The sequence below is a fragment of the Salvelinus alpinus genome, chromosome 12, assembly GCF_045679555.1.
Source record: "Salvelinus alpinus chromosome 12, SLU_Salpinus.1, whole genome shotgun sequence".
NCBI lineage: Eukaryota > Metazoa > Chordata > Actinopteri > Salmoniformes > Salmonidae > Salvelinus > Salvelinus alpinus.
The window spans coordinates 18,650,190-18,794,368 of NC_092097.1; the positions used below are offsets into that span (position 1 = coordinate 18,650,190).

At 42.7% G+C, this 144,179-nt stretch overlaps 2 protein-coding genes across 2 annotated transcripts in view; both read left to right on the plus strand.

Annotated features, from left to right (window-relative positions):
* Window positions 1–42,693: 42,693 nt before the first annotated feature.
* LOC139535642 (A disintegrin and metalloproteinase with thrombospondin motifs 9-like) lies at window positions 42,694–110,742 on the plus strand. Its single transcript, XM_071335254.1, has 40 exons — window positions 42,694–43,049; window positions 43,332–43,723; window positions 48,757–48,919; window positions 51,223–51,533; window positions 52,075–52,158; window positions 52,252–52,376; window positions 52,756–52,796; window positions 52,959–53,064; window positions 53,792–53,938; window positions 54,339–54,480; window positions 55,020–55,124; window positions 56,614–56,759; window positions 56,920–57,101; window positions 57,384–57,520; window positions 58,023–58,140; window positions 58,277–58,372; window positions 59,336–59,502; window positions 59,619–59,748; window positions 65,596–65,722; window positions 65,880–66,090; window positions 66,170–66,337; window positions 67,056–67,220; window positions 68,489–68,608; window positions 75,966–76,073; window positions 76,168–76,335; window positions 78,727–79,002; window positions 79,865–80,026; window positions 80,363–80,539; window positions 88,135–88,302; window positions 93,976–94,152; window positions 100,431–100,601; window positions 100,737–100,931; window positions 101,034–101,163; window positions 101,290–101,384; window positions 101,896–101,990; window positions 102,099–102,232; window positions 102,780–102,871; window positions 106,641–106,745; window positions 109,391–109,499; window positions 109,653–110,742. Exons 1-39 carry the CDS (start codon window positions 42,950–42,952, stop codon window positions 109,478–109,480), a joined length of 5,826 nt encoding a protein of 1,941 aa, XP_071191355.1. The 5' UTR covers window positions 42,694–42,949; the 3' UTR covers window positions 109,481–109,499; window positions 109,653–110,742.
* Window positions 110,743–118,318: 7,576 nt separating this feature from the next.
* Window positions 118,319–144,179, plus strand: part of LOC139535643 (prickle-like protein 2) — a 112,372-nt gene continuing 86,511 nt past the window's right edge. The window contains exons 1-2 of the mRNA XM_071335255.1: window positions 118,319–118,546; window positions 119,278–119,363. Coding sequence (XP_071191356.1) covers window positions 118,505–118,546; window positions 119,278–119,363 — 128 coding nt within the window. The 5' untranslated portion in view covers window positions 118,319–118,504. The remainder of the gene's footprint in view (window positions 118,547–119,277; window positions 119,364–144,179) is intronic.

The window sequence follows — 144,179 nt, forward strand, 5'->3', positions numbered from 1 at the left end:
TGTGTGTGTGTGTGTGTGCGTGCGTGCGTGCGTGTGTAAGCAAGAAGTGAAACTTAAATTTAACATTGCCTTTAAACAAAATGATATCATGAATTATGAAAATAATCTCTTATTCCTAGGCAGATTGTATGCAAGTTTGTTACAGCATGTGTGTGCTCCCTCGCTCGCTAGCTCACATGTCATCATTGTGTTTATCAGCCTCTCTATTAAGATAAATGAAAGACAGAAGTGTGGATTTGATCTGGTGACATGGTCAAGTGATGTAAGAATGGTTGAATCCATTTCCAAGAAGCACATAGATTTGACTGCAGTCAGGTATCTCTTGACATGTTTAAATAGGACCTGGACAAGGTCTTTGGTGTTTGTTGATGCTTGAACAGCTGGTCTGAATAAGGCCTAATTGCTTGTTAAACATGCTGTAACCTGGGTCTAAAGGGCTTTGTATTCATTGGGTAAAGGTAGGATTTCCACAATGAATAAGAGCAGTGTTATCGTAAAAGGACACTTGCTGTGATAAACCTGCCAAAAGGTTTGTCTGGAGTCTCATTTTAGGGTTTGCCTGTTCTCAGAATCTAATGAAAACCTGTTGTCTTTATGCACTCCCTGCAACAAGTGGAGTGGAGCAAGACCTATACTCTGGGGTCTTGTGAATGCTGCAGGGCTCCGTTGTCATAGCGGGACACCATATGACTTGGCTCCTCTCGGCAGTAACTTCATCTCAGTCCATTCACACACACAGCTCTGCTCTGAGAAACATCAGCCAGGCAGGACATGGACTCTACTCAGCATGTTCTGACACTCCCTCTATCTCTGCTGAACTGATAACAGAGAGACATTTGAAATACAGAGATGACTAAAACAGTGAGTGAAGACATTCAAGACAAACTGCTCCTTCTCTCTCTCTCTCTCTCTCTCTCTCTCTCTCTCTCTCTCTCTCTCTCTCTCTCTCTCTCTCTCTCTCTCTCTCTCTCTCTCTCTCTCTCTCTCTCTCTCTCTCTGAATAAATAAATAAATAAACATAAATATGGGTTGTATTTACAATGGTGTTTGATCTTCACTGTGGTATTTCACCCTGTAGATATGGGAGTTTATTAAAATCGGGTTTGTTTTCAAATTCTTTGTGGATCTGTGTAATCTGAGGGAAATATGTGTCTCTAATAATGGTCATACATTTGGCAGGAGGTTAGGAAGTGCAGCTCAGTTTCCACCTCGTTTTGTGGGCAGTGTGCACATAGCCTGTCTCGTCTTGAGAGCCAGGTCTGCCTATGCCGGCACCAGAACATCAGCAAATAGTAGACATTAGACTTCAGATTCTAGTAGGGTGAGCCCGGGTGCTGCAGACTGTTCTAGTGCCCTCGCCAGTTCGTTGATATATATGTTGAAGAGGGTGGGGCTTAAGCTGCATCCCTGTCTCACCCCACGGCCCTGTGGGAAGAAATGTGTGTGTTTTTTTGCCTATTTTAACCACACACTTGTTGTTTGTGTACATGGATTTTATAATGTTGCATGTTTTTCCCCGAACACCACTTTCCATCAATTTGTATAGCAGACCCTCATGCCAAATTGAGTCGAAGGTTTTTTTGAAATCAACAAAGCATGAGAAGACTTTGCCTTTGTTTTGGTTTGTTTGTTTGTCAATTAGGGTGTGCAGGGTGAGTACGTGGTCTGTCGTATGATAATTTGGTTAAAAGCCAATTTGATATTTGCTCAGTACATTGTTTTCACTGAGGAAATGTACGAGTCTGCTGTTAATGATAGCTAAGATGATGTTAAAGAGTTTTAGTATAGCTAATTGGAATTTGTTGTCTGTATATTTTATAATTTCATTGAGAATACCATCAACACCACAGGCCTTTTTGGGTTGGAGGGTTTTTATTTTGCCCTGTAGTTCATTCAATGTAATTGGAGAATTCAGTGGGTTCTGGTAGTCTTTAATAGTTGATTCTAAGATTTGTATTTGATCATGTATATGTTTTTGGTGTTTGTTCTTTGTTATAGAGCCCAAAAGATTGGAGAAGTGGTTTACCCATACATCTCCATTTTGGATAGATAATTCTCTGGGTTGTTTGTGTAGTGTTTTCCAATTTCCCCATAAGTGGTTAGAGTCTATGGATTCTTCAATTACATTGAGCTGGTTTCTGACGTGCTGTTCCTAATTTTCCGTAGTGTATTTCTGTATTGTTTCAGTGATTCACCATAGTGAAGGCGTAGACTCAGGTTTTCTGGGTCCCTATGTTCTTGGTTGGACAGGTTTCTCAACTTCTTTCTTAGGTTTTTGCATTCTTCATCAAACCATTTGTCATTATTGTTAATTTTCTTCGGTTTTCTGTTTGACATTTTTAGATTTGATAGAGAAGCTGAGAGGTCAAATATACTGTTTTGGTTTTCTACTGCCAGGTTTACACCTTCACTATTACAGTGAAACATTTAGTCCAGGAAATTGTCTAGAAGGGATTAAATTTGTTGCTGCCCAATTGTTTTTTGGTATATTTCCACACTACTCTCCTTCCATCTATACAATTTCTTAATATTATACAGGTCCTTTGGCTTTGATGACTCATGATTGAGCATAGCTCTGTTCAAGTAGACTGTGATTTTGCTGTGATTTGATAGGGGTGTCAGTGGACTGACTGTGAAACGCTTTGAGAGACTCTGGGTTGAGGTCAGTGATAAAGTAGTCTACAGTACTACTGCCAAGAGATGAGCTATATGTGTACCTACCATAGGAGTCCCCTCGAAGCTTACCATTGACTATGTACATACCCAGCGTGCGACAGAGCTGCAGGAGTTGTGACCCGTTTTTGTTGGTTAAGTTGTCATAGTTGTGCCAAGGGGGGCATATGGGGGAGAGAATGCTGTCCCCTCCAGGTAGGTGTTTGTCCCCCTGTGTGCTGAGGGTGTCAGGTTCTTGTCCAGTTCTGGCATTTAGGTCGCCACAGACTAGTACATGTCCCTGGGCCTGGAAATTGTTGATCTCCCCCTCTAAGATGGAGAAGCTGTCATCGTTAAAGTATGGCGATTCTATCGGGGGTATATAGGTAGCACACATGAGGACATTTTTCTCTGTTGAGATCATTTCCTTATTAATTTCTAGCCAGATGTTCCTGTTTTGACTAATTTAATAGAGTGGGTTACGTCTGCTCTATACCAAATTAGCATACCCCCTGAGTCTCTTACCTGTTTCACACCTGGTAGTTTGGTGGATGGGACTACCAGCTCTCTGTAGCCTAGAGGGCAACCAGTGGGTCCGTCTCCTTTATACCATGTTTCTTGTAGGATGACAATGTCTGTATTTCCAATTTCTTTGATGAAGTCTGGGTTCCTGCTCTTTAGGCCAAAGGCAGATGACCTCAGACCTTGTATATTCCAGGATGAGATAGTAAAAACGTTGTGTTCCATAATGTCTAGTGTTGTTTTTGTATGGTTTAGGTCAGGACCATCACAGTAGGTGTGAGCAGAGCATGTTGAGCATCTGATACATACTGTGACTCTTTGGGCGGTTTAATAGTGGGGGTTGGGCCTGTTGCTCTACTCACGGCCTGGGCATATGTCCTGCTATCATGTTTAGGTCCTTGCCGCAGAAGGGGCATAGGTCTGACATGGGGGGCCTATATAGAGTGTGGCCAGGGTTTGCTTGTGGTGGTTTTAGCTGGTTGGGGTGTGGCTGGTGCTGCTGTGGTCTGGGTGTAGGTCCTCTTGGCGTGGGATCTCTCGGTGCAGGTCCTTCGGGGGGGGGGGGTCTTGCAAGTCTGGGAGGGTGTCTCACTGGCCTCGGCGGGGTGTCCGTTGCTCTGTTGCTCCTGTGTGAGGTGCTGGGGCTACTTGTTGAGGGTGACGTACTTCAGTGTCCTGGCAAAAGTTAGGATGGCTGCCTTGTAGAGGTGGACCTGGTCGTAAAGGCTGTTCAAGTCCAGGGTGGATTTATGGCCCTGGTAGACATTAGGTCGCTCAACAAGGAAGAAGCCACTGCTCCAAAACTGCCATAATAAAAGCCAGACTACGGTTTGCAACTGCACATGGGGACAAAGATTGTACTTTTTGGAGAAATATCCTCTGGTCTGATGAAACACAAATAGAACTGTTTGGCAATAATGACCATCGTTATGTTTGGAGGAAAAGGGGGGAGGCTTGCAAGCCGGAGAACACCATCCCAACCGTGAAGCACGGGGGTGGCAGCATCATGTTGTGGGGGTGCTTTGCTGCAGGAGGGACTAGTGCACTTCAAAAAAATAGATGGCATCATGAGGAAGTACAATTATGTGGATATATTGAAGCAACATCTCAAGACATCAGTCAGGAAGTTAAAGCTTGCTCGCAAATGGGTCTTCCAAATGGACAATGACCCCAAGCATGCTTCCAAAGTTGTGGCAAAATGGATTAAGGACAACAAAGTCAAAGTATTGGAGTGGCCATCACAAAGCCCTGACCTCAATTCTATAGAAAATTTGTGGGCAGAACTGAAAAAGCGTGTGCGAGCAAGGCCTACAAACCTGACTCCGTTACACCAGCTTTGTCAGGAGGAATGGGCCAAAATTCCCCCAACTTATTGTGGGAAGCTTGTGGAAGGCTACCCGAAACGTTTGACCCAAGTTAAACAATTTAAAGGCAATGCTACCAAATACTAATTGAGTGTATGTAAACTTCTGACCCACTGGGAATGTGATGAAAGAAATAAAAGCTGAAATAAATCATTCTCTCTACTATTATGCTGGCATTTCACATTCTTAAAATAAAGTGGTGATCCTAACTGACGTGAGACAGGGAATCTTTACTTGGATTAAATGTCAGGAATTGTGAAAAACTGAGTTTAAATGTATTTGGCTAAGGTGGATGTAAACTTCCGACTTCAACTGTGTATATATATATATATATATACATACAGTGCATTCGGAAAGTATTCAGACCCCTTGACTTTTTCCACATTTTGTTACTGTACGTTACAGCCTTATTCTAAAATGGATTTTTTTTTAAATCCCCTCATCAATCTACACACAATACCCCATAATGACAAAGCAAAATCAGGTTTTTAGAAATGTTTGCAAATGTATTAAAAATAAAAAACGGAACTATCACATTTACATGTATTCAGACCCTTTACTCAGTACTTTGTTGAAGGACCTTGGGCAGCGACTACAGCATCGAGTCTTCTTGGGAATGACGCTACAAGTTTAGCACACCTGTATTTGGGGAGTTTCTCCCATTCTTCTCTGCAGGTCCTCTCAAGCTCTGTCAAGTTGGAAGGGGAGCATTGCTGCACAGCTATGGTCTCTCCAGAGATGTCTCCAGAGTTTTCAGATGTCTTCAGGTCTCTCCAGAGATGTTCGATCGGGTTCAAGTCCGGGCTCTGGCTGGGCCACTCAAGCACATTCAGAGACTTGTCCCGAAGCCACTACTGCATTGTCTTGGCTGTGTGCTTAAGGTCGTTGACATATTGGAAGGTGAACCTCCGACGCAGTCTGAGGTCCTGAGCGCTCTGGAGCAGGTTTTCATCAATGCTTCCTTCTGGCCACTCTACCATAAAAATCTGATTGCTGGAGTGCTGCAGAGATGATTGTCTTTCTGGAAGGTTCTCCCATCTCCACAGAGGAACTCTGTCAGAGTGACCATCGGGTTCTTGGTCACCTCCCTGACCAAGGCCCTTCTCCCCCGATTGCTCAGTTTGGCTGGGGTGGATATCTCTAGGAAGAGTCTTGGTGGTTCCAAACTTCTTCCATTTAAGAATGATGGAGGCCACTGTGTTCTTGTGGATCTTCAATGCTGCAGACATTTTTGCTATCCTTCCCCAGATCTGTGCCTCGACACAATCCTGTCTCGGAGCTCTGCGGACAATTCCTTCTACCTTATGGCTTGGTTTTTGCTCTGACATGCACTGTCAACTGTGGGACCTTATATAGACAGGTATGTGCCTTTCCAAATCATGTCCAGTCAATTGAATATACCACAGGTGGACTCCAATCAAGTTGTAGAAACATCTCAAGGTTGATCAATGGAAACAGGATGCACCTGAGCTCAATTTTATGTCTCATAGCAAAGGGTCTGAATACTTATATTAATAAGGTAGTTCCCTTTTTATTTTTAATACATTTTCTAAAACCTGTTTTTGCTTTGTCTTTATGGGGTATTGTGTGTAGATTGCTGAGGATTTTTTAGATTGATTTTTAGATTAAGGCTGGAATGTTAAAAAAAACATAATCTGCCAAACCGCGGTTCTTAACACCCGCCCGCTTAACCCGGAAGACAGCCGCACCAATGTGTTGGAGGAAACACCGTTCAACTGATGACCGAGGTCAGCCTGCAGGCGCCCGGCCCGCAACAAGGAGTCGCAACAAGGAGTGCGATGAGCCAATTAAAGCCCCCCTGGCCAAACCCATTCCCAACCCGGACGACGCTGGGCTAATTTTGCTCCGTCTTATGGGACTCCCGATCACGGCCACTACAATCCCGGGTCTGTAGTGACGCCTCTAGCACTACGATGCAGTGCCTTAGACCGCTGCGCCACTCGGGAGGCCATATGAAGGTGTTTTTAATGTTTTGTACACTCAGTGTATATAGATATCTTTGTTAGAAATAATATTATATTTCCTTTGACGGAGTGATACTGAATATAAACAACTTCTCAACTTACCCCACTCTCCCCTACCTGACCACACGGGTGAAATTAATGCTGTTTGTGTTTTATCACTTGGAGGTCTTTGTTTTTGATCTGAAGTCTGTGCAGCACGTTTGTTGTCCTCAGAGAAAAACAGTATCTGAGGCTCCCAAGAAAATCATAATAATCATAAACAAAAGAGGCACTGCTTCCTTGTGGTTGTGTGGCACACATCTGGACTTCCCTCAGATTAAACATTCCATATGTGACCTGAGCTGGAAACGATTTGTTCACCGGCAGTGCCGTTACTCCTGCCAAAAGGAAGAGGGGGTTGAGAACGGACCACTCCAGTGAAAGGATTCTAGGTATGGAGTTAATTTGGCCAAAGGTCTTGGTTGCAGTAGGATGATATTTGGCAGAGTTTTAACATGTAATCTCCCATTTGATTTTCATTCATTGGGCAGGATGGGAGGGTGCCAGTCCCCTTCTCCCGGGAGTAAGACATCCCACCCATATCAAGGTCAAGCTGGTTCTTTATAAACATTGATTAAATGCCCTGGAAATTGCCCTATGGCTTAGTTTTACACATGAAAGACAAGAGTACCGTGTTGTGAAAGAAAGAAAAAGATAGATAGAAAGAAAGAAAGAAAGAAAGAAAGCACATGACATCAGTTTACAGTGCCTTCAGAAAGTACTCACACCCCGTTGACTTTGTCCACATTTTGTTGTGTTACAGACGGAATTTAAAATAGATTCAATTGCAATTGTTGTATCACCCATCTACACACAATACTCCATAATGTGAAAGTGGAATTATGTTTTTCAATTTTTTTTAAACAAATTAATACAAAAGGAAAAGCTGTAATGTCTTGAGTTAATAAGTATTCAACCCCTTTGTTATGATTTTTCGCTGTCCTCGTTTCTATACTGTTGTTGCCATGATTTTTCGTTCTCAGTGTCTCAGGATTCACAAATCCCCAAATGCTTTATCACCTATGTATATTTTGACATGGCCTATTTATTAACGAGATACAATATTTATATTTTAGTTTTGTGCTATAATTTGCCAGTTACATATTATCATTATAATTTGTTTATGTTGTTGTGTCTCAATGAGCCACTAGTCTATAAATAGGAGCTAAGTACAATGGTCAGGTCACTCTGAGGAAGACTGACGCTGAAAAGTCAGTCACCTGTCCGCATCCTGTAGGGTACTAGGGAGTAACTAGCCCCCCCTAAGAACAATGTCTAATTGCTGACACAAAAATTGTGGATGGAGGTCATGCTTGGCGAATAAACTATAAAGGGAAATGAATGGCTACAGTTTATACACTTTTTTTGTTATTTCATGAAATATTTTGGCAAAGGGGCGTTTTTTTTATGTACTGAGGTAACTAGCAGCTTATGCTAACTACACTCTAAAAAGAAAAGGTTCCTGGAGTATCCTTTAGGGGTTTTTCAAATTGAAACTTTGGGGGAACGCCTATAAGTTATTCGAAGAACCTCTTTTAATGGCTCCTCAAATAACCTTTTGAGCTAAATGTTTGAACTACACCCCCTCCCCTATTATTATTATTATTATTATTAATAATAGTTTTTTGTTGAGTGCTCCAACTCCTTTTTACCTGGAATTAGTCCTTTTGGAAGTTTTTCTTGGTAAGCCATTCTCATGATTTTTGTCATTGTTGTTGAGCACCCCTCCTTGCCTTTGTTTGCTGATCCGCGAAGGCCCACCAGAACTCCCAGAGAGTAAATCCATTCAAGCTTTTTGTAGATTGGTTTGGTCAACATTTTGTTGAATAAACTGGAGCCAAGTCCATGTGAGCAGTTTGTTATAGAATGCTGCTAACAGTTGTAGAACAGGACTGCTCTTTGAATGACAAGACCAGACACAGTTGCACAATGATATCTCTTAATCGTTTTGCTTCAGTTGGGATGCAGTCTGATGATAAAACAAATCCGAATCAAGAGAATATCCTGAAAAGCAATTATTCAGCTGTTACAGTGTTGTCAAAGTAGTCATGCCCCTTGACTTATTTCACATTTTGTTGTCACAGCCTGAATTCAAAATGGATTAAGTATATATTTTTTCTCCCCCATCTACACACAATAACCCATAATGACAAAGTGAAAACATGTCTTTAGAAATCTTTGCAAATTTATTGAAAATGAAATACAGAAAAATTTGTATTCACATCCCTGAGTCAATACATGTTAGAATAACCTTTGGCCGCAATTACATCTATAAGTCTTTCTGGGTAAGTCTAAGAGCTTTCCATACCAGAATTGTGCAACATTTGCCCATTACTATTTTCAAAAATCTTCAATCTTCTGTCAAATTGGTTGTTGATCATTGCTCAACAACTATTTCCAGATCTTGCCATAGATCATCAAGTAGATTTAAGTCAAAGCTGTAACTCGACTACTCCGGAAAATTCACTTTCTTCTTGGTAAGCAACTTCAGTGTAGATTTGGCCATGTGTTTTAGGTTATTGTCCTGCTGAAAGGTGAGTTTAACTCCCAGTGTCTGGTGGAAAGCAAACTGGTTTTCCTCTAGGATTTTGCCTGTGCTTAGCTCCATTCCATTTAATTTTTATCCTGAAAAACTCCCCAGTCCTTAACTATTACAAGCATACCCATAACATGATGCAAACACAACTATGCTTTAAAATATGGAGAGTGGTACTCAATAATGTGTTGTATAGGATTTGCTCCAACCATAACACATGGTATTCAGGACAAAAAGTGAATTGCTTTGCCACACTTTTTGCAGTATTACTTTAGTGCCTTGTTGCAAACAGGATGCATGTTATGGAATATTTTCATTCTGTACAGGCTTTGTTCTTTTCACTATGTCAGTTAGATTAGTATTGTGGAGTAACTTTAGTGATGTTGATCCATCCTCAGTTTTCACCTATCACAGCCATTAAACTCTGTTTTAAAGTCACCATTGGCCTCATAGTGAAATCACTGAGCAGTTTCCTTCCTCCCCGGCAACTGAGTTAGGAAGGTTGCCTGTATCTTTGCAGTGATTGGGTCTATTGATACACCATCCAAAGTGTAATTAATAAATTCCCCATGCTCAAAGGGATATTCAATGTCTGCTTTTTAAATGTTTACCCATCCACCCATCCACATTTTTACTCCTGAAATTATTGAGGCTTGCCATCGTTTAGTCCCTTTGGATCCACAGTGTCTGAGAAGTACTGCCAGGATGCCTCTATGTTTTAGTTTACATACGATATCACCTCTTGGTGAAATGTGGACAGTGTTCTATGGCTACAAAGTGCAGGGAGGGAGGTGAGCCATGGTTGGCTTGGATGCAGTGGAGCGCAATAACATAGTCCATGTTTTATTTCGAATAGCAGCCTTACGTTCTGCAATGCGAAGTTTCAATGCGAAGTTTAGTTTAACCAATATAAGCAGCCCGCAAATGCATTTTAGCATGGATATGACAATTATGACATAATTAACCTTTGGATGTTGTATTCTTTACCTGTTATAGGGTGGTAAAACACTTTAGTATTTGTCTTACTTTCACAATGTACACAGTGTCCACACTTGTAATTGCCATTGGGCGGGCCTGGGAGCCAAGTGTCACGCTTCTTGGGTAGCTGTGTGCTGTGCGTAACGGAATCGGCTACAGTATATTGCGCGCACGGAGAAAACAAATGCGAGGGGGCAATGTTGTGAACTCTCGTAGATTTGTATCACTTTTGAGAATCTACTAGTGTTTCAATACAATGGATTTGACGCGACCGGCACATGGGCTGTACTCTGTGGAAAAACACAAACGTGGGGCCGTTTTGTCCTGGTTTGACGTGCAGTCTCTGTTGCACAGTATAGATAGGCCGGTTCAACGACACCCTTATCATATCGACGTTGCAGGAACTTGGTGCGCATATCATTAGCTTGCACTCTAAATCTATGTCCTAGAGTTACGTCGGAGTCTTAGGAATTGACCCATCGGTATGTTCCGTTTAAGGTGTAGGGTAAAAGGGGGTAACTATCCTCCTCTAAGAACAATGTTTAATTGCTGACACAAAAAAGCAATGTTTGGAAAACAATTGGTATGTGGATGTCATGCTTAGGCCAATAAACTATAAAGGGAAATAAATGGCTACAGTTTAGACTTTTTTAGATAGCACATTTTTGTTCTTTCTTGTTGTTCCTTTTCTGTACAATCCATTATACACAATTGCACTAAATATTATTGGAATAATGCAAGATTTTAAATATCAGCAGTCTTTAAAATGACATTCACAGAAGCAAAAGGTTTTCAACAGTTGTTTTTAATTAATTAAAAACATATATTCATTGGAATATAATATTGGGATGAAATATAACATTAAATATATTTGAATAACATTGGAATATAACATTTAATAACAATAAATAATAACTTAACTAATTCAGTGTAAAATTGATGTTGCATCTCTTATACTCTGCTATTGCACAATTCCAATAGGTCACAAATGAAGCTATCCCCAGGGAAATTATGAGCTCACCTCCTGCACTGCTCACACCTAATCCAGTCCCCACCTGTGACTGAAAACAGCTCCTCACAGACAATACCCTCCACATCCCCTTCATTGGTGGCTGATGTGGCTTGTTGTGTTGCAACAACCTTCTTTGAGACAACCTTTTTTTAAGAACATGCTTCTTTTTCTTTCTCTCTCTTTTCTTCTTGTTGATGTTTCTGTCGAGTCTTTTCCTCCAGCAACCTTTTGTAAGGTGAGGCTGTCAGTACTGCCGCAGACTCTGTCGTCCTCTTCCTCGGCCTCGCCTCCTGGATCCTCGGTCTCGGGGACAACCCCAATAGAACTGCTGCAGCTGTTGGTTGTTGTTTAAGCAAAAACAAACAAACAAGAACACATGAGTATTGGTACAATAAACACTTCTAATCATTATATGCAAATATATATTCCCTTTTTTTCTTACCAACATTTGGAGCAAGGGTAGGCTGCAGGGTGGAGGTTGTGGCGGAGGTAGATGTGGTGGAGGTAGATGTTTTTGCGTTAGAGCTGTTGGCGTTGGAGGTAGAGCTAGTGATGTGGTGGTAGGGGTGGCGATGGTAGAGCTGGTGGCCGTATCGGTAGAGGTGGCAGCGGTAGAGCTGGTGGCAGTATCGGTAGAGGTGGCATTACTTTTTCTTACCGTCAATGGGCTCAGGCCCCTCTACAACCTCAGTGGCCACGAAGTCCGCCTCTGTGAAGATATCCTTCTCCAAAGGCCACAGCCCACTGGCCAGGAAGCCCTCCACCCCTCTTTCCACACTGGTCACCTTGTTATAGGCCTTTGTGATGAGGCCAGCCATTTGGTATATACCTATCCTTTCCCCAGGAAGCGTCATCATCCATTGATCTGCTGCCCTGTTGTAAAAGGCCTTCAGACCCTTGAAGACGGTACTGTCTAACAGCTGCATCTTGTGGATGCACTGGAGTGACATAGTGATGAGAATCACTCCCTGGCCTCTTGCTGTCCGAACAGCCTCCAGGGTCTTAAGGGAGTGGTGCCCATCGAGGATGAGGATATGGGGTTCCTCAGGGGTGCAACCAACACTGTGGGGCAAGTGATGGTGCCAGTCAACAAAGAAAGTACTGTCGACTCAGCCTGAGTCACTCACCCTTCCAACGGACCCTGGAGGTGCTTCAACCAGCAGCTGTTCCTTCATCCTCTTCCGGGGGAAGATGAAAAGAGGCGGTACGTACTGTCCCGCTGCACTGATAGCACAAATTACTGTGACTGTGAAGCCCCTCTCTGGGCTGGTCATCCGTGCAAACTGTTTTGCTCTCTTGGTGGCCACCACAGGCAACAGTTTCTGGACATATTATATTCCCGTCTCATCCATGTTCCAACTCTTTGAAGGCCCGACATCCCTGACGCTGTTTAAAACGTCATTGTAGGCCATAAAAAAACTGGTCAACCTTAAGCTTATTAAAGCCCACCTCGCAAGACTGGTTGCTTGCAGTACTCAAACTGACAGTTGAGGATTGCACTTCATTAAGCCACTGAACCAATCCACCCCTGCATACCACTTTCCTTTGTTGAACCTGTGCTTGATTCCCATCCTCTCTGCCAGATCGAAGGTGAGTCTGGCATCCCACCCATTTGTCTGAAGCCTGGGTTTTTCACCTCCTTTCCTCTGTGGTGCTGTAGGGTTCTTGGTGGAATGTTGAACACCCTGGCAGCCCCTTTTAAGGTCCGCCCATTTTCTATTGCCTTCAGGTCATGCTGTATCACCTCAGAGCCATAGCTTCCACGGTTTGTTTTCTTCTTGTATGTTCTCATCTGAAAATAGGTTAAGGAATTGACCCTAAACCTAAGCCCTGACCCCTAATCTAACAGATGGCCCCTTACCCTAACTACCCCACACAGGACTGTGTACCTTAAGACGCGCCAGTTTCTTTCACAGCACCTGACTCAAAGTATTATTATTAACTTGCAGGGGGGAGAGGTGCCAATTGAAAAGTGCTCTCTTAGAAACGTAGCTAGCTAGCTAGCTATATGACATAGAATGCTATGTAAAATAGCTAAAAGGCTATAAAGTAAGATTAACTGTAAAGCTGTCAGTCACTAGTGGAAACATTTACAACTGCAACTAAGTATGTTATCTTTTTTTATGTATTTTACCTCAGACGATCTTGTAGTAAGGTTGCTAGGTAGCACTGTCACGCCCTGTTCTGTTTCACCTGTCCTTGTGATTGTCTACACCCCCTCCAGGTGTCACTGATTTCCCCCAGTGTATTTATCCCTGTGTTTCCTGTCTCTCTGTGCCAGTTCGTCTTGTATGTTTTTCAAGTCAACCAGCGTTTTTCCCGTTCTCCTGCTTTTTGCTATTCTCCTTTTTCTAGTCCTTCCGGTTTTGACCCTTGCCTATTTCTGGACTCTGTACCCACCTGCCTGACCATTCTGCCTGCCTTGACCACGAGCCTGTCTGCCACTCTGCACCTCCTGGACTCTGATCTGGTTTTGAACTTTTGCCTGTCCACAACCATTCTCTTGCCTACTCCTTTTGGATTGATAGACATTGTAAGACTCCAACCATCTGCCTCCTGTATCTGCATCTGGGTCTCGCCTTGTGTACTGATAAGCATGGCTAGCAGCTTATGCTAACTAGCATTTACTGCTAGTGAGGTTGCTAGCTAGCAGGTTGGCATAAACTAGCACTAACTAAATGTCTAAATGACAGGTAGAAACACATTCATAACCATAAAGGGGTAACTAGCTCCCAGGAGCCAGGAATAATGTGTCCCTGAACAAAGGGGGGGAGGGGTCAAAATCAAAAGTAACAGTCAGTATCTGGTGTGGCCACCAGCTGCATTAAGTACTGCAGTGCATCTCCTCCTCATGGACTGCACCAGATTTGCCAGTTCTTGCTGTGAGATGTTACCCCACTTTTCCACCAAGGCACCTGCAAGTTCCCGGACATTTCTAGAGGGAATGGCCCTAGCCCTCACCCTCCGATCCAATAGGTCCCAGAAGTGCTCAATAGGATTGAGATCCGGGCTCTTCGCTGGCCATGGCAGAACACTGACATTCCTGTCTTGCAGGAAATCACGCACAGAACGAACAGTATGGCTGGTGGCATTGTCATAGTGGAGGGTCATGTCAGGATGAGCCTGCAAGAAGGGTACCACATGAGGGAGGAGGATGTTTTCCCTGTAATGCACAGCATTGAAATTGCCTTCAATGACAACAAGCTCAGTCCGATGATGCTGTTACACACCGCCCCAGACAATGACGGACCCTGCACCTCCAAATCGATCCCGCTCCAGAGTACAGGCCTCGGTGTAACGCTCATTCCTTTGATGATAAACGCGAATCCGACCATCACCGCCGGTGAGACAAAACCGTGACTCGTCAGTGAAGAGCACTTTTTGCCAGTCCTGTCTGGTCCAGCGACGGTGGGTTTGTGCCCATAGGCGAGGTTGTTGCCAGTGATGTCTGGTGAGGACCTGCGTTACAACAAGCCTACAAGCCCTTAGTCCAGCCTCTCTCAGCCTATTGCGGACAGTGTGATGTTCAGTGATGTTCGAATGTACCGATCCTGTGCAAGTGTTGTTACACGTGGTCTGCCACTGTGAGGAAGATCAGCTGTCCGTCATGTCTCCTTGTAGCACTGTCTTAGGCGTCTCACAGTATGGACATTGCAATTTATTGCCCTGGCCACATCTGCAGTCCTCATGCCTCCTTGCAGCATGCCTATGGCACGTTCACGCAGATGAGCAGGGACACTGGGCATCTTTCTTTTGGTGTTTTTCAGAGTCAGTAGAAAGGCCTCTATAGTGTCCTACGTTTTCATAACTGTGACCTTAATTACCTATTGTCTGTAAGGTGTTAGTGTCTGTAACGATGTTCGTCTGAGGAAGAAGGAATAGACCAAAGCACAGCGTGGTACGTGTTCATGACGTTTTAATATAGCCTGAACACTGAAACAAAAAACAAAAGTGAAACAAAACGTAACAGTTCTGTCAGGCACTCACACAAAACAGAAAACAACTTCCCACAAAACACAGGTGGGAAAAGGCTACCTAAGTATGGTTCTCAATCAGACACAACGATAGACAGCTGCCTCTGATTGAGAACCACACCCGGCCAAACACATAGAAATAGACAACATAGAACAAAAACATAGAATGCCCACCCCAACTCACGCACTGACCAACCAAAATAGAGACATAAAAAGGATCTCTAAGGTCAGGGCGTGACAGTGTCTTAACGACCGTTCCACAGGTGCATGTTCATTAATTGTTTATGGTTAATTGAACAAGCATGGGAAACAGTGTTTAACCCCTTTACAATGAAGATCTGTGAAGGTATTTGGAATTTTACGAATTATCTTTGAAAGACAGGGTCCTGAAAAAGTTACGTTTCTTTTTTTGCTGAGTTTATATACACTACCATTCAAAAGTTTGGGGTCACTTGGACATTTTCTTGTTTTTTAAAGAAAAGCTCATTTTTTGTCCATTAAAATAACATAAAATTGATCAGAAATCCATTGTTAATGTTGTAAATGACTTTTGTAGCTGTAAACGTCTGATTTCTAATGGAATATCTACATAGGCTTACAGAGGCCCATTATCAACAACCATCACTCCTGTGTTCCAGGAGTGTTAGCTAATGTTAGTGTTAGCTAGGAGTGTTAGCTAATCCAAGTTTATCATTTTAAAAGGCTAATTGATCATTAGAAAAACCTTTTGCAATTATGTTAGCACAGCTGAAAACTGTTGTACTGATTAAAGAAGCAATAAAACTGGCCTTCTTTAGACAAGTTGAGTATCTGGAGCATCAGCATCTGTTGGTTCGATTACAGGCTCAAAATGGCCAGAAACTAAGCACTTTCTTCTGAAACTCGTCAGTCTATTCTTGTTCTGAGGAATGAAGGCTATTCCATGCGAGAAATTGCCAAGAAACTGAAGATCTCGTACAACGCTGTGTACTACTCCCTTCACAGAACAGCGCAAACTGTCTCTAACCAGAATAGAAAGAGGAGTGGGCAAGAGGACAAGTACATTAGAGTGTCTAGTCTGAGAAACAGACACCTCACAAGTCCTCAACTGGCAGCTTCATTAAATAGTACCCGCAAAACACCAGTCTCAACGTCAACAGTGAATAAGCAACTCCGGGATGCTGGCCTTCTTGGCAGAGTTCCTCTGTCCAGTGTCTGTGTTCTTTTGCCCATCTTAATTTTGTATTTTTATTGGCCAGTCTGAGATATGGCTTTTTCTTTGCAACTCTGCCTGGAAGGCCAGCATCCCGGAGTCGCCTCTTCACAGTTGACGTTGAGACTCACTATCATATTGTTCCCTGCTTAATACCACAATAGACCCTCCGCCTCCTGTACAATGGATTAAAGTGAGCAATAAGAAATCAACTTGCTTTTTTTGATGAGTGCTCCAACTCCTTTTTACCTCGTATTAGTACTTTTGGAAGTTTTTCTTGGTAAGTCATTTTTGGGATTTGTTCTCTACTTCTCTCTTTTTATTTTCGTCTGTTCATCATGATATTTGAAGCAGCTGTTCTATACTCTGAATAATACCTACACGTTATCTATGATCATATCTTACAATGCTAATAAAACCCATGGACCTACTTCACTGAGAGTTGAATGTGTTTGATAAAGCGTAAAAAAGGATGCCTCAGGTCCCCTCACAGAAGAGTGTGTGCCATTGATTTCTTCTGTTTTATTACAACCAGAGAATAACTCATGTAAGGTAGGAGGCATGAAAAGATGCCTGAGCGGAGTTCCCACATCCGCTTTTCCGGGGAAACGGAAGTTAGGATGAAAATACTTTATCCCTGAAAACCAGTTGTTAGCCGTTTCTGCCGACCCCACATAGTCTACAGAGGAGCTGATGTTAGTATCAGCAGCCCTAAAAGGAGCCTCACTGGAAAATACTTCACCTGCTGCTGAGATCCTGTTATACTATACAATATCATGAATATTAGCGGTGTGTTTTTTTTTTTACAAGTTGGTCACAATTACAGCTGAATTTTGCACTACAACAGTATGTGGAAGAGCCGTGTCCAATTGAACTGACTAGAGTTAAAATGGAACTGAGCCACCTAACTCAGGTGACATGACTCAATGGAACTGGTCTTGCTCCCATTGTAACCTAATGAGGAGCTCTTCAATGGATACATGTCTGAGAGTCAACTACTTGAGAACTACCGGTTTGACAGGAGAGGTACAGTATATTTGACATTATGAGTTTCTTCAGGAAGACCTAGACGCAAAGACAAGGAAGAACCACGCATTGCTACCAGTGCTTCAGGTTTTGATGGCCCTGCATTTCTTCGCAATGTGAAGTTTCCAATGAGTGCTGTGTGAAGTTTTTAACATGCACAAGTCCTCTGTGTGTAAGGTTTAATTAATTAAAATTTCCTACATAGGCTGAACAAAGCATACTTGCGGGCCCCGGACTGGGCACCCTCGTTGCGGGCCCCGGACTGGGCACCCTCGTTGCGGGCCCCGGACTGGGCACCCTCGTTGCGGGCCCCGGACTGGGCACCCTCGTTGCGGGCCCCGGATTGGGCACCCTCGTTGCGGGCCCCGGACTGGGCACCCTCGTTGCGGGCCCCGGACTGGGCACCCTCGCTGCGGGCCCCGGACTGGGCACCCTCGCTGCGGGCCCCGAACTGGAGAACGTCGCTGGAGGCTCCGGACTGGAGGCCGTCGCTGGCGGCTCCGGACTGGAGAACGTCGCTGGAGGCTCCGGACTGGAGGCCGTCTCTGGAGTGGAGAGACACACAGGAGGCCTGGCTCTGGGAGCAGGCACAAGACTCACCAGGCTGGGGAGACATACAGGAGGCTTCTTCCTTGGCCGAGGCACCGGATACACTGGGCCGTGGAGGCGCACTGGCGGTCTCGAGCGCAGAGCTGGCACGACCCGTTCTGGCTGGATGCCCACTTCCACCCGGCAAATGCGGGACACTGGCACCGAGCACACCAGCCTGTGAATGCTCAACCGAGACACAGTGCGCCGCAAAATAAATTTGGGGGCTGCCTCTCGGGCTTTCTTGCCAGCCTTGTTCCCTCATAACGCTGCCGCTCCGCCTTAGCTGCCTCCAGTTCCTCCCTTGGATGGCGATACTCCCCAGCCTGCCTCCAGGGTCCCTTACCATCCATGATCTACTCCCATGTCCAGGAGTCCTCTCTACCACGCTGCTTGGTCCTTTGGTGGTGGGAAGTTCTGTCACAGCCGTTAAAAGATGAGGACCAAGGTGCAGCGTGGTGAGCGTACATTTTCTTTTATTGAATAAAAGATGACGCCGAACAAAACAATAAACACTACAAAAAAACAAACCGTGAAGCTAAAGGCTATGTGCCCTAAACAAAGTCAACTTCCCACAAACACAGGTGGAAAAAATAGCTACCTAAGTATGGTTCCCAATCAGAGACAACGATAGACAGCTGTCCTTGATTGAGAACCATACCCGGCCAAAACATAGAAATAGAAAATCATAGAAACACAAAACATAGAATGCCCACTTCAACTCACGCCCTGACCAAACCAAAATAGAGACATAAAAAGGATCTCTAAGGTCAGGGCGTGACATCCACGTCATAAGTTCCACGTCAAATCTTAGCTAGCAGTCATCATCATGAATCAAGTCGACAATTTAATCCTTGTCATATGAAGAGAAATAATGAAGAGAAATTATAGATTAAACGTATCGGTGCTCATCGGCCATTGGACACGAACAATACACAACAAGTTGGAAATTGCAAATTCAATAATGAGTGGTTTGGAAGGAATCAGTGGCTAACTGTAAGCATTGCAAAGCTATCACTAGCCTGCTATTCAGTGGAGTGGGTGTGTGGTCCCAATGCTCGGTTTAAGGTTCTCTTTTCCAAGCTTAAAATTATAAACATTCAACATTGGCGGTGCTGTCAATCCAGCATGATTTCTGCCGCGCTCAAAACAACTGTTAACTCGGAAACGAGAAATCTGACTTCAATGAGTTCAAGACAACTGGGATCTCAGGAAAAAACTAGCTCCGACTGGGCAAATACGTTTAGAACGGTCATCCAACTCAGAATTGTAAATCGGGAACTTGGGGCTCTTTCTAGAGCTATGACCTGAAGATCACTGACATCATTATGATATGACCTTGTTTTTTTCTGAGTTCCCAGTTGTCTTGAAAGCACCATAAATCCAGAGAATGCCAGACTTTAATGACAAAGTTTGTTGACAAACTTTGCCCACAAGAATGACCGCAGCGCCACCTTCCTGTTCAAGTGAGCACAGCACAACAAGTTGAGTCCAAAAATGTCTTGTATGCTGCTGCATAAATTATGTAATATGCCAGGGAGATATGTATACTGTAGCTAAGAAAGTAATACAAAGTGTATGTTTTGTAGTAAGCTGTTAGTAGCCTATGTGCCTCACCCTAATAATTTAAGGTCTATTTTCCCCTCGTAATTTCACCTACTGTTCTGACTTGGTGGTGCACATTTAGCCTATAACCTGTTTTAGAGAAATGTAATCATCAAATATTGTAAGAGCTTTCATTGTCTGCTTATATGCCCCCTTATCCTATGCTTCTGACTTGGTGTATAGGGAGAACACTGTGAGAACGGCCCATGTTCTCAAATTCTGTCAGTGTACATTTCAAAAGTGCTGAACAAATTGTTATGTTGACTACGTCCGTCCTAGCTCGCTCATTAATGTCTTATTTGAAATTACGGATGGCCTCTTATCTGCTCGTCGTCCCCTTATGCCATAGTTTGTACATCTCAATTGCCAGTAGAAACCACATTTGTTTAAGCAAGTCAACCATATCAGCTATGTTTTTTTTAAAGACAGTAAATGAGACTGAATTAACTGTTTCGCTGCCAGACAAGGCTCCGCTGATAGCCAGGTGTGGCATGTGGTAAGGTGTTGGGACTGCTGTTGGGACTCTACTGTTGGGACAGCTTTATGTAGGCCCTAACAGTTTGTGGGCACAGTTTGTCCCCGTTATAGTGCAATTTATGTATTGTTTAGTGTCGTGTTGTGTGCATGCATCCCCCAAAAATGTTTTGTTTGCTCCACCAAGATTGACATGCTAAAATCGCCAATGCACCTTGTAATATGGTAACCTACTGTTTAAACACAGCTAGGTAGACAAACTTCAGGTACAGTAGGTAATATTATGAAAGGATAGTGTGCCAAAAAACAGTGGATCTCCTCAGAGATAAGCACATTGGACTGAGGGAATCATCAGGTTAAAAGCTACAGCCTAATAAAATGGAAATTATCGAATTATGTTTAAGGGGATATTCACATGTTGCTCATTTGGACTCCAGATTCTGGTGTTAAATGATTTTGTTTTGGTAGAGCTTTTATTATAATATGAAAGACTAAGAGCGTATAACCAATACAGTGGGCCCAAATCATTGTTCACAGATTTATCAAAACAATTAGAGCTGGACCAAGCATACTGTACATGGAAATTCTGAAATTGAAACATCTCTTCCAGTCCACACCAGAGCTCCAGTGGAAGATTTGGCCAGGGTAACAGAAGTCCAAAAATGTTTAGACCTTTTCTTCCCTGCCTCTAGACACATAGTCAACATGTTTATGCTTCTGGCATTTAATTAAATATAATAATATGCTGTTTTTTTTTAAACGTCCTCCCTCTTGATTTGAGCAACGGCAGAAATATTTGGGGAGAGCTGTAGCATTAAAATGCAGTTAGACATTCGGAATGCACTTTTTTATAAACTAGAATTGTTTAACTGCGGTTTTCAAATAATTCTCAATACGAACCCTAAGAATAACAAAATGACAGGGTGTGTAATTTTGGAACAGAAACCAGTTACCAGTCCTGTATTGCAGGGTTTTGATGGACAAATAGTGGTTTCCAGTTCAAAGGGCAGCTGCAATAATCATGATTCTTTCCTAAAATACATGAACAGTGGAGGAAAGTCTGCCTCCATGTAGAATACTTGAACAATCATCCATAGGCTTCCCTCGCTTTAAACAGAGCCCATCAATTCCCATTGTTGTCAGCTCCTGTGGATTCTCAGTTCAAGATTAAAAGCATGCAGACGTCGGCTGCTTTTTTTTCTTGGTCAAAACCAATAAAATACTGTGAGTATGCTTTTTAAATAAGTGGTTCAATAATTAGTTGAAGCCTAAATGTAAACTCAGTAACTTGTGAAAAATGTAAACCACTATAAAGGGCTTCTAATGTGTGATTTAACTGCTTGTTTTCATTTGACCATGAACACAAATAAAATGTAATACCTAAAATCAACAAAACCCAAATGCACCAAGTCAACCTATAATACAGGTGTGGTTAGTGGACATTATTTATAGTCTTTCAGGGAAAGCTGATGATGCAGTTTTGGAATTCATTTAAATATAGTTTGTGTGGGAATCTTCTTTAGTATTAATGAAAATACAATCCATTCTAGTAGATTCACATGCCTGTCTGTGTCTTCTCTGATGATTTGCTAAGTATTTATCTTATGCCTCCATCACACCGACAGCGTCATTGCGTATGCGTCAAACTGTATGTGTAGACAGCTTGACTGAAATGGTAGCAGGTGAACATTTGTTGCATACATATCCAGATGATGTTGTGTACCAATTTGCGCAATGACGTTGTAGGTGTGATCGAGGCGTTACTGTAAGTTGAGTAGGGGCCTCTAAAAGGTGAACTCTTTCTGCAGACAGGGTCTGCATTACACTTGTTAACAGTCACTTTAATACGCTATAATCCACTTTTGAACTTGGATAGTTTTTTGGAATCATAACAACACACTTCAAAATTGCCCCTGCTCCAGCTCTTCTACTTCTACTACTATTACTACTTCTGATTTTAGAATACATTCATTATCATGAGAATGTACAGATTGCAGTTGCTATTGGTTTTGAGGAGTGCGGTTTCTAATTGCTTCCTATTGCATTAGCACACTTTGGAATTACAAAGATATGGCAGCCACAAGCCCTGCAAAACAGCAGAGGTTCTCTCTGTTCACCCCCACTCTCCCTCTCTTCTGTTCCCCTCTCCCCCCTCTCCCTCTTCCTCCCTCCCTTCTTTCGTTCCCCTGTCCTTTTGTGCCTGCTCTGTGGGCCAACCTCCCTGCCAGTGGTTAGTATCACAGATGGAGATTAGGAACACCCTGGTTGGCCATTGTTCTTTGCCATGGAGTCCCAGAAGGACACACTGAACACTCGATAGCAGTGTGTAATAAGAGACAGAATTTTTTTTCACTTCTTTATCAGCTGCAATAGCTTCCGTTGAGGTCACTACCTCATCTCATTTTGCTACCCCCTCCCCTCGTCATCTAGATAATCAGGTCATTAGGTTTAGAGGATGGGGGAATGGTGGAGGAGAAGAGAAGCTTTGCAAAGCCTTTGAAACTTGTTAAGTATGAATTATTGTAATACTTATTCTCGTCTACCCAGGGTCTCAAAACCCAGACATACCACTGCGACAGCAATCGTTTAGATGAAAGAAAATTCTCCTGGTTAAAAATTATACACTCCAAAATGACAAAATGCATTGTTGAATAACATATGAATCCATTTTTTTGCCTTTTTTTCAGAGCATGTTGAAAACAGAGCAGTTTCAGATGAACTTTCAGGAAACCACAGGGTCAAAGGGATCCCTCTCAGCCTGCTCTCAACCGTGCGTTTGGTACACAAACTACAAAGGTAGGCACCCTTGTGAAAAGAGCAAAAATAAAGTGTGAGCACTACAGGATGTCCAATAGACTCCAAGCAAGAAGAGGGAAACGTATGCAACAAACATGGAAAGGAAAGAGAAAAAGTATTGATTTGTTACTCTAATATCTGTATTAGTTTTACAATAGATAACACAGTTATCAGTTCATAGGGTCAGACTGGATGTTGTTGATTTCCATTCTCAGAGCTAGGCATGGCGGGAAACCAGCTGTGGAACACAGACTTGCCATTCCGCCCTGATTACGAGCCAATCAATGTTTGACCACCATTAGTTGATTGTGGTATTTCTCCCTGGTCTAATCTTTGATAATTACCCCTCTGAATTACATTTTTTTTATGGAGTGAAGTCTGTATGTAAAAAGTCACATAAAAAATGGTGTACCTCCCACTCAGGCAATAGCTGTCAGTGCCGTTTTCCACCACTCCTAATTCACCCCAATTTTCAAATCTGCCATTTAAAATGCCACGTGTTGTTATTGTGTCATGGTTGGCATTCCTGTCAAATTACAACATTCTTGTTGAACAGGACCCATTCTCCACTACAAAACTGAACGGATATGATTAACAACGATGTGCCACCAGAGACGATCATGATGAATGTGTTTTCTGTCGTTAGGCACGTTAAGTATGAGAGAACGATCACTCCCCCACATGTCAGAATGCCAAGTATTATGTTGTGCTTCATTCCCTGGAGCTTCTGCCCATGCCATACCATAACAGCACACCACAGACCTGCCATGGACTTTTCCTAGAAACACTGCTCATTAACCTTTCACTGCAGTGGGCTAAATCAGGGTAATGAAGTGTTTCTTGGTAGTCTTAAACAAATCTACTTTGAAACCAAAGTATACACCTCACACACATGATTATGGGTTTAAAATATATATATAACAAACCGGTTGACACAGAAACACCAGATTTCCAGCAGAATTTTTTGAAGTTATGTTTATTAATTATGAAATTGTGAAAAATATGAATAATATTCCAACCATGAGGCCACTAGTCATTTCACTGCAGGAAAGGGCTACAGAAGTAACGTATGGATCAACACACACAGTGGATGCCTTTGGGTGGTACTTGAATTGCGGTGGCATTTGCTTTCCTCGCTTTTGCAACCATGAAAAACAACTATTGTGACAAATAGTTACACATCATGCATGTTTTTGTCTGTATTGAACTGTTTATCAATGATGAAACATAATGTAAGTCCTTTATACTGCAAAATGACATGTTTAAGCATTGTTTAAAGTACTTGGGGCATGCAAATTGGCTTGTCCCAGTAGTGACACAGTAGAGTAGTGAGTAGTGACATGTTTTGGAGATTTAGAGATATTTATCTATGATTTTGAATGCTAGAAAGTAAGCAAAAGTCTTCAATTAGAGTGTTGGGCCAATAACCACAATGGTTGCTGGATCGAATCCCTGAGCTGACAAGGTAAAAATCTGTCGTTCTGCGCCTGAGCAAGGCAGTTAACCCACTGTTCCCCGGGCGCTGAAGACGTGGCTGTCGATGAAGGCAGCCCCCCGCACTTCTCTGATTCAGAGGGGTTGGGTTAAATGTGGAAGACACATTTCAGTTGAATACATTCAGTTGGACATTTAGGCGAAAATTGAAAAAAAGGGTCCGATCCTTATTTATAAACAATAAACATCTATTAATAAAATGTATAAAAATCTACAATTATAATGTGTCCCTAAGTTTTATGTAATTGGTGTTGCCTCCTTGAAAATCAGTCATTACAAAGATATACAAGGACCTTGAGCATTCCCTCCAGTGGCAAACTGTTATCAGGGGAGGGGTCTATACTAAAGAAAATAGTTAGCTAATCCCACCCTCATAAATTTGAGGATTCCATTGATCATTGTTTTTACTCAATTTAAATGAAGGGAAAGTACATTGTAAGCAAAATGAATAATCATATCACTTTAGTAAATTATTTTTCAAGGGTTAATGACCTTAGATTTGAGAATCTGTGGCCTTCATTTAAGAAAATCCTAAATAAGCTGTAGACCACACTATCTACCAAGAGAGTTCTCAAGTATATTATTCGTAGCCATCTATTTACCACCACAGACCAATGCTGGCACTAAGACCGCACTCAACCAACTCTATATGGCCATAAGCAAACAAGAAAATGCTCACCCAGAAGTGGCGCTCCTAGTGGCCGGAGACTTTAATGCAGGCAAACTTAAATCAGTTTTACCAAATTTTTACCAGCATGTCACATGTGCAACCAGAGGGAAAAACACTCTAGACCCACTTTACTCCACACACAGTGATGCATACAAAGCTCTCCCACGCCCTCCACTTGGCAAATCTGACCACAATTCTATCCTCCTGATTCCTGCTTACAAGCAAAAACTAAAGCAGGAAGCACCAGTGACTCGCTCAATACGAAAGTGGTCAGATGATGCGGATGCTACGCTACAGGATTGTTTTGATAGCACAGACTGGAATATGTTCCGGGATTCATCCAATGGCATTGAGGAGTATACCACCTCGGTCATCGGCTTCATCAATAAGTGCATCGATGACGTCGTCCCCACAGTGACCGTACATACATATCCCAACCAGAAGCCATGGATTACAGGCAACATTCGCAACGAGCTAAAGGCTAGAGCTGCCACTATCAAGGAGCGGGACACTAATCTGGACGCCTATAAGAAATCCCGCTATGACCTCAGATGAACCATCAAACAAGCAAAGCGTCCATACAGGATTAAGATTGAATCCTACTACACTGGCTCTGACGTTCGTCGGATGTGGCAGGGCTGGAAAACTATTACAAACTACAAAGGGAAACTCAGACGCGAGCTGCCCAGTGACGCGAGCCTACCAGACGAGCGAAACGCCTTTTATGCTTGCTTCGAGGCAAGCAACACTGAAGCATGCACGAAAGCACCAGCTGTTCTGGATGACTGTGTGATAACACTCTCGGTAGCCGATGTGAGCAAGACCTTTAAACCGGTCAACATTCACAAAGCCGCGGGGCCAGACGGATTACCAGGACGTGTACTCAAAGCATGCGCGGACCAACTGGCAAGTGTCTTCACTGACATTTTAAACCTCTCCCTGACTGACAGTAATACCTACATGTTTCAAGCAGACCACTATATTCCCTGTGCCCAAGGAAGCGAAGGTAACCTGCCTAAATGATTACCGCCCTGTAGCACTCATGTCGGTAGCCATGAAGTGCTTTGAAAGGCTGGTCATGGCTCACATCAACAGCATCCTCCAAGATACCCTAGACCCACTCCAATTCGCATACTACCCCAACAGATCCACAGATGACGCAATCTCAATCGCACTCCACACTTCCCTTTTCTACCTGGACAATAGGAACACCTATGTGAGAACGCTGTTCATTGACTACAGCTCAGCGTTCAACACCATAGTGCCCACGAACCTCATCACTATGCTAAGGACCCTAGGACTAAATACCTCCCTCTGCAACTGGATCCTGGACTTCCTGACGGGCCGTCCCTAGGTGGTAATTGTAGGCAACAACACATCTGCCATGCTGATCCTCAACACTGGGGCCCCTCAGTGGTGTGTACTTAGTCCCCTCCTGTACTCCCTGTTCACCCACGACTGCGTGGCCAAGCACGACTCCAACACCATCATTAAGTTTGCTGACGACATAACAGTGGGAGGCCTGATCACCGACAACGATGATACAGCCTAGAGTGAGGTCAGAGAATTGGCAGGTTGGAGCCAGGACAACAACCTCTCCCTCAATGTGAGCAAGACAAAGGAGCTGATCGTAGACTACAGGAAAAGGCGGGCCGAACAGGCCCTCATTAACATCAACGGGGCTGTAGTGGAGCAGGTCGAGAGTTTCAAGTTCCTTAATGTCCACATCACCAATGATCTATCATGGTCCAAACATACCAAGACAGTCGTGAAGAGGGCACGACAAAACCTTTTCCCCCTCAGGAGACTGAGAAGATTTGGCATCTGTCCCCAGATCCACAAAACTTTCTACAGCTGCACCATCGAAGCAGCCTGGCTGGTTTCATCACCTCCTGGTATGGCAACTACTCGGCATCTGATCGTACAGATCAGAACTACAGAGGGTAGTGCCTATGGCCCAATACATCACTGGGGCCAAGCTTCCTGCAATCCAGGAACTATATAATAGGCGGTGTCAGAGGCCCTTAAAATTGTCAGAGACTCCAGTCCCCCAAGTCATAGACTATTTTCTCTGCTGCCGCACAGCAAGCGGTACCGGAGCGCCAAGTCTAGGACCAAAAGGCTCCTCGACAGCTTCTACCCACAAGTCATAAGAACAATTAATCAACTGGCAACCGGACTACTACATTGACCCCACCCCACCCACCCCACATTTGTTTTGTACACTTCTGCTACTCACTGTTTGTTATCTGTGCATAGTCACTTCACCTCTACCTACATGTACAAATTACCTCTAACCTGTACCCCCGCACACTGACTCAGTACCGGTACCCCCTGTATATAGCCTAGTTTTTGTTATATTATTGTTACTTTTTACTTTATTTGGTAAATATTTTCTTAACTCTTCTTGAACTGCACTGTTGGTTAAGGGCTCGTAAAGTAAGCATTTCATGGTAAGGTCTACACTTGTATTCGACGCATGTGACAAATAAAGTTTGATTTGATTTGGTGTTACTATCATTGGTGTTTCTACTCCTACTGGTGGCACCATGTTATCATAATGGTATCATCATGGTTATCATAATAGTAAAAAATATTTTTAAGTCATTTAGAATGAATGTGAAAATGTACCAATTTTTTTTTAAATAAATACAAATTTAGAAAAATGAAGAACATTTTTCCAAAATGGCATGCACAAATGCCACCGCAATTCAAGAATGTGCCCTTTACCAGTGTTGTTTCTGTTGAAATGCATCTGTTATGTTGCGATTCTGATATATTATGTGTGAATATGAATGAGTCAAATGATGAATGACTCTAATGCACAGAAATCCGAGACCTAGGGCAACGGCACTAGGTCTGGGTAACATTGAAATCTTCTGGGCCACTTTGAAAGGGGAGAAACAACTCTGCCAACAAATAATACGTTTGGGTAGGCAGGGCTCAAAATGTGTGCGGGAATTGTGCTCTTGAAAAAGAATCCCCTCGGAAACATGAAAGAGATGGACACAATGAGGACGCAGATAGCTAGGCTTATTATAGTCACAGCCAGTCAATGGTTGAAATCTTGTAGTGCTAATGTTAGCCGTCATGGCACATGCAAACTACTCACATGGAAAATAGTCTCATTGAAAATGACCTACATTTAACTAGCTTCCAATTTTTACACTTGGGCACTAATGGGCTCCGGACAAATTTTCTGCATGTCTATTTCTGCCCATCCCCGCTGATGCTTGTACCTGTGCAGACGTGTATGTCGGAACATTGTTAATGTAGGTGGCAACCTGCCTGCCTTGGGAGACATGCACAATGGCTGGATTTGATTAAATCCAACCTACAGTAGGTTCTGCCTTCTCACTGAGCTCAAACTACAAAAACAACAGGGATTTCCAAACCATACTCTGACCAAGGTTAAATCATCCTTACCATAACATCGACCACAACAGTGACAAAGCAGAGTACCGAATCCCACAGGGAGAATAACGCAAAGGTAACCTGTAGGGGAAACAATGTGAGGTGTGGATAGATAGACCCTCACAATGGGACTTCAATGTGAAACTGAAGGTGACCTAAGGATGGGGGAGTAAATGTGAAAAACATGACAGCCGGGGCTGCAGAGGGTTAATATCACTGCTTCAGGGTGCTTCCCATGCCTTCCCCTTGGGTCAGAAGGGGAACCTAATTAGCCGGCATGAAACTCTAGCCTTATTGTTTACACAAGCTGGGCTTTTCCCCAAACCGCTGGTCACAGCTGACCATCCAGGGGCTGGACTAGGCCGGGCACTCTGTAGTAGTGGAGTGGCCACCCCCTTGTCACTGGTCTAAAACCAGTAGCGGTGCGTGGGTAAAATAACTGGGGAGGCCAAGCAAGAAAAAAAGGCTTAATATATTACAACCTATGTGTTGTGATAATTGCGTTGTCTGTTCTATAACCTGTTATTTCATTTGCCTTGCAACCGTGATATATAGGCCTAAGGCCAAGACAATAAGAAGACACAGGGGCAGAATAAATTCAACCACACCTTTGTTTTATCACAAAACCGGAGAGCAACCTCTGTCCGTTGAAGTCCGCAAAGCATATTGCATGTAACAAACAGTTACATAACCTCCAGGATGGGTCAAGCAAGTTAATGTTTCGACATTTTCAGATGACTAAACAACTATTGATTTAGAACCATGGAGAGAAAAGAAAACAGGAGCTGCCTCCACTATTCCAGCACCATTTCAACATCATGCTTGCTCACTAGCCTAACTTCCTTTCATGGGCAACGTTAGCCAGTTAACATTAGCCTTCTATATCTAGCTACATATTGAACATCCATCCTCTTAGTCCAGGGGCACAATGTATGAATTTATGGTTGGATCAGAATCGCCATTAGAATCAATGGCCAGTACGGAAAATGAAGTAAAACCACAAGTACATATCCCTATCTCCAGCAATGGCTAATTTAGGAAAGGGACAGTTTTAGCTAGCTAGCTAAAACGGGCTTCCCTTGAAAGAAAATGTGGGTGCGCCAGGACGATTTACAGTTGAGCTAATTCAATTTAGCTCAACACAGACTGGCTATCATTTTATACTTTTTTACCAAGGGAGGCCAAATGCTTGCTGGCTTCCCTCACATTCAACGCCAGGAGCAGCAACAATGTCATACTCTTTATGACCAGACAGCATCAGATAGCTGACCTACACATACAGAGACAGAGGGGCACTGTTTCGCTCGCTCGGATGCTTCCCTTGACATCCATGAATACATACCACTGTCTAAAACATTCACATGGGCACTCAGTGAACCCACCATGACCTCTGCTCAGGTCAATGCTGCTCTACACTGATCCAAATGTTAAGGGTTTGCTAGGAGAGGTCTCTATTTCCTTCTTTGGATGATGAATGGATATCCTACAATAGGATGAAGTCATTCTACATTCTTTTATCATAGCAATTTTTCAAACTTTTCAACTTATGGGAGACACAATAACTGAAGAAATCCTATTCTGTTTCATAAGTTAGTTTCGGATATAGGGCTCATTGCTAATACAGTATTGTTCCCTTGGGTTTGTTTTACTTTTTTCCCTGGAAAACAAAGAGACCTTAATAAAGGACATACTCGTGCACCGCAATCCTCTCCACGAAAGAAGAATGAGTGTTTCATTGTATATATTTCAAAGGAATCATAGCCGTTTGACATCGGATATTTCCTGTACCTCCGAAGCCATCCATTCCTAAACAGAAATGTACACAGAAGAGGAGCTGTGGTCAGAAAATCATTGCTTCTGGGAGCGAGGGGGGAATGAGAGCACAGCACCAAGCATTCTTCCTCATCACAGCTGTTTTCAACATAAATCCACACAAGTCAATAGCTCAGCAAGGCAAATCAAATCAAATTGTATTTGTCACATGCACCGAATACAACAGACCTTACAGTGAAATGCTTACTTTACAAGCCCTTAACCAACAATGTAGTTTTAAGAAGAATACCCCCCCAAAAAATAAATAAAAGTAACAAATAGTTAAAGAGCAGCAGTAAAATAACAATAGCGAGGCTATATACTGGGAGTACCGGTACGGAGTCAACGTGCGTGGGCACCGGTTAGTCGAGGTAATTTAATAGGTTTTGGAGTGGTTTTGTCGTGCCCTCTTCACAACTGTCTTGGTGTGCTTGGACCATGTTAGTTTGTTGGTGATGTGGACACCAAGGAACTCGAATCTCTCAACCTGCTCCACTACAGCCCCGTCAATGAGAATGGAGGCGAAGCTCGGTCCTCCTTTTCCTGTAGTCCACAATCATCTCCTTAGTCTTGATCACATTGAGGGAGAGGTTGTTGTCCTGGCACCAGACGTCTAGGTCACTGACCTCCTCCCTCCATGCTGTCTCATCGTTGCTGGTGATCAGGCCTACCACTGTTGTGTCATCGGCAAACTTAATGATGGTGTTGGAGTCGTGCCTGGCCGTGCAGTCATGAGCGAACAGGGAGTACAGGAGGGGACTGAGCACGCACTTCTGAGGGACCCCTGTGGTAAGGATCAGCGTGGCGGATGTGTTGTTACCTACCCTTACCACCTGGGGGCGGCCCGTCAGGAAGTCCAGGATCCAGTTGCAGAGGGAGGTGTTTAGTCCGAGGGTCCTTAGCATAGTGATGAGCTAAGCTAAGGACTGAAATGGGGCTTCTGCCTCCAATTCATACATATAGTACTGCATGACTGGCCTTTCTCTCTATAGTAGTTTTATTGTTGTTTAACTTGGCATGGGTGATGCCAAGAAATATATATATATAAGTATAGTTCACCCAAATTACTAAATGACACATTGGTTTCCTTACCCTGTAAGAAGTCTATGGACAAGTTATGACAGCGATCCATGCTTTGGTTTAGTTTCCCTGGCACTGTTTCCACATGCTAACGTTTTAGCATTTATGGCACAAATCCCATTCAAGTCATGGGACCAATATTAGAATTGTTGTGCATCATGTCCAAATCATCCCAAAGTATCTAAACATATACATATATATATGTGTGTGTGTGTGTGTGTGTGTGTGTGTGTGTGTGTGTGTGTGTGTGTGTGTGTGTGTGTGTGTGTGTGTGTGTGTGTGTGTGTGTGTGTGTGTGTGTGTGTGTGTGTGTGTGTGTGTGTGTGTGTGTGTGTGTGTGTGTGTTACAATACTTTGATGTTTTTCTGTGTGATGCTCAAGGTCATTTCTCATTGAGGATAAATTGAGTGAATGTCTATGAGGGCTACAGTACAGAGACAGAGGCAGGATACTGTACTGGACTTCAGATGTGGTGTCTTTGTTTCAGGTCAGCCTGAAGTGATTATAGAGGTGACTCACTGCACTGTGCCATGCAAAGAGACAATATGAAAGCATTAACACACAACCGACCTTACATTGTCAGGGAATAACCGTACACCTCAGCGATGTGAGAATGCCCTACTTTGCAGGCCCTTTCGGCAACAAAGTTATTTAGGTGCGGGACTGTAAGATGTATTTTTTACATTTTAAGATAACTGTCATTGAAGTTTGTTCTGCTGCCGACATTTGCCTCTTAGGCCTTCTAAGAAACAGTCTATTTTAATCCTTCATGGGATGACATGCAACTAAAAAGATTGCCAATACTCAAACTAACGCTCAGCGGCTGGACGAGTCCAGTACGTGCACCCGTAGGGGCAGAGAAGCGAGGGAGGGGGAATTTTCCAAGATTCAAGCTAGCTAGTTTATAGGGCAATTCTTAAAAGTATAATTCACCCAAATTACTAAATGACATATTGGTTTCCTTAACCTGTAAGCAGTCTATGGACAAGTTATGACAGCAATCCATGTTTTGGTTAAGTTTCTTACAGGGTAAGGAAACCGATCATTTTGTAATTAATATTAAAAATAACAAGAGTAAAAAGAGAAACTAAAAGTAAAATCTAAATGTATTGGTTAAAAACGCCACCAATCTGAAAGGGTACTTTTCTCATAGGAAGGGAAAAGGGCATACTATTGAACTCAACATTTCCATACAACTGTTACGATTGTATGATTTATACAATTCTTGCACAAAGTCAAAAGTGTTCAAGCCTTCATCACCATTGGAAATGGTTTATGTGCAGTTATACTACATACTGGTTTTCTCTCATTTCTTCCTACTTTTAAGTAAACCCTCTTAGCGTGACAGGAGCGTTGTTTGGTCTTGAAGGGGTTTGACTTTTCTATGGTGTTTTGTCCAATCCCATCCAGCGGAGGTCCCGTGCACACTGCTGTGCTCCTGTCATCTGCAGTGAGCCTGGCGGTCCCTGTCGGCCCCTGACACAGTGGGGCTGCCAGCGGGACCCGGGCCAGCCTATTCTCCAGGCCCTGACAGCTACAGAATAGAGTCCCTGACCCAGAACACTAAACTATATCTAATACGACAAAAGAAGCAGTACCCAGGCAGCTAGAGCATAGGGGAAACAAATCTACATCTAGCAGCCATTTGTGTGTTTCAAGATAACCCTGTACCCCTCCAATCCCTCCTGTACTGTGCACACCCTGTTAACTGTGAGGCTCAGTTCAGGTCTGAGCTGTCTTCATCTCGTTAAGGTCATTCAAGACACCCTGGCCTTAGAATGATGTGTTAGACACTCTGTGCTGTCTTCATCTCGTTAACGTAATTTAAGAGACCTGGAATAAGAATGTGTTAGACACTACAATGCATGCTTACAGTGTAAAAGCATTTATTCTGTATTATGAAGTTAAATGAATGAGGATAAGAATGATATTAATAAAGTGGTCTTATAAACTACCTGACTTAGGTGACCTGGAATGAGAAACAGAACACTTTGTGCTCACGACGATAATTCATTTATGACAAATTATCACAGTGTATTTCTGGAGACACCCGTGTATCTAAGGAGCGTCTCTGTAATGCGCCCAATCAAAGGATCAGAGAAAAGAACATTGTGTTTGCTGTATTCCCTTTTCTCCTCGTGACATTCTGCATTTTTGGAGTAAGGAATCTAAAATAAAAGTTGTTTTTTAGTGAGAGGAGAGGTGGCGTTAACCTCACGGCCCCGCTACTAACTCTCTCTTTTCTCATGCTCAACCTCCTTCTCCAGCTGCCTCATATCAATACACTGGCTTGGGTTGGAAAGGGTGTTGGGTTATCTTTTCAATTTCTCTCACAGCTGAGAATGATTAGGTCATCATGTTGTGCTTTTGTTAGGCACAGGATGACAAGTGAGAGGGGGGACAGGCCCAGTGCTGCTAACTGATGACATACGGACTCGGGGAACAGATATTACTACTTTCCCCAAAATGGACTGTCACATCCATTTCAAGTCAATGTCTGTCTCCCAACTGCAGTGTTACACCCCTCCCCTCCCCGCCCCCTGTCACCACCACCACTACCACCACCACAACACGGCTCTACAGTTCACTGTACATGTAATGATGTTATGAAAGAATACATGCCCTCCAAAACCTTCAGCAGGGGAAGAATGACTCACTACGTATTCATTTGGCATGTAAACAGAGGATTTGGTGGAAGTGTTGAGAGGTTTTTGGAAGTTGGAGACTACACAGCTGGAGGCTTTCTTAGTGTGTGGCACATCCAATGGTACGGCTAGACTTTGCAATTTTGATCAATTCTTTACGTTTCTCTAATCTCTAGTCTCAAACCCTGATAAATATCTGCTTTGGCATGTTGCTATTGTTGCCATTCCATAGAGAGCTTTGATATCTGGGAAGCATTCAAATTTGGGAAAGACTGCCTGGCAGCTGCGCTTCCACTTGGGCAGTGTCCAGACCTCTAGCTCACTGTCTGTGAAAGCTCAAAAAAGGCATTTCAGAAGTTCGGCCTTGTTTTTGGTATGCTCTCCCAACGTAAACTAGCCCAGGAACATCCTAAAAGCCCACTTACCAGCATGGTCTCATAGACTAGACCTAACATATGTAAATCTGGGACACTGAAATTAGTATGATGTGTTACTTTTGGTATGGTTACAAAAGACAGAAAGCTATTTCAGGTAAAAAATGAAAGGAGGGTGGATGGGTGAGTGTACAATGCAAACGAAATGAGGGTGATTGGTCTGGTTGGATGGATGGATGGGCATATAATGAGAAAGTCTAGCAACCCAAAGTTTGCCTGTTCAAATCTCATCACGGACAACTTTAGCATTTTAGCTAATTAGCAGCTTATCAACTACTTACTACTTTTTAGCTACTTTGCAACTACTTAGCATGTTACCTAACCCTTCCCCTAACCTTAACCCTTTTAGCTAACCCTTCCCCTAACCCTAACCTTAACCCTAACCCCTAAACCTAACCCCTAGCCTAGCTAATGTTAGCCAGCTAGCTAACCTTAGCATTAGCCACCTATCCACCTAGCTAACGTTAGCCACAAAAAAAAATGAATTTGTAACATATCATACGTTTTGCAAATTTGGACACATTATATACATTTTGCAAATTCATAACATATTGTACGTTTTTGAAATTCGTAATATATCATATGAACTGCCATTCGTAAGATATCATACGAAATGGATGATGGACATCCACAAATTAATACGTACCATATGAAACGTAAAATATGATACTAAATGGCGTATTTCTCAGATTTGCGTACAGAATAATACAAAATTATCTGAGACCAGGTTGCATTTTCAGCATCTCCCTGCTAAAGTCCTCAATGCTTGCAGCACTGTCTGAAGCACTACTTAAAAGGCTGTGGACATGTGACACAGCTTTATTGTTTTTAAATTACTGTGTCAAAGTTATTATTTTCAGTTTAATTGCAAAGTAATTTTTTTCTGCCAGTATGTTCACATATTTCTTAAATATTCATGAACAGTTGTCAATTGCAGCATTGTTACAGTTATGGACACAGCTTGTGATGTTTGTGTGTGACAGTGTATGTGTCTCTGTGTGCATGCGCACATGAGAATGTAAATGTACACGTGAGTGTGCCTGTGTGTGTGTGTGCCTATTTATGTGTGCGCACACGTGTGTGTGTCTGTCTGCCTGTGTCTGCATGTGGGTGCCTGTCTGCAGGTCCTAGGGAGATGTAGTCTCTCGATGTTTACCCAATTACTGGTGGAAGTGCAAACGGTCCCATCCTGCAGGAAGTAATAAGTGTAAGGGGGTTCTCAGGACCGAGGAGTTATCAAACACCACTTTCCTCTCACAGGAACCCAAACACTCATCCTCAGCTCCTAATCGCCACAATCATACACGTCCCTGCCATTTCAACTTCAAATCCTTTGCTGTACACACTACACACACACACACACACACACACACACACACACACACACACACACACACACACACACACACACACACACACACACACACACACACACACACACACACACACACACACACACACACACGTCCCTTCTTCAAAAGGAGTTTCTTCCCTGCGGCCAAGGAGGATCCTCCTCACAGTGCTCAAGGAAAACGTTGTTTTGAAATCAACAGAATCAGAGCAAGAAATGTAAAACAGAAAGCATAACTGTATGTGCACCTTATGCCCTACTGACTATGTTCAAGAGTTGCATTTTTTTTGTTTACCAAGGAAAGGCAATTGAGCATTTTCTCACAGGGAATATCATGGGGAAAAGTATCTTGGTGTGCCACAGTGGTGAAGAGAGACCAGGGTATTTCTCAACTACTATCCCCTGACAGGACCCAAGCTGGAAAGGTCAACGAGACAACTGAGGTTAAGAGCCTTGAGTGCCTCATACAAAAATGTAATGTAGACAGCAGCATATAGCCAGCTGTCAATGCATGTGAATAAAATCTATATCAGCCCCATTTGTGCAGAACCAAAGCACAGATGAACTGATGAGCGCTGAAAACTATGGACAGCCAATCAGAATCACCTTTATTAGCCTAGTTCATTTACATATACCCATAATTCGATTTGGTGAAATGGTGCTGACACAGTAAACAGAATATAGATGATAAGCATAATACATAGACAGAATATATCGATAAAGAATTTATGAATACACTATATACAGCTAAATCTGAATAATTATGCATGGTATGGAAGTATAAACAATTTACAATGGATGATGTGCAATGGAGCGCACCTATATGCAGTCATTCAGAGTTTAAAAAAGAAGGTGCATATAGAATGCCTTCGGTAAGTATTCAGACCCCTTAAATTTTCCCATATTTTGTTACGTTACAGCCTTATTCTAAAATGTTTGAAAAGTTTTTTTCCCTCAATCTACACACAGTACCCCTTAATGACAAAGCAAAAACTGGATTAGAAATTTTAGCTAATTTATCAAATAAACTGAAATATCACATTTACATAATTATTCAGACCCTGTACTCAGTACTTTGTTGAAGCGCCTTTGGCAGCGATTACAGCATCGAGTCTTCTTGGGTATGACGCAACAAGCTTGGCACACCTGTATTTGGGAAGTTTCTCCAATTCTTCTCTGCAGATCCTCTCAAGCTCTGTCAGGTTGGATGGGGAGCGTCACTGCACAGCTATTTTCTGGTCTCTCCAGAGATGTTGAACCTCTCCAGAGAGGTTCAAGTCCAGGCTCTGGCTGGACCACTCAAGGACATTCAGAGACTTGTCCTGAATCCACTCCTGCGTTGTCTTGGCTGTGTGCTTAAAAAAAAAAAATTTGAAAGGTGAACCTTCGACCCAGTCTGAGGTCTTGAGCGCTCTGGAGCAGGTTTTCATCAAGGATCTCTGTACTTTGCTCAGACTTAGTCTTGGTGGTTCCAAACTTCTTCCATTTAAGAATGATGGAGGCCACTGTGTTCTTGGGGATCTTCAATGCTGCAGACATTTTTTGGTACTCTTCCCCAGTTCTGTGCCTCGACACAATCCTGTCTATGAGCTCTACGGTCAATTCCTTCGATCTCATGGCTTGGTTTTTGCTCTGACATGCACTGTCAACTGTGGGACCTTATATAGACAGGTGTGTGCCTTTCCAAATTATGTCCAATCAATTGAATTTAGCACAGGTGGACTCCAATCAAGTTGTAGAGACATCTCAAGGATAATCAATGGAAACAGGAAGCACCTGAGCTCAATTTCAAGTCTCACAGCAAAGGGTCTGAATACTTATGTAAATAAGGTATTTCTCTTTTGAAATGTTAAAACATTTGCAAAAATTTCAAGAAACCTGTTTTCACTTTGTCATAATGGGGGTATTGTGTGTAGATTTATGAGGATTTTTTTGATTTAATCCATTTCAGAAAAAGGCTGTAACGTATTTTTTTTGTTGAAAAAGTCAAGGGGTCTAAATACTTTCCGAAGGCACTGTATGCAAGAATGTGCAGAGGTAGTGGAATGAAACTGCACATATCCTGCTGGTGTCCCAACACAGCACACATGGACCTCACCCAATAATCAACACAAGTTCAGTACGGCAAGGAAGTTAGTCATGAGGGGAGGAAGGGGGATGTTAAAAGCAATTAGGTTTCTCTCTTTGAAACCCCAGGACAAAATTCCGCCTCCATTCAAGCTTTTCAGACCTTATCGGCCGTTATCGGAACAGGAGGGGAAATGAAGTTTACACTGTCTTGAGGAGGCTGCCCTCAGTATGCTGCCTGTTACTGTTCCTTCCCAGGCCAGGCCAGGCTAGGCGGCTCCATTGACCTCAGTGACTGTCCAATGAGAATAACCATGGGGTCCATGACCTCCTGCCACCTGCCTGTTGAGGGAGGCCAACAGTAACCTAACAGCCTGTTCAGAACAGCACAATGACAAAGACATACAACCCTATACAATAAGTAAACTGCTAAGCATCAAGTCAACTGCACCACCACCATTGTATTTAAATCTGAAAGCAATGCCTTGTGGCAATGTTTATCTAGGTATTTTTGTTCTCTTCCCCATGACCCCTATGTTGTAAAAAGGTTTATGGAGAGTTCTGGGAATGAGATAATTGTAATTGACAGGTTACATGTAAAGTGGTTCCTGGAAGTAGGATGCGCCACTGTACTGGGCCAACAGTGCGTTTTTATGGTGTGTTCTGAGGAAGAAGTCCAAAACAGCAAGAAGATCCAGAGGGAGCATTGCTGCTGTTTGCATACTGCATGTTTGGAGAGATTGCATGTATATGCTTTATCGGATAGAGAGACAGCGGGAAAGATAGAGGAGAGAGTGTGCTGGAATTGCAGTGGTGGGGATTTAAACCCATGCTGCAGCGGTATATGTACACCAGAAGGAGCGCCTTACACCGCTAGACCACCCTAGGCCACTATTGTAGGTATTTTAAATGACTCTGCAGTTAACAACAGTTACTTTTACAATGGCAAGGTAGTGGCTAGAATACTCACTACACTGAGTATTAGCGCGTACAAATCGTCTGTTCTCGGTTGCAACACTCACTACACTGGTACAAACTGCCTCTGGAAGCAATGTCAGCACAAGAACTGTTCGTTGGGAGCTTCATGAAATGGGTTTACATGGCTGAGCAGCCGCACACAAGCCTAAGATCACCTTGCGCAATGCCAGGCATTGCCTGGAGTGGTCTAAAACTCACGGACAAATTTGGGTTTGGTGGATGCCAGGAGAACGCTACCTGCCCGAATGCATAGGTGCCAACTGTAAAGTTTGGTGGAGGAGAAATAATGGTCTGGGGCTTTTTGTTTATGGTTCGAGCTAGGCCGCTTAGTTCCAGTGATGGGAAATTTTAACGCTACAGCACACAATCACATTCTAGACAATTCTGTGCTTCCAACTATGTGGGCCCTTTCGTGTTTCAGCATCACTATGCCACCGTGCACAAAGCGAGTTCCATTTAAAAATGGTTTGTTAAGATTGGTGTGGAAGAACTTGACTGGCCTGTACAGAGCCCTGACCTCAACCCCATCAAACACCTTTGGGATGAATTGGAACACCGACTGTGAGCCAGGCCTAATCGCCCAACATCAGTGCCCAACCCCACTAATGCTCTTGTGGCTGCATGGAAGCAAGTCCCCGCAGCAATGTTCCAACATCTAGTGGAAAGCCTTCCCAGAAGAGTGGAGGCTGTTATAGCAGCAAAAGGGGGACCAACTACATATTAATGCCCATGATTTTATAATGAGATGTTCGACGAGCAGGTGTCCACATACCATGTAGTGTATGTATACTGTATGCCTTTGAGTTTGGTCCCAGATTGGCTTAACAAAGCATGACGTCTATAGTATCTAATGATCTAATCTGCTGAGTCAGATAATCAAACAGATTTTCTCATCATTTAAAATACAAAAAATAAGTCATGATTTACAAAATGAACTTCATACTGTATGTTAACCAACATACATTTTGTACAAGCTGGTTGGCTACCATCAAAAAAGCTCCTGTGGTTAATTAAGCTGCAATGTTTGTTTTTTCTGAGCCCACCACGGCATTTCCTATGAGGCTATTGTTTAAGGTGTGCACCTGCAAACCATGTTAACGGTTATAATGGTCATGTGTGTTGAACGTACCAAAGAAATGAGCTGTAACGTCCCATCTGCTAACATTTATCACTATGTACTCTGGGAGGAGACCAGGAATCTAGTGTTGTGGTGCACTGATTGCAGTGGTGACACACTGATCAAACCAAGGGAGTGTTTAAGCAGTGCTTAGTGGCATCTATGTTACACGTTCAACTATTCTAGCCCTGGTTGGTGTTGTAACAAGGATATTTAGACTAGTTTTAATCTCAGGAACATGACTGCCTGGTGAAAACTTATTTCTTCATGTCCTGGGCTGACAGAGCCTTCCACGCTACTCATCTTTCATGTATGGTAAGCACACTCATACATAATGAAGAAGAAATTGTGTCTTCTTTGCATATGAGTATGAGAGAGAGAGAGAGAGAGAGAGAGAGAGAGAGAGAGAGAGAGAGAGAGAGAGAGAGAGAGAGAGAGAGAGAGAGAGAGAGAGAGAGAGAGAGAGAGAGAGAGAGAGAGAGAGAGAGAGAGAGAGAGAGAGAGAGAGAGAGAGAGAGAGAGAGAGAGAGAGAGAGAGAGAGAGAGAGAGATGGCTGGAGACAGAGAGAGAGAGATGGCTGGAGACAGAGAGAGAGAGATGGCTGGAGACAGAGAGAGAGAGATGGCTGGAGACAGAGAGAGAGAGATGGCTGGAGACAGAGAGAGATGGCTGGAGACAGAGAGAGATGGCTGGAGACAGAGAGAGATGGCTGGAGACAGAGAGAGATGGCTGGAGACAGAGACAGAGACAGAGAGAGATGGCTGGAGACAGAGACAGAGACAGAGAGAGATGGCTGGAGACAGAGACAGAGACAGAGAGAGATGGCTGGAGACATTTAGAGGAACTCAATGACTTTCAATTCTAAATGTAATGATCCCAGCAAATCCTAATTTGTAAAGACACAGTGAATGAGGTAGATTCAGTAGAAGGCTAGATGTGGAGTAGAACCCTTAGATCTCAGTGTCTATACAAAGGAGAGCATGTAGGCTAATGTCAGGAGGAAGATGTATCCTAACAAAGCCATCAGTAAACAGTAAGCGATGGCTTTATAATGCCTTTATACATCAAATGATTCAATGTCTCATGGCTTATCAAGTTGTACTATCAAATAAAATAAAATGTTATTCTTCACATGCTTTGTAAACTGCAGGTGTAGACTAACAGTGAAATGCTTACTTACGGGCCTTTCCCAACAATGCAGAGAGAAAGAAAATAGAGAAATAATAGAACAGTAAAAATAAAAGTAATAATAAATACACAATGAGTAATGATAACTTGGCTATATACACAGGGTACCTGTACCAGTCGATGTGCAGGGCTATGAGGTAATTGAGGTAGATATGTACATATAACTAGGAATAAAGTGACTAGGCAACAGGATAGATAATAAACAGAAGCAGCAGTGTATGTGATGAATCACAAAAAGTGTGTGCAAAAAGGGTCAATGCAGATAGTCTGAGTAGCTATTTGGTTAACTATTTAACTAACTATTTAGCAGTCTTATGGCTTGGGCGTAGAAGCTGTTCAGGGTCCTGTTGGTTCCAGACTTGGTGCATCGGTACCGTTTGCCGTGCAGTAGCAGAGAGAACAGTCTATGACTTAGGTGGCTGGAGTCTTTGACAATTCTTAGGGCCTTCCTCTGACATCGCCTGGTATAGAGGTCCTGGTTGGCAGGTAGCTCAGCCACACTGATTTACTGGGCCATACGCACTACCCTCTGTAGCGCCTTGCGTTCGGATGCCAAGCAGTTGCCATACCAAGTGGTAATGCAGCCAGTCAAGATGCTCTCAATGGTGCAGCTGTATAACTTGTTGAGGATCTGAGGGCCCATGTTTGGCTCCTCCTTATAGGCTTTTTTTCTGAGCCCACCACAGGCATTTCCTATGAGGCTATTGTTTAAGGTGTGCACCTGCAAACCATGTTAACGGTTATAATGGTCATGTGTGTTGAACGTACCAAAGAAATGAGCTGTAACGTCCCATCTGCTAACATTTATCACTATGTACTCTGGGAGGAGACCAGGAATCTAGTGTTGTGGTGCACTGATTGCAGTGGTGACACACTGATCAAACCAAGGGAGTGTTTAAGCAGTGCTTAGTGGCATCTATGTTACACGTTAACTATTCTAGCCCTGGTTGGTGTTGTAACAAGGATATTTAGACTAGTTTTAATCTCAGGAACATGACTGCCTGGTGAAAACGTATTTCTTCATGTCCTAAGCTGACAGAGCTGAGCTGACAGAGCCTTCCAGGTGAGTTGAGAGGAGACATTTAGAGGAACTCAATGACTTTCAATTCTAAATGTAATGATCCCAGCAAATCCTAATTTGTAAAGACACAGTGAATGAGGTAGATTCAGTAGAAGGCTAGATGTGGAGTAGAACCCTTAGATCTCAGTGGCTATACAAAGGAGAGCATGTAGGCTAATGTCAGGAGGAAGATGTATCCTAACAAAGCCATCAGTAAACAGTAAGCGATGCCTTTATAATGCCTTTATACATCAAATGAGTCAATGTCTCATGGTTTATCAAGCTGTACTTCCTTGTTAGGCTAGATTACTCGTTGGTTATTACTGCATTGTCGGAACTAGAAGCACAAGCATTTCGCTACACTCGCATTAACATCTGCTAACCATGTGTATGTGACAAATAAAATGTGATTTGATTTGATTCATGGTTTACAGTTAAAGAACATCTCCACCACCGCCAGCAATCATTATTGAAGATGTTTAACTCAAGTAATTTCAGTGATACCACAATCATACTGTAGGCCTAAGTGAATTCTGTATGTATGTCACAGAAACGGGAGTGGCTTGTTTAAAAGGGCGTGCTCCAGTAATGTACCTTTCACTAATCCCGCCCCCCACATCAGCAGTCTGTGGTGTGTGCAGTGTAGCCCACCACAGTTGTCTCTCCGACCCTTCTCTTTGCAGTAAGCATGTTCGCCAGGGTATCTGCGAACCGTTCACGACCCAACGCACGTTACCGGTGAGAAACCCCCCACCGAAGAGTCAAGGATAATCGATTTGGATGTGGCGCGCACTTGAAAATTTGAATACGGTGGTAAGCCCGAGTGACCGGAGCACCGGCAGTGAAGGAGGAATACTATATTCGGGGTGGCGCTCTCTACTTAACGTGGACAATCATGCATATGCTGTTTTGGGGACTAGGGTTTTTGCTATTTCTCCCTGACTTTTTGAATGTAGTGTCATCCACGGGGAGATCGCTATTGAGTTCAAGAAAAGGTAACGTATTTCGACTTGCCACAAAAAAAATGACCCTGTGATGTGTTATGTTGTAGGCTAACCGGCAGACAGAGAATGAATGACTTTTTTCCGAATCAGCAAAGCACATGACTTGGAATGCATTTATAATGGTCTTATGTTTCTTGAATGACTTCATTTCACAGAGGCAAACGTAATTAACTCAAATAACATTATTATTGTTGTTATTGTTATTATAAGCCTTTTATTAGCCAATTAACATTGCTAATTCTATACACGTTATACCATGGGTTTCTTCTCCAGCTAAAATTTCCGAGCAGCTTGGCGCATATGAGATTGTAACTCCGGAGCGAGTGAATGAAGCCGGTGACAACTTTCCCACGAGCGTGCACTTCAAAAGGAAAAAGCGTAGTGTGGAGGATAGCCCAGGCAACTCCTCTGATCAATGGGCCTTGCCATCAATCCATTACAAAATATCTGCGTTTGGACAGAACTATCACCTCAACCTGACACTCGAGTCAGGATTTATCGCTCCGCTATACACTGTGACAGTACTTGGAGCACCTATAGTTAACATAACGGATTTCACCCCGGAGGAGACGGAGGAGGATACGGAGTATCAACACTGCTTCTATAAAGGACATGTGAATGCTCAAACGGAGAACACCGCAGTCATCAGTCTCTGCTCTGGATTGGTGAGTCCAAGCACTTTGAGTAGCCCTCCCTTGATATAGTGTGATACAATGTTTCTCTGCACTATGATAGGCGCACCTGTTATCTGACCAGATATGAAACTGTAATACTATGACAACATGAGAACATAAGGGGAACCTTACCCTGGGGTGTATTTCTACCTCTGCACAAAACGCGCTTTTCCAGCCTTGTGCGTTTGTGTTCAACTTAAAAGTGGTTTGACTGTTAGTGAGATAATGCCATTTATGTTAACTCTTTTATCCTTGACCATTTCACATGTAAATGAGCTGCTCACATAAATAACTTTGAGCCTAGTAGTCCCATTCTGCTCCTCAACTTCAGCCATCATACTCTGCATGCAGTGTCATGTACGCTTCTCCGGTAACCGGTGACGTTCTACGTTACGCACATCAGTGCAGAGGGAGCGCCAGTGGTGCTGACGTCATTACGATTGAGTCTCAGACAGGAACATAATCCCCATGCATGCATGAAGTTGTGTTGAGTTGAAATTCACTAGGGATTCTTATAGATTGTAATAATAACAGTTAAATTCCCAATGTGAATATTATTGAGGTCATCACAAATTAAACAAATGGGATTTGCCTGCACCATAAGCCTTGTAGGCTTGGAGGTCATTTGACATTAAAATAAAACAAGTTAATGTTGGTCTATTGGTGTGGTTCAGGCCAATAAAATTAGAAAGTTACAATGATTCACGTATGTATAGGCTATTCATTCATATACATCTAAGGACTGTTACTTGCTCTGGACCTATTCACAGGGAAACAGTTGGAAGCAGGTATATGACCACTGATACATGATGAATAATATCCACTCAGGGAGCCAGGCCCACCCAATCAGATTGAGAAAAAAACATTGTTTTTTTTAATGCTCTTTACTTGTCAGTGTTCCAAACGGGACATTATTTGTATTTTTACCTAAACATGCAAACACCATCAGATATACTGTAATTCTGTACTGTAATTCATAGCAAGCGTTGCACTGGGTTAGTCAGATTTGATTAAATATAACAGAACAGATTAACTGGAATTACATTCACTCTCACGGGATGGGTTGCCAGAAGAACTAACTGAAAGCCCCAACCCCAATAAGCCACCAATATGACTGCATTGAGGCATATGCCACTGTGCTTCTATGGCTATATGCACCAACATGAGAGCTTGGGACTATAAGGTTCAATCTGCAAAAATATTATTCTGAGGTAATTGTCTTCACCCTTTTACTGCAGTGGGATAAATCAAGGTCACACAGAGTGATTATTGGTATTCTTAAACAAATCTACTATACAAAAGTATACACCGCACACACAAGGTTATGGGCTTAACAAAATGAAGACACCTGTACCCATGTCAGATATAGAGTTGACATTATTCAATTTTGAGTTTGCATCCCAATATTACACTTTATATACATCACAGACGACTGAAATATAACAAAACTATTTGACATAGAAACACTGGATTTGTCATTTTTTAAATGTATTTTAATTTATTAATGATGAAATATTAATAACATTCCACCCATGAGGACAAAGAGGGTGCTTTTGGGCAATGACTGCAGCAAAGGGCTACAGTTCCGAACCCTAATTGGTTTGATTGGTGTCAGCTACGTCAATGACTCAATTTGGACATGAAATGCAGATAGAACCTTATAGTCCCAAGCTCTCGCCATGCCACTGCCTATTTCATTTGTTCATTTAGCAAAAAAGACAGCTCATCATTCAGTGCCTTTATCACAGTCAACACTAGGCTTGGGCGATATTCCAATTGTCATCTCTTCATACCGACCCGGTGCCATACCGGGATTTTCGGTAATACCGGTACTGGACACAAAGGGAGCTGTTTTCAAACCTCACTAAACCTTTGTAATCTGAAGGTTAGCAATGCTAACAAGTACATGTTGAATACCATTGAGAACTCTAAATGCTAACGAGTGTATTGCTAACATTTTATACAGTCTCTGACCTAAACTATTTTCAGGACAGACATCCCAGCTCATAAAGTTATACAAGTAACTCAAAAATGCTACTCAGTTTTCTGCTTGTACAAAACAAATATTAGACAGCAAGGTTCTTGATCCATGACGGGATTCCATGTTGTTACCGGCCAATGAAGCTTGATTTTGGAAGAAGCTTACCACTTAGCCATATAGCTAACGAGCTACTAAATTATTAAAACAAATGTACAACTGCAGAGCATTTAGCACATTTTAGGAGGTACCCCTGCACATTGACTCGGTACCGGCACCCCCTGTATATAGCCATGTTATTGTTATTTTATTGTGTTGCTTTTAATTTAAAAAAATACTTTATTTTATTTAGTGAATATTTTCTTAACTCTATTTCTTGAACTGCATTGTTAGTTAAGGCCTTGTAAGTAAGCATTTCACGGTAAGGTCTACACCTGTTGTATTTGGCGCATGTGACAAATCAAATTTGATTTGGAATAGTTTTAAGATGTCTAGCTGGCAAATATTTAGTTGTCTTCTTCTTCGGTGGGGTTTAATGGCAGTTGGCATCCAATATGTTGCAATACCGCACCCAACTGGACTATAGTATAAATCCATTATACCTTGTGATCCAAAATGGAAAAAGGGGGAAATAAACAACCTTCCAACTAACCCTACACTCATTTAAAAACCCACTACCCCATTCTACTACTTTGACCCTATCTGCTACTGCACCATGCCAACAGCCTGGGAGGACGAGACACCACCACTCAACACACCCTGCAACTCTTCTGAAGTCAAATGTTGTACTTTTCTGCAGCTGCCACTACAACATATATTTTCTGTGATTTACGTTCCATTTCTGCAGTACAGTTAATAACCATTGCTATGAATGCTAAGAAGCCAACCTTACTGAAGCATATGTCACACCTTTCAGTATCCCTCACCCTTAACCCATCCTCCTCTACTTTCTTCACTGCCTCAGCATATGACACTTTCTGCACTACTCTGACTCTTGCCACCTCAACCTGCCTTTCTCGCACCGGACAATTCCGATCTCCAGTAACATGAGCACCCCTACAGTTGACACACACAACTTTATCCAACATTTAGTTGTGAATTCCATACTGTAACTAGATCACCTGGCACGTGCTGCACAACAGTGAGTGACTCACAAGGCTTCGGTTTCTCGTCGTTGTGTGCTTGTAAACAAACACCACGTGACTGGGTACTACCGGTAAACTTCATAATGAAAAATTACGTGACAGGTGAAATTAAGGACGCAATCTTCTTTATCTCCTAACATATTGCACAAGACTGCAGGTATTTACTTAAAAATTAGCTACAAATATTCAAATAATAATAAAAAAATACTTAAAAGAAATTGTTTCAATGGTATTGACTGTACTAAAAAAACCATCCCATGGCTATTTCCAAATACCCCGGCATACGGTATATATCGTATACCGCCCAAGCCTAGTCAACACACCTCTATTTTAGCTTTAATTAGCTTAAATAAATGCTAAATGTGTAGAATAGCATGAGATGAGCTATTATACAAATTTAGCACACAAAAAAATGATTGTTCTAAATAGTACCAGATAGGGGTTATTTGGCTTGTAACCATAGTGGAACCCTTTTTGGTCTATATAGAACCTTTTGTTGAAGATTCAATAAAGAAACATGCTCATAAGGTTCTAAATGGAACCATTATGGTGCCATTAAAAAAGGTTCTTTATAGCACCAAAAAAAGGATCCGCTATGGTTACAACACTGTTTGGGGCTATATAGAACCATTTTTTCTGGTTCTTTATATAACCTTTATGGAGAATGGTTCTATAAAGAACCTTTCTGAATCTGAAGGTTCTTTGGAAATCCTTTTGAAGAACCATACAGGGTTCTTTATTCTGGTCAGCCATATTATACTGTTAAAATTCCATAGGTGTTATTATTGTGCTAATTGACAAGTTGAATAAAGTGAGCCACCTCTGGTAGAGCTGGTGGTATCTGAGAAGAGAATTGAGAAACATTCATTGATTTAGTCAACTGTTCTCAATTGGCACACGGCCATACAGAAGTCTTTCACAAGACACTGTCACTGGCCATAGTCAATTATAACTTGTATTGGCATAACACAAGACATTAGATAAACTGGAATGACACTCTCACTCATGGTAGCACAAAATGTTGCTGCCCCCCCCCCCCCCAAAAAAAATGTAAACTAACTTCCTGCATGGGGCAAAGAGAGACCTGTGCAGTTCTATAGCTAGTCACATGCTATTCTACACATTTTGCCATGAGGCTGAGAATTTTTTGTTTTTCATTTAATTTCAATTCCACTTTGCATTTTAATATTAGATGAGTCATCCTCCATAATATTACGAGTGGCTACCACAACTAAATCAATAGTTGGTGTTGTCATTATATCTTGTGTGCATTTGAACACAATTGTGAATGTTCCCAATAGTCATTACATTTTGCATACAGCAGACCTAAATTATATTTGTGAGATTCCCTTTTCACTACTTTGAGGTGGTTTCAGTCTTTTCATCATACATAAACAATGAAATATATGATTTATTAGGCTTACTGTGGGCCACCCTATTGGTCTGTAGCATTGCGCAGTGCAGCATTGTCCAACTCAATAGATTAGAAATAAGTGCTGTTTCCACGTTGCCTAGCTTGGCACTTCACATGTCTGGTGTGGCTTTGACCTCCAAGTTAACTAGTAGCACTGCCTGTGCTTTATGAAATGTAACAAGGCTTCCATCGAGGCTGCAAACTGTGCCAAGAAACAAACAATAAGACTCACATTGTTTTCTGATAGGCATCATAGGCCTCATTCTTCTAATTGTTCCTCTCTTTTTCAGGGACCATTTTACTAATATGCATGCAAATACATGTATTTCACCACATCATCATAAAATGAATAGCTGTGAATCAAAGCCAGTGGGGGCTCTGACAAGGACCATTTCCACACCTCTGTGGAGTGTGTCCATGCAGTACGCTCCAATGTTACTGCACTTATTTCAAACCATTCTGATTCCTCCTTTTTTCTCCCCCTCAGCTTGGCACTTTCAGGTCACCGGAAGGGGAATATTTTGTGGAGCCCCTTCACAGCTACAATGGAGAACTCTATGAAGAAGAACACACCAAACCTCATATTGTGTACAGAAAGAAAGCCTCTGCGAATGAGGCAGCCGTGGAGGACACTGCTTGTGACACATCAGGTACATTGAAATTATAAGAGTAGAGGTGCAATGGACATGTTCGGTCTGAGATGAGTGTTTTTGGTGTGTTATAGAGTTTGTCAGGAGGATTTTGGACGCGCACGCACACACACACACACACACAGAGAGAGAGAGAGATAGATCGAGTGAGAAAAAAAGAGAGAGCGCTACAACTAGCTGAGTCAGTTCCATTGAGTCAACTGACAGACTTTCACCTGGTGTCTTCCTCTTGGTGCTCCTGCACTCTGATGGCTCTGAGAGGAGAGGAGAGAGAATGGGACTCCCTGTGAGAGCTGCTACGTGTGGAAACAAATGTGTGTGTGTGTGTTAGTATGTGTGTGTGTTTGTGTGTGTCTCAGTCTCCCTGATAAACCCCCCCTCGTTACCCGGCCTTTAACGAGTTCCAACAGACATAAGCAAGGAAGGATAATCATTGTCTGTCATATACAGTATTATATCCTAAAACTTCAGTATGTGATTTGCATTAGGAACTTAGTCATTTTATAGTAATTTTACTATTACAGGCATAACCACACTACTGTGATGTCATGTTTCGACTTTGATGTAAAGCAGTGGCATAATTTGGCTCATAAAAAACAGTAAGAACTATTTCAAAGTTGTACATTTTTGTTGTAAGACAGATAGAGTATAACAGATTATGAGTGGTTCTTCAGTGACTGACATATCTGACAGACAGCGTAACTGTATGGATTCACTCATATGATCCCACCATCAGTTAGTCAAACAAATTGTGGCACAGCAACCTCACATGAACAACTGATTGCAGAGAGTTGTATCCAGATGGAATGCCCACTACAATGCATTATGGGCAAAAGGTCAGAGGTTATTCATGTTTCCAAGAGAAAAGGGCAGGATATGGATGCATCTCACCTCTAATTTCCCAAACAAGTTCTACTGTAACTAGATGCTTTTTCAGCTCAGGCACAGGAAAATCATTTTGGAAGTTCTTCCTAGTATCGCCAAATCTCAGTTTATTGCCACAAGTTCCTGTTGACTCTGGCACTTCCTGTGGTCCTTTGGTAAGAAAACACGATGGGCCCAGTACCATGAAGACACTGTGTATATTGTATTGTATGATAGTGATGCCAACTTCAAACATTTAACTATTCATTACTATGAAAATAAAGCTGAATGATATTGATTTGAGTAGAACGCAAGACATGTCACTGCACATAATTGTTTTTCTTCACATCTGAGAAGGGCCTTTGTGTGTGTGTTGTGTGTGTGTTGTATGTGTGTGTGTGTGTGTGTGTGTGTGTGTGTGTGTGTGTGTGTGTGTGTGTGTGTGTGTGTGTGTGTGTGTGTGTGTGTGTGTGTGTGTGTGTGTGTGTGTGTGTAGTGGGTGTGTGTGTGTAGTGTGTACAGCAAAGGATTTGAAGTTGAAATGGCAGGGACGTGTATGATTGTGGCGATTAGGAGCTGAGGATGAGTGTTTGGGTTCCTGTGAGAGGAAAGTGGTGTTTGATAACTCCTCGGTCCTGAGAACCCCCTGAGTGTGTGTTTGCTTGTGTGTGTTACATTTCAGATTGTATGACCTGTAAAATGAATATCAAGTCTTAAAAATACATTTGAGTATGTTTTTTAACCAGTGGGGATGAATATAAGACATTGTGTTGGCTTTTACAAAGGCCCTTTGTAGCTCTGGATTTTCAATAAAGGAATATGTTTAATTCTGATAAGAATCATGGTGAACAGAAACAGTTCAACCGTTGTGCTGGAGACAGAGTCATTTTTCTATCACTGGTGTTGCATTGCAATTGGTTTAGATTTAGTGATCTTCTAAGAAAACAAGAGTGAAGAGGTACTGGTGCTACTCCATTGAGTTAGTGGTCATCTCAAGATTAAAATCCGACTCAGAAGTCACCCTCCAACCCCTGAAAAACAAAAAGTAATTGTAGTCTGGCATCCAGTCCATGACACTCCTCCTTAATATGTTGGGGCTTTGCTCCATCTTTGGTGTGTGGCAGAGTGCCAGGCTTACCTAAAGTGAACCCCCCCCCCCCCCCCCTCTCTTCTCCTCTTCACTCCTTCTCTCTCCAGGCCCTTGGACCTCAACTCATTCATTTTGACTCATTCCTTCAGCAATAATATTTAAAGAAGTGCAGCAGCATATTTACTTTGGAAGCATTCACAAGCATTCTCTAGTAGTAAAAACAGGGCTTTCAAGGAAGCGAGTGAGAGTGGATTGTATGATAAATTCAATAGCCTGTGATCCCAGCTTGCAGTATAAGCTTGTGGTTCATATTGTGTGTATTATATTCATTGGACCATCTCTTTTCCAGGACATAAAGACAGACACAAGAGGAACAGCGACAAGGTGAAGAGACGTCCGCTGTCCAGCAGTAGCAGCAGCATGCTGGACGACCTGGACAGCCTGTCTGCAGGCCTGACTGCCGATCCCTTCTCCAGAAAAGAGAGAGAGAGCGGGAGACGGCCGGCTAATGACAGCAGCGGCGACTCAGGACCTCACAGGAGATCAAAGCGCTTCCTCTCCTATCCCCGCTTTGTAGAAGTCATGGTGGTGGCAGATAGCAAGATGGTGGAACATCACGGGAGCAACCTTCAGCACTACATACTCACATTAATGTCTATCGTAAGTTCTGCTCAGTTAACCGACCGTAAGCGAGCCAGCCAGCTTCTTTGATTGTAGGGGAGGGGGGATATCTTATTTTCTGTCCCGGGACATTGGCAGGCAGGCAGAGGGCTCAGAGAGAAAGGGCAGCCCAGGGAAGGAGTAAACAAAATGTTCAAACGGTCAGGAGAGGGGCAGCATGAGGTGGATCTGTCTGAGAGCTTTGATGAATGTGTAAAAATAATCTCAGGTATGTTGCATAGATGGCATCCTCCTGTCCACTTCAAATAAATGCTTCTTCCGGCGTTTGTGGCTCAGCGCCTATGGGGTAGCTAAACTAGCCTTTATTTTGATCCTGGCCGTCTGCATTCTCTACAAGATCTGACTGCAGCCATAATCAACCTCTCAAATAGGACTATGAGTCCAGGTTTTTCTTCCCTTAAAACTGCATGTTGATTTAGAATATCTGAACCACTGATTGAGTAGACTCCTAAGGGGTTTATGTATTCTGGAGACTGAAATGTATTGATAAAAAAACTGTGTCTATAATCTTTCCCTTCAGGTGTCTTCCATCTACAAGGATCCCAGCATCGGAAATCTGATTAACGTTGTGATTGTGAAGTTAGTCATAATCAACAATGAGCTGGTGAGATCACAGCTCTAAAGCACTGCAGTCATTCATCAGTTCCAGCAGCACATTACAGTACTGTAAACATCTCCCTTTTACTCTCTGCTGTAGGATGGCCCAACCATTTCCTTCAATGCACAGACCACTTTAAAGAACTTCTGTATCTGGCAACAGAGGCAAAATCACCAAGATGAGAATCATCACTCCCACCACGACACAGCCATTCTCATCACCAGGTACACTGTCACTGTTACCACGACACAACCATTCTCATCACCAGGTACACTGTCACTCCCACCACTACACAGCCATTCTCATCACCAGGTACACTGTCACTGTTACCACGACACAGCCATTCTCATCACCAGGTACACTGTCACTGTTATCACGACACAACATTCTCATCACCATCTCTTGGTGTAACGGCTAAAGTGTTGTGTTGACAGTCGCTGGGCCTAGTTTCGAGCCCTGGTTGGGGGTACCCCATGAATTCGCCTGCAATATGTTGTCTTTTGTTGATACAACGAGTACAGTAGTTGACATAGGGCATCTCTGGTATCACAGTTCTGGGGTGTGAAACCAGTGACATAACTTCCATCTGTGTGATCTTCACAGGCAGGACATCTGCCGAGCGCGGGACAAGTGTGACACTTTAGGTAAGTGGACCTCTAAGGACACATGCAATAGACTGTACAACATAACGTTTGATTGATGACAGTTTCACAACCATATTGATGTACTTCTAATGATTCTGCTTTTGATAGTGCTGATGAAAATATAATGATGATGATGATAATGGTGATACTCTTGGTTTGCAGGGCTTGCAGAGCTGGGCACTGTGTGTGATCCATACAGAAGCTGCAGTATTAGTGAGGATAATGGGCTCAGCACTGCGTTCACTATCGCCCATGAACTGGGCCATGTGTGAGTACGGCATGCTGTTTATTCTTTGATTGATTTCATGTCATTACAATTTTAAAGCTGTATTTGTGTGTCATGCAATCTCAGACAGGTGTCTTATGTGGCCCTGGTTTTCCTCTTAAAATGTCTCCAAGCTTCAAGACCTAAGTCTGCATGTGCAACGTCCCAAGTCAGCATGCACCAGCCAGCCTTCATCCAGCTTGGCAATACAACCCCAGGCCGCTACATTGGAGACTGTTACAGACTTTAACAACCCTCGTGTCTTAGTCAAATAATATTTTTTTGCCACACACACAAAAGGTGGGATTGTTGAATTCCATTCTTATTGGCATCAAGCGGTGTCAAGTCTGCTTAGCGACAAAGCTTGGTGGAATACAGTACCTACCTGTCATACTGTACCGTAGAGAGGTACCATACGGTACAGTACCATAGGAGAGAGGTACCATACTATATAATACCTAACCCCTGTGACCCTACTCTACCAGACACTGGCCCCTGCACAGACCTGCTACTAATGTTAACCCCAACCAGCCCAGTCATTTAACCCTGTGTGTTACCAGTCTGCTGCTTAAAGGATGATGCTTTATTTACCACAGTCAAACAAATCTCCCAAAACTGGTCCCTTAGTGCTTAGTTTAGCAATCAGCCTAACATGTAGGTCTATTGATGGTGGGTTAGACCTGTGTTGTGGTAAATATATGTTCTCACTTGTGGTTTGGCCTCCTGGCAGATTCAACATGCCCCATGATGACAGCAACAAGTGCAAAGAGGAGGGGGTTAAAATACAGCAGCATGTGATGGCGCCCACACTCAACTACTACACTAACCCCTGGATGTGGTCCAAGTGTAGCAGGAAATACATCACAGAGTTCCTTGAGTATGTAACGGCCATTGTTTTCTATTTTAGACATACATGTCATTATGGAGAAGTGTTATTGTCGTTAACGTTAGTAGCACCACACTGCAGTAAGGGTTAAATGACCAGTCAGCTATTCAATCGAAACTGGTATTTGGACATTTCTGGGTTAAAGGAAAACAACATGACTTCTGCGTTGTTAGTGTATATTTGGAATGTTTATTACTTCCGTATATAGTTTTTGATTGAATAGAGTTCCAGCTCTTGTTTTCATAGCAATAGCCTTGTAGTAGGTACAGTAGGGGTTCTGTTATTTACAGGATACTACCTCTCCATCTGTACTGAGTGTGTTTTCTGTCTGTTTGTGTCTTTGTTTTTTTCCCTTTTTTCTTTAAGTCATTTTATTTTTATTTCTTAATAGCACAGGGTATGGCGAGTGCTTACTTGATGAGCCCATTTCTAGGCCATACAGTCTGTCGCAGCAGCTGCCTGGACGGATATACAATGTCAATAAACAATGTGAATTGATATTTGGGCCGGGGACACAGGTGTGCCCATATATGGTAAGAGAATGGATCACACAGTATTCAAATGACAGTTCACTGTCTAGTCCTACATTATTATAGTCTATGGTTCTAGACATTCTATACTAGAGTCACCTTATTCTGTCAGTTGGCTATCTCTCAGCTAGGCCTTCTGTACAGTATGTGTTAAAGCATTTGTTTACACGCTACTCCTCCTGTGATTGAATGTGCCCTGCAAACCGCTGGGCTTGATGCTTGTCAGGGCTTAGCTCCAGGCTTTGTTTAAAGGGCACACGCCTTGTAAGACATGGAAGAGTATATAGCACTGTGTGTGTGTTTGTGGATGGGGCTCAGGCAAGGGAATGGTAACTGTGTGTGTTTGTGGATGGGGCTCAGGCAAGGGAATGGTAACTGTGTGTGTGTGTGTGTGTGTGTGTGTGTGTGTGTGTGTGTGTGTGTGTGTGTGTGTGTGTGTGTGTGTGTGTGTGTGTGTGTGTGTGTGTGTGTGTGTGTGTGTGTGTGTGTGTGTGTGTGTGTGGTGTGTGTGGTGTGTGTGTGTGTGTGTGAATGTTCTATAGGTTCAGTGCCGCAGACTGTGGTGCACCAGCCCAGAGGGGGCCCAGAGGGGCTGCAGGACCCAACACATGCCTTGGGCCGACGGGACCGAGTGCTCTCCAGGAAAGGCAAGTATCAGAGAGATGTACCGCAAGATGAAAGGATCTGAGAGGGAAGGAAATGGACAGATGGGGATAAATAGAAAGGGTGAGATGAAGAGAAAGATAGAGTGAGACTAGCACCAGATACTTATGTAGTGTGTACACAGAGAGAGAGTGAGACTAGCACCAGATACTTATGTAGTGTGTACACAGAGAGAGAGTGAGACTAGCACCAGATACTTATGTAGTGTGTACACAGAGAGAGAGTGAGACTAGCACCAGATACTTATGTAGTGTGTACACAGAGAGAGAGTGAGACTAGCACCAGATACTTATGTAGTGTGTACACAGAGAGAGAGTGAGACTAGCACCAGATACTTATGTAGTGTGTACACAGAGAGAGAGTGAGACTAGCACCAGATACTTATGTAGTGTGTACACAGAGAGAGAGTGAGACTAGCACCAGATACTTATGTAGTGTGTACACAGAGAGAGAGTGAGACTAGCACCAGATACTTATGTAGTGTGTACACAGAGAGAGAGAGAGACTAAAATAGTTTCATACACATCTGTGCATGAACACACAAGCACATTCACATATACCCCAAGCCAGCTTTATCACTATGCTGGAGCGTACTGGAACATTCAATGTTATGAACTGTCAAAATACACCCCATAAATAGCCATAAAGGAAACTTAGATTTTAACTTTCTTTGTTCCTGCTGCTATTTAAATGACTCACAACTATAAAATGTATTTTTTCAAAAGCCCAAATGACAAAAGAAAACAACAAGATCATAGAAACCTGCCAAGAAATCAATTCACCAATGAAGACTCGATATAAACTCGTAGTTGAACATGAGTGGGACATACGTGGCAGTTGCTCCAAATTCCTCCATTTGTTTAAACATGGATTTGTTTGCTTCAGAGACTGTATTATTATTAGGCAATAATAGGCTTATGGTGGAGCTGTGAATGGAGGCTTGTGGAGATTTCCCTCTCCATTACTGCTTTAGTGTAGCTTCTAATTAGGCCCTGTACCAAACCCTTCACTTCCTGCCTGTCTGTCTGACATAAAAGGGCTGCGGGGCAGCCGAGCCGGGTTGCTGAGGTCCCATAGCACACATGTTCAGAGCCTGCTCTGTTTACACATTGTATTCCTGCACACAAACCAACCTCATGCCAAGCCTATGGCTATGCCATGCTCAGCACCGAGGTTGCCGCTGTTTAGAATGCAGTCGTTGTCACCAAGGGAAATGGATTGTCCGCTATAAACTGAAACATATCTTCCCCTTTGCGTTCACTTCCTCTCAAACAGGCACATTTGTAATGGGTGTCTTTTTGGGTTCCGTCTTTTTCCAGTCGTCTTATCATTTTTCGCAGATTAACGTCAAAGGAGGATGTGAAGTGCTTTCAGGATGATGTGTTGCCAGTGTGCAGACTAAGGTTTCCTACTATCATGCTCTTCCTCCCTCTCTCTCTCTTGTTCTCTCTGTCTCTTTCTTTCTCTCCACAGCACTGTAAACATGGCCAGTGCATTCCCAAGGAGCACGACGCCACCTCCGTGGACGGGGCGTGGGGAGGCTGGTCTCCGTTTGGCTCCTGCTCGCGGACGTGTGGCGGGGGCATCAAGATTGCCGTGCGCGAGTGCAACCAACCTGTGTAAGCACAGTCTTTGTAGTCATGCACATCTACTGGACTGTGTCTCCCTATGAGCTGCAGTGGTCAATGTACCATAACATCAAGCCTCCTTAAATGAATTCTTTCCAGAGCAATTCTAAAGTACAGTCACAGCAGATTTGACCCTGTATCTATCTACCAGGCCCAAGAACGGGGGGAAGTACTGTGTGGGGCGCAGGATGAAGTTCCGCTCGTGTAACTCAGAGCCCTGCTCCAAGCAGAAGAAAGACTTCAGAGAGGAGCAGTGTGCTGCCTTTGATGGCCGGCACTTCAACATCAACGGTCTACCTCCTAACGTGCGCTGGGTACCGAAGTACAGCGGAAGTAAGAACATCTCTCTCTTTACGCCTTCTTGGTTTTGCATCTTACTAACACAGAGAAAAATTCACTGGACTCTTAGGCCTTTAGAATGGGTGCCGTTGTAAGCTAGCTAAGATTTCCTGTAGATGTGCACAAAGCATTCGGAGTGCTCGGTGAATCGATGCGATATAGCATGAGGAGTTATGTGAACTTGTTGGAACATCCAAATGGTTGAATTTTCATTAGCCCCTTTAATGAGGTCAGTGGACTGTTTTCACCATTCCATCTTCCTCTTCTGTCCTGTAGTTCAGATGAAGGATCGCTGTAAGCTGTTCTGCAGGGTGGCTGGCAGCACGGCCTACTACCAGCTCAGGGACCGGGTCATCGACGGCACGCCATGTGGCCCCGACACCAACGACATCTGTGTGCAGGGCCTGTGCAGGGTGAGACTGACACACAGCCTTTTACGACCTCAGCCTGACAGTTAACCTAATATGCCATTCGTAACAGTCATAAGAGCTGTTATACCAGCTGTCATGATGGCATTCTTTTTAAAATGAGGAGAATATTATTCACGGAGGAGGTGTGGTTCTTCATTTTACTGTACTCTTGAGCTAAAGTCCATCGTCCCTATTACAGGCAACAGACTAAAACCAATTATACCAGAATAGAGTTTCACTGTGGTGCTATTTACAATAGAGAATTCCTGTCAGGTGTGTTACAGTTATATGAATTTAACACACTTAACCGGGTTCGATTCTGTGTATTAGGAAACAATTTATTAGGTTTTATCCCTGCAGCCTGGTAGAAGGTTGCAGGGCACAGTACAGGATTTCATAAGAAATTCCACTACTTTAATGACACTTCTTTCCCCCCCGCTTTTTTCTCCTCCACTTCCTTCTCCTCATTTTACTTCTCTCCTTTCTCCTCCTCATCCCTGTGCAGCAAGCGGGATGTGACCATGTGTTGAATTCCAAGGCGAGGAGAGATAAGTGTGGTGTGTGTGGCGGTGACAACTCCTCGTGCAAGACCGTGGCAGGCACCTTCAACATGGTGCGCTACGGTGAGCCAAACTGTGTGTTATCCCAATGACTGAAAAGTGTCATTGAAACCTTTTCACTATCCCATTATATACTGACCGCTGACCTTGTCATGGTCACTCAGAGACGTTGAGTTCTCCTCTGCTGGTTGTGCTGCAGGATACAACGAAGTGGTGAGAATACCCAGTGGTGCTACAAATATTGATGTGCGTCAACACAGCTACTCAGGGAAACCAGAGGACGATAACTACCTCGGTAAGACTCAAACTCACGATCAAAACACTTGTAGGGGTCTTGTTGGCTGTTGAATTTTAAACATTAGCTGGAGGATTTGATTTGTCACTGTCTGTCATGTCAAAGTTCAGTATGTCTAACATTCAGAGGTGTCAACAGGTTTAGTATTCTCTTCTTGAGCAGATATGTTATGTCTGGATGTAGGTGCTATTGTAGTGTCCTGCCTGTCCTCAGCGGAGAGCTTTGGAGGGCCTGTTGAACCTGGCATGTTGGAGAGTTTGGGGCACACATGCTAAAACATTAATTACCCAGAACTCACATAGCCCTCTGGGTGTAATTTCATTGTCTCTGTGCTGCTCGTAAAAGTGTAAAAGCTACTATGCTTGTGTTTCTTGGTGTTTCTTTGTTCGCGTGTGCATGTGCGTGCGTGTGTGACTCTCTGCGGGTGCGCTGGGGCCTAAGGGGGAACAGGGAGGGAACAGGGGGTGGGTGGGCTTGTGGGAAGTGGGCTGGTCTCTGTGGCCACATTACTGTGATGTGTGAAATGGTGAGGAAAGTAACTCAGGAAATTAGCTCCATAATCGCATTAGTGTGAATGTGTGCAGCAGACTGTCTGATGAACAGAACAGGAGAACTGAGACTCCTCCAGTCGAAATGTAGGATTATTTTACCCCAGTTGGGTTTATCTGCTCTCTGTTGCAGCCCTCACTGTAAATGGAAACATCAACTGTTATGCTGCTCTATGTTTTTATCACTGTGTTAAGTGAAAGTTTGTTTACAGTTGACTGGCTCTCTTTTCAAAGCCAACTCTACAGTCTGCCCATGCAAACACTATGTTCGATTTCCTCAGGAGAAGGAAAAAGGAGTTTAGCGAACTTAATAAAGACACTTGTGGTTTTGCACCCTGTCCCGTACTGTACTTTCAAAATCTTATGCCATCTTATTTACTCATGTCAGTGTCACCTCGTCTGTCTTTTTCTCCAGCTGTTTCAAACAGTCGTGGGGACTTCCTGCTCAATGGCGAGTTTGTAGTCAGCATGTTTAAAAGGGAAATCAAAGTGGGCAATGCTGTCATCGAGTACAGCGGATCCGACCACGTCATCGAGAGAATCAACTGCACTGACCGCATCGAGGAGGAGATCATTGTCCAGGTAACAACTCCTTACCTGACTGTTGAGAAGGTGACACAGTAAAATGGTTATGATGCAAATGGAACAGTGGAACTGTACTGATCGTTCTGTTCCTCTGCCCTCCGATCCCTCCTCAGGTGCTTTCTGTAGGTAACTTGTACAACCCAGACGTCAGGTACTCCTATAACATCCCCATCGAGGACAAACCCCAGCAGTTTGTCTGGGATGCCTACGGGCCCTGGCAGGAGTGCAGCAGGCCCTGCCAAGGTGAGGGATGGGAAGGGAACGTAAGGGGTGTAGTGGTTAGGGGGTTAAAGAGAAGATGAGGGGTGTGGGGAAAAGTTGAGGTGGTGGAGAGGTGTGGGTGTGTGGGAAAGGAGGTGTGGAGGGAGGTGAAAGGTTGAGGGAGAGAGAAGGTGAGGCTTTATGTGGTTGTATCTGACCACTATTAAGTCCAATATTGGCTCCAAGGCTCCTGCAACCATGTACTAAGAATTTCTCATGAAATAGTGGAGAATAGTGGAGCATACAGTGTTGTCAGGGCGGTGGGAAGCATCAGGAGTCAGATGGAATTCAGGAGCAAAATGGTGGTATTAATTAACAGATGTAGAAGGTGAGCTGGATCTACAGTATTATTATTGACAGGATGTTGATGGCCACTGACTTACAGACTTATAGAGTCAATATACTGAATCTAAATTTGCCTTCTAAGACAGAATAATAATAAGAAATGCCATTTAGCAGACACTTTTATCCAAAGCGACTTACATTGTATGTATGGGTGGTCCCGGGAATCAAACCCACTACCTGGCATTACAAGCGCCATGCTTTACCAACTGAGCTACAAAGGATCACCTTCAAACAAGACAGATCACCTTTAACTTTGACAAAGCGTCAATAATTCCTCACAGCTGAGTTTAGCAGAGTCTGGGACAACATGTCAGTCCAGCCTATGCATTCTTGAAAATTCTTCTTCTTCTGTAGTGTTTTAGGGCAGTATACACCTGAAACGTTGTATTGCCGCCCACTACTGGATGCGGGAAATAAAAAAGGGGGGAAATCCAAAACAAAAAAAACTCAGTCCTTCAAAATCCACTCAGAGCACTACTCAGATCTGGTGACCTGAGAGGATGGAACTGCTGCTCCATTCAGTATGCCATGCAGCTCCTCACCTGTTTCATCCTTCATTCCCAAAAAGCTTTCAGCTGCAGATAAGCTGATATTGATCTTTCTTGAGTTCTTAGCCACTCCTGCAGTGCAGTTTATCACCATAGCAATAAATTACAAAATATCGACTTTCTTCACGACAAGGGTATCTGGATCCTGCACCTTGCGAATGGAACCCACAGCACTGAACTTTGGTGTCTCCATGGCAACCGAACCACTAGAACATTATTTAACTTTTCTCGCAGCCTCTGCTTAGGAGACACGTTGAACAGCTTTTAACCTAGCAATCTCTGCCTCCTTCAGCCTTACAGGACATTTCCATTGAACGCGTCAATAACCGAGCACCAACTGTTCCAGGAATTTTCATTGTGATCTTCTTAGCCCTAACTTCTACATAGAATCCAGAAATCACGCCCTTGATTGGTGCCCTGCTCCGAAAATTTCTTCTTGAATCTGCTCAGGCGCAACGCGCACATCTTTTGTTCTGCCGACATACAAAACTCTACGAAATTCCACTTCTGTTCACCCTAACGGATTCCACAGTACACTTTCTTCAATATCTTGGCAACATAAAACGGATCTCCCAGATACGTCTTCTTATCCTCAAACTGCACTCCTACTACAAACGGTGAAGTAGTTGTGCTAGAAGCAGTAGGCTTACTAGACAGCGTTTTAACTGTGATTTTAGCGCTCTTTATCCGTCCATTATCGACTGTAGTCCATCCAGTATTGTCATCACCTTCATTCTTAATCTCATCTTTGCTAGCGCCATCAGATTCAAACTCGGTATCCACTTCCGCCATTCTCTCTAGCTCTCGCAATCAGAGATCTTGCCCTCTCTTGAAAATGGGCATCTGAACAGGTTTAAAGCACAACCCCTAACACTGGGATAATCCCAAAAGCATCTAAACAAGTATTTAATCAATTAACATTAGCCTAATAATTCCCTTCACAATTAGTACTTCTCAATAGTTATCATATCAATGACCAATCCATAATACATTTCATCATACGAGGACAAAATCTCACATTAATGTTCAATGAATATAGATATTCGGAAAACCTCCCTCAACATAGAACATTGTAATGGACAACTATGATGGATAACTATGATGGATAACAATGCGCATGTGACCGGTCGGCGTGCTCTCCAAATCAGTCCACAAAACAATCTGCCGTGGAGAGTACAGATTGGCGATACAAATGTATCTTATCTTCTAATTAAACAATGATACATTTCTACTCGCATGTGACTTTTTCTCTAACAACACTGGGACATGTTTCGCGTTAGGAATATGCTTGAAAACATTAGCAATATGAACAACCATTAGCAAACCATTAGCAATAGAATGAAATGTAAAAAATAACTTTAGAATATAATCTTTGAAGATGTAGGGCTCTATTTTAACAACCTAACGCAATGGTAAATCTTAGCACTGGTTATAGCGCTATAGGTCTGGGCGTGTGTAAGAAATATTTGTGCTATTTTTACAGTGGGAATTATGGGCGCAATAGCTGGTGGTGGCATGAAAGCGCTGGGTTTTGATGAATAAATAAATTGTAGTTTGGCGGAGGGCTTGATCATTCACTGGCCAATCAACGTGTTCCATGGCTTAATACTGCAAGCGGTTATCTCAAGTTGTGTAGGTTATTGACCGTCTTTGCATTGCCATCAACTTCAATTCGGCTGGGGAGCACAGCAAAATTCTCCTCCTAGTCTGTTTATTAAATAGCATAGGCTACAGTAATGAATAATAGCAACAGCAAAATACAGTTTTGGCAGTCAACATTGTTGTACTTGCTTAACCTATAGGCCTATACAGGTCGTTCCACCAATTGGGTGCCTTTTGAGTAGTGTAACTTGGTGATTTATTAACCTAATTTAAACATTCTGTCATAAAGAGCACATGTTCAACTTAATAAAAAAACGTATTTTCCCATCTCAAGAGGTTAAATAAGCAAAATTACGATAGTAAGTGCCAAGTAAAGTAACATGGTTGACCATAACAGGGTTGACCGTAAGGGTTGACGATTTCATCTTAAATCAACCATAAATACCCCTGTTACAGGGAGAATGGAAGCTTGTTGTGTGCCAACAGAGAAGGTCAATTAAATTCAAGCTTGACAAAAAAACATTGAAATTGTTTAAACATTTCTACTCTGTCTATCACAGGATTGACATATTATGTGGGTCACAGGATTGACATATTATGCTTGACCCGCTCAATTTTCCACCACAAACATCCGAAAATGTCAAAGATTAGAACCAGCTCACCTGCTTTTACACTAGGGTTTGACTATAATGTTTTTTTATTTTTTTATTTTTTATTAAAAGGAATAGTTTTACCATATTAAAATGAGAGTTCAGTTCGCATAACAGGGTTGACCTTAAAATGAGGGGGAATTTTTTTTATAAATGTTTTTATGGATCACTAATCACATTAAATAAATGAATAACAATCGCCACAAATGACTTTGTCAAAGCAACATAATAACTAGGGCTTTACAATGATGGTGAAAACTTTGAGTAATGTTGTGGTTAAGTCACAGAGGGTGCTCAGAGGGACATGTCAAAATGCTGAATTGTGGCACTTTAGCAAGTCTTTATTCATATAAAAAAACAGATGTATTTAATTTTCCATCTGGTGTATATTATAAAGGCACTTTATTTAATATAACAGGCTTTTAAAATACTATATTGGTGCACAATTTCTACTGAAAATATCACTCATTTCGTGGAATGACCCATACATGCGTGTCTTTACGCATGACACTTCTTCTGAAATAAAGAACACTAGGCTCCCTTTAAAATGTATTGTAGACTATGTGTGAAGCACATTTGCAATAAGCAAAATATAGGCTTATCCATCATTGATATGGCATTATAGGAGTAAATCATTTGAATAAGAAAAGAGGAGTGCATTTTTGGTAACTGGACAAGAGGCACTCTGGAAATGGGGATGGATATCAGCGAAATGGTGTATGCAGGTAGGCCTATGTGAATTGTGAATAATGCAAAAGCAAAACGGCAAAGGTTTCACCAGTAGACCATTTAGAAACATTTTATGGATGGGCTACTTGGCTTATGCATGGCCAGGATAAGAGAGATATCCAACTCATTGTTGTTGAACCATTCATTATAGTAGTCTAAGGGTAGCCTACTGAGGGCTTGGTTTTTAATCTAATGAAACGAAAAACAAGAAATTGTTACAGGAAAATAACTTAAACGTTTCTAAAAACGAGGGTCACTGGCATCATCTCTCGCTCCAAGAGCTGGCTAAAATAATGTAGCCTACAATACATAGATTAAAAGGGGATGTCCGCTTACTGTTTTGCTGCTCCCAAATTGACCTTTTAATAAAGCTTCGGTGATAAAGATTTGTAAAAAGCTATCTTGAACCAAACCCTTTGTTGATTGTCTTGGCTACTTGGTGAATGGATAGGGCAGGAGAAAAAAAGCAGCCCCATGGCTATGCTTGGTTTTAAATTAAATTAAACGAAATGGAGAAAAAACATTATATTACAACATATTTATTTAAGAGAAAATCATTTTCAATTTAAATTTTTCAATTTTTAATTTAAAACACTTTTATTGTAGAAAAAAAACAGTATACGTACAAGTATACAAACAGACAATGATAACATATGCTAAATTTTTGATTATACAAAGACCTTAAAAGATACACATGTATTGCTTTTTTTAACAGCTTTCTTATTAGAAGAATGTACAATGCTCTTAAGGTATTGCTCAAATTCCTTATAGAAAACACGGAAGTGTTATTTTTTTATTTGTGAATTTACATTTATGAATATTACATTTTTCCATTAGCACAATTAGATTTACGAGGTAACATTTGTTTTCTTTATCCTTATTATAGTTAAGGAAACCGAGCAGCACATTCTCCCATAAAAAAAACAAAAGTCATCAAGAATATTAACAATTATAAAACTATGAATATCTTGCCATAATTTCTTTACATGTTGACAATGCCAAAATAATTGTAAAACTGTGTCTGGATGCTCAACACAAAAAGTACTGTTAATGTGTTTTTTGAGTTTCTTCAGGTAATGATTCTGGTTACACCTCTAAACAACATGAAAGTTCCAGATGGAATAGCATCAAAGACTATGGCGAACTCTCTAGGTGTAACAAGGATATTGTAACGAGATAAAAAAAATCCTCATAATTTAGTAACAATCCTTCTTCATTAAAAAGTTGACTCACCAGCAGCATATGATTATTAAACCAGTTGTTAAAAAATGAAGACTTGTTTCTATCAAAATATCCTTATTGTTATGAAATACCTATGCGGGGAAAAGCACATATCTCTTGTTCCATGAGCATATGGTCACTGTCCGTCACGGCTGGATAGGCTGCGCTTCCGCTGTCAAAATCAATGTCATAATCATCCACATTACTGTTAAGACATGCTTTTTGTGAGTCTTAAATCACTGAATGAAAATTTCACTTGTGCTAGTTTTAAAGACACACCTCAAATATTCCCACCATCCCACCTCAGGGCAAGTAAGCTGATGTCAGACAGGTAAATTGCTGAACCTGAATAGAGCCTGCAGTGTATTTCTTCACTAATACATATCTATTTATCTATGGGGATTTACTGCCAGTTTTACTGATTTACAGCTCATAATGCTTGGTTATAGAAATTGAGAACAGAAGGTATAGGTGGAAGAGTGATGTTTCTTAGAATTATTTTTTTAAATAAAAATGATTTTGCTATGATTTAAACCACATGATTCCTGGAGGCACACACTCCTGCTGGTTTTCCTTCTTGCCTTTTGACAAGTGTCTGATTTAGACTCCAAAGAATTCAAGCTTGCGTGGACTTTCTAGCCAATCGATTTATTGATTCAATGCCAGGTACTGGGAGAAACTAAAAGCAGCAGGACCATGACCAAGGAACTAAACCCTCTCTCCCACCCCATCAGGAGAGCGTAAGAGGAAGATCCTGTGTAGTAGAGAGTCGGACCGTGTGGTGGTCTCAGACCAAAGGTGCCATGGGGCTGCCAGACCAGCCATGGTCACAGAACCCTGCAACGCAGACTGTGAAATCAGGTACTGCCTAAACCACTCTCAATCGCTTTATCTGTCAATATCGCAGATTTTCTTGATCACTCTCAGTCTTTATATCTGTGATATGTATGCTGTTTGATACAAAGTTCAGTTTTATCCTGTCAGCGTCTCTCACCTATGACCTTTCCTGTCTGTGTAGGTGGCATGTGGCGAGGAAGAGCGAGTGTACAGTCCCATGTGGAGTGGGATATCGTACGCTGGAGATCTACTGTGCCAAACTCAGCCGTGCCGATGGAAAGACCCAGAAGGTTGACGAGCGTTACTGCAGCAGTCAACGCAAACCTGACGACAAGGAGAGTTGCCATGGAGACTGTAACCCAGGAGGATGGGAGTACTCATCTTGGTCAGAGGTGAGAACGCCTGTTATAGTTTTAAGGGATTTATAAAAAGAGAAGGAAAAGGTTTAATACGTGTGTGCATGTGTTGCAGTGTTCCAAGAGCTGTGGAGGAGGGTCGCGGCGTCGTGCGGCTGTGTGTGGAAAGTCTTCTGAGGCGGGAAGTGATGAGAGCAAGTGCAGCCAGAGAGACAAGCTGACCACCGTCCAGAACTGCAATGAGTTCCTATGTCCTGCGTGGAAGACCGGAGACTGGTCTGAGGTCAGTTTTATGGAGAATGTTTGGACTACGCTTTGGGAATGTTGCTTAGCATTTGAAGCTAATCATTTGAAGGTAATCAGACCGGAGACTGGTCTGAGGTCAGTTCTATGGAGAATGTTTGGACTACGCTTTGGGAATGTTGCTTAGCATTTGAAGCTAATCATTTGAAGGTAATCAGACCGGAGACTGGTCTGAGGTCAGTTCTATGGAGAATGTTTGGACTACGCTTTGGGAATGTTGCTTAGCATTTGAAGCAAATTGAGGAATTTTGTACCCAGATGGCCTTTTTACACTACGACCAGTTTGCAGCCAAATCAGGGTTCTGATTCTACACCTGACAGCAGACATAGTGTAAAAATAACATTTGTAGGACAGAATTATGGGAATAATCTTGAATTTGTTTGACTAAGGAATTCTACTCCTATAATATAAAGAGGAAGTATTAAAAATAACTGGGCGCCAGGGAAGTTGGTCAAAGGAAAATCCTAATGTTGATAATGAGTTTCATAGGTATGTCTTGCCATGTACGGTGCACTACTGTACCAGTGTTTGTGGGGTAGTAACTAGCTTTATTGTATAGTTTACATGTTCTGTCGAGCAGTTCAAAAGGCTTTGAGTGCGCCTACACAAACAAACACTGTACACACATAGCTAGCTTACTGTACATGTCAATCTATGTGCCCCTGTTTCTCATTGTGCACGTTGACTGTTGTTGCAGTGCCTGGTGACGTGTGGGAAAGGGTACAAGCATCGGCAGACATGGTGCCAGTTTGCGGAGGACCGATTGGACGACCGCTTCTGTGACTCTATGTCCAAGCCTGAGTCAGTCCAGACGTGTCAGCAGCAGGATTGTGCTTCGTGGCAGGTCGGACCATGGGGACAGGTGAGTCACGCGTGTTGTACAGTTGACATACAGTAGAGTGACATGTTTTGTGGCAGGTAATATTATGATCTGTTTGCCAACACTGTGTTTCAGGTGACATCTGTGGCTTCCAGTCACCCCCTGTTCCTCAAAGACTATAGTGTTGTGTCTTGTAACAGCTAACGATTATCTGAACTTATTATGTGTCATTCCAACTGTGTCCAACTGTTTCTAATATTAGAATATGACCCAATGAAGCAGCTATTTATACAATCTATCATAATAACCCATTTTGCTTCAGAGTTTTAGTTATGTGTCCATGAGGCTATACAGAGCCTAATGTGATTTAAAAAATAAAATCTCCAATGAACTTTCTTCAGATCACAGGAGGTTGGTTTAATTGGGGAGGATGGGCTTGTGGTAATGGCTGGAGCAGAATCAGTGGAATGGCATTCAATACATCAAACACATGGTTTCCATGTGTTTGATGCCATTCCATTTGCTCCGTTCCAGCCATTATTATGAGCCGTCCTCCCCTCAGCAGCCTCCACTATTCCAGATGTAGAACAATGACAGGAGAAAGATAAGCCACTCATTTAGTCTATCCCCCATTTACTCTGCTGTTTAGGCACATTGCTGACCGTGCCAAAATAAGCATATACAATCTGTACACAATCTGTGTAGACATACTCCCCTATATTTATGCTTGCTAATGCATTGCCAGTTTATATCTCTCAGGACGCAAACAAATCATTCTCTGTAGCAAGGTGTCACAACGTTTAGCAAATCAAAACTGGGCACTTCATCTTAACACAGCTTGTGTGTGTAAACTGCCTGTAAGCCTAAACGTGTGATGGAGATTAGGTGTTCCTATACCATGGCATAGGCAATCATGTTAAATGTACATTTGAAGCTGTTTAATGAAGCGCGTGGAATCTTAGCTGAAGTTGCTGCCACACAAGTTTGACCTCATTTCATTGGAGTCAGTGAGGTAGAAGAGAGTGTGGTGTGTACCCACTGACTTGGCTACAGTGGAAAAAAGAAGTGGAAAGTAGATGAATTACTCATGCATCATGATCCTGAAGGCTGTTATCTGCTGGCACTAGTCTGACCAGGCTCGTCAGGGAGTGCACTTCTTTTCCATTCAGTTACTCATTTTTGGGGAGATTTTCTACGTTGGCTTGTTTTTGTCCCTCTCTGACGTTCTCTTTCTCCCTCTCTATCTTTCTCTCCATTGCTCTCATTCTTTATATCTCTCTTTTCTCTTACTCTCTCTTTGGTGGACTCAGTGCACTACCTCGTGTGGACCAGGCTACCAGATGCGAGCGGTAAAGTGCGTTGTGGGGTCATACGGGTCCGTCATGGACGACACTGAATGTAACGCTGCCACGCGGCCCACTGACACTCAGGTAAGGACACAGTCCACTAAGACCCATCTCAACATCTCTAGAACTTCCCCTCATCTCCTCTGCACTGATCTGGACAATTGACACGGGATAAGTGAAAGCAATGGGGTGGATTCCTTCTCATTTTGTGAAAATGCTTTTATATACAGCCCTTGGATATTACTCAGTTTTCAAGTGATATTTGTGAGAATATAACTTTTAGGGAGGCCTACATGCAATTTTCTCAGTATTAGGCCACCCAGGGCTTGACTGTCAGACTCAGTAGACCACACAAGACCCTAACCCGCTCCTGACACACTACTCGAATGCTTGGTTGTGAGCTGACCATGTGACTTGCCCTATCCCCTCCAGTTGTAGAATGGTGTTCAATTCTATAGTGAGGAAAGGGGGGTTCCCCGTGCAGGCTGAGACACAGGTACAGTCAATGGCACACTGTGAGGTAGGAAGGAAGTCCTACACCCAGTCCATTACCACCTGGACTCAATAAGGCCTTGTTGTCTAGACAGGGGTTAGAGGGGGGCTGTGCTGGCTCTTACCCCCAGACGGAGACACATAGCTGGGATTGTCTCCCTCCAGCAGTCCATCCCCTTATCAAGCATGAGGGAGGAGGAAAGAGGGCCTGTCCACGGCAGGTTCCTGTCAAGGAACAGGAGGGGGTCTGGGGATGGGTGATGGAGGGGGAGTGGGAGCTGGCTCTAACCCCAGAAACAAAGATTTTGCAGTAACAGTAGGCCATGGGGCAGGACTGGTGATGGGGCAAAACATTCCTGGATTATTTGTGGAAAATGTCCTCACCTTGGTTATGTAAATCAAACCTACAGTCTGCTAGGGGTATCGTTTGTCTGTAAAGAGTCTTGTAGTGTAGTGTAATAGTATAGTTTCCCACCTTAATGTCTGTCTGTTAACACCTTATGTGAACCTATCTGAAAAACCTCTTCAGTAAGACAATTCCCGCTCTGTTGAAGTGTCAAGACCAAGACATAGATGGTGAACACAACAGTTGCGGAGTAATCGTCACACATTTCATGAGCCTCTACTTTTATGAACCTCTCCGTGCATCAATTTAGTTTATATGGGCCTGCTTCTTTCTTCTTCATGCTAATAGTGGGAAGGTAGGATGGACCGTTTTCCTGGGGCATGGCGGGCGGGTCATGGTTGGGTGGGGCGTGGAGGGGTGGGTTGTGATGGGGTGTGGAGGGGTGGGGTGGGCCTCCGGTCACAGGGAGGCCCCCCTGGTCCAGGCCTTAATTCCCGACTCAGCCATCATGCCCAGTGACCCTGAACCAGTCACTTCATCTCCCTGTGATTCCAGCCAGTCATCCGTGAAGTCAGCTCCGAGGCCGCACACCCTAAACCACTCTGGGGCTGGAAAAGGGGGAAAGACGACAGAATGGAGCTTATGTTACAGGTCGCCTGTCTCTACCTCAGTTGACCAGTGAGAAGGAGGGGAGAAAAACAAAAGAATACACAACGATGACTGAACACTTGCCTCATACACACCTACCCGCAGACGGGTACACAACATGGGTCTTTCTATAAACTAGGGTACTAGTGATAATAATTGTGAATACATTAAGATATAAAGGGTGGAACAAATACATTCAATATAATTAATGAGTTGAATCAAAGTCTATATTTAAACTCTTTACAGATTTGGCAAAAATCATGTGACATAAAATACTACCTTTCTTTCCTTACATTTATGATACTTCTGTTTCTCGTTATATCATATACTAAGAATTTAACAATTGACTTACACATTGAACATGATCCTGTAAAATTCCTGGATGTTGCTGTCAGACTCTTTGTTTTGTAATGAGATCTTGGAAGTGTACTGTAACCTCATAGCATTTCGTATCTCCCTATGTTGTGGTGTGATAACAGTTTTCATGGACACTGTCACGATCGTCTTCTGGTGAGAGAGTGGACCAAAGCGCAGCGTGATATAAATACATCTTCCTTTTTATTAGAGAAGATGAACACGAAACGAACACTTTTACAAACTAATACGAAAAACAAACAAACGTGAAGCTACAAAACAAAAGTGCATACACAAGCTACTAACGTTTAGACATAGACAATTACCCACAACAGCCTAATGCCTATGGCTGCCTAAAATATGGCTCCCAATCAGAGACAATAATAGACAGCTGTCTCTGATTGAGAACCATTCAGGCAACCATAGACATACCTAGACACCTACACTAAACACAACCCCATACACTCTACTAAAACCCCCTAGACACTACAACCACCCAAGACGAGACAAATACACACAAACATCCCCCATGTCACACCCTGACCTAACTAAAATAATACAGAAAACAAAGATAACTAAGGCCAGGGCGTGACAGACACACATATCCCAAATAATGGATGGATTGCAAAATCGAATGCTTCTAACAGAAAGAGTAACTTGAACAAGAATAATCAAACAGAAATCGATACTGTCATTAGTAGGGTTCTTCAATAATTATAGTTGTTATGCGCATTTGATGTCTAGCTGTTAAGTTACGTGGGGAAATGATCAGCTGATTCAGGAAGGATTATGAAGTTATTAAAAGCTGGTGTGATACAGCATGCGATTGAACAACAGCCCAAGTGCAGAAATTAACGTTGATCTGGAGAATTGACAGAACATGTTGGTGTCTATATTGCTGTGGCGGTCAAGTTAATTAGCCTGAGGTAAGATTACATACGGTCCGTGTACGTTTTGATCGCAGTAGCGGTGCGTGTGTAAAATCACCGGGGAACCCAAGGCCCCCCTATAAAAGCCATATTACAACCTGTGTTTTGTCATAGTTGCGTAGTTTGCTCTATAAGCAAACAACGCATAGTTCATATTCCTTGACACTGTGATATATATGCCTAAAGGCCGAGACAATAAGAAGACACAGTGGCAGAATAAATTCAACCACACCTTTGTTTCATCACAAAACGGGAGAACAGCATCTGTCCGGTGGAGTCCACAAAGCATATTGCATGTTACATGACCAACAGCATGGTCAAGCAAGTTAATGTTCCTGACATTTTCAGACTGCTAAACAGCTATTGATTTAGAACCACAGAGAGTTACAGCAAGTCACAAAGAAAACAGGTGCCGCTTCCACTATTCCAGCACCATTTCAAATGTAACATCTCAACATTATCTAATCACCTATGCTTAGTCTAATACAGTGACAACTAAAAATACCAAAAACAATGTAGTTCAATAAACGTAAATGTAATATTATGTGGCTTTACCTGGCACTGATTTCTGTGTGTGTGTGTGCGTACGTGCATGCTTGCAAGTAGAAGAAAATGTGTTGACTCACCCTAATTGTAGAGAAACGCCAATGTCATCCTCCTCTTTCATGTTGCCTAAACGGTCTATGACTCTGCCATGCAGTACGCGCTTTAAGTTTTTGTTGTCCTAGTCTACCTGGCTAAAATGCTTGCTCGCTAGCCTAACTTGCGCCAGGCCAGCTAGTTAACATTAGCCTATGACATCTAGCTACATATTGAACTTCCATCCTCTCGGGCCAGGGATACAATGTATTCATTTATGGTTGGATCACAATCACCATTATAATCATTGGCCAGTACAGAGAATTAAGTAAAACTTATTAAAAAGTATTAAGTCCAAATCCCTATCTCCATCCATGGCTAATTTTGGAAAGGGACAATTTTAGCAAGCTAGCTACCCACCGATGGACAACAGCATAATGAGATGCAACAATTCAATGACGTTTGGCTTATGATGTGATTGGTGTGAAACCAAATCCAAACTGTCTTCCCTTGACACTTTTTTTTGGTGTGCCAGCACCATTCATAGCTGAACTTGTTCAGTTTAGTGCAATGCTAATTGGTTATTATTATTATTTATTTAAATACTCAAGGGAGGCCAAATGCTCGCTGGCTTACCTTAGGTAGATGGGCTACACATACTGAGACAGAGGGGCGCTGTTTTGTTCACGGATTCTTTCTCCGGTGAGATACATTCAGCCTGTTGTGAATTGAAGGACATTTTGGAAACAGAGACGAAAGATACATTATTTTGTTTCTTTTTTTCTTGGTACATTTTTTGGGGAAGCCTGGCTTCCCTTGACTCCCAAGAATACACGCCACTGTTTGAGCCACTGTTTGATCGTTGTTTTCCGAGTAAAAATGGTGCAATCGGAAAATTGAAAATAGCTTGTTTAGCCGTTCTTGACTAGAAATAGAAGAAGAAAAATGGCTTGTTTTTCATTTTTGCATATGAAACCCCCCAAAATACTTAACATTTCCATTTTCACATGTAGATGGGGTTAAATATGGAATGCCTGTCATTGGTTAAGTGCACAGCCAACACTTCTTGTCCTTTCAAAGTAGGACTTCAACCTTCCAACTGTTTTGCCCATGCTACAGATGACTATATTGGTGCGCTAATACAGGACTAGTAAAGGCCCAGTGCACTACCTTTGTGAAAAAATTTAAATTACAAAAATGTAATAATATTTGCCTGCGCAACAGACGGCTATATCGGTCTGATAATACAGGGCTAGTAAAGGCCCGGTGCACTACTTTTGTGAAGGTAAAAAAATGTCCCCCATAAATCGACAACATTTTAGTAATATATGTTTTTTATTCCGATTTTTTACGGGGTGCTGCAGCACCCTCAGCAGCCCTACTTCCCACGGATATGAACAACAGTATCTATTGCTAGACTAGAGATACGGCCCTACTGTAGCTATAGTTAGTCAGTGTTTGCACATCTAACTAGCTGGAATTAAGTACGGGTGTGAATGGTGGAGACTGTGTTCAGCTACCCAGAACTGTCTGATCCGCCTGGTAGGGTGCCGTGGGTGTGAATAGCAATGGAATGAAACATCCAACCAATGCCTTGAGTCGTGCTGTAGGTCCACCACACGTCCGGAGAGTTGTGGGGTCCTGTCCAGAAGCAGCCCCTATCCTAGACATTTGTGGAGATCTGAGAGGATTGGACAGGTGTAAGCAATACCGCCAAATTTCCACCAAGCCTTTCAGAGGGTAAGGTGGAGCTCTCACCATGTCGCCACCAATCAATCCCTCTCAGATCTCCAGAAGTGTCTAGACTCTGGGTAGTAGGGGCTAGGGGTTGTTTCTGGACAAGCTATGGGTATTATGGTTGAGCAGTCAGTCAGTCAGCCTGGAACTGTCTACAAATGTTAAAGAGGCAGTGCATTTAAAAAACAAGATTTTGGTCTGTTTTTTAATGAGATTTCCACACACACTATGAGGTAGGGGCGGGACGATATCAGTATTGCAATATTTTTTCCATGGCAAACATTTTAACACAAAGCAGACCAAACTCTTTGGTCCTTTAAAAACCTGCTGTATGTAAAATATTGTGTGCTACTGTTTAGCTTGGAAAATAAATGCATTTGACTCTGGATGACAACATAATGGTGTTTGTATCCAACATTAGGGGTGTTTTCCGAAAGAAGTTAAATCCGCTAAGTGTTTTGTTTCTTTGGCACGATACTAATGAGTATCGTGATATTGGCATCGTCCCGGCCCTACTATCAGGTCGAAATATAACTCTGAAATTGTGAAAATTATAATAATGGCCTTATTGTGTAAGAGCTGTTTGAAAATAATGTCTGGAATTTCTGTTCAGGTAGGATGGAACTTTTGGCCCACATCATGACGTCATAATGTGATATGATTATCATAGACCAATGACTGTTCATCTGGGAAAGGGGGTGGGCTCTAGACCATCCTATCAGCCAATCAGGGATGTGTATGTAAATATCTTCACATTTGTTTCCTAACGCCCACATGATCAATCTGAGCATTTCAAGGACCAAAGGAGGCTCAGGGAAATAAATGAAAAATACTTTGGAGTTATTTTCATTAAATAAACACAGTGATTTATTAGACATACAGTGATGATTTAAAAATACAATTACAAAGACTGCATGGGGGCTTTAATAGCTGTCAAATACATGCTTCCTCTGTCATTGGGAGAATCTCAATTGCATTTTCTTGATTCATTGCATTCTCGCTCCTCCTCTCTTCGTCTCAGAGGTCCTTCCCCTCTCACCTTCTTATCCAATTGGTTTTGAGAAGGAGGTCAGGAGAGAGGACGTGAGCAATCAAGGAAATGCAATTCAGATTCTCCCCTTGTTTACCCCATTCCTCACCTCCTTCTCAAAGCACATTGGGGGAGAGGAGTGAAGGTTCCACTTTCAAGGAGAGGCAAGGAGTGGAAGAAACAAAGACAGAGGAAGAAATAATAGTTTTCAGACACAGACCCACACTCTCTCACACACACACACACACATTCACACTCACACACGCACACTCACGCACACGCGCACACACGCACACTCACACACACACACACACACACACACAATGCTTGAAGAGTTTACTGATTATAATGATTTCATTATTGGTTATTATTATTGTCAATGATTTTGTTGACAAAACCCATTGTATTATTATTATTTCATTATATTATATTATTATATTCACTATTAAAACATATAGAAATGCTGTTGTTTATCTTTTCGTTGTCCAGGAATGTTTGGCATGGCTTTAAATGATAGAGAATTTAACCAAAGCACCAAAAGACCTGGCAACTAGGCATGACAAAGAAACAGGCAGTGTTTCTTGTGATATTTTGAATGATGTTTTGTTGTTGCTAGGTGGAATTATGGTCTCATTGTGCCTATCTATACTTTTATTCCTGTAACTACACATGGGAAGCTGCAAGAAAATCATATTTAAATGTATATCTAACCAGTTTGAAATGGTGCCCCTTTATTTATATAAAGATGCACATACATCAACACACACCCACAGTCATAGACAGGTCTTGGTTGCCTCCTTCATTCTTTCTCTTATTATTCCCACCACTTCCACCCCCACCACCATGTTTTACAATGTATTTAACTGTGTTAGTGTAAGGCTGCGGAGGCTGTGTTCTCCAGCCTGCCTGGCTGCCAGTGTCCTGTTTATTTCCACTCAGAGGATGAGTGTGGAATGTGGAGCCCTCTGTAACACAACTATACCTAAGTTAGGCCCCTCTCTGCTCACCTCTCTGCTCAACCCAGAACTAGGGGGTCAAAGGTCATGAGATTGCTCTGGGGAGGAGAGCATGGCGGAAGAAGGAGGAGCCCAGTAACACGCCAGTGTTGGCATTGGAGACTGGGATACCTCTCCACTGTGACACGTTATGACAGGCATCAGGTTATTCAGATGGAGGGGTTTAACACTGTGTATTTCTGGGATCCGTCAGAGTAACACTGTTACTTTTAGTCTGATGATGGGTACACTCCTGTCAGAGCTGCACAGTAAGTAGATGTGTTTCTGTCACTGTAATTGGTTTAATGAATGTGTATGGTTGTCCCTGTAGGACTGTGAACTGACCCAGTGTCCCATCAGCCACCCGGTTCCCCCGGGGACCAAAGTGCCCTCCCACCTCCCACACAAAACCCAGTGGAGGTTCGGCTCCTGGACACAGGTTGGTTCTATCAGTTACTCCACCACTCAATGAAGCAATTACATACTACCGTATTGTACTACAATTGTACTAATTGCCTCCATCTCCACCACAGTGTAGCGCCACCTGCGGCAAAGGGACCCGGATGCGCTATGTCAGTTGCCGTGACAACCAGGGTGGGGTTGCGGAGGATTCTGCCTGCTCCCACCTGGCCAAGCCCCCGGCCAGGGAGGTGTGCTCTGTAGTGGCCTGCGGACAGTGGAAGGTCCTTGAATGGACATCTGTAAGTAACTACTTTCATTCAATCAACCACCAATGTTTAATGCATTTACCATGTACACTTAAAATATTTGACATTACTACAGGGTCTTGTGGCTAAGGATATAAAATCCATATATCCATTACTAATCTCTTTAAAGTTCCAATGCAGCCATTTTGATCTCAATATCAAATCATTTCTGAGTAACAACTATGTACCTTGCCGTGATTGTTTTCAATTAAAATGGTCAAAATATTATAATAATTGCTTTTTAGCACAGAGCAAATTCTCAAGCAAGAATTCTGCTAGGACTGTCTGGGAGTGGTCAACAATATATATACAAAAGTATGTGGACACCCCTTCAAATGAGTGGATTCGGCTATTTCAACCACACCCATGTCTGACAGGTGTATAAAATTGAGCACACAGCCATGCAATCTCCATAGACAAACATTGGCAGTAGAATGGCCTTACTGAAGAGCTCGTCTGTACTCGGTTGCAACACTCACTACCGATTTCCAAACTGCCTCTGGAAGCAACGTCAGCACAAGAACTCTTCGTTGGGAGCTTCATGAAATGGGTTTCCATCGGCTGGAGTGGTGTAAAGCTCGCCGCCATTGGACTGTGGAGCAGTGGAAACGTGTTCTCTGGAGTGATGAATCACACTTCACCATCTGGTAGTCCAACGGATTAATCTGGGTTTGGCGGATGCCAGGAGAACTCTGGCAACTGTAAAGGTTTGTAGAGGAGCTAGGCCCCTTAGTTCCAGTGAAGGGAAATCTTAATGCTACACCATACAACGACATTCTAGACAATTCTGTGCTTCCAACTTTACGGCAACAGTTTGGGGAGCCCCTTTCCTGTTTCAGCATGACAATGCCCCCGTGCTCAAAGCAAGGTCCATACTAAAATTGTTTGTCAAGATCGGTGTGGAAGAACTTGACTGGCCTGCACAGAGCCCTGACGTCAACTCAATCGAACACCTTCATATTAATGCCCATGTTTTTGGAATGAGATGTTCAACGAGCACGTGTCCACATACTTTTGGTCATGTAGTGTAAGTGGGGAGGGGAAAACTGAAATCTAGCTGTTATTGGCAGAGAGGTTTGGAACTCTCTTTCTTATTTCTTATTTAACTAATCATTCCAACCTCATAGAGTGGAAATATATATAAAACACAGCAACATCAAGTTTTTGACTGCACTGGGCCTTTAACCTTCAAATCCATAGTGAAATCTTCGAGAGGGAAATCTGACTACCATTTTATGCTCTGTCGGTACTGTTCATTAAGTTGTATTTCACAATGAAATCTCTAGCCAGCTCAGTGGATTATAATATCTGAGGTTTGTTTAGCTGTGGTTTGAACCTTTCAGACCACTGTTCATAATCACTTTGTGTGATTGTGTGTTTCTCTGGTCCAAGGGGAGGAGGAGATGAAACAGGCTTTGGTGTGTTTGGAGGGTTGGCAAGGGGATAGTGGGACGCCTGAGGAACAAGGGGCTGGAGAGAGGGGCTAGGGTCCTTGTTTGCAGATGTTTCTCATCAGACAGAGAGCACTAGTCATACTCCCACCATGCTGCAGTTATGGCCACCACGCACAAACACACACACGCACGAATGCACACATACACACATTCACTCACACATAGACACACACACAGATAGCTAGATACAGGCTGTGGGAGGGAGGGTCTCTCTGACTGCTTATTTATTCCAGAGCAACTCAGTGGGCTCCAGGCAGGCAGGCAGGAAGCAGCTCAGCCCAAGGCCACAGCAAACAGAGCCACAGAGAGAGACCGCTCTGACTCTAAACGTTCACTTAACACGCTCTTGATATGGAATGGAACTGGAAATGAACCCTGATGGAGGGAGTGATAGCTATGGTATGGCGGATGTCCCAGTTAGGCCATGACGTTTAGTGGCTGTTCTACCATTATAAGACCTAACTGTAAAAGCAACCTAAGTGTTGTAGTTTTAACTTGTGCATAGGCCTACACAGGGCCTGTTAAAGTGCAGTAACTACACCATTTTTCGGATTGGGAGATGCTTGTGCAATATCCACACCTATTTGAAATAGGCAGCATTGTTGAGTCCTAGACAGTAAACCCTTGGCCAGTGTAATCCCTGGCTCAGTAGCATGGTACAGTACAGTACAGTGGACAGTTGTTGCATAATTCCAGGTCTTATGCAAGATAGATACAGTCCAGTTTACTCCACTTGGCCAGACGTAATTGGAGCAGCATGAGTCTTTGGCAGAAGCTCTCTTTCATTTTCTTTAAGGAAGATCTTAAAACAGGGGTCAGCCATGTTTAAAGAGACAAGACACTGACCTAAGCTGCTGCAGCAAGTTCTGTTTGTGTTTATATGCTTTGTTTCTTACTGTGTGTGTGTGCCTGTGTGTGTGTGTGTGCACAGTGTTCTGTATCCTGCGGGCAGGGGAAGACCACGCGCCAGGTGGTGTGTGTGAACTTCAGTGATCAGATAGTGGACGTAGTGGAGTGTGACGCTGATGACCGTCCGGCCACAGAGCAGGAGTGTGCCATGTCCCAGTGCCCTGCTGCCCGCTCCAGTGACTCTCGGCCCCTCCCCTCACCCAGCGGGGGCCCCCGCAATAACCTGCCCCCGACTGCCGACGGGCGCGGTGGAGGGCGAGCCCAGGCCCACCAGTGGAGAACAGGACCCTGGGGAGCGGTGAGTTTCTTACACTGGACACCATTTACAATCATCTTGGTGTCCTAGGTTCCTTAACATTAAATGAATGCATACAACCTAAGTGGTCTTCCATTACAATCGTATAAGTGGGAAGGCAGCACAGCTGAGCACTATCTCAGTCTTGTGTTGATGTTGACCTTTATGAGGCTGTCTGTCTGTGATGTAACAACGTCATGTATCCTAACCCAAGTGGTCAATGAGTTTTTGCTGATGGTTTTGGCAGTGAGTAGTCTATTGTATAGCTGTTATTCAAAACAGGGTTATTACAGTTAGTTGCACAGCAATCTGTGTCCCCAAATAGCTGGTGTTATTTAAAAGATCATAGGAAATAGCAATGGCTATTTTTGGGATCTCTTCCTTCCTTTTCCAGAGGATATGTGTTTTAATATAGCAGTGCATTATCCATCCAGTTTCCTAAAGCACATAGTCTCTGAGGTCAATCTGACACTTGCAAGAATGATGTATTTGTGCTTTTGTATACTTGTCTGTCAATGGGTGCCTTTTTGCACATACTGTATGTTAGTGTGTTATCGTTTCTATTTAAAAATTGTGTGTTGGTCTTTGTGTGTGCACTTGTTTCATTGTAGCTGATGTGTGTATGTGCAAAGGTCTGAAGTATGTGACACTGTTTCTTGGTAAATGTATTCTTGTTGTAACCCATTGTTTGAGTGAGCTATGTGTGTATAGATGAGCGCCATACATTTGCATGGATGAGTACATGTACATGTATTAGTGTTTGGATGTCTACTTGCTTGTCTCTGAGTTAGTGCACACACACCTGTATGTGTGAGAGTGTGTTATCCATCTGTCTCAAACGGTGTTCTCCTCCATGTCACGTCAGTGCTCGAGCACGTGTGCGGGCGGCTTCCAGAGGCGTGTGGTTGTCTGCCAGGATGAGAATGGTTATGCTGTCAACAACTGTGAGGAGCGCTCCAAACCCATCGAGCAGCGCTCCTGTGAGTCCGGACCCTGTCCACAGTGGGTCTATGGGAACTGGGGAGAGGTGAGAGAACACAATTCGCCCTACAGCACTGATACACTGCGGGGTTTAGTTGCACTTTGATGACATCATCCCATCGTTATGAACCTTGGCGTTCTGACAGCGGTTATTATTCTAGAATTCCATTCTTATGAAATTGCTGGGCTGTATGTCTTCATGTGCCTCCTGGGTTGTGTTGGGGGTGACGGGTTAAAGGTTAGAAATTAGGGGTTAGATGTCCTAGATAGGTAGGTGTATGTTGGGTGGGGATGACAAACTGTACGTTAGATAAACAATGGCGTGAATCAACTGTCCCGACTTTGTCTACACACTCCTTCTTACCTCTGCTCTGTCCTGCAGTGTACCAAGCCGTGTGGGGGAGGAATAAAGACACGGCTCGTGGCGTGTCAAAGGCCCAACGGAGAGCGCTTTAACGATCTGAGCTGTGAGATTCTTGACAAACCGCCCGACCGTGAGCAGTGCAATACTCAGTCGTGCCCGTCTAGCCCTCACTGGAGCACAGACCCATGGAGCTCGGTACGCTCGTAAATATATCCCTTTTGTTTTCTTCCCCCTCTTTTTTGAACAGTCCTCTCATTTCACCACACACAGAGTTTCACCACTAAACTGTGTAGCATGACAAGGCAAAACAAACAAAGAATTAAACTTGAGGGAGAAGGATGGTTCTGTAGACTTACATGCTGGAAACTCCATTTTTCACCTCCACCTCACCTTTACCCTTTCCCTTGGTGCCTGAGACTGGTCATCCTTCTAGAGACAGATGGGAATTGATTTCTGTTGCACTTAAGAGAAAAAATAAACACACAATACACACAACACACCAAAAAGTACAACATATGAAACGCTTCAGCTGTGACCATAAGAACACTTTCTCTGTTATCAGTCTTAGTCAGTGTTCAAAATTCAGGATCAGTTGGTATTTCAGAATCAAAGCTAGTTTGTAAGATATTGTTTTAAAATATAATTTATTACTTAAGAGATTTTCTTCTTGGTTTCCTTTGTATATACAGTAGCATTAACCTCCAAAGTTTCTGTCTTACCTCTTTGTATTCGCACACAGTCAATCGTTGTTCATATGCAAATATTGATGAATGTTTCTGTATGTCAGGAATTTAAGATGCCTTGTTTTTTTTTGTAAACACCCAAATAATGGAGATACAGTATACTCAAGTGTTGGTGCTATTCATAGTTTTTACACGTTGCAAAGAAAATAACCTGGAAAGAGTCCAAGTGAATGCACCAACCCCATTGGGACTATATCATTTTTTTTGTACTCTAGAGATATACAGTGCCTTCGGAAAGTATTCAGACCCTCTGACTTTTTCCACATTTTGTTACGTTACAGCCTTATTCTAAAAAAATTTTTTTTTAATCCTCAGCACTCTACATACAATACCCCATAATGACAAAGCGAAAACAGGTTTTTAGATTTTTTTTCAAATATATTAAATATAAAAAAACTGAAAGACCTTATTTACATAAGTACTCAAACCCTTTGTAATGAGACTTGAAATTGAGCTCAGGTGCATCCTGTTTTCATTGATCATCCTTAACATGTTTATACAACTTGATTGCAGACCACCTGTGGTAAATTCAATTGATTGGACATGACTTGGAACTGTCTATATAAAGTCTCACAGTTGAAAGTGCATGTCAGAGCAAAAACCAAGCCATGAGGTCGATGGAATTTTCCGTAGAGCTCTGAGACAGTATTGTGTCGAGGCACAGATATGGGGAAGGGTACCAAAACATTTCTGCAGCATTGAAGGTCCCCAAGAACATAGTGGCCTCCATCATTCTTAAATTGAAGAAGTTTGGAACCACCAAAACTCTTCCTAGAGCTGGCCGCTCAGCTAAACTGATCAATCGGGGCGAGAAGTGCCTTGGTCAGGGAGGTGACCAAGAACCCGATGGTCACTCTGACAGCGCTCTAGAGTTCTTTTGTGGAGATGGGAGAACCTTCCAGAAGGACAACCATCTCTGCAGCACTCCACCAATCAGGCGCTTTATGGTAGAATGGCCAGATGGAAGCCACTCCACAGTAAAAGGCACATGACAGATTGACCAAGATTGAACTCTTTAGCCTGAATGTCTAGCGTCACGTCTGGAGGAAACCTGGCACCATCCCTACAGTGAAGCATGGTGGTGGCAGCATCATGTGTGGGAATGTTTTTCAGTTTTCAGTGGCAGGGACTGGGAGACTAGTCAGGATCAAGGCAAAGATGAACAGAGCAAAGAACAGAGAGATCCTTGATGAAAACCTGCTCCAGAGCGCTTAGGACCTCAGACTAGTGGTGAAGGTTCACCTTTTTATAAATTAGCAAACATTTCTAAAAACCTGTTTTTGCTTTGTCATTATGGGGTATTGTGTGTCGATTTGATGAGGGGAAAAAAACAATTTAATAATAAATAATAAAAAAGCTGTAACCTAACAGATATGGAAAAAGTTTAGGGGTCTGAATACTTTCCGAAGGCACTATATATATCATTCTGATGCTAAAGCTTTATTGACCATCATAACTGTAAGAATTCAATTGGTCTTAAAGGGGCAATCTGCAGTTCAAACAATAACAAAGCACCAGCCCACCACTGTTTCAGTAAACAGCTGAGGGATGGGGCTGGAGAAATGTAATCACTGTCAAAGTCATAGACAGATCTATGGATGCATGGACTGACCATCCATGTTTTAATCATGTTTTAATACAGTGTTTTGTTTACAATTACATTGTTCACCAACAAAGGGGTGAAACAAGCTTACATATTTAAAAGTTTAAAAAACTGATGTAGCAATGGCAGATTGCTCCTTATTAATTATAGAGAAGTTACTAATTATCTTATGTTTCTGCCTTATTTTACAGTCCACTGTTATTTACTCAGAAATTACGTCGTAAAATGGTAGTTACATGGTAATGAACTAATAATTACTTTTTAGTCATGTATGGGCCGGCTAGTTACCAATTATGCCAATTATGCCAAATTTACTGAGAAACAATAGGGTTTCTCAGTAAAGAACAGGTAAACACCAGCTGAAATAGGACTGTAGAATAAGGTGATAGCCATGTTATTTGATATATTATGTGATTCTTCAAGGTAATAGTCATTTTACCACAGCTTGAAGTCCTGACCCAGATTCCCTCCTTTTTACTAGCACAGACATAAGCACCCAGCCCAACCAGTAGGTCCAAGGCCCACCGCTCAGAAGGTGCTTGATATGAGTGTATTTATGTCTTGTTAGATATGTCTATATATTCGCTTTGTAAATAGTTTATTTTGGTGTGTTCACCAGTGCTCAATACACATGTGAAAATATGCTATGCTCAACCATACCTCACTTAGAACAAACACAACTCAACTAGCCATTAACTTATGATACTTACAATGGTGCTTTTGCAAAACAAGGGAGAAATGAGATGTAAACATTAAAAAATAACAAAAATAACTTAGTCACAAACGGTCTATTGTGACATAGATATGTATGTAAACACCTGTTGTTTTGAGTCGTTTTTCATAATCAATTTTTTGCTTTTTTTTCATGATGAGTTGATTATTGATTATGTAAAAAAAAAAAAAAAGAAAAAGTAGTTATGTTAGGTGAAAATGTGTTATAGTTTTTTTTTAAAGGTAAAGATAACTTTTGAAGTGTGTTCCATTTATTCACCAACAAACCTATTTTGGTTGTAGCTGAAAGAGAATGCCCCTTGTCCTAGCATTGTGAGCACACAGTCAGTACCTGCGAGCACAGGGAGAGTTTATAGTGTTCTATATACCTGGAGCTCATCCTCTGAGCCAGTCATATGTGTCTACCTCATTCTCTATTAACCCCACCCGCCTTTATCTTCTGCTGGAGGGCTGCATTTTCATTCTCATTCATCATGATGTTAAGGCCATCCAAGGATGTTGGCCCTAAGCACAGATCCAGGGTCTATGTTTTGAAAACTGATCTTGGACCTGTGGTTAGGCGCAACCTCTGCCTGGAGCCCACCCAGTCATTCCTAAGGCTAACTGTAACCTCCTGGTAATTAATGTGTGTGCATAAGTTGCAGACATCACACCGTATTTTAAGGGCCTGTTAACACAGCTCTCAAGCAGGAAGTGAGTGTATTTCTCACCACACATTGTTCACTAAAGAAAAACGATCATTTCTAACAGTCTCCATATGAGTATTGACAAGGTAGCATAAGGTTTGGGTTGATTATGACGAATCCAATAAGAGTGTGTAACTTTTTACCCTACTTGAAACAACTCCACACGCATTAAGTCTCATTGCAATGTGGAATTGTCGATCATTTGATGTGTAGAATAAAACACAGTTGTATTATTTTATCTAGAGCCACAAATTACAGCTTGGCTCCTTGTTGGAGTTTAGGGTGCATATTTTAGCAGTACGGCATGATGCATTTACAATGTGTTTGATGATATGAACAGGCTCTTGAAATAAAATACTCTATGCCTCTCATTCCATATGGCAGTATTAGTCTGGGTTTCAAGGACATTTGTGCATATTTATGTAATTATCTGTATTTATTTCTACTTCATTATAATGTCATGTCAATATTTAATTTTATTTGAACTTGCTGAATTTGTTCGCTCACAGAAAGGTAACTATTAAAGTGAAGTAGAGATACTATTAAAAACCAATGTTTCTTTCATTTATAGTATTTACCGTAAAATATAATGTTCACGATTCACGAACCATCACGAACAAGTGCTTATTCTCAAACTAAGTTCCAAAACATCTATTTATACTTGTTTCCTTGCTAGTCAATCCTCTAGCTAGTTGATTTAGCGTGCAGAAGCATGTTTTATTGTATGGATATCGGAAGTGAAAAATGGAGGTCATATGAGAGAAGAGAGACAAGACATCTGCACTCCTGACCTTATCTTAGTTACAGTAGGACTAGTGCTGAGGGAGAAAACTGATACCTACACTCTGGAACACTTTGTTAAAAATAGTTTTATTGAATGAGATAATTGCCATGAAGAACCACTAACAGTGAAGTGAACACATTCACTTATACTACCACAGGCAACCTTGAAGTCCTGTTAAAAATCTCATCAACATGTCTGTGCTTTAATTAAGAAGATTACCTTTAGATTACCGGTTTTGGCTTTACACTAATTACAGTAGGAATATGGAAGTGGAAGTGGTCCATATAGTTAACCAAATCAACTATGGATTAGATAGGAAATTCTCTGCAAGTTCTCTCTGCAGAGAGCATTACTTGAGCTCTCTAACTGGTGTTTTGAAAGGGGCGTTTTCAGTGAATGAAAATGTACAAATCACTGAGCAATATCTCTGTTGTCTTATGAGGTCAGGGACCCAGTGATCTCTTTGAGCAATTATGATTTTTCTGTCTCTGCCAGAGTTCAATGCCTTTCGTACCAAGGTAAATCTTTATTCTCTGTAACACTGGCTAGAAGGACTCCCATTTACTATGCTCATTCCTAATGGCTGACATGTTTTTTTGTGCGCCTGACGACACGTTCTCTTTAACTACGTCGCCCCCTCATCCGCCTCTCGCCAGTCCCCCCCTTGCCCCTTTTCACTGGCGGGTTGATGACATTGTTCCGATGGCGGGGGGCCAGTGACAGTGACTCAAATGAGAGCCCGTCAGAAAGACAATACAGGAGTGCATTGGGGGTCAAGGGTCACGTTTGATCTGGGAGGGGCCCCTTCCCTGTACATCTAATCAGCATGGATGGGCTTCTGGGAAAGGGCTGTGATCCCAGGAAAAAAAGCCGGGAAAGCCCTGTTGTCTGTGGGGGCCCGAAAGGCCCTGTCGCCTGGGTTCTTTAGAATTCCAGGACGGAACACAGGCATCGGAATGTGGTGTATTTTAGGCACAAGTAGTGGTCTGTCAGAGGCCACTGTTTTATTTGACACTGTAATAAAAGCATCTGATCTAATGATAAAATAAAATTGTGTCTGAATGCGTGATAGTTGAAAATAGTGTGATAGTTGGAAATAGTGTTGTAGATTAAAGGTAGTTTTGTGATGATTACAGTTTACATTGACATGAAAGTATAAATTTCACTCGGAGTATGCTAAAATATAGAGTCTAGTTTATTAAATGGTGTGCACGTGGTAGGTTGAAGGGTAAATTCCAGCATGGAACACGCACACTAGCTAAGTACATGAAAGGAAGGTGTCTAGTGCATACCCACAGAATTTGTGGATATAGAGAACTGGTTGGTGATTTACTTCCCCAGTGTTGTAATGATTCCCAAGGTAATAGAACGTTATTGGTGCAGAGCAATATGGCTGGAAAGCTCATTTAAAGAGTATATCAAACTTTGAGGAATGGTCTGACTTTTAAAAAGCAGCAGTCTGGCTGCCTGCCCCTCATTGTAAATGCATTTTATTAAATGATTTAAACCTTTGTAAAATGCTATTTCTCCTAAATGGCCCTCCATGACCATGATCATAGCCTGTGTGTGTACTCTTCATGTCTACCTCACTCCAAATTCCAAACACCACTGTAACGTCTACTCATAGGCCAAGGGGTGAATCAATAGTATCACATTTTTTATGGTAACTAAAACACCATAGATGGACAATAACCACCTTAAAAGTAGAAGTGTGCTGCACGCTCTGAGGGTGTGTTTACTTACACAGGCAGCCCAATTCTGATCGTTGTTCCATGAATTGGTCTTCTGACCAATCAGATCAGCTGCTTTACCAATAATGGGGCAAAATATTAGAATTGCACTGCCTGTGTAAACGCAGCCTCAAGTTCTCATGCAGACTGATATCTGGCCTCAAGTGGTTATTATAAAGGAGGGCTAACTGTAACTGGTGACAGACTCTCACACTGCTGGGCCCCAATAACAGCCTCTAACCAGATGTATGCATGTGGGGAACATCTGGGCGACTAAGTCAGATTGCCTAAATGTAAAAAAAAACACATACAGTACAGAACATTTAAATGTTCTCTCTTATGTGTATTGAAATTCATTAGAGCAAAAAAATACAGCAAGTAATCACACATTGTTGGTGTTTTGGCTTCATTTTCGATTTGTTAATGGAATAAACTAACATTCGAATGAAGGTTTCATTTTCAATCAAGTTTATTATATGAAATTGGTGTCTGTGGTTAAACATGTAAAACAGTATCAATCCCTTAAATTAAATGACTTTAGTAACATTATATTTGTCATTCCTTGTCATTTTGTGCTTTTCTTTTCATTTGTTAATATAAAATGAAATGCCTATGATGTATATCCATTCACAAGGCGCTCACATCTCTACAGTCATTTCCGGGGGGGGGTAACTTCCTCCTTATTGAGCCATTCGTTGTCCTATGGGCTCTGGTGACATTTAGCCCCGCCCTCCCTCTCCTAAATGAGGTGAAAGGTCATTGTGGGTTCCTGTCCGGCGCGATCCCTCGCTGGGCAGCGCAGTGCCGTCATGCTGGGCTACGCACTCGTTCAACCCAGGGCCTGTCGCATCCTATCTGTCCTCACACTCTGAGACGCTTTGATTACCCAACCCCAACCCAACAGCCCCACTGAACTCACAGGCCTGGGAGCGCCTGACTGTGCTGGGGGGTGCTGGTGTGTGGGGTGCCTGCCTGTCAGACAGAGTTAGACCTGGGCCAGCTCAATGAACCTGGATGTGAACGTGGCTGGTGACTGTGTGCTGCTTGGCTCTCATGACTCTACCTTCTGTGGACTTCATCCGTTTAACAGAGGGGCCTCCGCTTCCGTCGCACATTTCTGTACGCTCAGCTTGCATTCACTAAAATCTAAAATGCTATACTGTAGAGATTGTTTTGTGTGTAAATGGCAGTGCATTAATATCTTAAGTCATGTCAACGTGCTAAATGTACGTTTCAAACCTATTCACATGATCTTATGTCCCACCTCATGTTACATACCGTATTTGCTAATAAAAATGTCACTAACCTTTTGTGTACTCTGAAGCCCTGTACATGTGATCTTGTTCTCAAGAAGAAGTAGACTGAAAAACTATTCAAGTGAATGATAAAAGTGTTCTATACTATACTCATCTGTCATCTAGTATTTTACATTGTTCTGGTATTTGATCTCTGTACACCCCCTATCTATAAACAATTTATTACATTTGACCTGCTCTTGACCTCCTGTTGCAGTGCTCTGCCGCATGTGGTAAAGGATCGAAGAACCGTAAGGTGAGCTGTGTGACCCGATCCGGTCGACCTGTTCCAGAGGACAACTGTAAACACCTGACCCAACCCAGCAAGGAGAGGAGCTGCCGGGGGCGCCGCTGCCCCAAATGGAAGACAGGGAGCTGGGGAGAGGTACTCTTTAAACCTGAAATAAACACTACATGCTACCACCACCAATCATGCTCCCAGTTCAGCACTCATTATTTTTCCTTTTAATGCTCATTAACTTTCTGATTCACTGGTGCACTGTGAGGTATGTGTCTGAGTTGGCATTTTTTCTAACATGCATGACTGTTCAGTAATATGTGTTCTGTGGCACCTAAAAATTTGGCCTGTCTTCTGGGTTGTAGCTCATCACTCTGGCGGTTTGAGAGGATCCCACACTGGGCTGCTATCTGGGGCAGTGGGAGGGAGGGATAGCCATGCGTCCACTTTCATCTGGGCTTGGCTGAGGTAGACTTTAGCCAGCATGAAGCTCCCCATGCCACGCTCCTTCCCTCCCGCCCGCCCTCCTATCCTATACCTCCCCAATTGGAAACATGTGTCAGAGGCTCCTCTTCCTCTACCCAGCCAGAGCAATCTGGTCTCATAGACTAGATGTAACATAGAAAATGAAAATCCATGACACTCAAATTAGTATGATATGTTACATTTGGTATGGTTACATTATTTTATTTATTTAATCTTTATTTAACTAGGCAAGTCAGTTAAGAACAAATTCTTATTTACAATGATGGCCTACCACGGCCAAATCCTAACCCGGGATGACGCTGGGCCAATTGTGCGCCGCCCTATGGGCATACCAATCACGGCCGGTTGTGATACAGCCTGGAATCTAACCAGGGTCTGTAGTGACGCCTCTAGCACTGAGATGCACGTCACCCGGGAGCCCAAAGACAGAAGACAGAAGGTTACTTAATGCAAAAACAAAAGGAGTGTGGTTGGTCGGGGTGGATGGGTCGACATATAACGCGACCGTCTAGCAACACAAAGGTTGCATGTTCGAATCTCATCACGGAATACTTTTGCATTTTAGCAAATTAGCAACTTTGCAACTGCTTACTACTTTTTAGCTACTTTGCAACAACTTTTTAGCGACTTTGCATGTTACCTAACCCTTGCCCTAACACAAACCTTAACCCTTTAACCTAACTCCTAACCCTAACCTTAACATCTAACCCCTAGCCTAGCTAACGTTAGCCACCTAGCTTTTATTTATTTATTTTACATCCACAAAATAATACATACTATACCAAATGAAACAAATCATCAACAAATGTGTTGTTCTGCCCCTGAACAAGGCAGTTAACCACTGTTCCTAGGCCGTCATTGTAAATAAGAATTTGTTCTTAACTGACTTGCCTAGTTAAATAAAGGTTAAATTTAAAACAATTAAAAATACTAGTCACGGATTTTCGTTTTCTATGTTATGGCTACCCCTGAATCCAGGTTGGCCAGAGAGACAATCCACTTACCACAGCAGGCCAGACACTTCCCAACATGCACCTCCCCAGCTGGAGAGCCTGGTGCTCTTTCCCCCTCTATTCCTCTCTGTCTCTTTCTCTTCCTCTCTCTCCACTGATCAGGGGCCCAGAAGAGATACACATCTGCCCTCCATACCTCAGAGGACTTGTTGTCTATCTCAAACAGCTCTATTGCATACATCTCCCTGACAATCATATTAATATAACCAGGTAACAGCTGATTTCACTGAATGTACTGTACCATCATTATTTAACAGACACTCTATGGTAGCAATGCACCATTTTACAAAATGTAAAAAATGCACACACAAAATTACATAAAAAATTGGCAAATGTTTTTTTTTTTTTAACACTCCACATGTTAACAACTGACATCCTACACATGTACCCACTTGTTCAAGGACAACACCGCTCAAACACTGTCTTAGTCCACTGTTGATAGTCCCAAAATGTTTTACATGTAAGCAATCAACTTTTGAAGATATAGAACTTTCAAAATACAGAAAGTGTCATGCAAAACGCATCATACTGTGACACATTCTGTATTTTGACAGTTATTGAGTGGTATTAGCCTTTAAGCCTTAGTGAGTAGTTCCTTCATAAACAATCAGCTTTATTTTGAATGTGATTATGAAATATGATGTTCAAGAAATCATTAGTCAATCGAAATATAGTCTTAAAGATAGACTCGGCGATATGATGTAGATGCAGAAAGTAAACACCTTTGTGTGTACATTTCCACAACAACTAAGAGCGTTGTTGCGTGAGGCTAAACTTCTCCCCTGTTTTGGTGCCCTGGCTACCACGCTGTGAACAAGCAGGTGAACCTAATATAAAATAAATCCAGTAATCACATTTAGTTTTTCTTGTTTTGAGAATTAAATTAATACACATTGTTGAAATATAGAGAGGATAGGTAGCATAAAGAGATGGGATGCTCATGGCTTTTAATGGTTAACATGCAACTAATTTAACAAGGTGATTTCTCACCTCTCGCTCTGTGAGCCTCAGGAGGGTATGGACATCTGGATGTGTTTACTGATCCACACACACACACACACACACACACAGTCCTCTAACCTTTAAGAGCATGTACAGTCGATTGGGTGGTAATAACATGTACACACACACACACACACAATAATATACACATTAACAGATAGACAAACTCACACACATACACAACAATATACACGTTAACAGATAAACAAACTCACACACAATAATATACACATTAACAGATAGACAAACGTACACACACACACAATAATATACATATTAACAGATAGACAAACTCTCTCACACACACAATAATATACACATTAACAGATAGACAAACACACACACACGCACACAATAATATACACATTAACAGATAGACAAACTCACACACACACACACAATAATATACACATTAACAGATAGACAAACTCACACACACACACAACAATATACACGTTAACAGATAAACAAACTCACACACACACACAATAATATACACATTAACAGATAGACAAACTCACACACACACACACACAATAATATACACATTAACAGATAGACAAACTCTCTCACACACACAATAATATACACATTAACAGATAGACAAACTCACACACACACACACACACACACAATAATATACACATTAACAGATAGACAAACTCTCTCACACACAATAATATACACATTAACAGATAGACAAACTCACACACAAGCACACGCACACAATAATATACACATAACAGATAGACAAACTCACACACACACACAATAGTATACACATTAACAGATAGACAAACTCACACACACACACACACACACAATAATATACACATTAACAGATAGACAAACTCTCTCACACACAATAATATACACATTAACAGATAGACAAACTCACACACAAATACTCACTCAAAAACACACCAATAAATGCACTTTATAATCAATTAAGACACTTTATAATCAATTAAGGCATGTGTAATAATGGTCTTCATGTGCCTTTACCACATAAAAGCTCCCTTAGGAAAATACACTGTTAGCCATTAATGTTGGTGCACAAAACCAATTCAAATGTAAGTACAAACAGTATCAGGATTAACAGTATTGAAAGTGGATCTTTTTCTTTTAAGACGATAAGCATACACATTAAACATATAAACATGATTAGATTTGCATTATTAATGTCATTTTATGTTTCTAATAAAGTATTTTTAAAAGACCTAGATAGGCATGCTGAACATGCACAAACGTGAGGAAAACAAGGAAGTAGTGAACATTACATTCTTAGAGAAAATGGTTCCAAAGGGGTTCTGCGGCTGTCCCCATAGGATAACCCCTTTTGGTTTCAGGTAGAGCCCTTTTTGGTTCCAGTTAGAACTCTTTTGAGTTCCATGTAGAACCCTCTCTAGAAAGGGTTCTACATGACACCTAAAATGGTTTTACCTGGAACCAAAAGGGTTCTACCTGGAACTAAACAGGGTTCTTTAAAGGGTTCTCCTATGGGGACAGCCGGAGAAAACTTTTTGGTTCTAGATAGCACCTTTTTTTCTAAGAGTGTACCCACCAACCAATATCATTCTTTCTACTTACATGTTGGGATTTTCCTCCAGATGTATTTCTGTTGTGTGCAGCTGTAGATTAAATTGATTAAATGTTTTACATTTCTTACATTTTTTAAGATAAAAAACTGGGTTAAATCAGCAAGACATTATACATTCAAAATGCAATGTCCTCAAGGCAGGGGTTCAAACTTGACTGTCTAGTGGAGAGAACCCCCCCCACCACTCCCTCTCCTCTCTCCCTCTCTCTCCATCTTCACAGAGGGTTGAAATCTGCTCTTTATTAACCCAGAGGAGCCGGGAACACACGTGTGTAAAGAACCCCAACCGTCTGGAGGGTTTTCACTGTGGTTACACTCTGCCCCACTTTTTAAGACACTTTTTTTAATTCTGCAAACACAACCTTGATTCAAGCTTACATTTTTCTTGCACACAACGTCCTGTGGTTAGATCTTTTGGATCAAAGCTCTAGACCCATACTTTTTGGAATAATACAATATCATGTTATGCAATGATTATGATGTGTTAGCTTTACTTAGAAGTATTGCTGTTGATATTGAGGCAAATTGTAGTGAATGATATTGAATTAAAATTGTAGTGGTACAGCAGTCAAAGGCTTAATAATAAGCTGTGTCCTTCAACCTGAAGCCAGCATGTAATTCTAAGTCAAGTTGTATTACATATAAACCATAGAGGGGTCTGGTGTGAGTCAACAAACAAAATGACAAACCATTTATGCCATTTAACTACGTTTCTACCTGTATCTTTCAAAACATTAGTTTCACAGGCACATGTAACCGAAGTGCCTTGCTTGTTAGTGTAGTCTCGTGCAGGGACATAACCTTATTGAAGACCTAAAGACTTATGCCAACTAACCCAGGTTAAAGGTAAGTTAAACCAGTGTGTGTGACTGACATCTTTGCTGTGGAAAGTAAGGAAGGTGGGTGTAGCGTAGCCTTGAATAATGCAACCACCTTCCCTGCATGTGGTTCCTGAATTCAATTCCACACAAGTCTAAAATGAGGGTAATAAACATAGAAATGAATAATGAAACTCTACAGATGTAGCATCTTAATCTGAGCCAGTTTGCTAGAGCAGGACAAGAAACAGGAAATGTGAATTATTATGTGGATTATAATTAATGGACATTTGTGTAGGGGTTGATACATTTTTCATAAGGGAAAATGGAGGCTGAAAGTGAAAATTATCAACTTCAGAAGTCTTTTTAAACATCAAAATACACTACAAAATAAAATTAAGATCCTACACCTGTATGTTAAAGAGTACATAATTTGCATATTTGGTTTCAACAAGTGTATAATTTTAATGTAGGAAGTAGTTGGCTCGACTAGTTGTTCCACTGGGACAGGTGATTAGAAGACACAATTAAAACTAAAGAGATAGATATTACACTTGTATTGCCATATATGATCCTTTGAGGTTATATCAATTGCAGAGATAAAAATAACAGTGCGTCTAATCATTTTTGTTTGAATTGCATTGAGTTCAATAATACATGATTCAATGAAATTCTGCTTCCTGTGCTTTTTATAGTCAATTCATATTCTGAAAAATAATAGTTCATATATTTAAAAAAATATCACACATTGATTTCATTTTTACAGTCAACTTGTACTCAAATAACTTGGTGATGATTGAAAAAAAATTGGTGGAGAGGAATGACATCCCAATCAAGTAAATATCAGACGTGTAGAGAATCGTTTTTAATACATCTTACCTTCTGTCCTGTTATGTTTCAGTGTTCAGCGTCATGTGGCAATGGAATACAGGAGCGGGAAGTTTTCTGTGAGGTTGGAAACCGGCGCAGCCCGGAGGAGACTGAATGCCCCCCATCCTCCCGTCCGGCCTCCAGCCAGACCTGCCGGGTCACTGACTGCCCCTCTCGGTACCGGTGGAGCAAGGGAGAGTGGCAATCGGTAAGTGCAACCTTGACGTCTCACTGGATAACCGCATTTGCATGTTCTCCGAAATAAACAAACAGCGTGCGCGTCGGCGTGTCCACTCAGTTGGCGCGTGGATATTTCGCGCACTGCTGTTTCAAGCGAGGTGTAGCGCAGCTGACAGACAGAGTGGGACCTCACGCTCGTCCCAGAGACATTCCCTGTAAGGAAGGGGCTGAGGGAGCTCCAGAGCGCGCAAAGGCGCGTATGTATCGAATTACTTTTGTGCCTGTAATGTCAAGCAAACCTTTTTAATTGAAGAACAACATTCTTAGTATTGCAAACAAAAATAATGATTTGGAAAACAAAACATTAACCAAAAGTATTGAGAGCAAAATAAATATAGCAAGGAAATCATTTTGAAAGGCAAGAACAAATTAATTGTAAAAACATGAATGCAAAAATATATATATATATATATATTCAGCGAAACATTTTCAATGATAACTCTTTGCTTGCATATAAAAAAAAATCTTTGGTTAACTTACCCTGCCATTTGCTTTCTCTGCCTTTTTTTTTTGCTTTTGCCAAGTTTTGCCACAGTCATTCCCTGTACATGTGGTGTAGAGGGAGGCATAGATGATGTGTCTCTATTGGTCAACCTTTTTTGGAGTGACAGTTCATCCTCATTTGTGACCACTGCCTTATTATGTAGCAACATTTGAAATTGTGTTTATTTACATTGAATAAAAGTAGAGACTCAGTGATAGAAAATGGTATACCATACACAGCAGTTGAGGAACAATGGGAAAGTAATTCTTCTTTGAAAGTTGATAAACTTGTAACCACACTTTTGAGAAAATGGCCCTTGAATGTTTTGGTACACCTACTGGAGAGCTCTTCTTTGTCTACACCCATTCAGCATCGTTCACACCCTCTTAAGCCTTAGTCCCACCCATCTCTTTAAGGATTCACATTTGACGCCATGTACTAAACAGAGTGAGTAGTTTAGTAAACAACCAAAGATTTCAAGACTTAAAGTTGTAAAAGTAGTAGCCTACAATAAGGAAAAACTCCAGGTAAAAATACACTTTATCTAGTCCTTAGCCTTATAACGACACAGGGCGAGTCCCAGATGCAGACACTGGAGGCAGATGGTTCGAATCTCTGATATTTATTGAAAAACAAGGGGCAGGCAAGAGGCAGGTCGAGGACAAGCTGATGTTCATAAACCAGGTCAGAGTCCAAAAGGTACTGGGCGGCAGGCAGGCTCATGGTCAGGGCAGGCTGAATGGTCAGGCAGGCGGGTACAGTGTCAGGGCAGGCAAAGAGTCAGAACCGGGAGGACCAGGATGTCCTGGTACTCTGCGGGAACGGCAGAGAAATCCGAAGCTTTACCTAAACCCGTAGGACGACAACCCGGGGGAGGTTGCGCCGCCTTAAGGCAATGTGAGTGGAAGAATGGGCTCCAACCCAGGATAGAACCAGTGGTCCACTCAATAACGGAGTTGTGCCTCAGGAGCCATGAAAATCCAGAGGGAGAAGCTGTATGGACTTACTGTGATTGCCTGATACCCGCAGGTTAGTGGGAACTGTGCTGTGCGTGACTCTGCCAATGGAGTGTCCGTCTAGTGCTCTGGTGTCCATGGGAACGGAGAGGAGTTGTGAGGAGATACCTAGGTTAGATACCAGAGTAGCGTCCATAAAACTCTCATCAGATCCAGAATCAATGAGCACCCGGAGAGATTTAGACCGGTCACCCCACACAGCAGGATAACATGAAAAGGAATATGGGTAATGGGAGTTAGAAAACTCCCAGTCTGGCCAACCAGTGTACTTGTACCTACTGATGAGCCTGGTCTTTTACTGGGAAGGTGGCTATGTAATGCCCCACAGCACCACAATACAGACAACTGTTGGAGCTCAGCCTACATTAAACGTTCCTTAGGCGATAATCTGGCTCTGCCCAGTTGCGTAGGCTCCAGAGTGAACGAGTCGCCCGTCCCCGATGATTTCCCGAGGGATCTCGGGTGGCTTCGGCTCCTCTCGGAAGTACAGACGTCGGGGACTTCTGGGGAGCTTTGCTGCACAGCTATTTTCAGGTCTCTCCAGAGATGTTCGATTGGGTTCAAGTCCGTGCTCTATCTGGGCCACTCAAGGACATTCAGAGACTTGTCTCAAAGCCACTTTTGCGTTGTCTTGGCTGTGTGCTTAGTGTCGTTGTTCTGTTGGAAGGTGACCCTTCGCCCCAGTCTGAGGTCCTGACCGCTCTGGAGCAGGTTTTCATCAAGGATCTCTCTGTACTTTGGTCTGTTCACCTTTCCCTTGATCCTGACTAGTCTCCCAGTCCCTGCCTCTGAAAAACATCCCCACAGCATGATGCTGCTACCACCATGTTTTACTGTAGGGATAGTGCCAGGTTTCCTCCAGACATGACGCTTGGCAGTCAGGCCAAAGAGTTCAATCTTGGTTTAATCAGACCAGAGAATCTTGTTTCTCATGGTCTGAGAGTCCTTTAGGTGCCCTTTGGCAAACTCCAAGCGGGCTGTCATGTGCCTTTTACTGAGGAGGGGCTTCCGTCTGGCCACTCTACCTTAAAGGTCTGATTGGTGGAGTGCTGTAGAGATGGTTGTCCTTCTGGATTGTTCTCCCATCTCCAAAGATTAACTCTAGAGCTCTGTCAGAGTGACCATCGGGTTCTTGGTCACCTCCCTGACCAATGCCCTTCTCCCCCGATTGCTCAGTTTGACCGGGCAGCCAGCTCTAGAAAGAGTCTTGGTTGTTTCAAACTTCTTCCATTTAAGAATGATGGAGGCCACTGCGTTATTGGGGACCATCAATGCTACAGACATGTTTTGGTACCCTCCCCCAGATCTGTGCCTCGACACAATCCTGTCTCTGAGCTCTACGGACAATTCCTTCAACCTCATGGCTTGGTTTTTGCTCTGACATGCAATGTCAACTGTGAGACCGTATATAACAGGTGTGTGCCTTTCCAAATCATGTCCAATCAATTTAATTTACCACAGGTGGAGGTGTAGAAACATCTCAAGTTGTAGAAGGAGGATCAATGGAAAAAGTATGCACCTGAGCTCAATTTCGAGTCTCATAGCAAAGGGTTTGATACTTGTAAATAAGGTATTTCTGTTTTTATCAGGATGTAACATTACTTTTAGACCAAACCAAATTGCTACTGCCTATGAGTAGAATCAGTGCCAAGTAAAGACTTGCAACCATAGAGTAAAATACTATATACGTGATCTACCTCTATGCTTGCAACCTCTACCTACTATCTATCCAAGTACTAGCAGGCCTACCTAATATAGGATAAATATTATCAGCAGGTATAGATGAACTCCATGAGGATTAGCTCCTACATTTGCTCACTACTGAGTGAAAATGCCCTCCACTGTTGCCCACCACCACTCTTATCCAGCCACATCTGGAACTACTAAACAGACAGACAGTCAGGCAGGCAGACAGACAGACAGGAGAGACAGATGGACACACACACACACACACACACAGCCAGTGTGAGAGCCAGGCCGAAAAAAAATAGACAAATGCTAAACAAAATTGTCTACAGTACAGTGTACTCTAATTAAAAGCTTTCAGATAGTAGTGCCCTAGCTCTTGAAAACCCAAGGCCATACAGCACTGGAGTCCCCTAGTAGTGCCCTTGTTCTTGAACAGCCACATACCGCGAGAGTAATTTCAGTGCATCATATCTTGCTTGCTGGCTGTGATAGAAATGATTTAATCATGCTAGTTAGCTAGGTTGCAAATTGTTTCAATACATTTTCTAAATGTGAAATTACAAGACACAAAAGACACCTAAGTGTGTTTCCCGATGTCCTCATTAATGTAAAGTTAATGCTATCTAGCTAGGCTAGTCAGTCCCAGTGACTAGCTAGTAGCCACTGAGCTCTTTTTATCCAAAATGGAAATAAATAAATAACAATCAAGCTTTTTCATACACGAGCTCACTAGTTAGCAGAAAACACTTGTGCCTCTCAGCATTGCCAGCTAGCTAGGTAGCTATCTAACATAGCTGTACTGGCCATTGTTTTAAGCTGCTAACTTTAGCTGGGATTTAAAAAATGAGGTTGAACGTTCACTCCAAAACAGGTTGACCAATAGATACACATCATCTATGCCTCCCTCTAAACCCACCTACACGGAATGATATGCCAAAACTTTTCAAATGCAAAAAAAGGCAGAGAAAGCAAATGGCAGAGTAACTTAAACAAATATAGAAAAAATTGCAGGCAAAAGAGGGAAGCGTTTCACTGAAAATGTTTTTTTTTGCATTCATTTACAATTCCGTTGTCTTGCCTTTCAAAAAGATTTCCTTGCAATACTATAAATTTTACTCTCAATATTTTTGGGTTAATGTTTTGCTTTCAATATCAGTATTTTTGTTTGCTGTAATAAGAATTTTGTTCTCAAATTCAAAAGGTTTGCTTGATACTAAAGGCACAAAAGTTAATCCATATGTGTGAGAGCAGTGCCTATGATAAAAATCAGATGACTCCATTTCTCTCATATTCCCCCTGCAGGATTCAACTCCTTTACAAATACAGTAGGCCCATAGAGCTGAAAACATACTGGATACGAGCTTTAGAGGCACACTGTGTTTCAACTTCTCAATAAATGTTTTATTGATCATAAGTACCTCAACCCAATCTGGTCTCATCAACTAATTTTCTTTAGGTAAAAAAGGCCCATGATCGCAAGTTATCAAACACTGCTTTCAGGCTATGTTGGTTGGGGGTAGTATTTTTGTTCAGGAAGCCTTAAATCTAGGTCAACAAGCAGCATGAAATCACTGCACTCAGAGGAGAGTGTAGCCTAATTAGTCGAGAGAGCTCGGCACCCCCTCACGCTGCAAACAGCTGGAGGTAATTATGGCAGTTCAGCTCCTGCTGCTGTGGGACGTTTGGCGGGTCAAGTTCAGTCTCAAGAACTCGACCCAAAGCAGTCACTGTTGCCTAGGGTCGGGTTTTCGTGACTAGGTCATGTTGCCTCACCTAATGCGGGAATTTCTTGTGCCTTTCTAGTCTGTTTAGCCACTGCTATACCTCAATATGCTTCATCCAGATCTACAATAATTGTATAGGTAGGGGGCCTACATCAAGCAATAGCTCAAACATGTGCTCTGACAGCTAGACACATGTTCATTTCTGCCATATCCTGTCGTTTTTAGGCCTAGTGCTTAAGTGGGCTATGGGTAGGGCCTAGTTTCTGGACCAGCCGATATGGCCAGTTAACCTGAGAGCTTGAGGGAAGGGTTTAGTGGAAATCTGTTCTTTATTTTTCTCACCATATATTGTAATAACAGAGGCTATGCCACTCATTCTAATAACTAGGAGTTGTAATATATCATTATATGAGCTAGGCTATGTTACTCTGTCCTTCTGTCCAGTATAGGTATTTGTAAGTATAGGCTACTTTGAGCTGTTCAAGTTATAATTTTATAATACCACATTTAGAATGTTTTTATATTAGCCCAAACTCAACAGCCTGCTATGGCAGGCTACATTCCACTAAGTCACACCATGGCTGCTCAGCTCACAACAATTCCAGGTATTTTAGTTGTTTGACAGCGTTGGACACATAAGGTAGATGAAGACCAGCTGGAGTGCATTCGTAAGAGCTGAGGTGTTTCTGACGCAAGGCAAGGCCTCTCTAAGCCCTTCCAAAAAAGCTTGTCGCTTGGATTACCACCATAACACAGTCCCACAGCGTCACAACACTTGAGTTACTACATACATCTGGATGTAGAGAACCAGGGTGACGGCCGGAGACTTCACTCAGCTTCAGTCAGTCCGGACTATAAACACATCACAACTGCTGTTAAGTCCATAGCACACTGCCATCGTGTTATTTAGTCAATTCTCACTCTTCATCCAGCATATTTGTCCAAGACTGTGTCAGATCAACAAGGTCACATACTGTAAGAAGTCTTACAGAAAGTCAAAAGAACGTGTTGAAATTGTGCAAATCCTAGTGTTGTAGTATTACCGTTAGTGGTCAGGCTCAGTAATGTTTTCCGCCTCCTATCTCCTGTTTTGATATCCATATTTGAAGTAGGTAAGGGTCTTAGATCAAACATAAAATAAATCTGTACATAAATCACCTTGACATTTGGAACCAACCTTTTTCTGGTGCTGAAAACAAACCCTAACCCCACCCCTTCAGTCTTTTCAACTCTGAAGACTCAGATAAGGGCTATGGGAAGGATTTTGGGGTTGTTTTCGACGACATTAACTTTGTTTTTCTCATTGTTTGTGATGTTCCCGCTTCCATTCCAGTGTAGTAAGTCGTGTGGGTCGGGCCACCGGCGTCGAGTGGTGCTGTGTATGGACCAGACAGGGGAGGAGGTCCATGAGATGTTCTGTGTGGATCAGAGAAGGCCAGATGACTCTGAGAGCTGTAATACCCATGTCTGTGAGTTCATCTGGATCACAGGGGACTGGACAGAGGTGAGAGTCAATGAATGGGCCTGTTTCAAAATGCAATCATGTCACTTTAATAATGTTATCTGACATTACTGTCCTATCTGATCGTGCTTGATTGCAGTGTTGTTATCTTATCGCATTTTCTCTCTCCCGTGGCAGTGCTCGGCCAGCTGTGGACAGGGATACCACAGACGCCTAGTCTCCTGCAGTGAGGTGCATGCTGGGAATGATAACTATGAGTATGGGCATCAGTCTTTGTCCAACTGCCCTGGGACCCCCCCTGAGAGCTACATGCCGTGTAGCCAAAGCCCCTGTCCTCCAACACACGAGTGGAGAGTTGGAGTCTGGGGACCTGTGAGTGGCTTCCAGTCTCTATGTATTATCAGTGGTACAGTATGTTTAGTGCTTTTTTCATCCTGGCAGGCTCCCTTACACCTGCTCTTCTCTCCCCCTCAGTGTTCAGTAAGCTGTGGAGGTGGGGTGATGGAGAGGACAGTGCAGTGTGTGTCTACTGAGGGACAAGGCAGTGACAGTTGTCCCTCAGACACTAAACCTGAAGCCAGCAAAGTCTGCAGCAGCCCTGCCTGTGAGTAGACATACAGTAGCCTCAGCCTCCACAGACTCCATAACTCCTGTTATACTGTATATGTGTGATAAACCTCTGTACCATAGCTATACCTCTCCTAAATATGTCCTTTGTTCTCTCTCTTAGGCCACCTGCCCACTAGCTGCAGTGACGTCCAGAGTCTGTCTGGCGTCCAGTCTGATGGTGAACAGTTTCTCAACGTACAAGGAAAAGCACTCAAAGTATGACTATGGTATCATCTTTCTTATTAAGTGCACTGTGCACCGTTTTATAACATTTTATATAGTGATTACTGACTTATTTTGCAAATGGAAATGGTAAATGAATAGAGAGAGTATCTATGACAATGTCAGTCAACAAAAACCCTGTTGGCCAGTGATCATGCTTGGCTTTACAGTCTGGTGTAGTCTCACTGACAGATGCAATACATTAGAAAATGATTGAAACTGAAGGGAAGTTCTTTAGTCTGTCTGTCTGTCTGTCTGTCTGTCTGTCTGTCTGTCTGTCTGTCTGTCTGTCTGTCTGTCTGTCTGTCTGTCTGTCTGTCTGTCTGGCTGGCTGGCTGGCTGGCTGGCTGGCTGGCTGGCTGGCTGGCTGGCTGGCTGGCCATTTGAGAAGGCCAACCCAGGTCAGGTTTAGAAATAGCGTGTGTCGTCCTGAAGAGGTTTTGATTTTAATTTCTGGGCGCGTTCCTCACTCCTTCCTCCTTCTCCACCTCCTCTTCCTCCTCAGGTCTACTGTGCAGGAATGCAGACTGACAGGCCGCTGGAGTACATCACCTTGACGACCGGAGAGGGAGAGAACTACTCTGAAGTCTTTGGCTTCAGGTAAAGCAACCTATGGGGCTGTGGATTACTTCATTTATCATCATGTAACACTGTCAAAAGTGTGGAGGACACATTTTATATGAACTTGGTGGCTCTTTTTCTCTTCAGACTGATAGACCCCACACAGTGCCCTGCTAACGGGACCAGGAGAGAGGACTGTGAGTGTAGGAGAGACTACACCGCTGCTGGCCTCTCCACCTTCACCAGAGTACGACTGGACCTCAGCAAGATGCACATCATCAGTGAGTGGGCCCGAATCAGCTGCAGAACACATTCAGCAAGGCCACATAGACTAGCCTACCAATTATTGAAACACACACACACGCTACATCAGATTTCATTACACTAACCTGAATGTCAATGCTAACCAGCTAGTGTCAGAGTACCATGCTTGGCTCCCCAACATGCTTGGAAGTCAGAGCCTCCTCCCCACTCCTCTCTATCCTCACATAGACATTTAAGTCCAAGCAGAGTGGGGTTAATGGGATCAAGATGTCTTTTAGGAGCACACAATTAAAGGGCCTGGGGGGATCAGTTTAAATTGCACTAAGTAGATGGAATTATACTGATATTGCCATTATGGTGACCCCTAAAAGCAAGACTGGATTCAGGTTATGTGAAAATGTACTAATTTTGGAAGATGTAGGCTGTTCTTTTGATGTTATATGAGCTGTCGTAGTTATGCTGACCAGTCAAACAGACCGAGCTATGTTCCCGACTCATTTTTCACCAAGCTTCTGTCATGTTTACTAATATGTCCTGCCATTGTTTCTCTCTCTTGTCGTTCAGCCATAGACTGGCAGTTTGCTTTCACACGCGACGGCCACAGAGTTCCCTTTGCCACAGCTGGAGACTGCTACAGCGCTGCCCGGTGTCCACAGGTAAGAACTGCATGGCCAGGGAGCCACTGGGAGAGAACTAGTGGAGAATAAAAAGGTTTGACTCAAGTCTTCACTAGGGCGTGAGTTCTGAGGTTAGGACTAAGGACTTGTATGGACTTAACTAGTCTTGGTTCATCTTGTTTACCAGCTGTGTCTTCGGTAGTGTGTCTGACCGTATAATTGTGCTGTTGAGTTCAATGTGTGCTTAGTTCCAGCAGAGCCTAATGCTCAAGAGTTTAGTCAGATGCTGAGTGTGGTGATACTGTGAACAGAGAGAGCAGGGGTGTGTTCTGTGAGTGGGGACCGAGCAGAGCAGACACACATGGCCTGAGGACAGAGAGAGCAGGGGTGTGTTCTGTGAGTGGGGACCGAGCAGAGCAGACACACATGGCCTGAGGACAGAGAGGCCCGTCTGTCTGAGGGGAGATTTGGAAACACTCCCTGCCTGTGCCAGTGTCTGCAGATCAGATCCTGTTAGTCTGTGAGAGGAGACGGCTGACACACACACACACACACACACACACACACACACACACACACACACACACACACACACACACACACACACACACACACACACACACACACACACACACACTGTCTACAGCTGGCAAACCGACACACCATGTGCTATCCCTCTACTCTCTCCCCTCACCACAGATGCTGTATGTGAGACTGTATTAGTCCCATGTCTTTCTGGTGTTGTGCAACGTCTCCCTCATCTGGGGTCTGCCCTCATATCAGAGACAGGGGAGTGTGTGAGGTACAGGAGCAAATGGAATGGTACCAAGCGCATGGAAACCATGTATTTGATGTATTTGATACCATTCCACCTATTCCGGTCCAGCCATTACCATGAGCCTGTCCTCCCCAATTAATGTGCCACCAACCTCCTGTGGTGTGAGGGAGTGCACCGGTACAAGGCTGTGGAGGGTGTCTGTGTGTATGTGTACACGTGTGTGTGCAAGCACAAGCTCCAGCCAGTGGAAGAAGGGGTTCTACTGTATGTGTATGTGTCACCTTTCCCACAGTCCCATCCAGCTCCCAATGTGCAGCACGTACAGTGCCTTCAGAAAGTATGTTGTTGTGCTGCAGCCTGAATATAAAATGGATTCAATTGAGATGTTGTGTCACTGGCCTACACACAATACCCCATAATGTCAAAGTGCAATTTTTGTTCATGACATTTTTGTTCATGAGTAAAAAATTATAAGCTGAAATGTCTTGAGTCAATAAGTATTCAACCCCTATGTTATGGCAAGCCTAAATAAGTTCAGGTTTAAAAAAATGTCTTAACAAGTCACAAGTTGCATGGACTCACTCTGTGTGCAACAATAGTGTTTAACATCATTTTTGAATGACTACCTCATCTCTACCCCACACATCTGTAAGGTTCCTCCGTCGAGCAGAGAATTTCAAACACAGATTTAACCACAAAGACCAGGGAGGTTTTCCAATGTCTCACCTAGAAGGGTACCTATTAGTAGATGGGTAAAAAAGAAAAAAACTAGACATTGAATATCCCTTTGAGCATGGTGAACTTATGCATTATGTCAGGACCCGGTGTGAGAAACAGTCACTAATAGTCGGCAGAACCCAGAAGATGAGGCAGACACAGCAGTACTAGAGACGGTGGTTTAATCAAGGTAAAAGAGCTTCAGGCAAAAATATAAATCCACAACGTCAAAAGTAAAGCCAAGAGAAAAAATGGATATCCTCCAAAATACAAAGAAAATCCACAAATTTGTAAGAACAGCAGGGAAAAAACAAACCTCAAAAGACTAATCAAAAATAAACAAGAACAAAACCAGAGAACCTCTGGAAAATCCAACAAGAGAAACATATGTTCACAGCATGGCTGGGGCTGGGTGCTAACATACAAACACAGCGCAAAGAACTGAGGAACACAAAGGGATTAAATACCTACAAGGAAATGACACACAGGTGCAAATAATAATTAGAACAAGGGAAAAACAAAAGGTTCAAAAAAGGCGCAATGGGGGCATCTAGTGACCAAAAACCTGAACAATCCTGGCCAAATCCTGACACATTACAATTTGGATGGTGTATCAATACACCCAGTCACTACAAAGATACAGGCATCCTTCCTAATTCAGTTGCCGGACAGGAAGGAAACCGCTCAGGGAATTCACCATGAGGCCAATGGTGACTTTAAAACATTTACAGAGGTTAATGGCTGTGACAGGAGAAAACTGAGGATGGATCAACAACGTTGTTATTCCACAATACTAACCTAATTGACAGTGTTTGCAATAAGGCACTAAAGTAAAACTACAAATATGTGGTAAAGAAATTATGTTTATGTCCTGAATACAAACCATTATGTTTGGGGCAAATACAACACATCACCAGAGTACCAGTCTTCATATTTTCAAGCATGGTGGTGGCTGCGTCATGTTATGGGTATGCTTGTCATCGGCAAGGACTATGGAGTTTTTTTTAGGATAAAAACAAATTGTATACAGCTAAGCACAGGCAAAATCCTAGAGGAAAACCTGGTTCAGTCTGCTTTCCAACAGACGCTGGGAGACTAATTTATCTTTCAGCAGGACAATAACCTAAAACACAAGTTCAAATATACACTGAAGTTACTTACCAAGACGACATTGAATGTTGCTGAGTGGCCTAGTTACGGTTTTGACTTAGGTGTGCAAATCTCGTAGAGACTTACCCAGAAAGACTCACAGCTGTAAACCCTGCCAAAGGTGATTCTAACATGTATTGAATTGACTCAGGGGTGGGAATACTAATGTAAATGAGATATTTCTCTATTGCCTTCTCAATAAATTTGCAAAAATCTCAGATTTTTTTCAATTCACTTTGTATAGTGTGTAGATGATTGAGAAAAAAACATATTTAATGAACTTTGAATTCAGGCTGTAACACAACACAATATGTAATAAATCAAGGGGTATGAATACTTTCTGATTGCACTGTATGATTTGTCTCCAGAGTGTCGCAGACTGCGGTCCTACATCCTTCAAAGACACCTGCTTTCCCCTCACTTTTCCTACCCTCTTCCGAGTCATTTCAGGAGATGTGTTTCCAATGACCCAAAAAGACCCCAATGAAAGCTATTTGCCAAAACATGTTGGTTTTGATAAGTTAATAAAGAAACATTCTATTGTTTGCCAAGAGTTAGTGAACATGTTTTTAATTTCCATCAACACAACACCACTTATCCACGCATTTAAATTAGCCATACACTACACCAGGGTTTCCCAAACTTGGTCCTTGGGCCCCCCCTGGGGGAACGTTTTGGTTGTTGCCCTAGCATTACACAGCTGATTCAAATAACCAACTAATCACCAAGCTTTGATAATTTGAATAAGTTGTGTAGTGTTCGGGCAAAAAACAAAATGTGCATCCCGTGGCTTCCCGAGGATTAAGTTTGGGAAACGCTGCACTACACCATGCTCTGTGAACTTGACTAATATTTATGCTTCCATACGGGAGTTTCAAGAGACACTCGACTGTAGATGCTTACCTCTGGCTGAATTATCTTCCCCCCTCTGTTTATAGCTGTTGGTACCGTAAAGCGTCTGCTATTTGTCACTGGGTTTTGTCTGGCTTATATCAGCTGGGCTTTGATGAAACGTAAATGCAGCTGCTGCATGTTAGTGAACTGCTCTCTACTGCTTTCTGTGGTTGGCGTGGTGTGGGGTGCTGATATCTCCCCCTCTCTCTCTCTCGCTCTCTCTCTCTTTTCTCTTTCTCTTCTTTCCTCCCTACTTCTATGGTTCCTCAGGGTCGATTCAGCATCAACCTTTCAGGGACAGGCTTCCAGCTAGCTGAGGAAACCAAGTGGATCTCACAAGGAAACTACGCAGTTGCTGATATACACAAATCCCAGGTAACAATATGATGCACATTCACGTAGCCTCATGGACGGAGTGATTTAGATTAGCGTCTTATATTCACATTCCTGGTTTCAGACAACGTCATTCTCCACTTTCCCTCCTTCCCTCCTTTCTTCTCTACCTCCCACCCTACCTCTCTCCATCCTTCCCTCCCTCTCCCCCTCCTTTGCTCTTGGCTTCAGAGGGGCCTCTGCTCTGGGCATTGGCCCAAGTGGACTCTGTATCCCAGACTCCCCTGGTGCCTTAATGCTGTTTTTCGACTGTAACACTAGTGCAGGGATCATCAACTAGATTCAGCATCGGGACGATTTTCCATAGCTAATTCTAACAGTGAGGACTTGTGAATAGCAAGGTCAACAACCTCTGCATAATCAAAACAGTTGCTTGGTGAGAAGGTGTTAAAGTTCACAGTTAGCCACTGTTATTTAAATAAAAAATGAAAAGTACCAGAGGCCTGGCTTTGGCCCCAAGTGAGGGCAGGTCCGCTGGAACCGTGGCCCAATGAGACAAAGGGGCTGGCCTCAGAAAAGTCTGAGCCTTTTGGGTAAACCACTGAGGTAAATCATGTATGGAAATGTGCTGTTATGTGACTGGTGAGAGAGGAGCCTTATTGGGCAGCTGCCGAGTGAAGTGGGCCCTCCTGGTTTTGTAATGGAGATCAGGCTGAAGACTGTTTTTGGCAGGGAGAAAAAGGTTGAATCTGTCTCAAAGCCAGTGGAGCTTTGGACACTCAAGGTTAGCTGAACACTGGTTGTTTTAAGTCAAGTGTGCTGGAGGGCACTCAAGATGAGAGTTGCCAAACTTCAGAGGAAATGCCGCTCCTATTCATTCCGTGCGATAGATTTCTGGGGAAATGTTTTACCTGTGTATTTCTAAACCTTTCTAAGCTGAGTGTTCTGCGTCTGTGCTTAGCTAATGATATTTTATTACTGTGTTTTTCCATGTAATTCATTAAGAGGCCCCATTTTTTTCACCTTTATTTAACCAGGTAGGCCAGTTGAGAACAAGTTCTCATTTACAACATTTTACATTTGTGTGTAAAACGTTTACAATGTAGTCACAGAGAACCTAAAAAATAGACCAAACCCTGAAATAACATTCAACTGAGTGTGCATGATATATGAGTGGATACATTGTGATTTGTGTTACTGTCACTAAACCATGTGCTATCCTGTTTACAGTGTTATCGCTTTGGTACTATTTTCACAAGTATGCGGTGAATTTTCAAAACTGTTGGTATAAAACTCAAACTGGTAGCACTTGTAACGCAGCCAGTCTTACATTCAAACCCTTTCATTGTGCATTCATTTTGTTTGCAGACATCTTTCACCACACAACCACACAACCAAATACAAGTTCATTGTGAAATATAATGAGTACATTGGTTTAATCACCAAACACTACATAATGATATCTTCTTAATGTAGTTATTTTAACAGCCAGTTAAAATCAAATAACAAAAAAAGCTAGATACATGTTTCAAAATTGTCCTTTGAATGTAGTATGCTACAGTGCTGTAAATTAGGCAATACACTTGCACTACCCATAAAAATATACTGAACATCACATTTTCATAATTTGTGTGATCAAAGTTGTGATCATTGAAGACTTCTTTCACAATATAATCACATGAAATAAATTAAAGAAACAATGTTTAGCAGGCACTAGTTTGCATCATGCCTGTCTTGAGCATTTGGCCATAGGTTCTCATCAAAATCGCAGTACATATTCTCATGGTTCACGCACCTGGTGAAAAACCTTTTGGCATGGCATACTGTAGGTCTGAACTGAAACCATTGCATGCCTCATCCATGGCTTCAAGGAGGGTGGTACGCTCATGTGGTTGTCAATCATACATCTTCCACCTGTATTGTGATTGTGTATTGTATTTTACAGTATTGTATTGTACTTGTGTAGTGGTCCTGTACGTGGCTTAGTTCATAAGAGCATGGCTCTAGCAACACCAGAGTTGGGTGTTCGATTCCCACTGGGGTCACATACCAAATGTGTGGACTTTTGTAACTTTGGTTAAAAACGTCTTCTACGTAAATGCAATATATTACGATATTACGGTACTGTATTGGCCATTGCAATTTTAACAAAGCAGTGTGAACTGAGTAGTTCTCAAAATCTGTAGTAGACAAACCGGTTTACATGTAACATCTACAGGTTTATCAAATGGCTAAGTGATTATCAATTAAGAGCAGTCAGATTAAGTAATAGTACAATTATTTTAAAGAGAAGAGAATCATATCAAAAGTAATGTGAGCATTGCATTGTGAAAGGCAATTACATTATATGAACATGTATTGCAATGTGAAACGTATTTCTAGATGAAACACTGACACTGTAAGTAAGCATTTCACTGTAAGGTGTACCTGTTGTATTCGGCGCGTGTGACAAATAACATTTGATTTGATTTGATTAAGTTTGGTGAAAAAGTGACTGTATGATTTTGTCTGTTGTACTTAGTTATTTCAAAACGTGCTTAAAGTTTTGAAACAACTGCCTTTTTGATGATCTGTTTTGAATTTTGTACTAAGAGTTGTGAAAATGTACCACATACTTTGCACCAAAGCGATAAATAAAAAACAACTGCATTATAGCCGAGTAAATATTGTTCCTCGTTTGTCCACAGGATGGCAGCAGAGTAACAGGAATGTGTGGGGGTTACTGTGGGAAATGCACTCCGTCCTCCGGCTCTTACCTGCTCATCACAGTGGCCTAAATCTACAGTGTTTAACCAGGTGTGTGTAATACTAACTATTCTTTAGAAATAGATCGTGTTTTATAGCTTCAGTCTGTTATTATATGTACCACCATACCCCTCCTCATCCTAAACATGTGTTTGTATAGTATAGTAAAGTATGTGATTTTGGCATCCCTTTCTCTCTTCACAGCTCTCTTCAAGCCAAGATGTCCAACCTCTCAGTGGTGCTACAGTAATGAGGATTCCATCCTCCAAACGACCTCTATTCCCTCCAATGTGTAAATATGTCAATAGAACAGGTGTAAGTACTGTACATAACATGGTAAATTACTTATTTATTATACTATATACTCAACATTTATTTTTGTATTGTAAGATAATTTAAGGATTGTGTTTTCTTTCTCTGCAACAAACACCATGGACATCTATTCGCATTGCATTAACTAGAACATAAAAATGTGCCTTAGAAATATTTAACATATTCACACAACATATTGTGTTTCTTGCGTTGTTGTTTCTCTCATATTGTGGCAGAGTTGCAGCCTGGCTCTTCTATGTCTTCTGAGGCAGAAGGGAGACTGTCAGTTTTGCTTCACGTTTGTGTGTACGGACGTGGGCACTTTGTATGTACTTCCTCTTTTACACTTGTAGCTGTGTTATGGTCTCGGCATTCTTCAGACCGGTTTTTCTTATGCCGTGTGGTGTCACTATCCAACCTTGTTCAGCGCCTGAGTGTTTATCAACCAGTGTAGTAAGTGCTACTGTATGTTCCTACCTGGGCCTTAGTGTGAAGGCTGTTTAGGCTGGTCTAATTACCTGGTCTACACAGTCGCCAGCGGTGATCAGTGGGCTGGTACATTAGTCAGGTGCTTTTGCTCTCTAAGGCAGATGGGAGAGACAGCCATGTACAGCTCTGGTACAGAGACGGTGTAGTGAACCGTAGCGCAGCGCGCTGTAAAGGTCGATCTGGGACAGCCAGGGGGAGTGCTGGTGCTGTCGAGGCTAGCACAGGCAGCTGCTGCAGAGGCAGATCCAGCCAGGTGTTTCTACCACAGAGGAACAACCCTGAGATGGGCCATATGCAGAGAGGAATGGGAATGAGTGCTTAAAGAGATAGCCATCGCTGTACAGTTGAGGAGTTCAATAATTCAGTAGGAGAGAGAGAGAGAGAGAGAGAGAGAGAGAGAGAGAGAGAGAGAGAGAGAGAGAGAGAGAGAGAGAGAGAGAGAGAGAGAGAGAGAGAGAGAGAGAGAGAGAGAGAGAGAGAGAGAGAGAGAGAGAGAGAGAGAGAGAGAGAGAGAGAGAGAGAGAGAGAGAGAGAGAGAGAGAGAGAGAGAAAAAACCCCTGCCTTGGTGCGACATACTTGAATATTTTTGCTGAGAGAGTGAAGTGAATGACATGAAAGTAGTGATGCAGAGCCTTAACGTTTCATACTTTTCCGTGGAAGTACAAGGTGTCACCCACCCAGAGGGAGTGTGTCAGAGGAATAGACAGTGGAGTGCCCCTGGGGGCTTTAAGGCCAGAGCAGAGACACAGCTAGAAGAGGAGAGGCTTGCAGGCTAATAGATCCAGAGAGATGTGCTTCAAAGCATCAGAAAGACTCACCTTTTGCTTTGTTTGTTCTGGGTCTCTCAGGTGTTGTGACAGGGAATAGCCGTTATTCCTTAGTTTTGAGAGAGAGGCCGTATTCCCATGGCTATAACTACATGAATCAAGCAGAGTTTACCTCAGGCCTACAACAACACCACTGCTCCATAGAGATTGGTTGATGCCTTAAAGGTCTAGGTGTCCAAATGCTGCCTCTAACAACTGCTTACTCTAAGAACTGCTGCCTCTAAGAACTGCTGCCTCTAAGAACTGCTGCCTCTAAGAACTGCTGCCTCTAAGAACTGCTCCACTCAAACAACTTAGCTTTTTTTCTCAGCCTTTATCTTATTGCCTTTCAACAGTCAGTCCATCATTTTGTTCTGTCTGATGTAAGTGTTTTGAGAATATCAGGGTACTTTCTGTTTGAATGTGTGTTTTCTTTATCTTATATACTGTTTGCAACCAATGCCCTTCATTAGAGTTTTTTATACGACTGTTATAGAAAATGAATGACAAATAATAAGAAAAACTATAATAATTTGTATGATTCTTTTGACATGATAAGATACTTATCCCAAAATGAATAATGTAAGTGACTGTGATGTTATAAGGAAGTTTAGTATATCAACTTACTGTACACATGTGAGGTTATTCTCGTGTGTATTTATTTGTTTGACAGGGTTTGGCGGGGTGGATGAACATTGGTACCTTAGATAGATTCAGAGGACAAAGCCATATTTGCTACATTTGCCATTTTCATAAATGATGCCTTGAGAATATCAGCAGGACATTTTCATGACGGTGCTTACTTTGTCATGGTTCCATCCAACCTTTCGCTAAAAGGGAATTCCACACCAATGTAACCGATAGCCATTCTGAATTTATTTTTGGAATCATATTAGTTTAGATTTAATTAAATGTAAAAAATTCAATGTTAACGTTAAATGTTTTATTGTCCAAATAATATCCTCCAGTGAAAAGGGATTGAAACTTTAGTCTGATTGTGAATATCTGATGATCCAGATTGTATATGTATTCTCAGGTGTTAAAATAAAGGGATTATTTGAACATTATTATATGTATTATATTTATGTAACAATTTAGAAACTCAGCAAAAAAAGAAACGTCCTCTCACTGTCAACTGCGTTTATTTTCAGCAAACTTAACATGTGTAAATATTTGTATGAACATAACAAGATTCAACAACTGAGACATAAACTGAACAAGTTCCACAAACATAACAGAAATGACAGAAATTGAATAATGTGTCCCTGAACAAAGGGGGGTCAAAATCATAAGTTACAGTCAGTATCTGGTGTGGCCACCAGCTGCATTAAGTACTGCAGTGCATCTCCTCCTCATGGACTGCACCAGATTTGCCCATTCCTGCTATGAGATGTTACCCCACTCTTCCACCAAGGCACCTGCAAGTTCCCAGACATTTCTGGGGGGAATGGCCCTAGCCCTCACCCTCCGATCCAACAGGTCCCAGACGTGCTCAATGGGATTGAGATCCCTGCTCTTCGCTGGCCATGGCAGAACACTGACATTCCTGTCTTGCAGGAAATCACGCACAGAACGAGCAGGATGGCTGGTGGCATTGTCATGCTGGAGGGTCATGTCAGGATGAGCCTGCAGGAAGGGTACCACATGAGGGAGGAAGATGTCTTCCCTGTAACGCACAGCATTGAGATTGCCTGCATTGAGATTGCCTGTGCGTTCCTGGCGTAACTCGGGCAGTTGTTGTTGCCATCCTGTACCTGTCCCGCAGGTGTGACGTTCAGATGTACCGATCCTGTGCAGGTGTTGTTACACGTGGTCTGCCACTGCGATGGCGATCAGCTGTCCGTCCTGTCTCCCTGTAGCACTGTCTAAGGCGTCTCACAATATGGACATTGCAATTTATTGCCCTGGCCACATCTGCAGTCCTCATGCCTCCTTGCAGCATGCCTAAGGCACGTTCACGCAGATGAGCAGGGACCCTGGGCATCTTTCTTTTGGTGTGTTTCAGAGTCAGTAGAAAGGCCTCTTTAGTGTCCTAAGTTTTCATAACTGTGACCTTAATTGCCTACCGTCTGTAAGCTGTTAGTGTCTTAACGACCGTTCCACAGGTGCATGTTCATTAATTGTTTATGGTTCATTGAACAAGCATGGGAAACAGTGTTTAAATCCTTTACAATGAAGATCTGTGAAGTTATTTGTATTTTTGCGAATTATCTTTGAACGACAGGGTACTGCAAAAGGGACGTTTCTTTTTTTGCTGTGTTTATATATATCTTATTCCACATTTCCCTCATTGTTGATCTTTTGATAAGTCTATGTATTTTTTCATTTTTTTCTACTTTTAAATGATCTTAACAAGTATTATAATAAGAAATCATACATGCTTTTGTTTAATATGCAAGTACTTATTGTACCTTTGAATCATAAATGATTATGAATTATAATGCAATTGTGACCTAAATAAAACATACCTCTTTATTACAAATCATACCACTTTATATGCTCCAGGCAAGCCATTTCTCCCAGCAAATGTTCATATTTATATGTCATGTCTGCATAATAAGTCACATAGTTTAATTCTACGATATGAAATGTATGATTAATGTATGAGATGAGATAAGGGAAGGATCAGAGGAAGTAAAGTCACTGACCCAGCTCATCCATTCCTATGAGCACATCTTATGCTAATACATCGTTTTCATACACAAACCTGACCTTGATGTAACAAGCTATGATGCCTATTATGCTCCAATCAATGAAAGGATATGTCTCTGCCATTAAGCTCACATTGCTTTCGTTATTGTCACTTTGTAATTATGGCACTTTCCCCACCATACCATAAAGAACTGGTTTATGCTGTGTGTATTTTTTTGTGGATCTAACTCTAACGCCCCCCATTCTTTATTGTTTAACTGCCTGTGTTTGGTTTGTCTATGAGGGTCTCAGCAATTACTGGTTGGTAGGTTTCTCTAAAATGTGCAGTACTGTGACCATGGTCTAGTCCAGCCTGTACTGTTGACTTCCTGTCATGGGAATACAAAGCCAATGTTATGACTGTGGGGCGCCATGAATATGCATTCAGGTAAGTAGTGTGCTGAGGCTCCAGCTAGTTTGTACAAGTCCTTTAATCTATATTACATTTTTGTGCCAACTCTCCGGTGTATTGTACAGAGCGAGCGGAATTATTTTAGCAATGACTGTTGTCAACAGATCCAGGGGGCTCTGTTAAACTCAAGAATGTTTCTTTAGTAGCATAAGTGAAGAGCGAGAGAGACAAAGAGAGAGAAAGTGGGAGAGCGCTATCATTCTACCAAGCGGAAGGATCTGACAGTGCCAAGCCAGAATACCTTGTGTTTTAAAAGTGCTGTTCCTGGAAATGACATGACAGATTTTTATGCTCACAGGGAAATGATTATTGGTAAGTACAGTAGATATTGCACTGTGTACCCTCAATGTAATAAGGTTGGTCTTGCCCCTCAGAAAAATTATAACCAAATGGAACCAGTTGTATTCGTGTCCAGACAGTTTGTGTTGTACCCATATAGTAGGTATGTTGGGGATCTAACATACAAGGACAGTTAATTTACCATGTTAGCATTTTATCTTTACAAAACCAATGGTGTTTGGCAGAGTATCCCTCATCACAGAAATAACATCAGATATATTGCAGCAGCCTACATGGACCAGATGTGTGGAAATTCCCCCAGATCTCAGGTTAAATTACATAGCCCACTAAATCTCATGTTTTCCCATGTAAGATGTAGATCCTCTGTAATATGTCACGGTCATTGGTTCAGCACTAATTGGATGCCAGAAAAACAGATCTATTCATATAGTGGTTATTATGAGCATTATATTGATTGTTTTAAAAGCACGGTGTTCACTGTTGTGTAATGTATTAACTACACCCTCATTGTCATTTAGATCGACATCTCTGACAGTAGAACTGTCTAGCGGGGTTTAAATGGTGGTAAGTTTGTTGCTTCTCTAATGTGGTCTGTTTGATGTGTGTGTGTGTGTGTGTGTGTTCTCTCCAACTCACCTGATTTAGTTACTGTTTACTATCTCCAAGGATCCCTCACGTAGGCGTGTTCTGTTTTAAACCCGGCAAACACCTGTTTACAGAGCCCAGGTGCTAGGAACACACATTGTCATTCACAACTCCAATTCCACGTATCACTGTTGAAAGAAGAAGAGCAAACAACTACTCTAAAAGGTAAGTTGACTAATTTTATTATCAGATGGAACTTCTTTCGGTAATGAATTTCTTATACGCTTTATGAGTTAGAATCGCTCAGTGGACATCTATTTACTTTATTAATTTGATCATTATCACACACATTTGATCTGTTTTCATAAGTGGTTATATTGAGGTGCTTGTATGTTATGGCTTGAGCTCAATCTTACCTTATCAACAATTCATACACGACTGCTCTTCCCTTACTCACTCACCTTTTGGCAATACTCAAGCTGGAGCAGACTGCTGAGTAGGTGTAAATATCTCGTTTTCATGGGAACTGTCCAGATAAAGTGTTTTGCCTGGGGGTAAGAATAGCCGCAGTGTCCCACCTGGACCATTGCCTCATGCCCTGTGGGCTCTTTCAGCGTCCCTGCACCCAATATCATCCACCGGAGACCTGTACCATGCCCTCTAAGTGGTGTCAGCCAGAGACAGATTACCCCTCTGTGGGCTTGGTACTAAAAGCACCTTTGTATGCAGGGTTCCATCTGCAAAGCTTTGACATTGCCCCCCTTTAGCAGTGCAGAGAGAGAAACCTCTGAATTATGCATTAGAGCAAGTGTAGCTGTTTCTTTCAGCTAACCTTGTGGAGCTGTGCAGACTGCACACTCATATTTATCAGAGCACATTTAGTTCTGGGAGTGGTTGGAGAATCTGTCACTGTGGAATATGTGTCGTGTGAATTATGTCAGGTCATCATCTTGTTCTGGATGCTATTTCAAATCAATGTAATTGAATTGGGTGTTATTCCATATTTGTAGGTTTGTTTTCTCCATATTTGCAGTTAATATCGTTGTTTGGAATCAGATGGGTAGTAATACAACACAGCCTCTCAATACACACACATGCACGCCCGCACATAAGCACATGTGCGTGTCCATGTGTCTGTCTGTGTCTTTGTCTGTATCTGTACCTGTGTGTCTGTGTATGCTTAAATCACTAAATACCAATCAATCAATCAATCAAATGTATTTTACATCAGCAGATTTCACAAAGTGCTTAAACAGAAACCCAGCCATGGTTTGTTCTCAGACACATTCCCAGACCTTCCCACACAGATTAAAGTAGTGACCTCAGTCCTTATAGGTCCTAGGTCTCTACTGTACTTTCCTAACACCTCTGACCTTCACACTAAGGGCATTTTATTTCTGAACACTGAAAATGTGAGGGTAATGGCATGTACCGGAAATAATAAGTCTATGTATGAGAAAAATAAATGAGATTCCTTTGATTTCAAACACAGCCCTACTTATCTGTTAACACTGGTGGGTTCTTGTAGTACTTGTCCATGTGTCTTTTCTAATCATGTAAAGGTGGCTACTATTAGACCCTCCTTAGGCCATGATGATCTCCAGTCCTGTATTTAGATGACATCAAGATGATCCTAAAACCAGCAACAGATAAAGTACCCTGTAGGACCACTCCCCTGGGTAATTAGACACAGACAGCTTTGAACTTACACTAGGTTTGATTAGCCTCCAGCTTTCTGTACACGCACAAACAATGTGGACTTTCATGTTTGTGTCTGTTGTAGTGTGTGCATGCGTGTGTGTCTCATCTCTCTATGTCTCATCTCTTTCGGCATATCTTTCTTCTCTCTCTCTCTCTCTCTCTCTCTCTCTCTCTCTCTCTCTCTCTCTCTCTCTCTGTCTGTCTGTCTGTCTGTCTGTCTGTCTGTCTGTCTGTCTGTCTGTCTGTCTGTCTGTCTGTCTGTCTGTCTGTCTGTCTGTCTGTCTGTCTGTCTGTCTGTCTGTCTGGCTGGCTGGCTGGCTGGCTGGCTGGCTGGCTGGCTGGCTGGCTGGCTGGCTGGCTGGCTGGCTGGCTGGCTGGCTGGCTGTCTGTCTGTCTGTCTGTCTGTCTGTATAGAGCCTGCTGATGTGGAACATTTTTTTTTTTTTTGTCCACACAGGTGTGAGGAAGTGTCTGAAGGTCACAGCTCTCACCAAGACACAGCAGAGAGTTATGTCACACATAGACACGTGTCTATCTTTATTTTCTCTACACTTCCGTTCATCAGTACTGCTTGGCCAAAGTAATTTAACCTTGTGTCACATTCAAAAGCTCCTGAAAACAGATGTGGGAAGCGAAGCAAGTTCAGAACATAGAAAGTTAGTGAATTCAGTGGTACACGAGCATGTCGAAGATAGAGAAAAGCCAAGAGGGAACTCAAAAAGTTGTGTAATATATTAGTTAATAATAGCATCCTTTGAAGGGTAAGAGAAGAATATACATAATAGCCCAGTAAAGTGAATAGAGCCCTGAGCATGGAGATTCTTGCTGGGATATTCTTAACATGGCTCTGTTCTCCTTGAAGAATTCTCCTTTGAGAGGAAAGGCCTTGGGACTCAACGCTCTCTTGAGTGCATTGAGCCTGTCTGTCTGTCGAGATAATGCTGCAAAGCTTTTCTCTGGTGATAAATGGCAAGCACTTGTTGGGGAGCCAACTCTGTCTGCATTACCTCACAGGAAATTGAAATGGGAAATCCCTGAGTGGGAGGTAGAAGTCAGACGCTTCATCAAACAAATGGGGGTAGAATTAATCATTTCTGTCCTCGTGTGATTTAGCACTCAGAGAGACAACACTGTACAGTGTCCTCAGTATTGTTTGAAAAGGGGAGTTTCTCCTGGTAACCTGGTAACCTTGGGGTTGGCTTGGTTACAGTTTAGTGATGAAGAATTTGCAGGGCAAGATCTCATGAAGGATCAAGGCAATGTCAAAGTTTCTCAACTAATCTACTGTTTGGTTTGTTTCATACTCTAGGCCTACATGATAGAACAACTGCTCTTCAATTTTAGAAAAATGCTCTCTGACAATTCACTTATGTCACTTATATTTTGATTATACATAATGAATGTAGTGAATATGGATAACACTTTACTTTTACAAATGCAATTAATAAGGACAGTGTAAAGTTAAGTGTTACCTGCAATATGTTACTTTCAAGATTAACATCGTCTGTGGAATTAGCTGATTCTATTGGCTGAAAGGCAATAAGGTGGAGCTGGCACCGTCGGTCGTATCCGGAAACCGCGCTCCTTCATTCATTAATGAAACGGGGTAACGGGATAGGACCGCGAGGGCTCTGTTTGGTTGAGGAACGTCGAGCGCCACCGTGGGGATTTGTTTACGAAAGTGCGTGGACACTCTCCAAGTGTCCCTTTTGCGTTATTGGTCTCAGTTCTCAGCCCACTGTCCTGGAACAAGATTGTCATGTTCACTCGCAGCTCCAAGAAGAGAGAATCCAGCAGATCGGTGAGTGATACAAATTGTAGTTTTTTTGCAAAACATTTTTTTTGCAAAACATTTCTGCAAAAACGTGGTACAGTACGGTTGCATGACGCGCGCGCGACCACGGCGTGCTGTTTAATCCCGGTGTCCAGATACACTGCTGTGGTTTAAGTCTATATAAATTACATGTTATTTTGCTGTCTGTGGACTTTGTTTCTTAATCGGTAAAGCAGTAACGTTAAATTCCTAGTCCTCTTCGCACTTCTCATTTGATCGGGAGAGAACGCATCCACCAGTACAATTCAAAGGCTCATTCCACAACATTATCCCGCTGATGTAAGAATAGTTAGTTTTGTATTCTACGAATCTACCCCAATACGCATACTTTGTTAAGCCTTTCAGTTCACTGCACCAGACATTTCTTTCATAAGTGTTTGCCCTCATTTGTGTTCCACACATGTACCCAGAGGCAATGGACTATACTGAGTTCTGTATTTAGTTGTTACTCTTTAAAAAAATAATCTGGGCCAAGTCATATATAGGCTTGATGTCATTGCAATGTCTCATTATTTCAATGTTTTTTAGGTTTGATTATGACTAATTATGACTCTGAATACTTTTTTTCCTTCTCTAAATAGTTAGACTTCTGAATGTGAATTGTCATGTGAGAGACAGCATGTGTTTGATGAATCCAGAAGAGATGAGCGATAACAGCAGGTATCATTAACTATATAGGTTCTTCTCTCCATCACTAGCTGAACACCCTTGATGAGCCGGAGAGAGGACAGCCGTGTAACGTGTGTGGAGACCAGTGTCCCGGCTTCACTCTGCACAAATGGAGGTAGGGTCCCTCTCTCTCCTTCTCTATCTTTGCCCTTACTGTGGCTAGGCATCCCTCCGCCCCTCCCAGCCAAAAACTTCAGTCCACTTAAGTTCAAAGTTTCAGTGGTGGCAGTTGGTACCGTGGAATGCTATTTGCTCCCTGCCTTAGAAAACGTCTTAAGGAAATTGAATACGTACAGCTCTTGAGTAGTATGAACCATGTCTCTATGCCAGTTTGATGCAGTGGACACTTCCCCCTCTGCAATGCACTGGTCTGGAGGACACCTTTTGAGGGTTACTGAAGCCATCCTGTTTTTGCTAAATGGACTCAGCCGTGCATATCAGAGTCGGCAAGACATTGTTCAGAATCTGTGTGCCCTAACTCAACAGTTTAGCCATTCATGCAATATGAGAGATTTAAGCAGACATTCTACACACGCTCTCCACTGCTGTATTTGCTTTAGAGTGAAAGGAAAGAGCGCTGGGTAGTTTGTCTTTGATATGCTGCACATATAAGCTGTGTTTGTTTGATTCACTCTTAGAGAGGCTATATATTTAAGACAACATGAGTTTTCCAGAACTGTTTACAAGAGTTATTACTAAAACATGCATTGCCCTGAATATGGCAAGTGAAAGCTGCAGTGGTGTGGTCCAACCTGGTCTCAGAGCATTTCGTATTATTTTGTACGTAGGTCCGCGAGACTCCATTTAGTATGATATGTTAGGTAAATCAGGGTACTCCTCAATTATGAATACAGTTTCTAAATTGAAAGCAATTACTTTCCCCTACATCATGATTTTGTTTCCTGCAAGAAAAAGTACGAAGTCCCTCTGTGTCACCTCCACTTAAAGAGTCATCTGTAGCAGCAATGTAAGCAGCCCTAACGAAAGCAAAGCCTGGTCTGTCTAAAGGCGTCCTCATGATTCCCAGCTGAAACAGTTCGGTGGAGTTCGTGCATACATTATGATGACATTTAGTGACGTTTTGGACTTCAACAAGTTTTGGGGGGGGCTGTTCGGGCACACAAAGGGCAAGCCGAGGTTCGGAGCCTAAGTCTACCACCCTCCGTCGGTGATTGGCCAACGGTAGAGATTCTTCAATAAAGTTTTTGTCATTCAACGAGAGGCGACTCTTTTTTATGCACATTTTTTCATTGAAAAATACTCCAAACATCTTAGTAAAATGTAAAATCACGCGACCAAGATCTCTTCAGCAAAAAACGTAAACATTTATGACAAATTTCTTGAGTTAGATTAATTCAGACTATTTTAAGGAAGTGTATACTGGCTACGGCGTCTGAAAATGGACAAACAGAACTATTGCCATTTTTCAAGCGAAGGTCTTTTAAGGGAGTATGTGAGTAAAATCATTCGGCTAGGTGCCAGCCGAACTGAAGCATGCGATCACCATAAGCGAATCTACAATGAGAGAGGGAGGAGGGGAGGGGCTGGCATGTTAGGCAGAGGATCATCATGATTCAGGCCTCCATTCTGTAAACCATTACGGGACAACAGTCAACCTCTGGAATGTGCCTTTAATTGCCTTTGCAGTGCCACAATAAAAGTAAACTTCTTCCCGAAAAACCACCCCTACAGTGGACATTTCTTACAGACGGGTCGTGGAAACCCTGCTTTGTGTTTAGAAGCTGGAACGGTATGGGGGAACTTTATGGCTACAAACATCACTGAACCCCTTTGTTCCTTCTTGGAAAGAAAATGCTCCAACCAGTCTCTTCCTCTCTTTCTCAGGAAAGCCTGTTTTCATGCCGATTGATACAGATATGGGTGTTTTATTTGGAATGTGGACTTTAGCTGACCTCAGTGTTGTAGATGAGGGAATCAGAGAAGGGAGTGCGTACATTGTAGGTTGGCTACCATATCAACCCTGCTGTTTATTAACTAAGAGTGACAAAACAACCGTTTCTATGTCAACACAGGGACCTGCCAGACTGCCAAAATTAGACCTTGAATTGTCTCCTTGGGAGCATTATTGATGAGGATCATGGTGTGTTTGTGTGGGAGGGGATCGTGACTGTTTTAAGTTCTCTATAACCGGATGAGCTCTTTAAACAGCCACAGTTTTAAAGGTTGCTGATGTCAGACATGTAATTGCACAGCAGCACACACTTTGATGACATGCAAAATGTGAGTCTGAAGGTAAGCCAGGGAGCCTGGGAGAGCCAGGCCATTTAAGAACTGGGAAAAAATAAATAACTACAGTAAAAGGGACTGGGTTAAGTAAGCGCTGAGACCAACATCCCCCTACCATTCCCTACACTTTAACATGTGTGTATGGCTCTGAATTCTCTAAAATATTCATGTTTTTCGAAATATTCAGGAGCTTGAGATATCAGGAAGAGATGGTATGTTTTTTTCCGTTCCTCCCTTCTTCCGCGCTATATAAAGAAGCTTCCCCTAAGCTGGTGTCTTGGGGGTTCATGCCTACTCTTCCACTGTGGTTTTACTGTGTTTGCTGGCTCCATTCAGCTCCTACTGAAAACCCAGTCAAGTGTCATCCATTTAAAATCACTCGGGCCTACTACTGACCGTATTCTCCATCCACCACTGTTGAGCTTTCATCCAACCAATCACATTTGTTCCGCCCTCAGAAAAAGATGAACTAAGGAAAACTCCAATGAGAGAATTTGTCACTTTTTTTATGACACGATTTGATCTCAGAAAAGCAACTTGTGTGAACAGTAATATAATATGTAATGAGCTACTGTGAGCTTCACTATTGTAAATAGACAAGTGTCTGCCTAGTTCGTGGTATTGATTCAGAGGATTGGTCTGATTGCCTCTGACTTCAGACCAATTCAATCTACCTATCTTTTCAAGACTGGCAACATTCTGCTGAAGAGTAGCAGCATGTTACTAACCCCACTGCCAGTGTGTCAGAGAGCCAATAGTGCTGTGTAAACAGAGTTGTCAGCTCTAGGCAGGATAGGATAGGGAGAGACAGAAGTGGATTTAACTTGTGCAACGCGCTCCTTTGAATTATTAATGCTAGCCGTTGGCTTGATTGATTTTCTTTGTACTAATGAGACTCATTACAGAGCTTATTAACACGAACGGTGTGTGTGAGCCAGATATCTGATCAGCCTAATCGTGTGACCCACTTAACTCTGCACCTGTATGTTTTAAAACTGAATTCAATAACTCGCCCAATGATAATGGTTTTTGAATGTTAACACTTGACCTGTAGTTAATATTGGGGTAGGTTTTATGTAAAATTTCCTGTTAGTTGATTTCTGTAAAATGTCCCCATTTGCACTCATTTCCTTTTGCCAGCACCTTAATTTGCACTGTACAGTATGCAAGTGATGGTATTTGCAATACTGTTTGGACAAAGCCTGCTCTTGTATGCACCAAGGCCTAAATTGAAATCCAAGCTGGACTAAAAGCAGAGGAGAGGGGGGTTGGCGGGGGGGTTTTGGGTTGAGTTGGGCTGAAAGCCCACTGACGTCTGTCCTCACAGTAACCTGACCTGATCTGCATAACACAGGCCCACCCTGCTATTCAGCATGTTAACAAGCAGCCCAGTCAAATAAAACTGTCAGACTGGTTTGGCATATGAATGGCCCTTTAAAAGGGAGTCTCTCGGTTTAGTACTGAAGAGGCCACAGCCTATAAGGGTGGGGGGGAGACCCTGGTGACCACCACCACACAATAGGCCTGGTGGATTTACCAATGTTCTTCTCTGTACTAGCATGGAGATAGAGGCCAACCTCCAGTGAAAGCAGTGGACAGGTTTACTGGTAATGGGCCCAAATCATTATCTCCTCCAGTCCACTCCCCGTGACCTTTGAAGTGGAAAGCAGCAACATCTGTGCCGCATGGTAACACTCATTTGGGTCAGGAGGAAAATGAGATGTTGGGGGGCTTTTTATCGTGTAAATGGAATGTTTTGTCTTTGTCGTTTAAGAGGGTCCATTTTGAAAGGGTCTGTGTTTTGACAGCCCCAGAGGGTTTTTTGATAGATGACTGATGCTCAGCAATAATACAAACCCAGAGAACTCTCTAATCCTGATATAAATCATAGTTTGACATTTACAGATCCTCTGACAGGTCCCTTCCTCTCTATCTCTCTCTTACTCTCTCCTTTTCTGCATCAAAGGCTGGTCCAAGATCAGTTGCTTTTTTGGCTTCTCTATGAGCTCAAGAGGGAGAAGGAGAGTCTTTGATTGGCTGTCTTTCAATTATGGATGGTGGTCACGGAAACGGGAAGCGGGGCATATGCATGTGGTAGCCCGGTGAGACACAGAGGTCCAATCGGACGGCTCATGATTTCAAATGGAGTGGCATTTCAAAAGTCGAGATTAGCCAGGGTTAGCTGCCTCTCAGACAGAGGTCATTGTGGAAGGATCCCTCCCCAGATAACAGAGCCTGTTGTTTTAGTTTTATCCAGGGTCTCTCCCATCCAGCGCTCTCCTTTGATACCAAGTGATATTGACATATTGTGTCTGTCAGAGCAGCTCTTTATGGTCTTTCTGTGTTTGTCTACCTTGAGAGGGGAAATTCTATCTGATTATACCTCTGTAACAGATGCTGAACGCAGCTCGGGGAGATGAAACTGCATGACGAATGTGTTTTGTATTCTTATATGCACTATGGTTATCTGATGACTGTGTTGTGTCTTTGTCATAGGGAGAGGGTTTTCCTATTCACCAGCCGTTGTATGGGGCATGTAAGAGGAGAAGCGGTCATAGGTGTTGGGTTGCTCTGGTCCAGTGTGGCTATCATCTCTTTTCTCAAACAGAAACTACATATCTTATGTCATTAGTATCATGTTTTTCACATTCTTACAACCCATCTACTTGCATCTTGTTCTTTAATCCTTAAGAGTCTAAGCTGGAGATATAATTTTGCATGGGCTGCGTCTCAATCCACCGCATCCGCCTATGTCGCCCTTCTGCGGTGGGAGGTGGCCGAGCTACAGCGGTGTTTATCAGACCATGAGACATCCCGAAAATCGGTCTTCTAATGAAAACGTCTGTAGTGTCCGAGTGGTTTGGCCTACATGATGGTGTTCTCTTTTTGCTCTACGACCCCCACAAGTGTCCCGGGACTCGTCTGATGGTAACCCATACAAATGTATGGAGGTAGTTTTGTGCCAACAAAGTGAGCTCTATCTTTTAGAGGTTAAACAGCCTAATAGCTCAATTGAAGTGGTATTGATTCAAGTCTTGGCCCGTTCAGACAACAGAGGTACTCTCTCTACCCTGACTGTGACTCTGTGGAGTAGAGGCAACCTCCAGTGTGCCAGTGCCAGAAGACCCACACAATCAGAGAGGCAGCCCAGCAGTCACTTGCCAAATGGGCTCTCTCTTTCTCTTCACGCAAAAGTGACTGCACATTCAGCGATATGATTTGCATTTAAAGTTTATACATTCCGTGTTCAGGTGTAACTTTCCTTGTCATCTAATTATATTAGACCAAGCTCAAACGAGCCTTGTTCAGTTGTTTGTGTTTACTGTCCCGGCGGTGAAGCGCTTCTGTTTGTCCACAGGAAGGCGAACATACTATTCATAGATTAGATTAGACTAGAGTAGAAATCCCAAAGGGAAATTTGTTTGCAGCAAGTAGACATCAGGTATGGATGTCCAAAATGGAACAGTCACCCAGCTTTTATCACTTGTGTGATTGTATTATTAATTGTTGGTACTGATAGTGAGCTGCAATGACAATTTTTTGCAAAAATCAGTATACTCCTTATGGCACTGCGTGTGTTCGACAGCTGACCCCTGAACAAAAGCATAGTCATCTTGTGCCAGACTAGAGGCATCTCTGTGAGTCTCCTGTGATAGTTTAAGTCTACAGCTAAGTCTGATCCCCATCTATTTTCCTAGACTGTGTTATCAGAGGTCATCCTGAACAGGTGCCAAAGCACTCTGGGTAATGGACAGAGACGGATAGGCATCAGAAAACCCCTCTTTGTCCCTGGGGAAGTGGCAGAAGTCATACTCACCAGATAGTGGTGTAGTAGACCAGCTTATCCACGTTATGTAGGGAGACTGAATCAAGTTGTACAGTTAAGACTGTCTTTTGTATCTATAGTCATATAATCTCCGCTATAATGATTGCATGTATCCACAAGCACGCACATCATTTTGTAGTTTCTGTCTCTCATAGATTTGAGACATATTATTTTTTATCAGAGAGAAGCTCAAGCTGATGGATATAGTTGTCTGTATGTGTGTCACTCAGCTCTTCCATGGGTGGGTACTTACCATGGTCAAACTAACATGTGGTTCTGGTGGAGGCAGCCTTTACCTAGGGGATAGAGTTCAGCTAGAGTTTAAGGCAGGGAGCGAGAGACAGTGGGAAAGACATGGAAATAGAGAGGGAGAGTGAATCCCAATGGATGGAGAAGTGCATTTGGTATTTTAAACATCGATTTGTAACAAACTTTCCAAGGACATTGGATAACTGTAGAAAAACATTCTTCCTCATGATTTTGTAGAAAAAAGGATTTTGCTTGCAACCTTGCTGTTGCTGTTTACATCTTTGTTCCACTCTGAAATTAGGAAAAGGTTCTGTTGATCAATGCACTCTCCCCCTTGATGTGAATAAACCATGGCTTTGCCTGAGAGTTCCACTCCCAGGAGTTTCCAGCCATGCAGACAGCGCTCTGCCCCGGTGCTGATCTGGCCTTAATGAAGGCTTAGCATCCAGAGCTACCTTTGAACTGTCACCTGGAATAAAGGGGGGAGTCTCACAGCCGTCATCCCCACACTGACTTTAACATTCACTACGTACTACAGCCTACAATTCCCACCCGCCCACACTTTTTAGGGTTTGTATTGTTCATTCACGTCACTTTACATGTTCTTCTGTTAACATTCCTCTATGCAATTAGACTGTGGATATTCTATTATTTCTACTCATTAATTAGAATTCAGTGGAACTGCAGGTGATTGCTTTTTCGAGTGTTAAAAGATGTCACCATTATATCAACAAATACTGAACAAAAATATAAGCACAACATTTTTGTGTTGGTCCCATGAAATAAAAGATCCCAAAATGATTCCATATGCACAAAAAGCTTATTTCTTTCATTTTTTTTGCACAAACTGGTTTACATTACTGTTAGTGAACATTTCTCCTTTACCTAGACAATCCATCCACCTGGCAGGTGTGGCATATCAAGAAGCTGATTAAACAGCATGATCATTACACAGGTGCACTTTCTGCTGGGGACAATAAAAGGGAGCATGCAATTGGCATGCTGACTGCAGGAATGTCCACTAGAGCTGTTGCCAGAGAATGTTATGTTAAGTTCTCTACCATAAGCTGCATTTTAGAGAATTTGGAGAAGTTTTAGAGAAGTTGGAAGTACGTCCAACCGGCCTAACAACTGAAGACCACGTGTAACTACGCCAGCCCAGGGCCTCCACATCCGGCTTCTTCACCTGTGGGATCGTCTGAGACCAGCCACCCAGACAGCTGACGAAACTGTCTGTAATAAAGCCCTTTTGTGGGGAAAAAACTAATTCTGATTGGCTGGGCCTGGCTCCCCAGTGGGTGGGCCTGGCTCCCAAGTGGGTGGGCCTATGCCCTCCCAGGCCCACCCATGGCTGCGCCGCTTCCCAGTCATATGAAATACATAGATTAGGGCCTAATGAATTTATTTAAATTGGCTGATTTCCTTATATGAACTGTAACTCAGTAAAATCGTTGAAATTGGCCCATGTTGCGTTTTTATATTTTTGTTATATATCAGTATATATCAGGTTCATTGCTGGACAGTTGGAGTTAGACTATATTGATGCAGAGGATTTGATATCCCACACAGTACTTTCTAGTAAAATCTCATATTAATAGAGCTATGGTTTCAGTCCACAGACGTCTGGCCTGGGCTCAGGTTCAGCCTAGCACAGTGGGATGGCAGATAGTCACTCCCAGATTAGCTGCAGGAGACACAGTCATGATCTGTATGTCCCTTTAGGCCAGGGTCAGACATTAACACTGAAACACACACTGGATCAGATACACCAGACACACACCACACAGCTGTGGAGGTCTCTAACTCCTCACCCACCAGCCCATCTCCTCTCATCACTCTAACTTTTATGTTAACTTCCCATGACTATACGGTATGAAAGTGACAATTCCTGGATCCTTGTTTTGTAGGCTAAGAATTAACCTCAAATTTGCGTCCTCAGTCATAAAAATGTGGTTCATTTAAGATGTATAATAAATGTATGCGGGTTTCCGAATGAATTTACTTACCACATGCCGGTTTTCAACGTATTTTATGGTCAAGAAGAAGCACAAAGCTGAAAAGATACAACCGTTTCAATTGGAACTACACACATGAACTACAACTCCCACCAGCTTTATATGTCTCACTTTCAACGGCTTGCCGGTCTACAAAAGAAATAGAATATTAAACACATCAAACAGCCTGTAACTGATGGGTTCTTACAGTCCTATGAGTCCTCAACCCGAGCAGGCACACTCCAGCATGCTAACAAGGCTGCAGCAGTTCAAATAAGGCATCGGGTATGAGAAAATCAATACACATACATTAATATAATGTTATATGTTTATATAATCTTGAAGCCTAGTTGAGAGATTATAGGACATGACCCAGAAGTATGACGTAGGAACGTATTACTTTCATATCGTATTGGCACATTCAGCAGTATAATTTATACCTTCTCAATCCCTTTCATTCATCCATGCATCCCTTTCTCCCTCCATCCCCTTCTCTCTCCATTCCTCCATCCCCTTCTCCCTGCATTCCATCTCCCTTCTCTCAATCCCTCCCTCCCTCTGTCCCACCCTCTCTCTATGCACCAAGGTGCAGTGTTCAGGTAGCCAGCAGACTGCAGATTGCAGTGAGGCCTTCAGTTGGAGCAGTGCACCGCTTCAAAGACTCCTTTGATTTTGTACTCTTTTTTTTCTCCTCCTCTCTCTGTTTCCCTCTCCAGTCACATGTTCCTGTATGGGAAGAGAACCCCACACCACCACCACTACCATAATAGAGAATGTTACTGCAGATTAGAATGTTGTATGCCATTCCAGATGAGTTGTCTGCTTTTAGGAATTTTTGGAGAGGTTTTGATGATTCTGTGTTTCTGCTCAGGAGAACTTATAAGTCCTTTAACGTGTCTGATGATGAGTTTACTGTTACATCACCCCTAGATTTCTTGTTGCTGTTCAGATTTTTCGGAGACGTATCAGCTCCAGAATCACCAGCAGAGGTCAGTGTTGTATCTGACGTTATCGCCTGACATTTTCAGCATCAATATGGCTAGAAGTGTTTTTCTCAAAGTCGTTTCATAAATATAATGCGTAAAAAAATCCCCTTTACAGACACCAAACATTCTACATTATTCTACATCTCATATCAGAAGATGTGGGGACTAAAAGACAAAACAATAGACACGTTCACACTTCGTTTATCCTTTTTGTGCAGAACAGTTTGAAATGTCCTATTTTCATTATTTTACTGAATCCCATTGAAACAGTATTCATTTGTTTAGCCAATAAAAATTGGCTTGATGACACAGCAGACATTGTTGAGGTATTTGATTGGTTTATTGATTTAGCCAACTGCCTTTAGGAGCATATTGATCTGTGAGCTGTTTTCCAACTCAGTATTCATCATTGCCTGTACCAGGGCCAGAATTCAATCTAACCTGCACTGTGGAAAATCACATTGTTCCTTCTCTTTTAAAGTATGATTCACATTTGAGTGATGCAGTTAATTCAATGTTTATTAGCTAAAACTCAAATGTTCTGGTGTGTGGGTTTGATTTGTATCTGACCCAAGATGTCTTGCAAGCTGTGTTGTATCTATTCCCTCATACTGAGGCTCTGCGTATTCTCCGTCATCAGAGGAGTGGGTGAAGTGTTATTTTTATCCCAATCACATCCACAGCTCACAATGACTCAAAGCACACAGCAGAATCCATTAATGACGCAGCTCAACAACAAAACAGACTAAGCTTTATTATACATTTTAGTCATTTAGCAGACACTCTTATTCAGAGTGACTTACAGTTAATGTGTTCGTCTTAAGATAGTTAGGTTGGACAATCACATATCGCAGTCATAGTAAGTACATATATCATCAATAAAGTAGCCATCAGCAAAGTCAGAGCTAGTAAGGGGGGGGAGCCAAGTACGAGTATTAGTTCATGATGAAGGCATGGATTAACAATGGGGGGGGGGGGGTTATTTAAGACCAACTTCTTGAAGAGGTTAGGGTTTTGGAGATGGGCAGGGACTAAGAGGTGGCAGAACAGATTGCTCGGGTTGGGGTGTAGGGTTTAGGCATAGCCTGAAGGTAGGGAGGGACAGTTCCTCTTGCTGCTCCGTAGGCAAGTCCCATCGTCTTGTAGTGGATGCGAGCTTTGTCTGTAAGCCAGTGGAGTGTGCAGAAGAGCGGGGTGACATGGCAGAACTTAGGAAGGTTGAACACCAGTAGGACTGCAGCGCTCTGGATAAGTGGGGAGCCCATCCAACAGTGAGTTGCCGTAGTCCAGCTGACAAGTGCCTGGATTAGGGCCTGCACCACTTCCTGTGTGAGGTAGGGTTGTACTCTACAGATTTTGTAGAGCATGAACATGCAGGAGCGAGATGGTGTTGAAGCAGGTAGGCCTTCCCCGGGAGGAAGAGCAGCTCCGTCTTGTCGAAGTTGAGCTCGAGGTGGTGGGCCGACATCCAAACTGAGATATCTGCCAGGCACGTAGAGATGTGTGTCGCCACCTGGGTGTCAGAAGGGCGTAAGATGAAAAGTAGTTGAGTGACATCCACAGAGAAATGATAGGGGAGACCATGTGAGGATATGAAGGAGCCGAGTGACTTGGTGTGTAGAGAGAAGAGTGTACGTGGTGCAGACACAGATCCTCTCCACGTCGCCTGGTAGGAGTGGCCTTCAAGTTAGGATGCAATCCATGTGCAGAGCCTGAGAAGCCCAGCCCTGAGAGGTGTGGAGAGGAGGATCTGATGGTTCACGGTGTCGAAGGCAGTGGATAGATCTAGGAGGAAGAGAAAGGAGAGCGAGAGACAGCTTTAGCAATGCAGAGAGCCTCTGTGACACAGAGAAGAGCAGTCTCAGTTGAGTGACCCCTCTTGAAGCCTGACTGGTTAGGGTCAAGAAGATTGTTCTGAGAGAGATAGCGAGAGAGTGTTTTGGAAAGAAAAGAAAGAAGAGACACCGGTCTGTAATTTTTGACATCAGGAGTCGTCGAGTGTTGGTTTCTTGAGGAGGGAAGTGACTTGGGCCATAGTGAAGTCAGAGGGGACGCAGCCAATGGTCAGGGATGAGTTGCTGAGGGAAGTGAGGAATGGGAGAAGATCTCCGAAGATGTTCTGGAAAAGGGAGGAAGGGAAGGAGTCGAAGGCAGGTTGTCGGACGGCCAGACCTCACTAGTCGTAGGATTTAATCTGGAGATAGAGGGGAGAAAGAGGTCAAGGCCTAGGGTAGTTCTGTGTGAGTGGGACTAGTGGACTCAATAGGCTGAGTGAATGAGGAGCAGATGTCGTGAACCTTCTTTTCAAAGTGGTTGACAAAGTCGTCCGCAGAGAGGGAGGGGGAGGGGTGGAGGATTAAGGACGGAGGTAGAAGCTTGAAATTTAGATAGGATTTAGAAAGGGGACAGTGCGAGTCCTAGGATGTAGAAAGGGAGGAGAGTAGGGTCAAGAGGGAGAATCAGGAGACCGGAGGGAGAAAGATTTAGCAGAAGGCAGAGATGATAGGATAGAAGAGGAGAGAGAGCAAAGATTGCGACGGCGGGGGGTTGCAGCGAGATTTGTAGGCCTCTAGTAAAGACGAGGTCAAGGTTATTGCCTTGTGAGTGGGAGGGGACTGGGAAAGGGTGAGATCAAGAGGCAAGGAGGGGAACGAGAGAGTTGGAAAGAAATTAATCGAAGGCAGACATCAGGAGGTTGAAGTTGCCAAGTACAAAGAGCGGTGAGCATCATCAGGAAATTAGCTTATCAAGGTGTGAAGCTCATTGAGGAACTCTCTAAGGGCAGCTGGTGGGTGATAGATGACAATGTTAAGCTTGAGTGGACAAGTGGCAGCATGGAATTCAATTGAGGAGAAGGACAGGTGAGTGAGGGAGAAAAGGGAAAATCTCTACCCAGGAGAAATTAGTATCTCCCTGTGCCACCACCATGACGACCAGATGCTCTGAGGCTATGAGAGAACCCTGAGAACACCCTATAGAACACTGCTACTCCAGAGCAGCAGTGTTCTCTGGGGTGATCCATGTCTCCGACAGGACGAAAAAGTCAATGGACTGAAGGGCAGCATAGGCCGAGATGAACTCTGTGTTCTTGACCACAGATCGTCAGTTCCAAATGCTGCCAGAGACCAGGAATTCCACATGGGTTGTGCGTGCAGGTTACACTAAATTAGAATGGTTGCAACCAAGGGGTGGGGAGCGTCTGTAAAGCCTACAGGGAGAGGAGCGAACACGTATATAAAACACACACATAGTTGCCAAAGCTACAAAAGAGCAAAACAAGATCTGAAAAATCACTAGGTGATATACTCAAGGGAGATAGTGGTGTGGAGATGCCTTCTCTTTCCTTCCTAGAATAACTCTGCAGAACAACTCAGCAGGACCGTCTTTCTTTCGGTGACGGTTTTAGTTTTGCGACGAGACCGCCGCTGACACGGCTGCCATTGAGAGAACAGGGGAGACTCAAGTACTAATACTAATTGATAATTGCCTTGCAAAGTGAAGAGCACACCTCCTGGTACTAATTGCTGATTGCCTAGGAGAGGAGAAACAATTCCTCCTCCAATATGAAGATTACACAACAGAAAGCTAAAGACAGTTGCCAGGCTGTTGGTTTGTTTGAAACTGCGTAGAAAGTGCTGTTCCACATTAGTGACACTACATAAGCATCCAGAGATAGGATGGAGGTGTGAGAGTGATGCCCTATGATGTAGAACCCCTCCTCCATGATGTCTCAGTCACCAGTGAGCCTGCAGTCTTCTCCTGGTTCACTTCAACAAAAGGCAACCTGCATATCCCCCATGTCACTCTCCCGGGTCGGTATAGTGATATACAGTACTAACCCTTACAATAACCTGTGATACCATGGACTGACAGAATCTGGTCACTAGATATGACATTGTGTGAATAGTCAAAGCTAATTTGAACACTTTCAACTTCAAACTGAGTGAAAGAAGAACGCTTCCTGTTAGCTCAAACTACAAGAATATCAGGTTGAGTGATAAATCACTGAGTGGCCTTGAAATGAAAGGGAACCTTCCTTGTTACTTATATGGTCGCTTATTTCACAAGACACAAGGCCCTAAACCTTTCAAATGTAGGGCATACTTTATGAGTTTAAGCATTCTATGGGACTCTGCTACACTGGAAATACAGACAAAATGCAGGTAATTTATTTACATAACTATCAACCCCTCAACAGCCCAATAAAGGTTCTGGTTGTCATTCTGCATAGTCAATGTCTTTTGTGTTTAGGAAGGGACACTTACCGGATGTCAAATACTTGGAAATGACTCTCTATACCTCACAAAGTGCTTCATTCTGACTTGCCTAGTAAAATAAAGGTTAAATAAAATAAATACTTTTGAACTTGGTGGCACTTATCTTAAGACACAACAAAAGAAGATCAAGGTAGAAGATGCAAAACATTGATATGGTTAACTGTATTCATTTCAGTTAACTCAATCCAAGTTCCCGTCTCAGCCTCAACTTTACTGCAGTACGCTATGGACTCAAACCGTGCAGCAGCACTGAGCTGTTCTCAGACATGCAGTGTAACTAACCAGACAAGGAGGACAAAACAAGCTCACTGGAGTCGAAAGCCAATTACATTCACAAAAGACCTGTGTTTCTCTCTCTTCTGTAGCCTTCCTTTCTTTCACTGTTAATCTGGTTGTTGTATAGGCCATGCCTGTTGGCTCTCTGACCATTTGTAACCCTACTAATGGTAATGTCTCTGTTATTCTAGCATGGCTAGTTGTCAAGATACCAGCCGACTCTGATCACTCACACACATCTCCTTGGCAACTAGTCAATTTACACAAATAAACTTGGCCGTACAAGAGCGAGCATGAGTGTTGTGTTTAAATATGCAGTGCTATATGGAGCTGCTGGAGCAAGAGTTCTGGTTGCTATATGGAGCTGCTGGAGCAAGAGTTCTGGTTGCTATATGGAGCTGCTGGAGCAAGAGTTCTGGTTGCTATATGGAGCTGCTGGAGCAAGAGTTCTGGTTGCTATATGGAGCTGCTGGAGCAAGAGTTCTGGTTGCTATATGGAGCTGCTGGAGCAAGAGTTCTGGTTTCTATATGGAGCTGCTGGAGCAAGAGTTCTGGTTTCCATACGGAGCTGCTGGAGCAAGAGTTCTGGTTTCTATACGGAGCTGCTGGAGCAAGAGTTCTGGTTTCCATATAGAGCTGCTGGAGCAAGAGTTCTGGTTTCCATACGGAGCTGCTGGAGCAAGAGTTCTGGTTTCCATACGGAGCTGCTGGAGCAAGAGTTCTTGTTTCTATACGGAGCTGCTGGAGCAAGAGTTCTGGTTTCCATACGGAGCTGCTGGAGCAAGAGTTCTGGTTTCCATACGGAGCTGCTGGAGCAAGAGTTCTGGTTTCTACACGGAGCTGCTGGAGCAAGAGTTCTGGTTTCTACACAGAGCTGCTGGAGCAAGAGTTCTGGTTTCCATTTGGAGCTGCTGGAGCAAGAGTTCTGGTTTCTTGTGCAATGATTCTCCTCTAGGAATGGAGGATTTAATAGGGTGATAAAGGCTTGAGCCTGATTTTGGCAGGGCCCACAAACCCCACATGGTGCTCATTCTGAAATATTCTAAGTGCTGCCTCCTATCTCCTTTTCTCTACCGCACGCATGCACACAAACTCTTTAAAAAAAAAAAGTTACATCCATAAACACGGTGTAGAATAGTATTTTGTTTTCTCAAGTTTCAGATGGAAGACCTTTACAGTGCCCAGTGGTGCCCTTACTTTCGGACGTCGTTACGTTTTTATTTGTATTTATTTATTTATTTTAATCTTTATTTAACTAGGTAAGTCAGTTAAACCCTTCCCTAACCAGGACGACGCTGGGCCAATTGTGCGCCGTCCTATGGGACTCCCGATCACAGCCGGTTGTGATACAGCCCGGGATCAAACCAGGGCCTGTAGTGACGCCTCTAGCATTGAGATGCAGTGCCTTAGACCGCTGCGCCTCTCGGGAGCACTGGTTACACTCAGCAGAGAGAGAGAGTGTGTGTGTGTGTGTGTGTTTGTTGGCCTGAGTGTCAGGGAGTTCAGCGTCTCTGGATGCTGTCCGTTGTTCTGTCTCTGATCACAGGAAGTTGGCAGTGCCTCCTCTCTCCTGTTAGGGCCCACTTCCTGCCCTCTCTTTTAAGATGCATTGATAGGCAGAGCCCAGAATGGCAGAGCAGCTACTCTTTCATCCATGAAATACAGGGCTCACTAGCAGCCTCCTGGCTATTAATACATACACAGTCACATAAAAAGCATGGACACACACACAGTCGTGCAAAGTATGGACATACTCACACACTGCTCAATATGCATATGCAAGAGAAAAATACTTCTACAGTCCATTCAGAAAGTATTCAGACCCCTTGACTTTTTTCACATTTTGTTATGTTACAGCCTTATTCTAGAACCTACACACACAATACCCCATAATGACAAAGCAATAAAAGTGGAAATATCACATTTACTCAGTACTTTGTTGAAGCTCCTTTGGCAGCGATTACATCCTTGAGTCTTCTTGGGTATGATGCTACAAACAAGGCACACCTGTATTTGGGGAGTTTCTTCCATTCTTCCCTACAGATCTTCTCAAGCTCTGTCAGGTTGGATGGGGAGCTATTTTCAGGTCTCTCCAGAGATGTTTGATCGGTGTTAAAGTCCGGGCTCTGGCTGGGCCACTCAAGAACATTCAGAGACTTGTCCCGAAGCCACTCCTGCGTTGTATTGGCTGTGTGTTTCGTGTCATTGTCCTGTTGGAAGGTGAACCTTCACCCCAGTCGGAGGTCCTGAGAGCTCTAAAGCAGGTTTTCATCAAGGATCTCTCTGTACTGTGCTCCGTTCATCTTTCCCTTGATCCTGACTAGTTTTCCAGTCCCTGCCGCTGAAAAACATCCTCACAGCATGATGCTGCCACTACCATGCTTCAACGTAGGGATGGTGCCAGGTTTACTCCAGACGTGACGCTTGGCATTCAGGCCAAAGAGTTCAATATTGGTTCCATCAGACCAGAGAATCTTTCTCATGGTCTGAGAGTCTTTAGGTGCCATTTGGCAAACTCCAAGTGAGCCGTCATGTTCCTTTTTACTGAGGACTTTCTTCCATCTGGCCACTCTACCATAGAGGAACTATAGAGGAACTCCAGAGCTCTGTCAGTGACCATCGGGTTCTTGGTCACCTCCCTGACCAATGCCCTTCTCCCCCAATTGCTCAGTTTGGCCGGGCGGCCTGCTATAGGAAGAGTCTTGGCGGTTCCAAACTTCTTTCATTTAAGAATGATGGAGGCCACTGTGTTCTTGGGGACCTTCAATGCTGCATAAATGTTTTGGTACTCTTCCACAGATCTGTGCCTCGACACAATCCTGTCACATGCTCTACGGACAATTTCTTTGACCCCATAGCTTGGATTTTGCTCTGACATGGACTGTCAACTATGGGACCTTTATATAGACAGGTGAGTGCTTTCCAAATCACGTCCAATCAATTTAATTTACCACAGGTAGACTCCAATCAAGTTGTATAAACATCTGAAAGATGATCAATGGAAACAGGATGCATAGCAAAGGGTACACTGACTCTGTACTCCTTGTATATAACCTCATTTTATTGTGTTGCTATTTTCTTTTTATCTATTAGTTAATTTTCATACATTTTAACTGCATTGTTGGGAAAGGGCTAGTAAGTAAGCATTTCACTGTAAATCTACACTTGTTTAATTCAGCACATGTGACAAATACAATTTTATTTAATGCTGACAATATTTTACTGCATGATATTTCTAGTATTATGATTGTTATTTGTGCTTTACCTTAGCTTAAACTTTATTATACAACATGTTTCTGTAACTTTCCAGTTTAAGTGTTTCCTCATGCTGTCCACACCTGGACTGCTAAATGTTCAGACTAACCGCCACTGTAGTCCCCTTGACTCTGGGTCTGTGCTCTTGACTCACGGCTCTGTGCTGCATACTTTTAGAGTCACTTTATCTCAGTTAACCTCTAACGAGCCTCAACCCCGGATCCGGGATCACCCCCCCCCCCCCCCCCCACCCCCCCCACACTGATTAGCATTGCTAGCATAGCGTCACAATTAAATAGTAGCATCTAAATATCATTAAATCACAAGTCCAAGACACCTAATGAAAGATACAGATCTTGTGAATAAAGCCACCATTTCAGATTTTTAAAATGTTTTACAGGGAAGACACAATATGTAAATCTATTAGCTAACCACGTTAGCAAAGGACACGATTTGTTTACTCCCAAAAGTTTTTTCATGCGTCAGTAGCTATCACTAATTCGACTAAATAAAAATATATATAGCCACTAACCAAGAAACAACTTCATAAGATGACAGTCTGATAACATATTTATGGTATAGCATAGGTTTTTTTTTGAAAAATGTGCATTTTTCAGGTATAAATCACAGTTCTACATTGCAGCTGCAATCTGAAATAGTGCTGACCCAGCCAGAACAATTACAGAGACCAACGTCATATAACGAATTACTCATCTTAAAACATTTCAGAAAAATACACAGCGTACAGATATTGAAAGCCCAACATCTGGTGAATCCAAACAATATTTCAGATTTATTAAATGTTTTATAACGAAAACAAAATGTAGCGCTAAATTAGCATAGCTATACCAGGCAGATTCGGCTAGGCGCCCACGGCCAGTTCACATGCACAACAGATATGATATAACATCGTAAATTGGGTCTTACTATGGCTGATCTTTCATCAGAATGTTGATCAAAGTGTCCTTTGTCAAGATGAGTCGTTGGTTCCGTTCAGAATTGTTCCTTTCCCACTCCATTTAGCACAGGTACTGGTCGAGTGGCACGGATCTCTCAAACGTAAATAAAATCAGACAACGGAACACCACAAAACTCCCGAAAAAATTCAAATAATCTGATTAAACTATATTGAAAAAACATACATTACGATGATATGGTCACATGTATCAAACAAAATTCGACACGGAGATAGTTTTCATCCATAACGCCAGCAAAACAGTACACAATCGCAGCTCCAACTCGTGCGAATCAGAAAACCGGAAGTTGTCGGTCACGCCAAAGAAATAGGTCTTATTTCACGTCAGTACCAGATAAACAAAGAATTTCTCCTCTGACGTCCTCTTGACACCCAGAGGAAGGCGAATGAAGTGTGTTTCTGGTCATAGGGGTCATGACCATATATAGGCAGAGCGTTGAAGCGAGCATAGACTTCTTGCATTCTACTTCTTGGTCAGGGAAAGTGCTGTCAAATGACTTGTGTATCACTCAGAGACAAAATTGAAACGGTTTTAGAAACTAGAGATTGTTTTCTTTCCAATGGTATTATTTATATGCATATAGTAAGAGCAATAATTGAATAAGAGGCAGTTTAATCTGTAGAGCAAATTATGCTAATGGGAAAATAGCACCCCCTGTATTCTCAAGAAGTTAAACCCTTCTCTGTAAAGCAAGCCTCAGTCTATATCATCTCTCACTCTCACACACACACACACACACACACACACACACACACACACACACACACACACACACACACACACACACACACACACACACACACACACACTAATTTCTGTCTGTAGAGTGGCTCTTTCTCAGTCAGCGCAGATATCAAAGGCTCACATATTTATCAGTCTTCTTGGGGTGTAATTGGTTTCTAGTTTGATTGTAACAAGAGCAGGCCTGATCTGGTTTTATTTATTTACTCAAATTCTCCTCTTCCATATTTAGCCTCTTTCATGTCTTTGCCGATTGAAGCCAAATAGACATACTGTATAATGAATGCTGTATGCGGAGTAAAATGTCAACTGTTTAGGTAGAGGGAGTGATGCATAAGACATAAAAAGGCCGTTTTTGACCTATGGAAAACCGTCCTGTACACAGCAGTGTGGGAATCTTCTGTCATGTCATGTGGGGACACATCGCCCATAAACAGTGACTTAGCCTCAGCAGGCCCGTATGGGTTTCAAGGTGCATCTGGTTTGGATCACAATCCCTGTGATTGTTTGTCTTTTGATGTGTTTAAATAGTGATGCAGACTATGATTACTCCGACTGTGGATCCAGAGCATTGATGCATGTGTAAACGTTCTGGTGTCCGCTCCTGGCTGAGACGACTGCATAGTCCCACATTTCTCTTTCTCTCTAGATGGTCACGGAAGAGTGAAAGTGATATATTTCAATGTAGGGACGTTAGGGCTTGTGTTGGCAGGGGAGGTGTGTGTATGTTTTCAGAAGGATAGGCATGTGGTCTGTGACATCGTCTTGCTCCTCTCCTGTCTGAGGTGTCCCTGAGTGAGATTGTGTTACAGCTCTTTGTCTCAGTCTCACAGGTGGGGTTGGGAGGTGTGTGTTTGGCATCATGGTGTAGGGTGGGGTGCAGGCTGGGGGTGGGAGCAGGTGCCAGATGCCTGATACTCTCCTGTGACAAAGGGATGCCCAAAGGCTTGTGTGTGTGCCTCCAAGTTAGTAGGGGATTTGTTGACACGTGTCCTCTATCAGCTTGTGTATCTATCCATTCATATGGTCCAGTTTGGTGTGTTTTGATGGATGTTTATGGGAGCCCCAGACAGACTGTCTGACCTGTAGAGACTTTAGGCCTGGGTATGAATGTCTGTGTTGTGTAAATGTGATGCTGGTCTTCAGAAGAACAGTGGCCTTGCCTGTGTCTCAAACTTGACATTTTATTATTAAATCTAAAATGAATCCATCTCAATCAACTGATGACTGAGGTTGATATGTCCCATCTCTCTCACTCACACACACACACACACACACACACACACACACACACACACACACACACACACACACACACACACACACACACACACACACACACACACACACACACACACACACAGACTGTGTATTTGTTCCAGGGGTCCAGCTCTGTAAGGGTATAAGAGCACTCCCATGGTGAGTGTTAAGGCCTCAGCCTCTGTCTACGCCAGTGACGGACATCATGTGACATACATCATATCATGTGAAGCCTCAGTTATGCAGACCACGAGCAAGATATTCTTCCTCTATTTCACTCTCCCTCCCTCTGCCTCTCCACTTCTCTTTATATGGTAAGTCAGGCATGTCCTGTATGTGGATTGGTGCCACAGCCTCTCTCTCAATGCAGAATCAGCCTCTGCCCTGTTTGAACTCAAACTCAGGCAAGCTGTGCACCTTTAGAAATACTGAATAATGAATTTGGACTAGAAGGAGAATGTTTGATGTGCGTGTTGTGAGTTTGTGTGTAGGCCAGGTGGTGACGATTTTAATGGAATACATAACATCAAGATGGGCCCCCGCCTTCTCTCCTACTGGGACTCACTGTGACAATTCCTAATTTTACTAACAAGGATCAATATTTGTCAATCAATGGAGATTTGAAAGAAGTCCATAAAAGAGGGATTGTGCGGGTGTGTGCGCAAGCGTGCATATGCCTGTGTGTGTCAGTAAGGCCTCATTGTATTAGCCTTAGGTAAAACCAGTGCATATATTAGCCCGAGACGATGAACTGTCGCATGTGATTAATGGCGTGACACAATTGAGTGGAGAGTGGACATGCCTTCTGCCCAAACACAAAGAGTCTGTCTCTACACCCACAAAGACCCTGGCCCAATACAGGCAGCTTCATCACTGAGACAGTCATTATGGCCTGGCCTGCTGGAATTGGATTTGGAGCAGCCAGCACCTGTGAACCCCAGTAGGTTTGAATGACGAGGGAGAGACCAATACACCACAGTCCTTCTGTATTGGAAATGGGCCCCGAAGGGCCACAATCATAATATTAATTCAGAGGGGCTGCTCAGGCGTTTGTGTTTAGGCTGACAGCTCTAAGTGATCTTCAGGGTCTTCCGCTTGGCTGTGCAGTCAGCGTGCTTCGCTAAGAACCGTGGGGATTTCAGAGCTACAGTAGTGCTGAATGGCAGCCATAATTCATCGCTGTCTGATGAAAACCTCGCAACTCCATTCATGTACTGAAAGCAGTAACTCCTCTAAATGTACTCTGAACATTTCATGACACTAGGTCCAATAAAATGTATTCACAATAGCTTCTGAATATTCATAATTGTATGTTCGTTAATGGGAAAATAGGTATGTTTTCCATTCCCTGAAAAGTGTATTTTGGAGATAAGAGGTATACAAAAGTAAAATGGAACAAAGGTCCTACACATTATACAGTAGCTATTGCTCCCATACAACATTTCTACAATGGTTTGGTCTGTGTTTTTCTGTTAACAACACCTTCGTGCAAAATTATGGGGCGTATGACAATGCTCATTTCAAAACCATTACAAAAGTGTAATAATTTGGTCCTCTATTCTTTTCCCCCACCTATTGTTGAGGCCCTTTGTACTTGCACAATACCAGGGTGAGGGCTATTCATTTGTGCATCCTTCAGTCCCATTTCAATGAACCTCTGAGGCTGACTGTTTACATTGATTGACCTTGATGTTCTCAGCCAGACAGGTTGTTGTGGTGGTCTGTGTGTGTTATAACCAAGCCTCTAGTGCTGTGTTGTCCATTAGTTTACTCCAATTTGAGGAGGAGTGGTAGGGTTAGGGGACAATACATTTATATTTTTTATATGCAGTGTGTGTATTTATTTACAAAAAATATGGGGAATTGGAAATGATGCAGACAATTACATTGATGGAAGCCACAATCTATCTACAATATTAAAGCTGATCAACAAAAAAAAAAAGTAAATATATATATATTTTAAAGCCTCTAGTGTTGATGATCAAACCCGTCGTATACGGTTTGATAGCTGTGCTCTCGGCACCCTGGGAATGATGGCTTTCTGAAGAGGCCTCTTTCTCCTCAGAGCTCAGAGCTGTGGATCTAACCACTACATCAGACGCCTTCTGTGTCAGACCCCAAATTATCAGGCTATTTTCAGACAGCATGATTCCCCTCTTTCCCCTGTTCAAAGGCTTATCCCTCCCTGCGCCTTCCTTTCTTCCTGGTGCGATAATGCTCTCCAATTGAGGGGGCTCAAAATATTTGTAATCTTCATAAAGAGCCGCAAATGGAATTATTATTTTTAAATCTCTGTGACCGATTATCAGGCATTTGATTGCGTAATAATGGGTTTCATAGCTTGAGTAGATCAAATTTGGTGTTTGGTTATGATTTGACATGATATGCAAGGGTGTTGGGAGGGTAAGCCTCTGCTGCTGCTGTGCCAGCCAATCCCAGATCCTTGCTTTCTAAACATGAGTATATGATTAGGGGTCGCTAAACAAGATTACATGATGAGAGTTCTGCACTGTAATTTGGAGGGTTTCTTTTACAAGTTGCTTTTCAGATGTTGCCTTTCTCTCTGTACACACACACGCACACACTAGGTTCCATACAGTTCAGTAATGCATGAGTAGCTTTGTGATTGCGCTGCAGACCTGTGCTTAACTTAAACTTGACTGTGACAGAGTTTGCAGTAATCCTTTGCCTGCCATCTGTTGTTTGACCTCCTCCTGGTCAACAGAGAGCGGATGAGGAACCAGCTCTTTAAGGCCCCGTCTGGCTGGCTGTCTCTGTCCGTCAGTGTGTGACTGTCAGTCAGTGAGTCAGCTGAGCTGGGACCAGGGATGAGGCGTCATTAGTAAGCCCTAGTGTAGGCCTTGTTTTAGGTAAATAGGGTCAAGAACTTGCCCAACGTCCACATGTGGAAGCTATTTTGGTGTGAGTGGGCATCAGTCATACTCAGTTGTCAGAGCAGATGCACACCGTAGCAATGGCTGGAGGATGTGACTATTATGGATCTGAAATCATGATGAAAAACAGACTTCATTCAGTCTCCACATGCCCTTAATGGATAGCTTGTAGGACAACAGATTATTTTACATAGGCCTAGGTCATTTGACAAGTTTGAAAAGTCATTACCTATTTTGATTGTCAATGAATACGTACGTTTACATGCACACTAATAATTGGATATTAAACTGATTATGGCAGTAGTCATGTAAAACCTTACTCTGCTTATCTTAATCGAAGGAAGGTCAAAATCAAAGTAAGCATATGACGATTTAAAACACCTGGTTTCAAATTCTTTCAAATTCTTAGGACATATAAATGGCTTAATCGGATGTGGATTTGATCAGCACATATGCCAGCACCGGAAAAACTGAAAGTATTCATCTTCGAAATAGTTTTCACATACAAACTTTATATAAAATAACATTGTCAATGAGGTAGAACGTTTATTTTGTTTGTACATTTCCTGCATTTATCAAAAGTCCCATTAAGTAACCTGATCTCAGATTTGTCTTTGTAAATCGTTCTTCTTGCAAAGCATGTAGCTGTTTAAACAAACTATTATATTAATCCTATCCTCAAGAATCTTATTATTGTGTGCATGTAACCATGCTCAATTACAAATTGTAGCTTAGTCTGACCTGTTTTTGTCTCATTGGCTTGCTGGCTACCAGGGTCAGTTATCAGGAGTCTGTATAAGGCTGTAGGACCCCACAGTGAGACCCTGTCCAGAGCTCTCATATCAGGACCAGTCATCACTCTGCTTAGTCATACCAGTCAGATCCCTCCACAGCCCAGTCCAGGTCCAGACCTACTCAATGGCCAATCAGACACATTCATCAAGCCACTCTCTTTCTCCCCCCACTGAGCCTGAGCACGGTGTGTTTTGACTCACATCAGATGGAATGAGTTCATTATGAGCTGCAGTTCTGGTCTTATTATTGGTGGAGTGCGGGGGTGTTGGGTCATTATGAGCTGCAGTTCTGGTCTTATTATTGGTGGAGTGCGGGGGTGTTGGGTCATTATGAGCTGCAGTTCTGGTCTTATTATTGGAGGAGTGCGGGGGTGTTGGGTCATTATGAGCTGCAGCCCTGGTCTTATTATTGGTGGAGTGCGGGGGTGTTGGGTCATTACGAGCTGCAGCCCTGGTCTTATTATTGGTGGAGTGCGGGGGTGTTGGGTCATTACGAGCTGCAGCCCTGGTCTTATTATTGGTGGAGTGCGGGGGTGTTGGGTCATTACGAGCTGCAGCCCTGGTCTTATTATTGGAGGAGTGCGGGGGTGTTGGGTCATTACGAGCTGCAGCCCTGGTCTTATTATTGGTGGAGTGCGGGGGTGTTGGGTCATTACGAGCTGCAGCCCTGGTCTTATTATTGGAGGAGTGCGGGGGTGTTGGGTCATTATGAGCTGCAGCCCTGGTCTTATTATTGGTGGAGTGCGGGGGTGTTGGGTCATTACGAGCTGCAGCCCTGGTCTTATTATTGGAGGAGTGCGGGGGTGTTGGGTCATTACGAGCTGCAGCCCTGGTCTTATTATTGGTGGAGTGCGGGGGTGTTGGGTCATTACGAGCTGCAGCCCTGGTCTTATTATTGGTGGAGTGCGGGGGTGTTGGGTCATTACGAGCTGCAGCCCTGGTCTTATTATTGGAGGAGTGCGGGGGTGTTGGGTCATTATGAGCTGCAGCCCTGGTCTTATTATTGGTGGAGTGCGGGGGTGTTGGGTCATTACGAGCTGCAGCCCTGGTCTTATTATTGGAGGAGTGTGGGGGTGTTGGGTCATTAAGTTCTCTGTAGTTTCTTTTTAAAGAGAACCGATTTGATTCAATTGAAGGTAGCCAAAATAGTATTTT

What these genes read in the sequence shown, in the direction of transcription:
- LOC139535642 (XM_071335254.1), top strand. Translation starts at nt 42,950, where the DNA reads ATGCATATGCTGTTTTGGGGACTAGGGTTTTTGCTATTTCTCCCTGAC. An exon ending in ACAGCCATTCTCATCACCAG is followed by an intron (nt 52,377 to 52,755) that starts GTACACTGTCAC and finishes TGATCTTCACAG; the next exon opens with GCAGGACATCTGCCGAGCGC. An exon ending in TCTATGGGAACTGGGGAGAG is followed by an intron (nt 80,027 to 80,362) that starts GTGAGAGAACAC and finishes TCTGTCCTGCAG; the next exon opens with TGTACCAAGCCGTGTGGGGG.